We start from the raw sequence: 123,590 nt of genomic DNA, 5'->3' as shown, positions 1-123,590 counted from the left end.
GAAAGCATTTGAACACTGCCACATATTCTGTACCCCTGACCAGTGCTTAACTCCTGTGACCTCAGCTTTCCCACTTTTAAAGTGGAGATGTTGGGAATTCCATGGTGGTCCAGTGGTTAGGATTCTGAGCTTTCACTGTCAGGAGCCCAGGTTCGATCCCTGGTTGGGGAACCTAAGATCCCACAAGCCACGTGGTATGGCCAAAAAAAAAAAAAGTGGAGATGATAATTCCCACCTCCCTAGGAGAGTGTCCCCCAGTCAGAAAATGTTGGTTATTAGGACTGTCACCTCCCTTCCCACTCTAGCGAGACAGCTGTGAGGGCCGTGCTGGGGTGGGAAGGGTCCAGGACAAGCAGCACCTGAGGCTCCTGCTCTGGGACCTGGAGATTGAGAACCTTAAATGTAGTGGCAGCCCTGGTCTCTAGCTGGCCTAGAGCAGAACCTCCTGGGGCCCTGCCTGGCCTGGAACAAGGTCCTTCACCCCCTGAGGACAGGTGGACATTGGCCAGGACTTGCTCCAGCTCCAGCCAGCATGTCCCTGGACCCAGCCAGTCCTGGACCCTAGTAGCATGCTTTTGAGGTCACTCTTGCTCCAAGAGCTTTTGTCAAGCCCCACACCTGGCTGCCTAGAGCTGCCTGTCAGGTGGCTGTGTGCTCTTAACCTCTCAGAGGCCTGTCTCTGGGCTCCCCAGACTAGCGGGGTGGGCGTCTCTGTGGGGAGATGTGTATGCGGTGTGTGCGTGGGCACGAGGGGCAATGTGAGCTCTGATGGAGGTTCTCTCTCAGGGCTTGGAGAGGATGGGGGAGCAAGAAAGAGGGGAAGGAGGAGGGAACTGGAAGAGATGAGAAGGGACAATAAAAACATGACAGAAAAGGCAAGATTCGAGGTAGTTTCCCTTGTATCCCCTCACCCATCCCCACAAAATGGTGGAAAGAGGAAGCTGAGGCTCAGAGGGGGGCTGACAGAGCCGACCCTCCCGGCAACCCCTCCTCCTGTCCATCCATCTAGACAGCCAACCCTCTGTCTGTTCTCTGCATGACCCCTAGTCCTCCTCCATCTTTCCATCACGTCACCATGTCCACCTTCCTACCTGGTGAAACTGGCAGCCCCTGGGCAGAGGAGGAGGGGAAGGGGAGGAAGCCTCCTACAGGAGAATCAAAGCTCTTTTGGGTTCTGTCTTCAGGTGGAGCAGAGGGTCAGAGGGATGACTGAGCATGTGTGTGCTTGGATATGACACACACGTATACCTCGCTGAGAACACGTGGAGCCAGGCAGCTGGGTCTGGTCCCGAGCGGCCCTGTGACAGGGAATGCGGGACGGGCGATGTGGCTCTGCACACACGCGGAGTGAGCGGTCTATGCCGAAAGACGGAGCCCGCTGGGTACAACCGAAGATCCTTGTGGAGCGGCGCTAGCGTGTGCGGGCTCGTGCGTGCGCAGGTCTTTGTGAGCCCCGGACTCGAGCCGCGCGGGGAGGATCCGACACCAGGGAGCGCAGCGCCCTCTGCTGGCCAAACTGCCCGGCCCGCGGCACCTAGTCAGCCCCATGCCCTAGGTGGACCCTCGCCCTCGGACTGGCCAGTACCTCCCTCGGACTGGGTGCCCCGCCCATCCCTGAGGGCCTGTCCCTCATAGGCCCATCGTTCACCCCGTCATGCTCCCCGTGGGGCCCGTCGGAGAAAGGAACCAAGTTGCTGGGCTGGATGGAGAGGCCTGCCTCCCAGTCACGGCTGTGCCTCACTTGAGTCTTGTATGGAAGTCTTGCGAGGAGGTCTGATATTCTCGTCCACAACCGCCGGAGGAGGAAGCTGAGGCTCAGATTGGGGTTGAGAGCCGACCCTCCCAGCAACCGCTCCTCCTGCCCACCCATCTAGACAGCCAACCCTCTGTCTATCCTTGGCCTTGACCCCTAGTCCTCCTCCATCTCTCCATCCTGTTACCTTGTCCACTCTCCTACCAGGTGAAACTGGCAGCCCCTGCGCGGGCGGAGGAATCCCCTCTCTTCTGTACCCACTCCCAGACAGTGGGGTGGGGGTGGGGGCCGGGGATAGCTGCTTCCTGGTGGCCTAGGGGACCCAGGCCTGAAAGACTCCCCAGGGCCCCCTCTCCTCCACGCCGCATCTGGCCCAGACCCGGGACTTGGGGAAGAGGAAGCGCGGCAGCGGAGGATTCGGTGGACGAGGTCCCCCCCTGCTGGTCGGAGCTGGCACTTGCGCCGGTCTCTTGGGTAGGGGCAGGGGTGGAGGCAGCGGGTGGGGGACTGCTCCTTTACCGGGGCTTCACACACACTGCCATTTGGTGTTAACTGCAAGCCGCCAGGCAGGCAGGGCAGGGTGCCGGCTGCCGCTACCATTTACATATACTAGACTCAAGTTTGGAGGAGGGCTGGGGAGTCTGCCCCTCCTCACCCCCAGCCCCTGGGACTGACCCTGGCCAGCCACTGTCTATAGCTTCTCCCATGGCTTCTCAGTCCATCTCCTGGCCCTGCTGGGCCCTCCTCTTCTGAGGCAAAACTGAAAACCACGGGGGAGAGGTTCCCACACCAGAGAGAAGCGCGAGCTCAGGTTTAAACACTCTCGGGAGAGCAGAGGCCCAGAACTGCGGTGTGGCTGGGGTCCCAGCTGTGGACGTGCTGGTTTTTCTTCACACTAGCAAATCGAGCCCTCGATCTGAGGTGCCTGTCCCTGTTTGCACAAGTGTTTCCCTTTTATCCATTGTTTCATTTTATCCTCATAACAATCCATGAAATGGGTACAAGTATCCCCATTTTACAGATGAGGTAATTAAAACTCAGAGAGCTTGTGTTATCCAAAGTTGCATAACCAGGTTTGAACTCAAAGCCAGAGCAACTCTGATGAGGAGTTGTGTCCTGAGCTGTTGTGTGCCCCTTTCGCTACAGAGAGCAGCCCAGTCCCAGGAATCTCACTCCCTCCCTTCATCTGACCCCACAACGACCCTGTGAGGAAAGCATTTTTTATCCTCACTTTATAGCTTAAGAGATGGGAGGCTTAGTGAGATTAAGGGGGTTTCCTAAGGAGTGTCAGTGGCAAGGGGACAAGAGCAGGTAATGGCAGATCTACAGGCCCAGAGGGGAAGACAGCGGGAACCATGGCTGGTAGAGGCTGGGCTCGGTGAGGACCCCTCCTTCTCTGCTCCCACTGCCCCCTCCTGACCTCTAGCTCTGTTGTTACATTTGGTCTCTTTCTCTCTCTCCTCCCAACCCCATCTCTGACTCTCTAAGCCTCCCCTGGCCTCAGCTTCCCTGTCTTTCCACAGAGGATTGTGGAGACGGTGGAAGAGGGTGTGGGATGATGAGGAGGAGAGGTGATGAGCCAGAGTATCCTGAGGTGAGGCTTCTGGAGAGAGACGAGGCCGAACATGAATGTCAGTGGTTTATTGGGAAGCCTCCGCCCCTAACACCAGCAGCCCTACCCCATGCATCCTTGAGCAGAAATAAATAAGGTGGCATGTAATGAACCAGTTTGCCTCCCTCCTAAAGAGCTCTGGGGAGGGTCAGCCTCTGCTGTCCCGGGGGCTGGGATCCCCCTGGCTCTTGAGGAGGGGCTGGGGCGAGGGAGGGGACACAGACTGCCAGCCACCCTTTCCTGGCGTGGCCTGGGGCAGCCTGCAAGCCTAGCACTGCGTTCACGATCCCTGAGGTCTGACCTCGCTGCAGCAGTCTGCCCTGTGCCAGAGAGACCCCTTCCCCACCAGACCCCAGCCCCTGGCCCCCACCCCAAGAGTCCCACCCTGTGTTCCTGCTCCAACTCTAACTGTTCAGCCTGGGGAGTCAGCACCTCCTCCCCAGCTGCGGGGGAAGGAAGCTTTGCCGTCATGTATTTCTCTTCTTTCCCCCTGCGGTTCAGGGGCTGAGAGGCTGGGCCCTGCGTGATGCTGGTCACTGGGCAGTCAGCTCCATGGTCTTCCTCCGCTCCTCTCGCTGCTCCTCTCCATCCTCCTCGGGCTCAGACGCGCCCTTGATGATGGCCACACGCTCACTCAGGCTCAGGGAGTTGGGGGAGAACAGGTAGAAGTAGAGGATAGCAGCCAAGGCAGCCCCCATGATGGGCCCCACCCAGAACACCTGGTGGAGACAGAGCAGTGTCAGTGGGCTGAGCCCCAGGCCTCAGAGACCAAGACCTCCCCCTCCAGAGGACAGACCCATGGGCCTCTCAGAGGAGACAGACAGAGAGACTTCCAGACCTCCCGAAGGAAAGACTTCTCCCCACTTCAGGGGCAGATATACTGACACCCCACTCCCCAATGACAGTGACATGGACCACAGACACCCAGATCCTCAGAGGAGACAGGCATCTCCAGAGGGGCAGGGCCCCGCCAACCCCACCCTAAAGAGAGACAAATGAACCTTCAGAGGGAACAGACATGGAGATCCTCGGAGAGATGAACAGAACGCCTCTCCCTTCCACACAGGGAGACAGACAGACTCTGGAGAGCTCTCAAAGGAGATGACAGACAGATTGTCCAGAGGGACAGACCCACAGGAAGGAAGGCTCTCCCCATTCCCCCAACAGGGACAGATAAATAAAACATCAAAGAGGACAGACACACGGACCCCCTGCCCCCCACCACTCAGAAAGGTGGAAGCAAAATCCTCAGAGAGCAACACTGGAGTACAGATCCTTTTCCCTTCCCTAGAGGGACAGACACACATAGACAGTCCCTCCCCTCAAACCAGGGCCCCCTGCCTAAAAAATCTACCCCCACCCCTGTCCTCGTTCTGGCTGCATCCCCTTCTCTCTCCAGCCACCCCCAAGCTCTAGGCCCCCATCATCCGGAAAGTCCTGTTAGCCGTCAGCTGCTAAGGCCGGGTTTCTAGGCCCTCATTGCCAGGGAGCCAGGGGAGGCCCAGACTCACCCAGTGCGAGGGGCTGAACTGCTTCATGATCACTGCGGGGCCGAGAGAGCGGGCCGGGTTCATGGAGCAGCCGGTGAAGTAGATCTGGACAGAGGGAGGGAGGTGGTGAGGAGGGCAGCGTGCTTGTCTACTCCCACCCGGCCCGGAGTCTCCCCGGGTCCCCCAGCAGTTCAGGGGCTCAGCCAGGTCTCCAACTGTCTCCCAGCTCCTAGGCTGGTGACCTCTCCCTCCACAGGTTCCTACGGACCCCTCCTCTCCTCTCTGTCCTGCGCTTGGGCTTGGCTTCCTGCCCCCATCCCAGCTCCCACTCACTTCCATCTTTCCTCAGACTAGAGAAGGTTTGAGGGGATCAAGTCTGGGCCCGAGCAGAGCAGCTCCACTCCAGGCCTTAACTGCCAGGCTCATCGGTCCAGAAGGTACTCCCCATTATTTGCCCCAAGGGGCAGCACTGCTCACCCCCACCAGGTGGCCCAGTGTGACGGACAAGCCAATAGACAGGGCTGGGGAGCCCACAGGGCTGGTGCGGCGGGAGTCGGTGGAGGAGAAGATACAGAGCGCCAGCTGGAAGGTCAGAATCATTTCCACCACAACGGCCTGGCCCGGAGTTGTGTTGTTGTTGAGCTGCAAGGGAAGGGTGTGTTAGACCCTGCCTTCTTCTGGCTCTATGGCCAGGGACTTGGGGGGATGGGCTTTTGGTCTCCAGGGACATCTAGAGCCTGAGCACCTGGAAGCCAAGCCCTGTCACATCAGGGAGGTCGTCTGCTGAAGAGACGACATACTTCGCAGTGAGCACAAAGCTTGGAGCGCAAAGCTGTGGCTAAAGGGCAAGTGTGAGGGGAGCTCTTCCTGGATACGGGCCTGTCACTCGTTCTGCCCAGTCCCCAATCCCCACAAGCTGGCATTTACCCTCCCTCCTATGGGCAGCTGCCCAGTTTGCTTACAGCACCCCCCCAAGCCAGCCTCCGGCCTGTGCCTGACCCGCTGCCAGTTCCAACCTCAAACCCGTCTCTCTGGTGGGGCTGACTCACCACTTGACAATGGCCGAGAAAATCCTCCTCTGTGTTTGATTAATGAACCCAGTTTGCATGGGACATGGGGGCTGAATCTGGGGCTGCGTGAGGGGGAGGCAGCCGGGGGCCAGGAGCAGGAACCAATACTCATCAGAGACTGTATGCACTGGCACCGCATCAGGGAGTTCACAAGCACGGTTTCTAAACGTAAGTCCCTGACTCCTGCTGTTATGGAGGAGTCCCACGTAATCGTCCCTGCTGTTGTGGCCATTCCCACGTAGTGTGAGTGAGAAAAACGAGAATGGGAGAGGCCAGGGTCACCGAAGACAGTATCACAACCCACCTCTCTCTGATGGTTCCATGAGACCACTCCGCTGAGGAGCACCCAGGAGCAATGAGGCGCCCAAGAGGACAGAAGAGCTCAGAGGTAAGACAGGAGAAGAGAGCGAAGTTTGGGGTAAGAAAAGAGGGGCAGTAGGCAGGCACCAGGAGAGAGGCCAGGATGGGGCAGCAGGAGGGGGTCGGGCAGAGGAGGCGAATACGAACCACAGCAGTGGGCTGAGGGGCACACACGGAGATTCATCTTCCCGGCCTTAGGAGGCTGTGACCTTCCTGGCAGAGATGTGCACTGGACCACTCTGTGGCACCCATTCTGGAGATGGGGTTTGGGGGCCAGGTCCAGAGCCCACCACAGGGTCCCTGCCCCACAACCAGCCCCGTGGGCACTCACCGCGTTGACGGCCAGATTGCCTCGGGCATCACGCGGTGCCACCCCATAGAGGATGCCAGCCCCGGCAATGGCGCCCACCAGCTGCGCCACCATGTAGAAGGCTGCCCGGAGCAGGGAGATCTGGTTGCCCAGTAGGAGGGCCAGCGTGATGGCGGGGTTCATGTGGCCACCGCTCACGGGCCCCAGGGCCTGGGCCATGGTGCCTATGGCCAGGCCGAAGGCCATCGAGATCTGCAGGATGGTAGGCAGCGCGGACGGCCACTTGAGGGCCGAGCCGAGGCCGAAGAAGACGAGGATGAGGGTGGCCAGGAACTCTGCGAACACTGCCTTGAGGAAGGCCGCGGAGCACACCTCCTTCTTCATGGTCTCCAGGCAGCAGCCCCCGCAGGGGTCGCACGTCGGGGCGGCGGCGCAGCGGGCCGGGGGGACTGGCTCCCGGGCGCCGAGCGCTCTCAGGCGCCCGCGGCGTGGCTCACCTCCTGGCGCGGGCCCTGCGGGTCTCGCTATATACAAGGCCGGCGCCCCGCGGCGGGGCGGGCGGGCGCGCGGGCGCGCGGGCGGGGGCAGTGGGCGGCTCCCGCACCCGGCGGCCAGCACTGCGCGCTGGGAGGGAACTTCAAGGCCGCCGCGGTCTCGCCGCTGACCCCGGCCCCGCGCTCCCCTCCCCCGCGCCCGGGCAGCAGCCCGCCCGCTCGGGCCACGTGACCCGGCTGGCGGTGTAGACCCGTCGGGCTGCCTGGGACCCGCGCATGGTGCGCTTCGGGCGGCTCCCGTGCTCTACTCCGCGCTGCCTGTCCCGGGCCTCCCGGGAGACTTTGTCGGGTCCGGGCTCTCCCGGCCTACCGACCTCCGGCCGTCTGCCTCCGCTGGACCTTTATCTCCGGCCATGGTCTTCCCTTCTTCTTCTCTTCGGGCGCTGGGTCCAGCTCCTCCTTTTCCTCCTGCGACCTGGGCATCCTGACGTGGCTTCGCGCCCGGCAAGGTTGGAAAGATGGGCTTCCTTGAGGACAGCGCCGCCGCCGTCCAGCTCCCTACCGGCCGGTGGCAGGGGCGGGCGGCGGGCAGGGCCGTGCGGGGCGGTCCGGCCATCATGGGCCTCTCCCCCACTCGGCCCGGCAGGCCTCCAGGGTTGGAGAGGCGGCGTTTTGAGATAAGTGGGCACCGTGCCAGCCTGCGCCGGACTCAGCCATCCTATCTACTCTCTCTATTTCACCTTTCCTCATCTCTTTTACTCTCTATGACTTTGTCTCTACATCCTTTTCCATGTCTGTGTCTCTTACATGTGGTCTTTTTTAGTTCCCTCAAAGTCAAGTCCTCCTACCCCTGGGCTCGGTGACACTTCCTTCCAGTCCCGTTCCTCGCCGCTCCCCCCGCTTCTTGCCCCTTCCCTCTGAGCTCCCAGCTGCTTTCCACCCACCCCTCCCACCCTTCCTTCTTCCCACCCACAGGTTAGGCATGTGGGGAATGAGGCTGGAGGGCCCTCGAGGGCTTGGAAGAGGGGCAAGGACGCACGCCGGGATTCCAGGAGTGGAGATGCACTAAAGACCCCACCACCACTACCATGACATGTCGTTGGGAAGCACTCAGCACAGTGCTTGGCACAGAGTAAGGCTCAGTAAAGTTTCCTCAAGTTGTGACTGTGATGTTAAACCCCCCCCCCCGCGAGGGCTCTGTGTGGAGCAAAGTGAGAGAGTGCAGCAGAGGGAGAGGACAGGTGCTCCTCTGTCAGGGGGCTGAAGGGAGGGGCGTGGAGGGAAGCCAAGGACCTGGAGGAGCGGGATGTGGGCTCTGTGGCAGCTAAGATGCCAAAGAAAACAGGGAAGGAAGAAACCTCGCTATTGTTCCTGCTCTGCCCCGGTTTCCTGCTGGAGCAGCTCCTCCCCCAGGTCTCTCCTCTTAAGGCAGGAGGCCCATCTGTCCCTTCTGCCATGGGTCCTGGGGCCCTGCCCCTGGCAGAGCATGGCAGCTGTATTCAGGATCTTCATCTGGGCTTAGGGCTCCGGGCTCTGCAGGCCTGGTTCAGACTGGTACAGACTGGAACAATGACCCTCATGACCCCAGAGGCCTTTGGGGACTAAGCCTTTTCACTGCTGAACTTGCCTCCAGTCTGCCCCCTTCCACCTTCTTTTTCATCCTCTCTCTTCAGGCACTGTTGTGAATCCACACGTGGAGTGGGAAGGACTCGGCAGTGTCACCAGGGGAAGGAAGCTCCTACTTGAGGATGTGAGACCAATCCTTTACAGCTAACAAATGGCTTTGGCCTCCACTGTGTGATTAAATTCCGAGCTACCTGTGAGGAAGATCAGACTGAGAGGTTCTGCCTTGCCCAGGGTCACACATGACCTGAGATGGGACCCACGGCGTCGTCAGAAGTGGCCTGGTGTGGCTGAAGAAGGAGACCCTATCTGTCCAGATTGCTCAAATGGGGGCAGCTGGTTACATCTCCTAGGCCTGTGCTAAAGGCCCTTCCGCCTCTCTCTAACCATCAGGGTCACTCTGTCCCCAGGTTGTCACAAGAGCGCCTATATGCTGCAATTATCTTTGCCCTGAGCACTTGGACCCTTCCCTGCCACAGACCCAGAGTATTGCTTCCCTGGGACCACTCTGGGCTGGGAGATGGATCTTCCCATGTGTGGCACAGAAAGTTAGAATCTCTCGGGGGGAACCCCTTCTTCCTCTCCTGATATTGGGCCCCCTTGGTTCTTTGGGAGCAGTTTCTGGCTGAGGGTAGAAATGGTAGGGTAATTGGCAGCAGGTGATGCTGCCAGGACTCCACATATCCCCAGGTTTGGGGAACGGTCATTCATTCATTCCACAAAGACTTATTGAGCACTTACTATGTACCAGGCACTGTTCTAGGCACTGGGGATATAGCCATGAGCCAGCAGACAGTGTCTAGCCATGAGCCAGCAGACAATGTCTCTGCGTTGTGGAGCTAATATTCTAGTGAAAGGAGACAGACAATAAACAATGGACATATTGAAATTATATAGTACAATAGAGTGTGGTTAAGTGCTACGGAAAAATAGAATATGGGAAACTGGTTCTTTGCATTTTAAATGGTTGTCATGTGGGTCTTATTGAGAAGGTGACATCTGAACAAAGACTTGAAGAGTGAAGCCGAATCTGGCCTCTGTACCCCAACGTCAAATTAAATCTCAGAGACAGAGTTTTGGGTGAAGTAGAAAAGAATAGCTCTATTGTTTTGCCAGGTGAAGGGGGGCACAGTAGGCTAATGCCCTCAAAACTGTATGTTCCACCCTGGGGGGGGCCTGTGAGAAGTCTTACAGTCCAGGGGCAGGGTTGCTGATAAGGATCAGGGTGCATGCAGGGACCGCATTCCTTCAATCCAGAGATCATCTGGTGTCAGGTTATGATGGGCGAACTGTGACCTTCTCTGGAATGAAGAGTGCTTCATCACATCTTCCATTTGGTGAGAGTTTTAGTTCTTCAGAAGAGCTCAAAGATAACATTATGTATATATCCCTTGAGGGGGAACCAGGACCCTGCCCCCAAAGCTGTACTACTGTTTCTTGACTGCTCCTTCCTTGTCTCCATATCCCCTCCCTTCCCTGATTAGCAACTGTTTGAACCTGCCCTTTGGAACTCAGAGACGGGGACACAGAAAGGCTTTTGTGCCCAGGAGCCCCACAGGGTCCTGCTTGGTTTCAAGAGGAGAGGGAAAGAACCGTGCACGTATCTGGGGAAGAACCTTCCAGGCAGAGGGAGCAGCCTGTGTTGCTGAAGCAGGAGAAAGGGAGGGCAGAGAGTGGTAGCAGTGGGCAGACCTTGTGTGTCACCTGGAGGACCGCAGGCTTCACTCAAAAGAGTGAGGGAGTCATTGCGCGGGGACTAGCATGGGCTGACAGTTTTAACACAACGCCTCTGTTGCTGTGTAGAGAAGAGATGGGAGGGGCAGGAATGGAAGCGGGGACGCAGTGGCCTGGCCCTGAGTGTGGGTGCTGAAGGTGAGAGCGATGGGATCTGGATCCCTTGGAGGTAGAACTGACAGGGTTCCCTGGTGGAGTCAGGGACGGGTGTGAGAAGGAGTCAAAGATGACTCAAGCCTTTTGGCCTGAGCAGTTGGAAAGATGGAGTTGCCATCAGTTGGGATGGGGAGGACTGTGGCAGAAGCAGGTTTGGGGAGACGAGCAGAGGCCAGTTTTGGACATGCTGAGTGTTAGGCACTGTCCTAGACCCTAGGGTCCCTGCCCTGACTTCCCAACATGGTGCTACAGCCAGCATGAGGGCACCGAAAGGGGCTGTCCTACACTCTCTCTGGAGGACACACAGCTGGCCCATGTCCTGGTGGCCTCCCTGTGGTGCCACCTGGGTGACAGAGCCCAGCATGCCCATTTTGGCCAGGCTGACAGTGGGAATTGGCCACCAGAGTTCTCCTAGCTGAGCTTATTCAGCACTGAAATCCCCTCTGCACCATCCCTAGCAGCAGCTCTGGGAAGCTCATGACATGCCACAGACCCCAGTCTGTCTTCTGGCACCTTGGACTGCACGGACCGTTTCTAAGTTGTGAAAGAAACAGCATTTATTGACAAATGAGCATTTATTGAGTGCTTACTGTGTGCGGAGGGAAGATAGAGAGGAGGGTGCCATCCAAGAACCGGAAGGAGCCCTGCCCCCAACGGGCTCACAGTCTAGCTGGGAGGCACTGCCTAGATACAGAATCACAGCTTAAAAGATACAAAATAATATGGAAGCAACATGTGCAGGTGCAAAGTCATCTGGCACAAAGTGGGAGCGCGGAGGTGGAGGCAGCTGGGACCCAGTGGTCAGCCACTCCTGCCCCCAGCTCAGAATCTTCTCAGTCTCCAGCTTGGGGACCTGAAGGTCTGTTCATCTGCCTCCATGCTTCCCTGCCTCTGTCTGGTTTGGCGTGTGTTTGACATGCACCCTCCTCCAGACTGGGTGCTCTTCAAGGGCAGAAACCCGCTCGTGTCTTTGTCATTTTCTCCCTCCCTGGCCACGGCCCTCCCCAAGGCCCCATGTCTACCACAAGGCAGCAGGCTGGGCTGGACAGGCTGGGTTGTGTGCGCTGGTTTCTGCCAGGGGCTCCCAGGAGGGGCCTAGGATTGGCCTCAGCACAGGCCTCGTCTCGTCTGACTTCTGAGTGGAAACATCATGAGATTTTGCGTAAGAAGTCCTGAGTTCAAGTCTTAGCTCTATATACAGCTGTGTAACTTTAGACCAGTCTTTTAGCCTCAGCGTAAAATGGGAAGGACAGTATTTGCTTGCCCTATCTCAAGGGGTTGGGAGATAATTACAGGAGATGATAAGGGAGTGCTTTGGAAAAGGTAAAACCCAGCATGACTGCTGGCTGCTGTCCTTCCCTAACCTGCCTGAAGTTTTAGGAGGATTAGATGAGCTAACGCAGGTAAAGCACCCAGCACAGAAATTGGGACACAATAGATGCTTAATAGGTGTCAGTTCCCCTCCACTCCCATCACTTGAATCCTGCTTTGACCTCTGACCTCAGTGACCCCAAACTGGGCAATCGGGGCTGGAAGTGGTGGGGATCTCACATTTAGTTTGGGGGGGAGATGCAATCTTGGAAGAAGAACAGACTAGAGAGAAATTCTTGGCAACTTCCAGAGGGATCTGTTGGGTAGAGGTGAGGTGAGGATGAAATACCTGAGACACATCCAGGCTTGGCTCACAGCTCAGTGCCTTGCTGCCCTTGAACTTCCAGAGCAAGGACACTCAGCTGCCAGGAGTACAGCCCCAGAAGTCACTTTGGTCTCTGACTCAACCCCTCTCCCGGTAGTGAGTCTAAGCGACTGTCATCAGCTGTCGGGGATTGGGAGAATCATCTCCATAGCACCTATGACCTTCTAACCCGAAGGGAGGTTTGGTCAAGGAAGACAGACAAGAGCATAGAGGAGGTCGTGGGCATAATTACAGAGATGTGTTCCTCATACACAGTCAGTCTCTGAAGGGAGTGGAGGGCCCAAAGGGGCTGGAAACTGGTGCACAGTGGCGCTTGATGCAGTGTGGGACAGACACAGATAAAAGCCTTGAAAGCATGGAGGCAACAGAGCATGGAGAAGGGGGCTCAAGGTGTGATTCTTAGGTTAGCTGTGCAGCAGGCTGGAGAGGGAGGGTAGAATGGACGGTCTGGGTGGTGGGGAGAAGGGAGGGGAGAACAGCCAGTGTGTGCTCAGGGTTGGGAGAGGTTAAGGGGCCGGACCAGATGGGGCCAGCCCCAAACCCATCTCCTGCCCACACCTTGGGGCCCCAAGGCTCTCCTTTGCTTTGACCACCAACTAAAGGAGATAAAGGAGGCCAAAGGTCAGGCCCCTTCTGCATTCTCCCCCCAGGAATCAGAACTAATGAAATGATCCGAATAATGCATGATAATGGTATGAGGAATACAGTTCACACAGCACTTTACGTGCATCATCTCAATCCTAGTTAATCTCATTTGAGAACCACTGCATTGGCCTGGAAATTTAGAAGCCCAGCTCTAGACCTAGTCCTGCCTCTGCCTGGACAAGTCATCTCCCTTCTTTGGTCCTGAGAGCATTAGGGTGCTCTCTGCACAGTCATGTCCTGTTGTGGGAGCCAGAAGGGAGGGAGCACCAGGGCTGGGGGGGTGGAAGGGAGAGAGAGGAAGAAGAGCGCTGCCTGGGGAGGGTGGCTGGCGGTGAGATGGGTGATGGAGGCGTGTTGCCTGGTGCCTGTGGTTGCGTGCCCGAGTGCCTTGCCCAGCCAGCCACAGGTGTGTGCTGGGCGAGAGGACTCACTTGTGAAGCTGAGTGTCTCCTTTCAAGAAGTGTCTAGTTGCAAGTCTCCCCCTCTCCCAAGACAAAGGCCAGGGGCCTACAAAGGCCTTTTGTTTTCTCTGCCACAGTGGGAGGCTCATCTCTGAGTCTGGAGCCCCCCCCTGGAGATGAGGTCGCACGCATGTACACTAGTGCGGCAGGCACACACACACACATGCCTGCTTCCTCCCTGGGCGAGGTCCCCTCTTAGGGCAGGAAGGAGGTCCTTGGCCACTCCCCCTCCCACCCCCCACCACGGCCGGAGGCCACTTCGCGAGCTGTGCTCTGGCTGATACCTCACTACGTCTAGCAAAGGGTCCTGGCAAGTCTTAGGACCCAGTGCTGCTGCTTGGGGAAATCTTCCAGAAGGGGCAGGGGAGGGGTTGGATATCAGTGCCTCCCTTCAGCTCTCTCAAATGGCCTCCATACCCTCCTCTTCCCTTCTCCTGGGAAGCACACTTAGAGCTCCTGCGGATGCATGGCCGGAAGGACTCATCCACTGCAGAGGAAGTGGATTTATTGCAGGTGGGGGAGGGAGGGGTCAAGAGGGGAGTAAGAGGTGGCCAGCCATTGCACACTTACATCACCACAGGCACACCTGCTTACACTCAGGAGCATGCACACCCCTGCACCTGGGGACAGAGAGGCACTGGGGGATGAACGCGCAAAACCCGATGCCCGGTTCCCAGACCCCGTCCCCCGCAGGCCACCCAGTACACCGCGCAGGCTCTCCAGAGCCTTCCTCTGCCCTTCCCCCCCAGCTCGGTGCCCAAGTCCCCAGCTCCCTGCAAGGCGCCACGGGGTCGACTACTCGGCTACTCGCTGCCCCGCAGCCTCAAGGCGAGGGATCTGCCACGCTCACCGCTGTCCCCGCCCTGGCCTCGGCACGTCCTGGAAGCAGCTACTCTGCACCGGGGGCCGGCTTCGCACCTGGGGAGAGGGGCTCCGGCGGGGGTGGCGGGCGCTCCCCCGAGCTCCCCCGAGCCCGGCCCGGGCGCTCAGGCCTTGCTGCCCCGAGGCAGGCTCTGCGGCGAGTGCAGCTCCACCGACTGCCTCCGCCGCACCTCGCGTTCCTCCCAGTCGGTGTCGGGCTCCAGCCCCTTCAGCACGGCCAGGCGCTCCGACGGGCTCTTGGCGGGCGGGAACAGGATGTAGTTGTAGAGGAGGGAGGCCAGGATGGCGCCGACCAGGGGTCCGACCCAGAAGACCTGGGGGCGAGCGAGAGGGCGGCTCGCGGGAGTGCTCCTCTCCCCCGTCCCTTTGAAAGGGGGCCTCACGCGGTGAATGTAATCAAATGCGTGTCGGCGTAGTTATCAATGACTAGTGAGCAACTGGGAAGACTTGTTAATTGGGGCTAATGGTGCGAATTGGAGCCGACTGCCCGGGTGAACTTGGACAAGTTACTTACCCTCTCTGCCTGTTTCCTCACTATAATAAGACGTAATTTCTGGAGTTCTTGTGAAAAACTAAATGAGTCAATATTTGCAAAGCACTTAGAAGAAGTCCTGGCACATACTAAGTACTAGGTAAGTGCTAAATAATAGAAATGTATTATGTAGGATAAATATTACCATTTATCGAGTTCTAAGGCACTGCGTCATCTGTTTTACACCAGTTACCTCGCTTAATCTTTACAAAAAGCCAAAGCAACAACTGCTCTTATCCTCATTTACAGATGCGGAAACAGAGTCTTTGGCGTCAGACCTGAATGGTGGACCCAAGACTCCACGGGGCCCCAAGAGGAGGACTGTGGAGGGTTTGCTGATCCCACCCCAAGCTCTTCCAGCCAGATGGGTTTCTGGGGGAGGGGAAGGCAGGGAGGTTTCAGCCATTACCCAGTGATTGTCAAACTTGCCGGTGACCACAGCTGGAGCCAGAGAGCGGGCAGGATTCATGGAGCAGCGAGTGTAATGGATCTGCAATGGGAGGCAGGGGTCAGGGAGGGGAGGGAGGGGAGGAAGGGGCCGGGGGGAGTCTCTGTGCCTCTCTCCAGTGCTTGACCTAAGCCTAAAGGGAGTCCATGCGATGGACAATGGAGTTCATGTTATATTTACAGGGTTCGCTATTCATTTGAAGCTGGAGTGATATCTGTCCCTTTGTGGTATATGGGAGTCAAACCCTCTGGGGTGTGTCCATGTGTCTTTCCCTCTTGGGAGTTCTGTGTATCTGTGTCTTTCCCTCTTGGGAGTTCTGTGTATCTGTCCCTCTCGGGTCTTTGTGGCTCTCACTTTGGGGCGTTCTGTGTATCCGTCTCTAGAGTGTCTGTGTGTCTCTTTCCTTGCGGTAGGTCTGTGTGTCTCTCCCTCCAGGGAGACTGGAACCAGTGGCCATGACCTACCCCGAGGAGGTGGCCCAGGACCACAGAGAAACCAATGGAGAGGGCGGGGGTACCCAGGTTGTCTCCACGGCGCTCATCCGTGGAGGCGAAGATGCACAGCACCAGCTGCAAGGTCAGGAAAAGCTCCACAGTAACGGCCTGGCCAGCTGTCGAGTTGTTGCTGAGCTGGGGACAGAGGGGGGGTGGGGGGGACACACTGAGCATGCTCCCCACACTGGTGCCATCTTCCTGCCCACCTGCAGTCAAAGCTCCAGATAGGCTTCCGGGCAGCAATCCAGAACATCAGGGCTCACCAGCCACCTTAGTCCAAACTACTGATGGCTCCTTCCTGGGCCATGGCACAAAGGCAGGGGGATGGACCCTACAACTGCTTGTGGTCCCCAGGCCAGATGTAGGGAAACTGACTCCATAGCCCATTAGATTTGGGAGCTGGGGTTGTGCGCCTGCAATGTGAAAGGAAAAGGATGCTGAGATCCATAATTTCTGCTTCCTGAAGAACAAGGAAGGAAGAGGTTTTGATTGCAGCAGGAAGCTTTAGGCCAGGTAATAGGAAGACCTTCCTCTCTGTTTAAGCCATAAGATACTGGTGTAACGAGAGGCCTGCGGTCTTTCCTCCTGTGGTCAAGGGGCTCTCAGGAACAGGATCTAGGGTCTTGGCTCTGGGGATGGCGCTAGTGTGCCCCTTCCTTCTGTCACTGCATTGTACAGCTCTTTCCTCTAACCTTTGCCTGTTCCCTTTGACCTTGCCTGTTCCATACTGCATTTCAGGCCTCAATTTTGCCCTGTGGATTGGCTCCCCGCACATCCTCCAGAGGTTGAGGTTGGGGTGCTGGAGCCCTGTACTTTGGTGCCTCGTCACCCCATGTGGGGTGCCCATGGTCCCAGCAGACCTTGCCTTGGGTAACAAGAGAACTTGGGGTTGAGCAAAAAGGCGATTTCATAACTGGGCTGCACCCAGTGCTGGATTTCTTTCTGGGTTTTGTCATCTTATGCCCTACATCCTGCCCTCTCTGGGCACTGCCCTGGGTGGAGCTGTGATAGTTCTGAGCTCCCACAATCCTTCTCCAGGCCCTGAACCCCAACCCCGGGTCCTAGCCCTCAAGCTGGCACCCTTGGGTCTCTCTAGGGTCGAACTTCAACCACCCCCCATGCCCCCCTCCCCCCCAGGTCTTCCAATGTCAGAGCCTATCGTGGGCGGCAGTGAAGAGCTTTGAAGGCACACACTTTGGCGCTTTTGACTTGCTGTGGGGCCCTACTTATTTCAGCCTCAGTTTGTCTTTCTGCAAAATTGGGATAACAGAATGGATCCTGGAGGACTGTCTGAGAAACAGAAACGACAAGGGCAGAACCCCAGCTCCGTTCCCACTGGTAAACAGTGGATCTAAGGGAGACACTGTGGATGTGGGTTTGGTGTCAGACAGCTCTGGATCCACTTCCAGGTGCTGACACTGGTTCTGTGATTTGAGCCAATTAAATGATGAACCTCAGTTTACCACTCAGGGTGGAGAATCACAGAATTCACCTTACAGTGTTGTACCTAGAACGAGATGAAATCTGGCCTAGCACGAAGCAGATGTGCATCAATGGTAACTTCTTGGTGGACAGACTGGCTTTTCCAGTGACCTCAGAGGACACTGGGGACACCCATGGGGGTCAACTAGCTCTCACTAGCCTCAGGACAAGTCAGTCCCGCTGCTGCCCCATTCCAGCCAGGAAGGTTCTCCCCAGTCCCTCAAGATGGTAAATGCTGAGCAGTAACTTGGGGGGGCCTCCTCAGACCCTTCCCTTCTGAGGGCCCTAGTCAACTGTGAGATGATGGGAGAGCAGGAGGCCGTGTCCTCATGGTCCCTTAGCCCTCCCATTGCCCTGCTATTAGAGGAGGTTCCCCAACCACACATTCTTGAGACTTTCTTGGCCATGCTCTCAGGAAGTTCCTCTCTCAGTCTAACCACACCTCATCTTGCTGCAGACTGAACTAATTTCCTTCTCAATGGAAATGGTCAGATTTCTCAGTCTGTCCACCACCATGGCCACTCTCGCCTTTTCTCCACCTTGAGCCCCCAGCCTAATGATATTTTCCATTTTGAAGAAGAGAGAAGTTCTCCAGTTGGGATACCCCTGCCCCTTGCATGAGGAAGGCCACCTGTGCAGAGGAGGGGATGGCCACAGAGACTGTGCAGGACTCTTCAGAGACATCAGAGCTCTTATCCAGTGGCCCAGGGATAGAGAAGGCCAAGAAATGCAGGAGATTGAGGCACAAAAGAGGCACTTGCCTTCTTGGCTTGGGATGGGGGATGGAGCAAGAGCTGTGTTGAGGGAGCACAGGCTGTCCCTTCCCACCCATGCCCTGAGATGCCCAGGCCTTTCACAGACCCGGGAGAGGGGGAGGCTGGGGAGGGGGAAGGGGCTGCAGCGTCACCCTCAGCTCCCAAAGTCCCCAAGGCTCCCAATTAGCCACTGTTCATGGAATCAGCAGTTAGCTCGTGGGCTCTGGGGACCTTCTCCGAGGTCTGGAGAGACCTTGCCCCTTTAGCTTTGTCCTGGGTTCTGGTGCTTACTCTGGTATTGACAAACTGTAGGACTTTTAGCCTGTCGCTTCCCTTCTCTGAGCCTCAGTTTCCTTGTTTGCAAAACAAGGCTTAGGTGGTGGCTCAGGGAGGGGACGTTTTTGGGGTGGAAAGATCCTGGGTTTTGGAGTCAAGCCTGGGTTTGAAGGCTGGGTCTGGTACTTCCCCTTTCTGAGCCTCAGCTTCCGCGACCTTAAGAAATGGATCTTCTCATCCCTCCCTCGAAGGCTGTTGTGAGGTATCAACGTGTGGCTCTTGAGGACCCCCTGCTGTGAGGCCTGCACACAGTAGATGCCGAAGAAATGTTGGGTCTTCTTCCCTCGAGAAGATGCTGGGGACTAGCCCTCTGAGGTTCCTCCCAGCTCGTAAAGCATGTCTGCTCTGGGACCCTGTCCTCTGCCGCGTCCTAGCGCAGCCCTCTCTGTAATGCAGGTACCAAGTCAACAGAAACCTTGATGCTGCTCTTCCTCCAAGAGGCTCAGGACAGAAGGTACAGTAGACCCGTGTGTATCCAGCCTCTGCTCTGACATTACTGTTCCTTCTGCCCTGACTCTCCTACGGCAGCTGTGTTCCTGGCTCTCGAATTTCTGCCCCTGCCCCATACGCCCACCCTCCCTCTCTTTCAGTCTCTCTCTCTCTCTCTCCCCACCCAGACCCTCACCCAGATCTGGTCCCTCCCCTCTCATCCTTTATAAGAGACTCCCCAGGATCTGCCCCTGTGGAAAGGACAAAGTTCTGGCTACTCACAACATTGACTGCCAGGTCCCCTCGGATGTCTGGTGGTGTGATCTCAGAGAGCAGAGCGGCCCCGGCCACGGCCCCCAGCAGCTGGGCAGCCACATAGAAGGCAGCTCGGAGAAAGGAGATGTGGCAGCCCACCAGGCAGGCCACAGTCACGGCAGGGTTGATGTGGGCCCCGCTGATGTGACCCAGAGCCTGCACCAGGGTGCCAATAGCCAGGCCAAAGGCCATGGCAATCTGCAGTACAGAGGGCAAGGCCTGTGGCCAGTTGAGGGCTGAGCCGAGGCCAAAGAAGACAAAGATGAGTGTGGCCAGGAACTCTGCAAACACCGCCCTGGAGAAGGCTATGGATCGGAGTTCCCACATGCTGTGGAGACTTCAGTGGGCTAGCCCAGTGGTCTCAGGGACGGGAAGCTTGCGGCTCTCTCTCTCTCCCCGTCTTTCTCTCTCTTTCTCTCTCAGGGTCTCTGGGGAGGCTGGTCATGGGCATTTATAGGGTTTTTCCAGCCTGGTTTTGGACACGTGAGATGGAGGTGGACTTTGGGCCAATACCTCTTCTCCCCTATGGCCGCCTCCTGCCCCCACTCTCCACCCCTGCCTGCAGCATGCCTATCACCCCATCTTGGACTTCACAGCTGAATAATGTTCCCCATTAATGAGCTCCAGATAAGGACTGACGTCCCCTAGTTTTCCGTGTTTGTTCCCTTGGTTACCCCATGGCTGTTGCCCCAGGGCCTCCCCTGCCCCCACCGCCCCCGTCCTAGGGGGATTCTCTAGGGGATTGCACGGCCAAACCCCTCTCTCTGATTCAAACTGTTGGCCAAGGCAGGGGCAACACCTTACAAAACTGACCATGAGACAGGGTGTCAACGCTACCCCTTCTGGTGATTGGGAAGTTCTTCCTGCTGTCTCACCTCCAATTATTCTTTCTTGCAGGGAATGGAAAATAACTGGTTGATGTGACGTGAACCTTCCAAGGCATAAATGTTTTGTGTCTCTTCTGTGCTCGCTTTCTTGCAGTCAATCACCCATAAGTCGTTAAGCTTCACTCGCTCCCTGAAACCCCAGCCAAATAGTAGTTCCCATAGCCTGGAGGCAGGGGGTGATTTCAGAGGCATTGGGACCCTGGCCTTGGGTGATGGAGTCAACCTGGGGTCGACTGAGGAAGCTGCGGGCTTCCGTTCCGTGGTCCATCTCTGTGATTTAAAAGGGATAATAAACGTACATGGGCTTGGGGTTTGGAGTAAGTGAATTCATGCATAGAAAGTGCTCAGAGCTGCGCCTGGCCCACAGCAAGCTATCAATTGGTATCACCTGGTATTAATAACATTGTTAATACTCTGAGGTGGAGACCACGACTCCCCAAACTCACATGTCAGGGTCCCAGAAGCTGTGACAGGCTCTAGGCACACCCTGGAGCTCAGGGCCACCCAGGTCACAGGGGGAGGACATTTTTTTGTGGGGCAGTGAGCTGTGCAGGCTCAGGGAGGCTGCAATAAGCAACCCTCTGGCCTCAGAGCCCACTCAGCCCAGCATCTGGGCAATGCCACCTCCTGCCATCAATGCCACTCTGTCCCGAGGTCTAGAGACATTTAGGTCTGGGAATCCCCCCGGCCCCATTCCATCGCACTTCTCTAATCCTGCCAACCCTGCTCCCTCTCCTGGGACCCAAAGGCGGGGTCAAGCTCAGAGTGTGACTAAGGGGACCGGCTCTGGGCCCTGCTCTATCTCCTGTCCAGCAGGTCCCTGGGCAAGTCACAGTCCCAGGAATGGAAATCTGAGAGTGACTGGAGACTGAAGAGTGGAGCCCCTTGTGTTGCTGTGTGCCCTTGGATGAGCCACACAGCCTTTCTGGTCTTTCCTCTTTGGTCAAAGTGTTCATGATCTTGAGAGAGAAAGTGGCCCACTGACCCTTGATTCTGGGCAGGATCTCCCCTAACCTGGTCAAGTGTAAAATCTCTTACCTCCCGATACACCCAAAAGTGGTGTCATGACTTCTCTCTGTAGCCCATTAACCCCCAGCCCAAATTTGTGTATGTGTATGTTGGTCATTCAGTCACATGATCATACATTTAGAACCCAGCGGGATCTTAGAGGTCATCTAGCCTATGGATCCCATTTTACAGATTACAGCATGAAGTCCAGAGAGATTGTGACTTGCCCACATTCTGGTCTGGACCCAAGTGTGGAAGGAGGGGAGGGCACCAACCATGACTGGGCCCCTACTTGGGCTGTGCTTTCCCTTATTTATTTAGTTATTTATGGCTGCGTCGGGTCTTCATTGCTGTGTGCACGCTTTGTCTAGTTGCGGCGAACGGGGGCTACTCTTCATTGCGGTGCGCAGGCTTCTCATTGCGGTGGCTTCTCTTGTTGCAGAGCATGGGCTCTAGGCGCGCGGGTTTCAGTAGTTGTGGCGCACGGGGTCTAGAGCACAGGCTCAGTAGTTGTGTCCCACGGGCTTAGTTGCTCCACGGCATGTGAGATCTTCCCAGACCAGGGATTGAACCCGTGCCCCTGCATTTGCAGGTGGATTCTTAACCACTACACCATCAGGGAAGTCCCTGAGCTAAAATTATCATCTCATTTTTTATGAGATGAGGAAAATGAGACAGCAAGGTTAAATAACTTTCCTGAGACCACACAGCTAGTAAGTGGGAAGGCGGAATTAGAATCTCAGGAGTCTGACGGGGTTTTTTTGCTTTTATTTTTGTTTTTGTTTTGACTGCGCCACATGGCTTGCGGATCTTAGTTCCCTGACCAGGGATCGAACCCGTGACCCCTGCAGTGGAAGCACGGAGTCCTAACCACTGGACCGCCAGGGAACTCTCAGGAGTCTGACTTTAAGAGGACTTTTTTAGTTGTGAAAGTGAATCCCTACCTCATACCCACCCTGTGAAATAATCAAGATAGGAAAGAAATGAGAAAGAAGGCTAAAGGACTCTGAATACTAAAGAAGTGGGGATTTGTGTGTTGTTTGCTGGTGGCTTGAAGGAGGGGGCCGAGACTCTGGAAAAGCAGAGGTAGGAGGAGGGTGTCTGTGGGGAGCTGGGCCAGTGAGCGTGCCCCATGTGGGAGCACAGTGACAGAATTCAGGACTGGTGCTGACTGACAGATGACGTGAGGTGTTTTTCCTGCTCTGAGCCGAACTGCAAGTGCCTTCCATTCTCCCCACGAGGTCGGTAAAAGTGGGTCACACACCCCAGCCCATGAGGCTGGAACTCTGGGGAAGGAGGGAGAAGGGACAGGGCAGATCTGCAGTCGGGCGAAGTGGAACAGAGTGAAAAGAGCAACCGGAGGCAGCAGCTGACGGGAGGGGTTGGGAGACTGCGGCTCTGGCCCCTTCGGGAAGCCTGGAAAGTACTGTAGGGTGTCAGATCCACGCAGTTCTGGGATGGAATGCGAGCCTTTGGATTTCTATGTAGGGTTGCCAGATAAAACGCAGGATGCCCAGGTACATTTGAATTTCAGAGAAATAACAAATTGTTTAGCATAAGTATATTCAAAGCAATATTTGGAGCATACTCATATTGAAAAATTACTCATTATCTGAAATTGAAATTTAACTGGGTATCCTGTATTTTTATTTGCTAAATCTGACAACCCTATTCTATGCGAAAGCAAAGAGAGAACCCAGAGGACTGAAGGCCTGGGGACACCTGGGTTTCAAACTAAATTCTCACAAGGACTTTTGGGGATGAGTCTTATTAGCCTCATTTAACACTGGAGGAAACTGAGGCACAGAGAGGTTATGAAAGTTGCCTGAGATCGCAAGGCTGGTAAAGAGCTGAGACAAGCTATAAATACATACCTGTCTGATTCAGAAATGCAGGCTTTTGCCCCCATGGTTGGCTGACTTCGTCCTCAAAGGCCAGGCAGTCCTGACAGCCGAGGCCCAGGTAGAGGCAGGAAGGTCACAGGATCAAGCTCCTGAGGAGACACAGAGACAGCTTCCTGCCACTTCCCTCGCGCCCGTGGGGTGGGACCCAGAGATGAAGAAGATGGGACCTTACCTGGCCACCCTACGGCTCCCACTGCCCATAAGACAAAGCCAGACCACCTCCTTCATTTTGGGGCCCTGATACGCATTGTTCCCTCTGCCTGGGACAGGTGTCACCACCATTTTCTCGTGGCTAACTCTTCCTCCAGGCAAGTGACTTTCAAACCTTTGTAACTGAGACCTGCAGGAAGAAATACATTTGATATCCTAACCCATAAACATTATCTCAGTAGATAGAAAGAGACAGATAACTAAAACTAACATTTCACAAAGCAATATTTCCTAAATGTGATGTTTTAAATTCCTCTACTCTATTTCACTAAAAAACCTCATTTAGGTAACAACTACTAAACTGACTTCATGACCCACTAACGGGTTGCCACTCACAGTTTGCAAAACACTTTTTTTTTTTTTTTTTTTTTTTTGCACTACGCAGGCCTCTCCCATTGCGGAGCACAGGCTCCGGACGCGCAGGCTCAGCGGCCATGGCTCACGGGCCCAGCTGCTCCGCGGCATGTGGGATCTTCCCGGACCGGGGCACGAACCCGTGTCCCCTGCATCGGCAGGCAGACCCTCAACCACTGCGCCACCAGGGAAGCCCAAAACACTGTTTTTGATCCTGGCTGGAAATCGCTTTCTCAATGGGGAAGAGAGCATTGGTGGGGTGAGGAGGGGTCAGGAACAAGCTTATTCTCATTTAAGAGGATTGGGTGTGAGTAAGAGGCGCAGGGGCAGGGAGGCCTTTCTAATAATAGCCCTGCCTGGTGAGGTAGTGAGTTCCCGAGCTCTTGGAGGAGTCCGATGAAGGCTGAGCAAACACCGGGGAAGCTGTGGCAGGAGCTGGTGCACCAGGCTGAGGGCTGGACAAGCTGACGAATGGGGTCGCATACAGCTCTGCAGCATGGAGAAGCCCGGCAGCCATGTTAATAAAGCTGCTGCATAGCCGGGCATCTGGGAGCCACTGTGGGCGCTAGCAGGAGGGGAGACCAGCCAGGAGGAGGACCTACTGCTCTTCCCTTGACTGAACTCCTCTCACTCCCCGGCTGCCTCCCCCGTCACATCTGGGGAAGGCTGGCCAGGCTGGAGGCCCCAAAGAGCCAAGGGTACCTCGATAGCACCCTCCCTGGGGTGGGGGGAGCGGGTCCTCCCTGCAGGGCTGGAGGGCAGAGGGGGAAGGGTTTGCCAGCAGACCCGGGAGAGCTGGTGTCTCTGTCCTACAGGGAGAGAGGGGAGTGGAGAATGCGAGGGTCAGGCCGTGCTGGGCTCATTGCCAGATTAGGGAGTAGTAACGAGCTGAAAGGGCTGTGGGCAGTGCCTTGCTTGCAAAGGTCACCCAAGCCTGTTTGACTTCCCATTCAGAATAGCTGCAGCTAAGCCACCCTGGCCCCATGGTGCCTGCCTCCAGCATCCATGGCTCCAGCGACTGGGGGACCTGCAGGGCCCTGTTTGGGCTCTGGGCAGGGCCTCTCTCCCCACCAGCACGCCATCATGCCTTGCCTTCCTCCTACCCTGGCGTCACACCCCCTTGTGTCCCTCCCAGACCTCTGCCTCTGTCAGCCTCATATCTCTCCTCGAGGACTGACCCGCCCATCCAGTGTGCGAGGCACCGAGCTAGGCTCACACAGCTTCTCTCAACCAGTCATCTCAGCTATGTGAGCACGTGGGCACCAACCCCGTTGTACAGATTAGGGTAAGGGAGGCTCAAGAACATTACGCTGGCTGCCGCTTCCTCTGCCCCCGCCCCACAGTATTCTGCTTCACCTCTGTGACGTCACGGATCATGCTGTCCAGGATGACTTGGTCAAGTCCAAGAACAGGAACTGTATCGTATTCATCTTGTAGGCCCAATGCTTAATATGTGATTGGCCTGGTGTAGACACTCATAAAAATGTTTGTAGAATGAACTGTCTGCCCAAGGTCAAACAGCTAGGAAGTAACTAAGCCATAATTCAAATTCAGATCTTCCTGGATCCCAACCCAGTCCCACACCCTTCATCCTCCTCCAGGAAGCCTTCCCAGACTTACTCGGTCAAGGCAGCTTCTCCACCCCACTCCCCAGAATCCTGGGTATTTGTGAGTGTTCCCATCCCCCTTCTCCCTGCTTTCCCTGAAGGCAGGGACCTGGGATAGCATCTCAGCCTGGCTCTGATCCCCCAGCTCTGCCCCCAGAACTCAAGAAGAACTCTGTGAATGCAGGATGCCCAGCCTGGGGGTGGAGGACCCAAGAGAGGAAGACCTCAGCCAAACGAATGGTACCTTCCGGCCTGTGGGCCCAGCCACCTGCCTCATGAGCCCTGCTCATCCAACCACGATTCCGCCTGGTACTGGGCCTGCCAGCTTCTCATGAGAGCCGGTCCAGGTCTTAGTATTCTCCCGGGGTGGGTCCAGGTGGGGCACCTAATCCTCTGCTCATTTTGCTGCAATTCAATATCAGTCTCCAATTCACACGCTCTGCTGCCATCCTTCCCTCCTCCCTCCAGCCTCAGCTGGGGGAAGGGAGAACTGAGTACTCTCCATGGCGGGCTTGAGACACCCTTGGGAGTCCCCCCAGCTGACCACAGCCCCGGGCCTGCTCAGGGATGAACATTGGCCTTGGGACAGAGGGACCACTGTGCGCACCAAGGGAGCAAGACCTGATGTCCAGCAGCCTGGGGTGGATTCTGGGTCCACCTCGTAGGTGGCCTGTCTGTGGAGTCCAAAGCCACTCAGGCTTTCCAAGCTTCCCAGTGAACAAATGTAAAAGTACCTGCACATAGCAAGTGTTCAAAAATACCAGTTGAGGTTTCCCCAGGGGCTGAGGGCTGTGGCTCTGGAGAATCCCTTCTTCACCCAACCACCCGCCTTGGGCTGCAATGTGGGCTCATCCTCCTTGGTTCTAGCTGATGAATGTCTGTTTTCTCAGGGTTTTAGGGCAGTTAAAGCAGTTCACTGTATTTAATTATTCATGCAACAAATAGTTATTGAGTACCAGTCATGTGCCAAGCAGTGTTTTAGGCTCTGAGATACGTCAGGGAAAAAACAGACCGAGATCCTTGACCTGGCAGGGCTGACCATACGGGCAGTTAATTAGACGGCGCCTCTCTGCCTGTTCTCCTCCACTTTAAGCAACCTGAAAAGAGATGGAAAGAAATTGTCAATATTGGAAAATAACAGTGCTTACTCTCCCATGTTACTTTCACCCCGTCTTACCACCACAGCTTGAATTTAAGTCATGTCAGACGAATGTAATAAAAAGTGTGTGCTCTTCCTCAAAAAGTTAAACACAGAGTTACCATATGACCCCAAAGTTCCACTCCTGGGTTTAGACCCAAAAGAGTTGAAGTCAGGTGTTCAAACAGAAACTTGGACACACATGTTCATAGCAACGTGATCCACAATAGCCAAAAGGTGGAAACGACCCAAATGGCCATTAACAGATGAATGGATAAACAAAATGCAGTATATCCATACAATGGAATATGACTTAGCCATAGCAAGGAATGAAGTACTGATACCTGCTGCAACATGGATGAAACGTATACATGTTACGCTGAGTAAAAGAAGCCAGGCACAAAAGATCACAAAGTATGTGATTCCATTTATATGAAATGTCCAGAATAGGCAAATCTGTAGAGACAGAAAGTAGATGAGTGGTTGCCACGGGCTACGGGGTGGAGAGAGAAGAATGAGGAGTGGTTGCTTAATGGGTACAGGGTTTACTTTTGGGGCGGTGAAATGTTCTGGAACAAGAGACCGGTGGTTGCACAACATTGTGAATTTACTAAGTGCCACTCAGTTGTACACTTTGAGAGAGTCGAATGGTGAATTTTTTTTTTATTAATTAATTTATTTTTGGCTGCGTTGGGTCTTCGCTGCTGCTGCTGCTGCTACGTGCAGGCTTTCTCTAGTTGCAGCGAGCGGGGGTGACTCTCCGTTGCGGTGCGTGGGCTTCTCACTGTGGTGGCTTCTCTTGTTGCAGAGCATGGGCTCTAGGTGCGCGGGCTTCAGTAGTTGTGGCACGCGGGCTCAGTAGTTGTGGCTCGTGGGCTCTAGAGCACAGGCTCAGTAGTTGTGGCACACGGGCTTAGTTGCTCTGTGGCATGTGGGATCTTCCCGGACCAGGGCTCGAACCCGTGTCCCCTGCATTGGTAGGCGGATTCTTAACCACTGCGCCACCAGGGAAGTCCGAATGGTGAATTTTTTGTTATGTTATTTTACGATTAAAAAACAAAAGTGTGTTCTGTGCGGACTTCCTGTCCCATGCATTGTCTCTGCTTCCTCCCAGGGCCTTTGCACATGCTGGTCCTTCTACCTGGGCTGCTCATCCCTTTTCTCTTCTCCTAGTTAACACATCTTCATCCTTCAGATCTCAGCTGCACCGTCACTTCCTCAGAGAGGACCAAGCCCCCCTATAACATACTTGAGCACCATGTGCCACCCCGGTGAGGCACTTGTCTTCATCATAATTGTGACATTTATATGATGAATATCTCCCTCACTAAACTGTAAGCTCCTGGAGAGAGGGGGGAACCTATGTGTTTTTGCTCCTTGATGTATCTCTAGAGCCTAGCTCAGTACCTGGCACATTGTAGATGCTCAATAAATATTTATTGAGTGCATAAATCAGTAAATGTCCCTAAGGGAATTCTAATAGGGTCACTATCCCCACCAGCCCCATCTCAGATGGTTTCCCCATCACTGCCACTGCCACCACCAAGCCTTCCTAACCACCACGATGCCTCAGGGTGCCACTTGACAGGGTGGCAGGATGAGGCCAACAGAAACAGGGTGGCAGCATGAGGAGGAGCAGCCAAACTCTCAGGCAGCTCAGGAGGTGAGACAGAGTTGGTCAAAAAGGGTGAAGTTCAGGTCAATTACTAGTATTGGGATGAGAGGGGTCAGGTACAAAATGGGACCACTGTCTGAGTTGGAACTTGAGTCAAGTCAATGCTGCACAGGATGAGCTTTCCAAGAAATGTGTATTGAGCAAATACCCGAATGAATAATGGGCCAAGCACTTGCATGGGAGGAGCCTGACACATCGCAGAAGCATAATGATGGATTCTGAGGATATTAAAGAGGAGCCTGGAGGAGACTCAGTGGGTGCTGGAATGTGGGCTCAAGGGAGGGAGGGGTACAGAATGACTCTGGGTGTGGAGTTGGTTGGGTCTTGCTGCCCTTTACCAAGATGGGGAGCACTGGAGGAGAGGCAGGTTGGGGAGAAATGATGTTGAGGTGCTTCTGGGGTGGGTAAGAGAGCCAGTGGGGGGACCGAAGGAGAGGTGAGACAGGAGGGGAGGACAGAGGGGGTTTCCATGATCATGGGAGGAGCTGGGGGGAAATGGGCAGCTGGAGAGAGGCACGAGGGAGGGGATGACAGAGACCTCCATGCCCAAGGATGAGGGCGGAGCTGGGCCCCAGACCCCAGGCTGGTCCTATGCACGAGCGGGGAGGTCCATGCTTCAGGAGGAAGAAAGCTGGGGCGTGCAAGGTGTTGCAGTGTGCAGCTGGGGTAGCAGGAACCCGAGGCAGTTCCCATCTTAGGGCCTCTGCTTTCTTTGTGAATGAAGAGGAAGGTCAGCTGTGAATGAGGAGACTGGGAGAGGTAGAGGCGAGAGGGAACCAGAGCAGGTTTGAAAGAGCTGCAGTGCAGAGCAGACAGAGGGCTGGTGCGGGCAGTGGACAGGGCCTGTCTGAGGTAAGAGGCCATGGTCTCCATGGTGGTTTAGCAGCCCAGGGTGGCAGCCAAGAAGGCAGCCAGCTCTACTGGCCCAGGGGGTGCTGGGTGGGTGCGACGGGCAGCTGGTGGGGACACAGGCAGGGCAGGGTGTGGAGGCCAGAGGGTCTTGGGTGTGTGGGGAAGGTAGAGGCAGGGCGGGGGGCTGGAGGTCTAGGTGGGTGGGAGCCTGGGACAGGTAGTCGGGAAGAAGGGAGTCAGAGGGCCGTGACCAGCAAGTGGAGGGTTGAAGCTTTGAACAGTTCAGGTGTTTCAGGAAAGACAGCCTCCAGGCTGTGGCTGTGGGAATGACTGAGGGAAATGGGGACGTGAAGGCCTTTGGAACTGGGCGGCTTCACGAACAGCACAGATGCAGATGTCCTTACACGGGAGGAGAGCTGGGCTTCCAGGAGGTGGAAGTGTTAAGGACAACGCTGAGGAAATAGGAAGGCTCGTCAGAGGATTCTGGAAAGACTGGAGAGGGAGAGAGGGAAGAGGAAGCGGCGCAGGGGAAGGCTGGACGGCCACATGGACTTACAGCTCAGATGATGAGGCCAGACACAAGGTTTCCAGAACAATCCCCTCCGCAGCCCCCTGCTGCATGGGGGTGGTGTGGAGGGGATAGCGTGCCTCTCAGAAGGGGTCAGCCACGGCGGGGGTGGCATTTCTGCAGACTCCAGCCCCTGGTCTCTGGCCCCATGGACACTCTTCATTCGGGCCTTCAGCATCTCTTGCTGAGATCCCCAGAGCAGACAACAGATCCACCCATGACCCCAGGGACCTCTCTCTCCAGGCCCATCAATTCACCAGGGTAACCTCGGCCCCCAGACAGTTCCCTCAGAACACTGCGTGCCTCCCCATTGCCTGCAGGATCAATTCCAACCCCCTGGTGGCTCCGGCCTCCTCTCTCACTCCACAGACCATGCTGGGATTACTTGTACTTCCTTGAACACCTCTGCTCTCTCTTGCCTCTAGGCCGTGCACAGGTGGCTTCTTCTCCACCCTCCTGGCTGGCTCCTGGCCCTGGCCTACTACCAGGAAGCCTTCCCTGATGAACCAAGACTGCCCCTCCTGGGTGTTCCTAGAGTACTTGGGACTTTCCTTATCACAGAGCTCTCACAACACTGTGATGTCTCTGCTCTGGCTTGTCTTCCCCACCATGGCTGGTACAAGAGCTGGGTCTTGGGTCTCCAACACCTGGCCCAGGGCCTGGCCCTGTGCAGAAGTGCAATAAACATATGTTGAATGAATGGGCTAGTTGGTTGAATTAGGAACAGTGTCATGTTCTTTTTTCAATGACCTTTCTGGGTAGCTTTTTGGGGGGAGAAGGACAAAATGTCAGGGATGGATCAGAATTACCTGGAAAGCTTTTCACAATGCAATTGCCAACTTCCCAGAGGTCATATCGTCTGAATTATGTAGTGGTGAGAGTGGGAGCACCACATATACTTTGAGAAACTCCCTGGGTGACGCTGACCCTCCACACCTCCCAGCCCCCCAGAGACCACTGTTGAAGGCTGAGTTCCAGGCCATCTTTGAGGTGATAACCATCCGTGGGGTTCAAACAAAGGTGTGCTAGACTCTGAAAGTGCTGTTCTTGATCTCCACACCGTGCTGCGCTAACCATGACCCCCACCTTCATGATCCGAAATACCACCAAGTACCTTCTCAGGTGTTCGCCACCATCACCCCACAGCCACGTGGGCCATACCCTCAACACAGCTCTGTCTCAGGGAACCAGCTCCTGCTGAAGCCCAGTTCCCTCTCCCACCAGTGGTCTGGCCATGTTACCAGAATCACGCCTTGGCATCCACTACCGAGGGCAGGCTGTGCCCTGGCTGGGGTCCTTCTCCTTGGGATTCATCTCTGTCCCAGAGATCAAAGTCCTTGATCACTGCCATGCTCTGGCTGGCCTCAGGGCTTTTTCTGGGGATTCCCACTCCAAGATCCATGAAGCATGTATGTATGTTTCTGAGAAAAGGTCCATAACTTTCATTAGATTCTCACAGGATGTTTTGAGTCTCTGAGTATGTGCATGCTTCACCCCTTGGAGAACTGTTCATCTGTCAAAATGCAATTCAGACACAGCTGAAACTAGGCACTCTCCCACCCCCATCAGAGCCTTTCTCAAGCTCCATATCTTTACTGGGTTGAGTTTTCCATGATCTGCCTTCTCCACAACAATGTCAGCTCCCGGAGGGCAGGGGTCACAGCTATTCACCCCTATTTCCTAGAGCTGCACCAGCCCACAACACATGCTCAAATGGTTTCCTGTAACAAGACAATCTGTCATGCTCTTCCAGAAATTACTTCTCTTTCAAGAAGCCTACCCAGGGATTTCCCTAGTGGTCCAGTGGCTAAGACTCCACACTCCCAATGCAGGGGGCCTGGGTTTGATCCCTAGTCAGGGAACTAGATCCCACATGCATGCCACAACTAAGAGTTCACGTGCCGCAACTAAAGATCCCACATGCTGCAACTAAAGATCCCTCACACAGCAACGAAGATCCTGCATGCCACAACTAAGACCCGGCACAGCCAAATAAATAAATACATAAATATTTTAAAAAAAGACAAAAACACGAAGAAGCCTACCCAGATGGACTAGCAGGCAAGCACTTCTTTATCCCAAGGTGATACCTCAGGCCTTACCCCTCAATTCCCTCTACACCTCATGGTACAAAGGCTCAGCACCTTGTCTCAAAGACAGTGAAATGGAACATATGCTGGATTGATGGGTTGTTCTACATGGGCCATCTAGTTATCTGTCCCAGGCAAGGCTTCTAGATGTCTTCATATCAGGTTCCAAGCTCTCAGCACACCACTCCCCACCCCCTACCTAGTTGCATCCCTCTCCCCCCACCCAACTCATCACCCTAGAGAATTTCCAGTTACTTCATCCCTCTAGAGGTGACCCCTTGGGGGTCTCGCACACCCTCATACTGCTCAGAATCTGAGCATGCGTGGAGACTGTCTCACTGCATGGAGACTGTCCAGTCTGCAGTGTGCCACCCCCCAGCACACCTCATTCTGTATAGCTTTGCCCCCTCCTCCCCCACATCCATGCATGAGTCCCCTTTACCAAGAAGCTCTCTTTGACCAAATTCTTCCCCACCCCAAGCTCATTCCCTCCCTGCCCTCAGCTCTAAATGGATTCTGACTTATTCTGTGTGTGGTTCTTCTCCCCAACAGCAAGCACAATTCCTTTCCTCAAGCAGACTTCATCCCATCCTTGGTCATGGACAGAAATGGGGACAGGGCTGAAAAGTAGAAAGCTCTTGGGTGTGCATGGAGGGGAGTGAGACCCCAGAGCCCGAGCTCTGAACAGCCAAGACTGGAGGAGGAGGCAGATCCTGAAGGAGGCCGCAAGCCATGTCCCTGAAGAGAATAGTGGAGTTACGTCCCCACACTGGTGGTGGCTGCCTGGAGTGGCAGAGGGCAATTATCACAGTGCTCCAGGAATTCAAGTTTCATCAGCAGTTCCCAAATAGTCTCCCCAGAGCAACGTGAGCCAACCCTGGGCCTGGGAGGACTTGTCCAGCAGGGGGCTGGGCAGGGGGCCTGCTGGAGTAAAGGGCACACGGTGGGGTTGGGGGCTGAGGTCAGGTTGAGAAGGAGGCCCTACTCAGGGGAGGGGTCCACACTCCACAACTCTGTGGTCATTCTAGGCGGGAGCTGGCCAACCCCCAGACCCTTGGCTTATCAGAGGTGGAAGGGAAGTTAGTGACTGCGTGCCTTGTCGGTGGTTCCTGGGCCCAGGGTTGCATAAAGGCGGAGATGGGGCTTCTCAAGTAATTTGCTATAATTCAATGGGTGCATCAGGCTCTGAACATTTCCCCGACATGAGGTTGCCATCAAGTAATTCAGCCATAAAGAGCCTCTGCTTATTTCTGGAATTCTACCAACCCTGGTTGGCACGCTTGCTATCTGCTGTAGATCTGAGTCTGCTCCATAGGTCTTCTGTTGACAAGAAATGGGGAAACAAATTAATCATTACTTACATGTGGTCTGCTCAGTCAGCAACATTTTTCAAAGCATGTCCTCCATGGCAGTGATGGGAGTGGGGATAGATAACAGAAGGTGTCTTTGGTGGGGAAGAGGCAGGAAACTATTCTCCCCTCCAACCTTGCAGAGGATGCACCTGAGGTCCAGAGAGGGAAAGATTTTTCCAAGGTTGCACAGCAAGCTGTGGACGGATATCAAATCTGAACGCAAGTCCCTGAGTCCTAGATCAGAGCACTTTCCACCAGGCCACCTGCCCTCTCTACCCTCGGACGGACTGCAGAGATCCCCATACATGAGATTTACTCCCTATTCCTCAGGAGGACCAGTCTTTCAAACATCCTTTTGCTTTCTCTCTTCAGATCTTTGACCAATCTGTTTGTTCAAGAGAAAGTGCCAAGAGAGTCCATACTCTATGATTCCATCTATATAAAGTACAAAATCAGACAAAACTGATCTCTGCTGTCACAAGCCAGGACACTGGTTATCCTCGGGGGAGGTGGTGACTGGCAGGGGAACGGGAGGGGTTCTGGGTTGCCGGTCACGTTCTGTCTCTTGATCCAGGTCTGGTTACACAGGTGTGTTCCGTTGGTGAAAATGCATCAGGCTATATACTAATGACATGTATATCTTAATATATGTTAGTAATACGTCAATTATGAAATTTAAAAGGTATGTGATCAATAAATACTTGTCATTGATTGATGGAAGAAAGTACATTGGGACTGTTCCTAAGCACTTTTAATTATTGGACAAACCTATACCCCCATCACCAGTCCACAGTTCTGTGGAGGCTCTCTCTGCCCCCATGGCTCCACCAGGCAGCCAAAGGCCCCAACAGGGCGGGTGGAAAAGTCTGCATCTTGTGACACCCAAGCTTCATCAGGACCAAGAACCTCTGGCCCAGTTCATGCTGGGCCTTCAGGGATTAGTGCCAGAGTTTGCAGTGAGTAAGGACCCCGAGGGGAATGCCCAGCCTGGTGCCAGAGAGAGGACCTGCACTGATGGGAAAGAAGGCTGGGCATGGCAGACGTTCAGTGCCCTCTGGTGGAAAGGACAGCTGGAACCCAGAGCCTGGTGGGACTTTGGGCTGTGGGCTGACTCAGGTGGACACAATGACATCTTTCAGACAGTTTCTGACTGGGCCTGTTCCTGGGAGAAGGATGCTTCTGAGTGTACATGTGTGTATAGGTACAATGTACGCCTGTGAACACACCTTTGCTCTAGCTGTTCCATCTGCCTGGAGCACCTTTTCCACCTTGCCCAAAATCCTTTAGTCCTTGTATCTACCTGACAGAATCCTGGGCAGGATTCCAGGCTCAGTTCAAAAGTCTGAGGTGGCCTGATGCCTCCCTGACTCCCAAGCAGAATTAGTCCCGCCCAGCTGCTCTGGGCCTGCTGTGTGACCCGGCACTTGGCCCCCTGACTCAGAAGAGTCACATGTGTGCTGTCTCCACACCTCAACTGAAGGCAGGGGCTCAAACTGAGATTTCCACTGGACTGTTTAAGGGGCCAATGTGTGTATGTAGCTCTGGGAGCATATATTAGAATCGATTAGGGCTAATCCCGCTAAAGAAAGAAAATCATTAGCAGATTAATTAAGAGAGTTGTTTGGAGTACTAATTCAAAGGCTAATAATCTTTTAGTTTAAGCAAAGTCTGAAGCTTTGATAAGACCTGTCATTGTGTTACAGTATTGATTGAGGTTGGGCCTGACTGTGAAATGCCTAAGTGTGCAATTCACACGTAATTCCTCCACTAATTCAGGCACATTTTCCTCTTGTTAATAAGCATTATAATGACTATAATAAGCTAAGGAAACCTCAGGTGAAAACACACATGACTATACTTGTCAATAGAGGTGTAACTATGAATTTAAAGAATGCATTTCCTAAGCCCTTCTTTGTTAAGGATGTTTGCCCAGGTTCTGATCAGAATATGAACTATATGAGTGACTCAATACCATTCATTTATTTATGCACTTATTCATTCATTCATTCAGCATGTACTCAGCCCTACCATAGTCTTAGGCTCCATGCCAGGAGGCGTGAGGTATATTTTCAAGTAAATAAGACACAACCCCTGCCTTCAACGAGCTCTTCTTCCAGTGAGATTGGTGATCCCAGCAACCTCACAAGAGTACAAGATGCTATAAGACAAGTACAAAGGAAACGTCCAGAGGAAGGCAGATCCTGAATAGAAAGTCTGGGAAAAGTTCCCTGGAGAAGGTGGCTTTTGGGTAGGAATGAACTGAATATGTAGGATTTTGTTAATGGTAATATATATATATATATATATATATTTTTTTTTTTCCTTCTGTGAAAAAGAAGAACAAAGAAGTTGGAGGAGTCATACTTCCTGATTTAAACTCACTGCAAAGCTGCAGTGGCACTCTGTATCAAGTATCAAGGCTGTGTAGGGCTGGCATAAGGGAGATATTATAGATCAATGAAATAGACTTGACAGTCCAGAAATAACCCCATATATTTATGAACAACTGATTTTCAGCAAAGGTGCCAGGACAATTCAATGAGGAAATAATAATCTTTTCAACCAGTGATGCTGGGACAGCAGGATATCTACATGCAAAAGAATGAATTTGGAGCCCTATACTAAAATTAAGTCAAAATGATCAAAGACCTAAATGTAGGAGTTAAACTATAAAACCATCAGAAGAAAACATAGGGATAAGTCTCTTTGACGTTGGATTAGGTGATGGTTTCTTAGATGTGACATACAAAGCACAAGCAATGAAAAAATAATAATAAATTGGATGTCATCAAAATTAAAAACTTTGTGCTTCAAAGGATGCTATCAGGAAACTGAAAACACAACTGATATAATGGAAGACAATATTTGCAAATCATGTATCTGATAAGAGTCTGGTATCCAAAATATGTAAAGAATACTTGGGACTCAACAATAAAAAGACAAATAACCCAATTTAAAATGGGAAGAGGACTTGAATAGATAGTTCTCTAAAAATATGGAGAGGGCTTCCCTGGTGGCGCAGTGGTTGAGAGTCCGCCTGCCGATGCAGGGGACACGGGTTCGTGCCCCGGTCTGGGAAGATCCCACATGCCGCGGAGCGGCTGGGCCCGTGAGCCATGGCCACTGAGCCTGTGCTCCGGAGCCTGTGCTCCGCAAGGGGAGAGGCCACAACAGTGAGAGGCCCGCCTACCGCAAAAAATAAAAAATAAAAAAAAAATAAAAATATGGAGAGAGAGAAAGAGAGAGACAATAGGTACTTCTCTACAAATATATAGAAAATGGCCAAAAGCAGTTGAAAAGGTGTTCGACATCATTAGTTATTAGGAAAATGCAAATTAAAACCACAGTAAGATGCTACTTCACACCCACTGGGATGACTATAATAAAAAACACAGACAATAACAAGTGTTGAGAGTGATGTAAAGAAATTGAAACCCTCATACATAGCTGGTGGGACTACAGATTGTTGTAGCTGCTGTAGAAAACAGTGTGGTGTTTCTTCAAAAAGTTAAACATAGAATTACTATACAATCCAGCAATTCCACTCCATACCTAAAAGAATTGAAATCAAGGACTCAAACAGGTGATTGTACACCAACATTCATAGCAGCATTATTCATAATAGCCAAAAGGTGGAAACAACCAACGTGTCCATCAACAGATGAACTGATAAACACAGTGTGGTATATCCACACAGTGAAATTTCATGCAGCCTTAAAAAGGAAGGAAATTCTGACACATGCTACAATATGGATGAACCTTGAAGTCATTATGCTAAGTGAAATAAGGCAATCACCAAAGGCCACCTATTTTATGAATCCACATATATGAAATATCCTGAATAGGCAAACCCACAGAGATAATAAGTATATAGATTAGTGGTTGCCAGGGCCCAGGGAGAGGGAGAATGGGAAGTGACTGCTAATGTGTATGGGACTTCTTTTGGGGGTGATGAAAGTGTTCTAGAATTAGATGGTGGTGATGGTGGTACAGCCTTGTGAATATACTAAAAACCACTGAATTGTACACTTTTTTTAAAGGGTGAATTTTATGTTATATGAATTATATGTCAATTTAAAAGGTAGTTCATGCTTGTCATAGTTAAGTGTGGAAACAAATATTTTTAAAAAGAAGAAAAAATGTCCCCCAAACTCTCACCTGGAGGCTGTCACAGGCTGGGGGAGCAGTCAGCAAAGAAGGTGGGAAAGTGTGGGGTTAGTGTAGCCAGTGTCCAGGGTGACTGGCACAGACCTTCAGAGGGCCTGAATGCCAGGTTAGACCACATGTAGGACAAGGAGGAATCATGAAGAGTTCTGGGGAGACCAGGCTGGCCCCAGTTAGGAGGTCATGTAAGAATCTGGGCAAGAAGTAGCCTCCATTAATGGTCACCATCTCACCAAATACTGAAAATGTGTTCATTTCATTTACTGTAAACCTGCAAGTGTGCACAGTGTGTGTGCACAGTAAGTAACGAATGAGGATGGCAGTATTATTTACAGTGGAGAGAAAGTGGAAACCACACAAGTATCCAGCACTCGCGTCCGTGCAGCTGTGGGAGAGAATGTCACATGGAAAGATGTTCAAAGTACCTTAAGCAGAAAAAAAAAAAGCATTCACCATAAGAACTTGATTTTGTTAAAAAAAAAAAAAGTTACTCATAACCCCCCTCTTTATATATGAGTGGAGATGGATAGGCTAAAATGTTCCTGGTAGTTCTCTGCTTGGTGGAAGCTTGACTTTCTTAGTCTTGTGTTTTCTGTTTAAAAATTATTTTTCTATGAAGAACATGTATTACTTAAAAGAATAACAAGATAAACATTAATTTACATTAAATGGTAGAGAGAAAATCCTATTTTGTCAGTTTTCTGATTATTCCTGGGAGAATTCAGTGTACCCAGGGGCAGTGGGAGGTATTATCCATGGGTCAACTAATGATTCAAAAGTGATTTGCTTTTTACTTTCAGCAACAGGGCAGAGCCAGGAGCTCGGAGGATGGTGGACAAAGGCAAGGACGTGATTCTCAATGTTCAGAAGTTGAAGGAGCTAGGTGGTTCCACACTGCCAGTGGGCAGAAGGTATAACCCTTTAGCCATAAGAAAGAACTTCTGTTCATGTGTTCATCCCTTCGTTCATTCATTCGCCTGTTGGGTGAGCACCTGCTGTGTATCAGGCACGGAGCACGGTTCTAGAATTCACCTGTACGTGAGACCCGGTCCTTGCCCTCGCCAAGCTAGGAGTTGATTTATAATAAATCTCTCTGCCCCATATTGAAATTGCCTGCCTGGTAGCATGAATAGTTAACATTTATCAAGCGTTTTCTATGTGTCAGGTGCTAAGTGCTCTACATAGATTATCCCATTGATACCTCTCCCCCGTGAGGTAGGTAGTGGTGTTGTTACTCCCTTTTATAGATGATGAAACTGAGCCCTTGAGAAGTTAGCAACCTTGCCAGCCTTCTTGGTTTGGAAATGGTGGACTTTCCACCTCAGGAGAAAAGCCTTCCGAGCTCACACAAGTAGCCTGCCTGACTCCAAAGTGCATGTAACAGTAGCCTTGGTCAGCACAGTCACGAGGCCAGTGGTCACACTGACGATGTTGAGTGAGCATCTGCTCTGGGCCAGGCACTGCACTGGGGACACCGTGGGGACTCGGGCAGGACCCTCCCTCAAGCAATGTACAGAATTGATGTGGAAGCATAGATGGGTATCATCCTCATGCCACAGAAGAAGAAACTGAAGCTCTGAGAGGGCGAGAGGCATTTCTGGGCTTTACACACGACAAAGCACGTAGAAGCAGCTCTGCTTTTGTGCTTCTCTTCATGTTCCAATTTGTGGTTCTGCATGGACTCGTGAATTAGTGTAATATTCACAAAAGTTGCACACCACAGTCAAGGAATGTTTTGTAGGACTAATTCTTAAAACTCTTATTTGTATATTCATAGGTCTAGGCACAATGTATAGGGAGCATGATACCAATTCTTTACATTGTTCCCCAGAAGCAGTTCTCAAAATGTGGCCTGAGGACAGGAAATTCCTGGCAGTCCAGTGGTTACGACTCCAAGCTTTCACTGCTGAGGGCCTGGGTTCAATCCCTGGTCAGGGAACTGAGGTCCCACAAAACTTAGACATCATTTGCCCTTTTCACACTACTTCTCTCACGAGTGGACAGTGTTTTCCAGAGGCTGCTTGCCGTGGATGTCATCATCACTCTGACGGCTAATGGAATTTGTGCTCATGTGTTGTGTTTTAAAAGTTAGCAGTTTAATTTCTAATATGAGGACTGTTGATAGTTACAATTTATATAAACAAGAGCTCTTTGGACTCCTCAGTAATTTTTAAGAGTGTAAAGGAGTTCTGACATAAAGATGTTTGAGAACTGCTATTTTATGGATTAAGATAGTGCTTTAAGAAATGTTCATGGACTTCCTTGGTGGCGCAGTGGTTAAGAATCTGCCTGCCAATGCAAGGGACACGGGTTCGAGCCCTGGTCTGGGAGGATCCCACATGCCGCAGAGCAACTAAGCTTGTGCACCACAACTACTGAGCCTGCGCTCTAAGAGAGCCTATGAGCCACAACTACTGAATCCCGCACGCCTAGAGCCCGTGCTCCGCAACAAGAGAAGCCGCCACAGTGAGAAGACTGCGCACCACAACGAAGAGTAGCCCCCGCTCGCCGCAACTAGAGAAAGCCCACACGCAGCAACAAAGACCCAACGCAGTCAAAAATAAATAAATAAATTTATTTTTTAAAAAAAGAAATACTCATGATAAAAGGAATAGCACTTTATATGATGAAATAAAAACATTTTGTAATTTTTTTGTGACAGTGGTAAGGTATCGTATGCCAACTCATTATTTTGTTTGCACATGATATGTAAAATTTGTGGTTTTGTTCTGAATCCAAGTATTGCTTAGAGAATTATATTGATAAATTCCAGCCTCATGAAGTTTCTCCAGACTGAAGTTAATAAAAAACTAACAACTATAATGACTGAAGGAAGGTTGTCTAATTTGGCATGAGTGTCAACGGAACACAAATTATGTGAAAATCTCTTTTGTATTGTATTTATTTTTTATTTTTTAAATTTATGTTTTATTTATTTATTTTTGGCTGCATTGGGTCTTCGTTGCTGCGTGTGGGCTTTCTCTAGTTGTGGCGAGCAGGGGTTACTCTTCGTTGTTGTGCGCAGGCTTTTCATTGCCATGGCTTCTCTTGTTGCAGAGCATAGGCTCGAGGCCCGCCGGCTTCAGTAGTTGTAGCACGCGGACTCAATATTTGTGGCTCGTGGGCTTCAGTAGTTGTAGCTCGCAGGCTCTAGAGTGCAGGCTCAGTAGTTGTGGCGCATGGGCTTAGCTGCTCCGCGGCATGTGGGATCTTCCTGGACCAGGGCTCAAACCTGTGTTCCCTGCACTGGCAGGCGGATTCTTAACCACTGCGCCACCAGGGAAGTCCGTGTATTTATTTTTTAAATTGAAGTATAGTTGATTTAAAATATTATGTAAGTTTCAGGTGTACAACATAGTGATACCCAATTTTTAAAGATTATTCTCCATTTATAGTTATTATATGAAAGTCTTTTTTTAAGATTTATTTTTAAATTTTATTTATTTTACTTATTTTTGGCTGTGTCAGGTCTTAGTCGCGGCACACGGGATCTTCGTCAAGGCATGTGGGATCTTTCATTATGGTGCGCAGGCTCCAGAGAGCATGGGTTCTGTAGTTTGCAGCACACTGGCTTCTCTAGTTGAGGTGCACGAGCTCAGTAGCTGTGGCGCACGGGCTTAGTTGCCCCGCAGCATGTGGGATCTTAGTTCCCTGACCAGGGATCAAACCTGCGTCCCCTGCATTGTAAGGCAGATTCTTTAGCACTGGACCACCAGGGAAGTCCCACGAAAGTCTTTATTATAATCATATAATTGGTGACTTTCCTGTGACAAATGCAAGAAAAACAACTTTTACTGAATGAACATGTAATCATTTATGAATTATGTATAATTATGTATACATTTATTACTCAACCAAGCATTGCCAGCCCTCAACAGTACACCCAGACAAGGGCAATAATAAATCATCTTTTGATGTTTTGTCAACTTTTAGCCAATTAATAACCATAGCTTTACACATTTACAAAATGTTGTAATTGTGGAAGTATATCATCAAGATAGGTAATAGAACATATTTTATTTGACACTTAGCTTGACTGATAACTTTTCAATATTTAGACACACGGTATGAGAACTCTGCCTGGGTCCTGTACAAGTTAAGGGCGGGCCTGGTGCTGTGGACTGGGTCATCATTTCTCACAGAAGTGGGCAAGAATTTCCAGAATGTTCAGATCCTACATCAGCCACTTTTCACTCAAGCTGGTAGTTCTGCTACCAAAGGAGAGTGGAAGACGTGGAATCTACACCTTAGCTTGAATCATGGTGCTCACTGCCTTTGCCATGGCCCTGAAATTGCCTGAGCCATGTGAAAAGTCTGCATCCTCCACAGGGAGCCTCTTGGCAGAGACCAGGACAGGGAGACCACAGGGACCCCTCCTCCTGTCCCCTAGCACCCTCACGTGGGCTGCAATGATGAACCTGAAGTCCTGGGTGAGAATGAAGGGCAGAGCATCTCCTTGGGCAAGATGGGCCTTGAAGGAGGCTGGGTCTCGAAACTCCAGGCCTGAGGTTCCCTGTGGCCTGGCAGGTGTGGCTACCTAAGCTCAGCTCACCTGGACACAGTTTCTCAAGACAGGTTGTCCATCAGTCCAGGAAATCTGGGTCAGAAGGCCTTGCCCAGACCTCAGCTCTCTTTCTACACATCTCCACAGAGGCTGCTCAGGAAAAGAGCTAGTTGGGGCGCTGGGGGTGAGGGTCGGGGGTGGCAACCAATGGGAAGCCAGCTCAGTGTCTGCGGCTTGGAAGAGGAAGCCCCATCCCTTTCACCTCATCTGCGGGCTCCGCCTTGACCTCCCTGTCTACGTCTCACTCTTTTGCCTCCTGGAATGGAAAGAAGGATGGCAAAGTGGAGAAAGAGAGATCCTGTCAACCTCTGATGTCCCCTCTGTCCAACCAGGGGTATGAGGACACAATCAGTTGAGGGTTACAAGGACAGAGAGAGCCATGACCTTGGGTCCTCCTCTTCCTCCTCCTCCTCATCACCAGTTACCAGGGATAAGCAGCTCACATTAGGTGCTTCCCAGGGCTCAAAAGGTGATGCCATTTCCTACCCCCAGGCATCTCAAGGCCAGGAGACTTGGAGGACAGGTATGTCAGTCTCTACCCAGGGCTAAATTCAAAAAGATCTGGGAGCTGATTGGACCAGACAAAGGGGCTGGAGTGGAAGGGTGGAGATAAAGGCAGAGTGGAGGTGTGAGGCAGATTGGTTGCTCTGGGCTCCAGCCCTTAGATTCCTGAGTGATAGAGACCAAGGATGTGGCACTGTGAGGCCAGAGGCTAAGGCCACACCCTGTTGCTAATTCTGTTCTCATGAGCACCTACTACCTGCCAGACCTCATTCCATGCAAAAGTGGTTCTTTTCCTCACGACACCTACAATGTTTTCAACCAATATGCATTTATTGAGTACCTAACATATGCCTGACTCAGAGCTGGCCACCAGGGTCTCAAAGATAAATACAATTCTAAGGAGCTTACAATAGAGCATCAGAGTCACCTGTGCAGAGATAAGTGCGAATTAACAGTGATTGTGGTAAGTCATGTAATCTCTAGAGGACTTCAGTTTTCTTATTTATAAAATGAGGGGGCTTGACTGTCTGTTTATTACTTACATCCAACCTGCTTCCAAAAGATTTTGAGATAGCTTCCAATTTAAATGCACTTTACAGTAATTTTGTTAAATCAGAATTGGAAAATTAAAAAGCAAGTGGAAGGAGAGAAACTGATTGAAGGGGAGAGGGAAAAAGAGCAAAAATGAAGTGAGATTGAGTTAAGAAGTCAGATGTCAATCACCCTAGTTATGCTGTTGCTGTAATGGACCATTAAATATGGCTCTGAGCTTCCTGGTAGCCAAAGGAAAAAGAAAAAGAGAGGGGCTTCCTTGGTGGCGCAGCGGTTGAGAATCTGCCTGCTAATGCAGGGGACACGGGTTTGAGCCCTGGTCTGGGAGGATCCCACATGCCGCAGAGCAACTAGGCCCGTGAGCCACAACTACTGAGCCTGAGCGTCTGGAGCCTGTGCTCCGCAACAAAGGAGGCCGCGATAGTGAGAGGCCCGCTCACCACGATGAAGAGTGGCCCCCCGCTTGCCACAACTACAGAAAGCCCTCGCACAGAAACGAAGACCCAACACAGTAAAAATAAATAAATAAATTTAAAAAAAAAAGAAAAAGAGAAATGGTCATATAATTACCATTATTTGGTAAAATAAAACATATCAGGTCTTTAGGTGAGATTTTTTTCCTGGTAGTAAATACGAAGGATAATTTACTATGTGGGTCCTTCCTTCTGGTAACATAGACTACTAGAGTAGACAATGCCTTTAGTGGTAGCTTTTCCCGGACAAAAATAATGCAGTGTTTTTCATGCGGTCATTTCTTCTGCCAAACATTAACAGATGCCAAGAGTGTAACATTAAAATGGAACTGGGCTGAAGGCATTTCTGCATGGGCAGCTAAGCTAATGTGGTTCAAATGTATAGTTTTCTGGTGGCATGAACTGACACCAAGATAGAACTCAGAATATGTAGAGGAATAGTTATACAGAGTAGGTTGTTTCCCCACATGATCACAGCTTGGGTATTGGCAAATGTTTTCATTTTTGCTAAACAGAGGAGTGAAAAAGTGGTCTAAATTCTATTTTTATTTTGTGTTTCTTCAATTATAGGTGACATCAAGCATCTTTCTACATGTTTATTGGCTTTATATTAAGTAAATATATCTATACGTTTATTGATATTTCTTTTTCTGTAAACTACCTGTCTATATTCTTTGACTTTTTAAAAAAATATTTATTTATTTATCTTTGGCTGCGTTGGGTCTTCGTTGCTGCACGTGGGCTTTCTCTAGTTGCAGTGAGCGGGGTCTCCTCTTCGTTGCAGTTTGCGGGCTTCTCATTGTGGTGGCTTCTCTTGTTGCAGAGAAGTGGCTTCTCTTCTTGCGGGCTCTAGGCGCATGGGCTTCAGTAGCTGTGGCTTGCAGGTTCTAGAGTGCAGGCTCAGTAGTTGTGGCGCATAGGCTTAGGTGCTCCGTGGCATGTGGGATCTTCCCAGACCAAGACTTGAACCTGTGTCTCCTGCACTGGCAGGTGGATTCTTAACCACTGTGCCACCAGGGAAGTCCTTTTTGACTATTTTTAAAAACTGTTTCCATGTCCTCATTTATAAAGCGAAGATAATTATAGTACCTATATAATAGGGTTACTTACTGTGAGATTTAAATAAAATAATCTATGTGCTAAAATAGTGTCTAGTACATTATAAATGATCATTAAGTATTAGCTTTTATGATGATTAGACTTAAAATTAATTTATGTGAGTTTCCTTGTAAATTAAGGAATAATCCCTTTATCATATGTTTTTTCGTTATTATAAAAATATTTTTATGGTAGTTTTCCATATAGAATTATTTTAAAAAATTGTTATGTGGTCAAATGTATCAATTTTTCCTTTATGACTCCTGGGTTTTTCATCCTAATTAGAAAAGCCTTCCCACTCCTGAATTATAAATCAGTTCACCTGTACTTCCTTATAGAACTTCTACAGTTTTATTTATTACACTTAAATCTGTGATATAAATAGAATTCGTTTTGGCCCCATCTTTATTATCTCCCCCAAACAACAATCCAGGCATCCCAACACCATTTATTGAATATTCTCATTTCCCTGTCGATTAGAGTGAAAATTCTTGAAACTTTCACTAGTGTCCCCAGCCCTTTTCCTAATCTAAGGTTCCTTTTGGTCCTAACATGTCAGGATAGATGCCAACCCGCTGGAGGAGTTAAGGCATAGATATAGAGTAGTGGAGGGCACTGGGCTGGGAGGTAGGCGACCTGGGTTCTGAACCCTGTACCTGATGAGTGATCTTTTTTTTTCTCAATTAAAAAAAAAAACTTATTGGAGTACTACCATATGATCCAGTAATCCCACGACATGGAAGCAACCTAAATGTCCACTGACAGACGAATGGATAAAGAAGATGTGGTACATATATACAATGGAATATTACTCAGCCATTAAAAAAGAATGAAATAATGCCATTTTCAGCAACATGGATAGATGTAGAGATTGTTATACTGAGTGATGCAAGTCAGACAGAGAAAGACAAATACCATATGATGTTGCTTTGATGAGTGATCTTAACAAGTCATTTCTGCTTTCTGGGCCTCCGTTCCTCTCTCCATAAGATGAGGAGGTAAGACTCGATGATTTCTAAGGTCCCGTCCAGCTCTAATACTGTTCAAGTCTAGAGATTACAGAGAGAGAGTGTGCCCGAGTGAGTGAGCCAAAACCGGAGATGGAGGCATCTGTGGCCTCTGTCAGTCCCTCAGTGCCAGCCCTGGCCCCTCACCATCCATACCCCCTCTTCTCCACCCAAGCCCCAAGGGCTTGGGTACCAACTGCCTGCCATCCTGAGAGACACTGGCTCTGGCACAGGAAGCAAGACGCAAGAGAAGCTACTGATTGAAGGTTGGTGGACAGATGGCACAGCCCCCTGAGAAAGCCAGCGCTGGGCGAGCACCACTGGGCTGCCCCCTCCAAGGCCCTAGGCCTTCCCAAGAGAGGAAGGTCAGGAGGCCTGCTCTGAAGGTTGGAAGTGACTATGGGCATCCACGATGCGCACACACGCGTACGCGTGCACACACACTCATGCCCACAATGCATATGCACAAAGGAGGGCAAAATTACTTACGCTCTGAGATGAGACAGACATGGGTTCAAATCCCTGCTCCACCACTTAATCTGTGTGACCTTGGGCAAGATAACTTAGCTTCCAGAGTCTCCTAGAGAATAAACTTATAAGATTTTTGTAACAACTCAGTGAGTTCTAATGCAGTGCCTGGGACATGGTGGGAGGCCACTTCAGGATATGCTATGTCCACTCCTGTTCCTTCCCTCACCACCCTGGATGCCTGAGTCTTTGAACAGGCCGTAGCATGGTGCAACAGAAAGGGAAACGGGCTTTGGGCTCAGACCAGCCACGCAGCTTTGTGAGCTCACACCTCTAGAGCGTGTATCACGGCTCTGGGACCCCAGTGGGCACACAGTAAGTGGTATTAATATTATGACTCAGTACAGCTCCCGGGCTCACTGAGGGCACCATCCAGGCAGGTCCTGGGAGGACAAAGTGCCCAGACCTACAGGGAAGAGAAACTGAGTGGGAGCCCCAAGAAGGCTGAGTCTGAGGGATTCACTAACAAATAAAGCTTAAGACGATGACGCAGCAACAATCCCATGGCCCCGGTGGGTGTCTTGACACTCACCCTCACATTCAGTTCAGTTCAGTTCTGGAAAGCCTTTGCAGAGCCATTTCCCGGTCCCACATCACTGTCATCCCAGCCAGTCATAAACTGTCATCAGTAAGGTTTCCAGATAAAATTCAGGATGCACAGATACATTTGAATTTCAGATAAACAATGAATATTTTTGTGTAACAAATATGCCCTGAAGGGTGGCAGAATACACCACCTCCAAATAGATCCCTCTGACATAAGGATTATTTTGAGCTAAAGGCAAAGGGCATTCGGAAAGGGCATTCAGAAAGGGCATTCTAATCTCCTCTTTTCTTCCTGAAAACAGGAGATTAAAAACTCCCATGTGAAAGATTCCCTCCCTGTACCAAGAAAAAAAGATACATTCTCCTAAGGTTTGTCAAAGTCAAGAGCCTTCTGTACAAACAGACCTTGTTAAAGTAACTCTTATTTTCCTTTAGCCTCACCATATAGTTTGGTTACTTTTCCACAATTGTCTCTCTTTGTTCAATCCAGTAAAAAGGCAGTAGTTTTCACCATTTCTTTGGGTCTTATAGAAATAAAACTTAGAGAAATGTGTATGCTTTCCTCCTGTTAATCTGTTTTATGGCAGTTTAGTTCACAGGCCCAGCCAAAAAACTCTAAGAGGATAGAGGTAAAATTTTCCCTCCCCTACAGTCTCAAATATTGTGTGGGACATACTTATAATACATTTGTTTTGGTTGTTTATCCAAAATTCAAATTTAACTGGGTGTCCTGGATTTTTATTTGCTAAAGTTGGCAGCTCTCACCACTGATCAGCCAGTAGAACACTTTAATGACCATTACATCAGCTGTGTGCTGGCCTTGGCAGTCAAGGTCACACCCACAAGCTGGTATGACCTTCCTCTCAACAGATATGGCCTGGTGGCACACTTGACACGTCAGTGGAGTGAGGTACAAATGCTGCTGAGGGGACGGTCAGAGGCAAGACCAGAGAGTGAGCTTGGAAGTGGGTGGAGGTTGGTTCTGGGGCGACCTCAGTCAACAATATTATTATTACTCCCATTTAACACCCAAGGAAACTGAAGCCCATTTATTTAAAAATATGTATTGAGCCCGATATTTCTCAAGGCCTGAGAGGAGAGGTTAACTGATTTACACAGGGTCGCCCAACTGGTAGATAATGACCTGTTGAACTCTGGTGGTCACTTACCTCTCTTGTTTGAGAATCTGAAACAACACATTGTATATACATTAGAATTTTCTGCATCTGTGTTTATCTCCTTTCCTACCCAGCTCCACTTCTCCCAGACCACCACCCCAGGCTGGGACCCCCAGGCAGGCACAGTCTTATTTACCTTGGGATTCCCAGCCAGAAGCTCAGAGTGAGTAATTCCAGGGACAGTTATTCATGCGGGTCCTCTCTTTCCTGGATGCTGTACCCTAAGCCGCTGCTTCCCTGGGACAATGAGAATGACACTGGCCACATGCTCTCCGCCTGCCCTGTTCCCCTGCCTCCAGGCCACGCACACCTGGGGCCCCTGGAAGCTGTTGGGAAGGGAAGGACAGATACTTGGGTGGGACAGAAGACTAGGCGAGGCTGAAGACACTTAGGATTAAGGAGGGAAAATACAAAATGCGTACCTCTACAAGTAACACTGTTTTGGTGTTAGCAGTTCTGGCATTTACTGTGATGGGTGGTCCCTAAAATGAAAGTTCAGTGGGGGAGAGGTCAGGGCAGGGACAGCTTCAGGGTCAATATCAGAGTCAAGATACTCAGGACACTGCTGAATATGTCTTAACACGCTAGAGCAGCATTGCATGACCGTCTCCTTCCCCGCACCCCACCCCTAACTCTCGCCCTCTCGGCTCTGGTCACAGTGACCACCTTGCAAGCACACTTCTGTACCAGGGTCTGACTGCTCAGGGCATCCTTTCCCCAGATATGCACTCAGCCACTCCCTCGCCTCCTTCAAGTCACCTTTGCTCACCCTACCGAATGCTGCAACTCCTCCCCGAACCAGCACTCCTCATTGCACTTTGCCGCTGCTGCTCTAACTACTAGAAAATTTTACCTATTTATCTTGTATTTGGCTCACTGATTTATCCCAAAGCTGCAGGATAGCGCTTGGCATAGGGGGTACTCAATAAACATGTGTTGTACTGAATTTAATGAACTGGATTTGGAAGGGACCTTGATAATCTAGTTGTTTCTAATCAGGTGTGCTTTCAGAGCTTCCCATGGAGTTTGTTAAAATACCCCTACCTGAGTGCCTTCCCTGGATCTCCTGAGTCAGCTTGAGATGCTCCTCGAGGCTTCTGACATTAAAAACCCCTTCTCTGGTGCAGTCCCCTCACTTAGCAACGGGTTTAAGGAGGGCCTGTCTTGCTCAAGGTCACAGCGAAGTCAGGGTCTGAGCCGGCAATCCCCAAACTCTCCCGCACTGGGGCCCTTTTTAGTTCTTCAGGCAGATCTGGGGGCACCTCCTAGTGCAGCGTGGGGAACTCTCAGTTCAGAATATTAGTTACCAGAGTGAGTGGCTTCTGCTTTTGTTCTCTGTCTAGTTTTCTCCACAGCACCTCTAACAACTAGACATTTTACTTATCTTGTGTTTTGTTCACTGATGTATCCCAAACCTAGCACATAGTTGGAGCACAATGAATATCTGTTCTTATTACTTGCTGTCATATTCTTGGTAAGAAGTTGTTAATGGCTTTGTGGCCTGAGCACGTCTCGTAACTATTCTGAGTCTGTTTGCTAATCTGCAAAATGGGTAGCTCTCAGGATTGACATGAGGCTTCCACCTGATAATGTACCTTAAGAAGCTCCTCATAAACCACAGATCACCATGCAACCCCAAGTTATCACCGTCATCAGTCCTCTTGCTTGATGCCCCCCATGGTCCCACACCTCCCCCTGCCCAAGGACAAAATCCCAGCTCCTTGTCCTGGAACCTGAGGTTTCTACCTTGGCCCCAGCAGCCCCCTCACTCCATTTGCTGCCCCTCCTCCCTACACACCCTTCACTCTGGCCACCGAGTTAATCACCATCCTGAACAGGCCATACCTTTTCACACCTCCACACCGTCTCATAAACCGTTCCTCCCGCCCGGAATGCTCTCCTCCCTTCGCTACCCAGAGAACTTCAGCATCGCCTGCCTCCACAATATCCTGCTTCCTTGTCTGTCTGTACCCAATATGGAGTTGGGCAGCCTGGATTAGATTCCTGGATCCCCCACCTGCCTCAGGCAAAGTTGCTTAACCTCTCTTAGCCTCAGTTTGCTCATCTGCAAAATGGACATATTAAGAAGACCCACCTGGGACTTCCCCGGCAGTCCAGTGGTTAAGACTCTGTGCTTCCAGTGCAGGGGGCACGGGTTCAATTCCTGGTCAGGGAACTAAGATCCTAGATGCCAAGTGGTGTAGCCAAAAAAAAAAAAAAAAAAAAAAGGCACACCTTTTCTGGACACTATGAGGATAACTTCGGGTCTGGCCTCCACCTGGCACACAGTAAGTGCTCAGGAAATGCTGCTCTTGGTGTTTTTATTGATACCTCCCCCCTCCCAGCTGCACCCAGGATCTCTGCCCTCCCTACCAGCCAAGTAGGACCTGGACTGTCTTCTAAGACTACTTGAGGGCCACCCAGGCCTCTCTGAGGAAGCAGAGGGAACTTTCCTGCCCTTACTGATTAATGAAGGAATTAGGATAAGAACCATAACGGCAGTGGACATAGAACCCACCAAGAACAGCTGCATTCTTAGGCAAGAGGCCTGCATCTCAGCAGTTGACGGGGAGCCTGGGGAGGGAGAGAGCAGAGCTGCAACAGAAGTTTTGCCCCCTTCCCCATGTGCCAGACCTGACTGTGCTCCATTTCTGAGGGGAAGTGCCAAGGGGCAACAATAGGCCTGCTCACCCTGATTTTCCCAGGGCCTGCCCTTTTCCTGGTTAGTTCCTTGCTCCATCCCTCACTCCCACGGTGGTTACTTCTACAACCACCAACAGTTCTCACTAATTATGCACCAACCACAGGCCAACACCATGAAAATAGGGTACCAGCTAAGAGTGTGAGCTTTGGAGTCAGGCCAAGTGCCTGGCATGCAGTAGGCATACGATGAATGATCATCACCAGCTCAGATCTTCGCAATAACCATTAGATGACGGTGTGCTTTGGAGCCAGACTGCCCTGGTTTCAAGTCCCTGTTCCACTTCTTTCTAGGTGTGCAACCTTGACAAATTGCTCAACCAATTCATATTTTAGTTTCCTCCTCATCTCTAAAATGGGGATGATAATAGCTCCTACCTCATGGAGCTGATATGAGGATTATGTGCCATTATGTCTTTAAAGAACTTAGCACTATGCTTGGAAGATGGTAAACACTCAATAAATATTAGTTATTATTAACTGTTTTCCTCTTTGGGGCATGAGGAAATAGACAGAAAGAGAAATTAAGTAACTTGACCAAGGTCACCAAGCTTGTAAATAGTAGAGCCAGGATTCCACCTCTGGGTTGTTTACCTCCAGAGTTGGAGTTCTCTCGGCTTTCCCACAGTTACCTTTATTTATTTTTTATTTTTTATTTTTTTTTGCGGTATGTGGGCCTCTCACTGTTGTGGCCTCTCCTGCTGTGGAGCACAGGCTCCAGACGCGCAGGCTCGTCAGCCATGGCTCACGGGCCCAGCCGCCCCACGGCACGTGGGACCCTCCCAGACCGGGGCACGAAGCCGTGTCCCCTGCATCGGCAGGCGGACTGTCAACCACTGCGCCACCAGGGAAGCCCAGTTACCTTTATTTTTATTACCCTCAGTCAATAAATTTCAGCCAACAAGTTTTAAAGTATATCCTAACTATAGTGGCAATGATTTGAAACCCTTCAAATATATTTAAATTCACGAGTTCATGATTTTTTTAAAAAAATCGATCACTTTTGGGGATGCTAAGGAAGTAACTCATTAGTTTGGAAACTGTAAATAAAGGGAAAAGAATCAAGCACTGATCTGCTTTTCCTGTATAGTTTATAAAAGTTAACTCAGGGGCTTCTCTGGTGGCACAGCGGTAGAGAGTCCGCCTGTCAATGCCGGGGACACGGGTTCGTGCCCCGGTCCGGGAGGATCCCACATGCCGCGGAGCGGCTGGGCCCGTGAGCCATGGCCGCTGAGCCTGCGCGTCCGGAGCCTGGGAGAGGCCACAACAGTGAGAGGCCCGTGTACCGCAAAAAACAACAACAACAAACAAAAGGCAAAGGTAGGGGGGAAAGGGGGGAGGGATAAATTGGGAGATGGGGATTGACACATACACACGACTATACATAACACAGATAACTAACAAGGACCTACCGTATAGCACAGGGAACTCTTCTCAATCCTCTGCAATGACCTATATGGGAAAAGAATCTAAAAAATAGTAGATATATGTATATGTATAACTGAGTCACTGTGCTGTACAGCAGAAAATAACACAACATTGTAAATCAACTATACTTCAATAAAAAATGTTTAAAAATAGGCAAAGGAATTGAATAGACATTTCTCCAAAGAAGACATACAAATGGCCAAAAAGCATATGAAAATATACTCAATATCACTAATCATCAGGGAAATGCAAATCAAAAATACAATGAGATACCACATCACACCTGTTAGGAGGGCTATTATTTAAAAAAAAAACCCGATAACAAATGTTGGTTAGGATGTTGAGGACCTGGAACCCTTGTATACTGTTGGGAGGAATGTAAAATGGTGCAGCCGCTATGGAAACTGTATGGCAATTCCTCAAAAAATTAAAACTAGAACTACCATATGATCCAGCAATCCCACTTCTGGGTGTTTATCCAAAAGAATTGAAATTAGGATCTCAAAGAGATATTTAGATTCCCACATTCATTACAGCATTATTCACAATAGCCAAGATGTGGAAACAACCTAAATGTCCATCCATGCATAAATGGATAGAGAAAATGTGATATATATATATATAGTAAAGTATTACTCGACCTTAAAAAGAAGGAAATTCTGCTATATGTGACAACATGGTTGAAACTTGAGGACATTATGTTAAATGAAATAAGCCAATTGAAGAAGGAGAAATGCCACATGATTCCCTTTTGTGAGGTATCTAAAAGTCAAACTCATAGAAGCAGAGAGTTGAATGGCGGCTGCCAGGAGCTGGGGGAAGGGGGCAGTGGAGAGTTGCTATTTAATGAGTACCAAGTTTCAGTTATGCAAGATGAATAAGTTCTAGACATCCCCTATATAATATTGTGCCTACAGCTAACAACACTGGACTGTGCCCTTAAAAATTGGTTAAGAATGTAGATCTCACGTTAAGTGTTCTTACCACAACAAAGTTTTTTTGGTTTTTTTTTAAAAAAAGAAGTCAAAGTGCTCCAGAGGCACTGACCCAGGTCAACTTGCCCTCAATTCTAGTTTCCACCCCTGCTGTAAGGGCACCACCTGTGCCCCTTGTTTTCTTTTCTGGGCTCACTGCAGCCCTTCCCCCAAGTGTGACAGAGCCCTCGGCACAGTGTCCGGGTTGGAAGGAGGGGCCCACGGATGGCTGTCGGGCTTGGCAGCCGGACAGCCTGGGAAAGGGGACCCTGCTTGGGAAATGGGACCCTGAGGAAAAGGTCTTTTTTTTTTTTTTTTTTTTTTTTTTGTGGTACGCGGGCCTCTCACTGTTGTGGCCTCTCCCGTTGCGGAGCACAGGCTCCGGATGCACAGGCTCAGCAGCCATGGCTCACGGGCCCAGCCGCTCCGCGGTATATGGGATCCTCCCAGACCGGGGCACGAACCCGTATCCCCTGCATCGGCAGGCGGACTCTCAACCACTGCGCCACCAGGGAGGCCCCTTTTTTTTTTTTTTTTTTTTAACTGAGGCTGATCAAATACTTGCAGCAGGCCTGGGACGTCTCCCAGACCCCACTATCACAAGCGCTGCAGAGAACAGGCTGCACAGCCTCGACCACACAGACACCACTGAAATATTTACGAGGCTCCTGGCTCATGAAACAGAGCTTTCCACTCAGGAGAAAGGGAAGGGACACGGCACATGTGAAGACCTACAGCATGTCACACCACTCAGGGAGTTTTACGTCTGGCTCAGCGGAGGAGCTGCCACTAACCCCATCTAACTGGTTAGAAAACCAGTATCTGAGGCAGGACCCCATGTGGCGGAGAGCTGGTCTCTGGGGTCTGGCCGCTGACTGCCAGCTGTGGGAGACCTTGGGCAAGTCACTTCACCTCTCCAAGTCTCAGTTTCCTCATCTGTAAAATGGAGATAAGAGGACCTACTTCTGTTGTCAAGGACTAAATGAAACAATCCATGTAGCACACTTAGCTCAGTGCCTAGCATTTAAATGCTCAATAAGAGTTAGCTATTATTATTATTATTATTCCCGCAGTCACATCACCCTGTTCTCCACTGTTCCTAGGTCTCTTTTCCCCACCATTCCTCTCATGGCCCAGAACCATCTTTCCATGTTATTCCTGTGGGGATGATTTGCCCCCTGCTAGCAACCTCCTGGAGGCTGAATGCTTACCAAAAGAAATGAAGTTCTAATGGTGGAATCTTAAGCCTGGTGTCCTCTTGGCCAAGGGCAGGCTGGGACGGGGGTCCGTCAAACCCCACCTCTTGGGCAGTTGTCCCTGTGCCTGTGAATGAATACAGCTGCCTTCCCTAGATCAGCCTCCAACCTCACCCTAGGCTAGGCCATCTTGGGATTAGCACAAAATTGGTGCCTCACATTTTCCTTTCTCCATGCCTTTGTGTGCCATTCTCCTCTGCTGAAGGGCCTCCCTTCCTATTTCTGCCACCATGGTCTCTGTCTATTAAATTTTACTTTTTTGTTCCAGATGCAGTTGAAAAGCCACCTCTCCCAATCCCTTCTGATCTCCCAACCAAATATAACCACACCTCTTTCTGAACCACCCCAAACCATAGTGTTGATATCAATCATGCATGGCTTTGTCTGAAGGATATTGGGGGACAAACAGCAGTCTCTGCTATACCTGACATTCTAGAACCTTATGGTTCTTTGTGGTATGCAATATAAGCTGGTGTTGGTTACAGGTTTCTGAACAATGATGGAGATGTTGCCCACTGTTACATAGTAGGTGTGTTAGACTGTGAGTTCCTCGAGGGCACGGATGGGTGTTCTGCACCTATGTCTCCCTGACACCCAGCATGGAGCTGGCTCACAGTAAGTTCTCGGTAAATCGTCCTGAATGCATGTTCACGACAACAGCTCCTGTGTGTCATGCCTACTGTGTCAGGCACTGTGCTAAGCCTTTTCCATATGGCGGCTCATCGAGTCCTCACAATCGCCCTATGAGATAAGCACCAATATTCCCCACTAAGAAGTAAACCCCGCAGGGCTGAGAATTGCATCTTTTGTGTTCGCTGCTATATATACATGAGTGCTTGAGATGTAGTAGGCCCTCAGTAAATATTGGTTGGATGAGTGAATTAATTAATGGATGTCCATTACTAAGCTCCGAGAGGTTTAGTGACTTGCTTAAGGTCACTCATGTGATAAGTGGCAAGGTCAGAATTTGCGCCCAGATGGACCTGGATCCAAAACCTGTATTCTTCACCACTGAACTCTAGCAGGTGGAAGAGACAGGGTGGGTGCTGAAAGGATCAAGATGACACAGTCCTACCTTTAAGGAGCTTTCCATCTGGTGGAGAAGCAGAAATGCACACGCGCAGCACGCGGAACACAACAAGTGATTGTACAACCTGTGACCATCCCAGGAATCAGCGAGGGCAGGTGCCCACACCAAGACCCAGGGGAAGGAATGACTTCTCATGGCACTCAACACTGCCAAGAGCAGCAAGAATGCGGTTTCACTCCATAAGCCACCCTTGCAGCTGGGAAGAAGGGTGATTCAGGGTGTTGGTGCTTGCCAAAGATTTCATGTCCCTGAGCTTCGGAGACGGTATCTGGGGAGGCAGTGTGTCCTGGGGTGAGGGGAGGGGAAGGCAGGAATGGACACCCCAGCACAGAGGGGTTGTGCAACCAGGTTACGACTGGCCAGGACAGGATGTCGGGCTCTTTGCTGTAGGGCTGGGGGGGCGGGTATGCGAAGCGGGGAGGGGAGGTAGAAAGGGCCTGTAAGGATAGCAATGAGAGGGGTAGGGGGCCAGGGACCTGCAGGGCAGTGACAGGCTTCGAAATCTGTGGGAGGCAACCACGGCTGAGGCCCAGGTATACACAGGGGTTGCACTGATACGCCAGAGCTGGCCCGGACCGCCATCCCTTGCAGCCCAGCCTGAAATCTGCCTACTGCAAGCCACCTGGGCTCTAGACCCTGCCTCTGCGGTTCTCTCTTCACCCTCGGGCGCAGGCACTGCTGCAAGCTGGGTGTGCAGGCTTGAGTGTATGGGGGATACGGGGGAGGGTCTGGGGAGAGGTGACTGGCTAGCTCTGATTCTGCCCACCTAGGAAGCCTGGGAACGCCCAACTCCTCCCCTTCACCCAGTCTAAGTGCTACCACTGAATCACTCTTGGGCTCATGGTCCCCTGCTGGGGTACATTCATTCCTCTTGCCTTGGCTTGGCCCCCAACATGTCATGTAACTTTGGGTTAGTCACTCACCCTCTTTAGCCTTTCACTTCTACGGCTGTAAAATGAGAAGTGACGCCTCTGTCCACACCATCGGCCTCCTCCCCTGGCACCTGCCCCAAACGGAGCTAGCTGGCAACCACAGCAGAACAAGATCGGGATGGGCCGCCACAGTGTGAGCCTGAAGGGAAGGAAAGGAAACAGCTGGAGCCCACATGCTCCCCTGCCTGAGGGGCAGCCCTGAAGACACTCAGGCATGGTCTTCGAATCTCTCCACTCCCACCTCAGCTTGGTGGTTGAAGACGGTGATGGGGACTCTGGAGGCAGGCAAGAACTTCCTTCCATCTCCCCCATCCCCCAGGTGCTGCTCCAGGCCTGCTCGACCCCCCTTCCCTCCTTGGCCTCGCTCTCCAGGGATGTCCTCACATACTCTGTGATTCAGCCACTGCCCACATTCTAATAATGGCCAGTGGCCGCTCAGTCCCCGGCACCCACATTGCTCGACTCCGTGAGGCCCCAGGGCTGGGCTCCTGGGCCGAAGGGGAAGTGGTGTTCCCCTAGAATCCAGTGCATGCTGCCCCCTGAGCCCCGCCTGGACCTCTTGCTGACCGCTTATGGGATTTCTCCACCTGGATGTCACACGGGCACCACAAACTCAACCTGACCCCAGCTGAGCACATCAGCACCTTCCTCCCCTCTCATAACGGCGCCATTCGCCCAGAGACTCAGCCCCCAAGCCCCCATCTCTTCTGATGTCCCTTCACCCCTTATCTATGTCCAACCTCTTCTCAAGTCCTGTCAATCCTGCCCCAGGCCGATTGCCTCTCTCCATCTTTTCTGCCCCTGGATTGTTTGTCTCACTTTAAAATTACCAAACACATATGGAGCACTTGTTATATGCCTAGTCCTGTTCTGAGTGCTTTACCAGTACTAACTCATAACCTTCATTTCACAGAAGAGGAAACTGAGGCACAGAGAAGTGAAGCATTTTACCCAGCGGCTGGACTTGAGCCCTGGCAGCCTGCTCTCAAGTCTGGGCTCTGAGCGCCCCTCACGGGACCTCTCCCAAAGTCTCCTTGCTTGTCTCTGCACCTCCAGTCTCTTCCTCATTCAGTCCCTCCCACGTGTTGCTCACAGATGCATCCTTCTGCCCTTCTCGATTAAGAAAATGCTTTAATGACAAAAATGGCTCCAGCAGTGTGGTCTTTCTGGAGCATGCCCTGCTCAAAAAACCTTGAAACCTGCCCCTTCTCCCCCAGCCCCATTTCCCTACTTCATGCTAACAAAATAAAGCCCATTCCCTGGGCTAGGGATTCAAGGATGTGACACCAACAAGCTCCCAACTCCCCTGGGGAGCCCCTCACTGTTCCTGGCTCCCCTCAGGCACCCTGTCTTCTAACCTCCCTGACGGCACCGGTTCCGGCCCCGGCACTGCACGGGGGTGAGTTCTGAATATGTGATGGATCGTTCTTCCTTGAGGAAAGACTGCAGGTCTGATTCCTCTTTGAACCACCCAGAGCATCTACTACAGTGTGTCGCACAGAGGTAGGCACGACACACGTGATGAATGAATAACAGTGGAGCCCAGCTGCTTTATGAGGGTGGAAATTAAATTAAATTTCATTAAACAACATTTGTGGAATCCCTAAGGCTAATAGCTCACTTACGCTGAGAGCTTATTATGTGCTGGTCACTGTGTGAAGCCCTTCACATATATTATCATTTAAACCTCTCTGCAACCTTGTGAAGTCAGTACTATCACTATCCCCCATTTTATACATGAGGAAACTGAGGCTCTGAGAGGGGAACTAACTTGTCTGGAGTCATACAGCCTTCAAGTGGAGAAGCTGGAATCAGAACCTGATTCTGAAGTCCACGCTCTTGATCACCAGACCTCACTGCCTCCAGAGGCCAGCAAAGTGATAGACAAACATTCCAACATCTGGGTGATGTCTGAAGACCACATAACGGGACATATAAGTGATGTCAAGGTCATAGAGTCCAACATCTGAGAAACATCACAGCACTGACAATGTCCAAATGTCTGAGGAATATAAGGATTGTATATAATGTTTCCCTTTGCTCAGCCAAACATTTACCAAACACCCACTACATCCATGCCAGGCACTATTTTAACCCAAGGGTGTAGTGCAAAAATGCATCCTCTCATATAGTTCGTGGGGGGAGAGAGAGAGAGAGAGACCAAAAAACTAAACGAAAATTATATGTCAGATATATACACTACCAAATGTAAAATAGATAGCTAGTGGGAAGCAGCCGCATAGCACAGGGAGATCAGCTCTATGCTTTGTGACCACCTAGAGGGGTGGGATAGGGAGGGTGGGAGGGAGACGCAAGAGGGAGGAGATATGGGGATATATGTATATGTATAGCTGATTCAGTCTGTTATAAAGCAGAAACTAACACACCATTGTAAAGCAATTATACTCCAATAAAGCTGTTAAAAAATAATTATATGTCAGAGGTGACAATTGCCATGGAAAAAAATAAAGCTGAGTCAGGAAAAAGGGACTGTCCAGTGAGCTGGGTGGGGTTACACTGGTGGCACTGTTACTTGTATAGGATCAGGAAGGCCCCTCCTGCCCCCAATAAGGTGAAGTCTGAGCAGAGCAGTGAAGTAAGTGGGGGAGTGAGCCATGCAGCGACGTGTAGATATCTCAGGCAGAGGACCAGCAAGTGCAAAGGCCTTGAGCTATGTTTGGCCCAGTCAAGGAACAGCCAAGAAGCCTGCGTGGCTGGAGCAGAGGGAATGGGGAGAGAAGGAGTAAGCAAGAGTCACAAACACAGGAAAATGCCAAGGCCTACATAAATTCAGGCTCTGTGCAACACTGCACGTCTGGGAAACAGCAATAGGATTCATTCATTCCACATGCCTGGCACTGTCCTCAGTCCTGCCAACACAAAAACTGCTACAGACAGGATCTCTTAGAGTCTAACGGGGAGACAGACAAACTCCACAGTGCCACGTGACAGGTGCTATGTCAGGGTGCTATGAAAGTACAGAAAAGCGCATCTAATCCACACTAGGGACCAAGGAGGCTTCCTGGAGGAGACGGCACTTGAGCTGCCAAGCAGGAGAAGGAAAATGCTCCAGAACACAGATGCGGAGAGGGAGGGGAAGGCCAGAACCTGGAATGCTAGGCAGAGCTTCAGCAGCAGTGCCAGGGCCAGGGAGCAGCTTGTGGGAGGAAGGGGTCAAGGAGAAGGGCTTGGGGAGGAAAGTGATGGGATGGGAAAGGGAGTGGGGAAGGGCTTGGGTGTGTGGGGACTGACAGAGCATCTGCACAGGGAGGCCCAGGTTTAAGCAAGTGTGTTGGAAGTTGGTGCTTATGGAGTGGGAGATACCAGGTGAGTAGAGGTGATAAAAAGACTTCAGCAATTTACCTGCTGGCCCAGGACCCTGCTGTCTCACCGGCCATTAGTTGGGTCCACCTGGGAGATGACAGGGAAGCAGAAGGTAGGGGGCCACCCCCACCTGCACCAGATCTTGGTTTCTCATCCCATCCTACAAGGTTCAGATCCTTCTTTTAGGCAGATCTCTGTGCCCTCACCCTGGGGCAGTTCCAGGAGATTCCTCAAATAATAATAACTCAAATACTCACAACCCTTTGTGGTCTTCAGTGTGCTTCCACCATCATAACCCCTGTGTCTCACAGTAAATCTAGGATGGACAGAGCTCCGCTGTTATCCTCCTTTCCATAGGAGATGCTGCAGCTCAGAGAGGTTAAGGCTTTGTCAAAGTCACACGGCCAGTGGGTGACTAAATTGGGACTCGAGCCCAGCTCTTGAGATTGCAAATCCCACGGTAACACTGCAGCAACTGCAGAAAACAAGGCCCGGTGATGGCCGAGTCCCAAGGATAAGACTGGGAAAGGGGGTGGGACAGGCTCTGGACTGGGGAGGAGACAGATACAGGGGTGGTGGAGGCTGAGAATGGAGGCAAAAAGGGAGCAGTGTAGGGGGCTGGAGAGGTTTTGAGACAGACCTAGAGGCCTCTCCAGAAATGTGCCAGCAGGGTTGAAAAAAATACAAGCTGCATTCTCCCAGCCCCATGTCTCTGTGACAAGGTAGGGAGGGGCCTCTTGCTCCCATTTCACAGGTGAGAAAAGAGAGGCAAGGAGAGGTGCCCACATGGCTTGCCCAAAGGCCCACAGGAACTTAGGGCCCAGGGGGCCTTTTAGAAGACGGTAGGGTAGACAAGATATCGGAGACTTTTGCCACTCCAGCGTGAATGATGAAATAGAGATGATGAGAGGGGAGGTGGTGATGGAGAAACCAGGGCCGCATCCAAAGAGGGAGGGGAAACAGGCAGAGGTACAACGGAGCCTGTCAGCGGCAAAGATGGTGGAGAGATAAGGCCCTGACACCCAGCTCCAGTTACAGGCAGGCAGCATCAGCTGGTCGGGTGTCATGGACTCCCGGTGCCTCCTCCCGCCCGCTTGGACCCATCCACTTGGGCAGTTCCGCAGCGCAGAGCTGCCTGGTCCCTGAGGGGTGAGGATAACAGGAAGGAGGGGGTGGAAGGAAAGAGCTCTGCGCCGCCTCCTCCTCTTCCGCTTGCAAATCCGCAGAGGCCTCCGCCGCCGCCTCCAGGCCCGCCCTGGCCCCCTCCTCCCCTCATCTCCCGCCCCCCTCCCCGCGGCTGGATGGTACGCTCCGGTCCTCCTGGCCCGGCTGCAGTGGATGTTGCTAGAACCCACGCGGAGGAAGGAAGAGACGCAGGCAGGCTGCGGTGACCCAAGCGGCCGCCCCTGCCTCAGGGACCCCTTCCCGGAGAGACGGCACCATGACACAGGGAAAGGTACCGGCATCTCCCCCACCTGCATCATCCTCCATCTGGTTCCCCCATCTCCCTGTCATCCTAAGCAAACTCTCAGGACCACTGTAAGCATCCTCCGTTGGCTCTTATGCGAAGGTCCTGCGTGGTCCTTGTTGAAGTCAGAGGCCCAAAAGGGCTGTTTCAAGGAATGGGTTGTGGCCTCTTCCTGCCCACCAGGCTCACCTCTCCTCCCATCTACATTCCACCAATTGCTTTGGCATCACAGGAGCCTTCACAGACGCCCATGTCCCCTTAAGGAGTCAGCTTAGGTGTCTGATGTGTGTGTGTGTGTGTGTGTGTGTGCGCGCGTGCACGCATCCCCAGGGTGAGCCCTGAGGGGCAGGCCCTATAGGGCACCCCCACTCTGTCCAATCCCAACCCCAACCATATTATACTCATCTTTTACACCCTCCACAGAACCCCCCGCCCCAGCAAACTCCCTGTCATTATTCCATATCTGGATACAGCCCCTGTGGTTGGGGGGTTCCTATGGCAACCCTGCTTCAGGATGTTCTAATTTTTGTTTTGGCTTTGGCCAGACATAGGACTGAATGGGATCGGATAAAACATCTCTTTTTGTTCCTGTTTTAGGCCTGGGAGGGGCTGGGGCAGAGACTTGGCTGGCCTAGGAGGGTTATGTAACATCAATAGCCTGTGGAATTATACAACCACCAGGGCCTGGGGCAAAGAAGGAGGGTCCTCTGGCCTTCTGCTTGGGGGTGCTAAGGATTGGGCAGAGAACAGAAGAAGGGCCTCCCCTCCACTCCCCTTTCTTTTCTCAGAGATGAGCCTCAGAGCCAATGGCATCTTTCCTGGGCTCTCAGACCCTCCTTTCACTGTTTTTTAAGCTCATCAGGCCTCAAAATGATGTCATTGGGTGATACCACCTCGTGCCATTTGGACAGACTTCACTTGGTAATGCTGGATGTTGGGGGTCCAGGGCCTAGGGTCAGCAGGGTGGTTGTTGGTGCGGAGGACCAATCTGGACCGGGCTGAAGTCAGAGGTGATAATCCTTTTCCCAGGCACAAGCCCTGGGTCTGGGCTCAGAGAACCTTGGTTCTGGTGGGCTGAAATGGATTCTCCCGGGCATGACCCTTCTGATCTGGGTGATGAAGGGGGCTGGGGAGTGGGAGGGATGAGCCTGGGCCCTGCTCCCACAGGCCTGGGTTCTGAGGCCCTTCCCTAAGGACGCAGGGGTGGGGTTCACCATGGGGAAAATGAAGAGCTCCCCGCTCTGCAGATTCTCTCCCTCCATTTCCCACCTCCACCTCCACCAGTCACTTTGCTGACGCTGCTTCCTGTCCTGAGGTGAATGTATTGCCCCTGCCTCCTCTGCCCCTCACCCCCAGCTTGCTCCCAGGCTTTCTGATGATGGAAAAGACCCCTCCAGTTCAGTCATCCTCAGGGCTGGATGGAAGCAGAAACCTTCCAGTGCTTGTCCATCTCTGGGCTGCCTCAGCTAGACGCTTCCCGCAAAGAAGGAACTTTGCAGCCTTCCTCAGTGGCCCTGCAGGTTTAACTCATTCTTTTTGGAACCAGACCTAAATCCCGTTTGTTTTCTGAGGTTCAGTCCTTTTGGTGACGTTTCAGTTTTCATACCATCCCCGCCTCCCCAATCTTCCCTTCCCTGGCGGCATCATTCGGGCCCTCCCAGCCCCTATCTTCTCACCAAAGCTAAATTTGCACATTTTAGCTTTGCACATTTTAGCTTTGCACATTTTAACCGGGGCCATATCTGAGTGTAAATAGACTTGAATTTTCAACCTGCCATGGGATATTTCCCACTGGGCCTCGGTTTCCTCATCTGTAAGATGAAGGAAGGGGCTGAATGACGAGGTGCTTTCCCTTCCATCAGTGACGGTCAGATTCTGTTCTGGTTTGAGGGAGAGGCTGAGGTTCCAATAGCATGAGGTCAAAATGGACTCTTAGCCAGGGGCCTTGACCCTCTGCTCCCCTGCAGCCCCCATTCCTCTTCCTCTTTTTTTTTTTTTTCCTTTGCGCTGCCCACAGCGTGCGGGATCTTAGTTCCCTGACCAGGGATTGAACCCATGCCCCCTGCAGTAGAAGCATGGAGTCTTCACCACTGGACTGCCAGGGAAGTCCCCCTCTTCCTCTTTTTTCCCTCTCCTCTCCCCTTTCTGTTTCCCTGCTCTCCCATCCCCACCCTCCTTGGTCATCTCCAGCCCAGCAGAAGGAGGCCAGCCCCAGTGGACAGTGCCTGGGCTCTGCAGCCCGGTGGGCCATGTGTGGCTCTGAGTCATTCTTCCTCTCTGATCCTCAGTCCCTTCATTTAAAAACAGGGATCAAGGGCTTCCCTGGTGGCGCAGTGGTTGAGAGTCCGCCTGCCGATGCAGGGGACACGGGTTCGTGCCCCGGTCCGGGAAGATCCCACATGCCGCGGAGCGGTTGGGCCCGTGAGCCATGGCCGCTGGGCCTGCGCGTCCGGAGCCTGTGCTCCGCAACGGGAGAGGCCACAACAGTGAGAGGCCCGCGTACCGCAAAAAATAAAAAATAAAAATAAATAAAAAATAAAAACAGGGATCAAAATACAACGAGCAAAGTAGCAGGGAGATTCGATGAGAGGACCTTTCATTCAGTAATACTTTTAAGGGCCTACTACTCTGTGCCAGGCCCTTCCCTGGACCCCAGGGAAACGGTGGAACCATATAGCGCCAGTCCCTGCCCCGGGGACAGTGACCACCAATGGTGGGCTCTCCTAAGAATTTTCTCCTTCCTCAGTTCTTATCCCAGCTCCAGTGTGTGCCCCTGGCCAGCCCTGACACCCCTGGAGCTCAGTTCTCCCATCTGTAAAATACGGAGATTCTTTTTTTTCCAGATTTATTGGGGTGTAATTGACAAATAGAAATTGCATGTATCTAAGGTGTGCGATATTTTGATATACATATAACTTGCGGAATGATTACCACAATCAAGCTAGTTAACACATCCATCACTTCACATAGTTACCTTCTGTGTGTGTGTGTGTGTGTGTGTGTGTGTCAAGAACACTTATGATCTACCCTCTCAGCAAATTTCAAGTACACAATACAGTATTGTTAACTATAGTCACCAGGCTGTAATTAGATCTCCAGAACTTTTTCATCGTGCATAACTGAAACTTTGTGCCCTTTGACCAGTATCTCCCCATTCCCCCCACCCCCCAGACCCTGCCAACCACCATTCTACTCTGTGCTTCTATGAGTTCGACAATTTTAGATTCCACATATAAGTGAGATCCTGCAGTTTTTGTCTTTCTGTGTCTGGCTTATTTCACTTAGCGTGATGTCCTCCAGATTCATCCATGTTGTTGCAAATGACAGGAATTCCTTCTTTTTTAAGGCTGAATAATATTCCATTGTATATATACCCCACATAAAATAGGGAGGTTCTTGTCTGCACCACTGCCGTTCCTAGTGCAGGTGAGAAAGTACCCATGGAAGTTCCAGAAATCGAGGGGCTGGGGAAGAGGACTTAGAAGGAGCCCTCTCCCTGGTGACTGTCTCTCTCTGCCTCTACTCCACAGCTCTCTGTGGCTAACAAGGCCCCCGGGACAGAGGGGCAGCAGCAGGCGAATGGTGAGAAGAAGGAGGCTCCAGCGGTGCCTTCGGCCCCACCCTCCTATGAGGAGGCCACCTCTGGGGAGGGGCTGAAGGCAGGAGTTTTCCCGCCAGCCCCCTCGGCTGTGCCTCTCCACCCCAGCTGGGCCTATGTGGACCCTAGTAAGTCTCTCAGCTCCCGGAGGCTGGAGCATCAGAGGGAATGGTGGGCCCAGATGGAAAACCTGCGTAGGAAGAAGTTGCCCAGAAATAGATGCACTGTGTGGTTGTTGTATGAGGCTCTGATGGCAAAGGTTTGGGATTTGGAGGGCTGTTCTGAGGGTAGGTCAAGGAGAACTCCATGAAGAAGGAGGGACACAGTTTCTGCAGTCATAGTTCTCTTGGATGGGGAAGAGGGGCATTTTCAAGTCACCAAGCTAGGGCGAAAAGAGGGGACAGATGGGGGAGAAAAACCAGGGGCTGTTCTAGAAGAAAGGGATGCAGAGAGGGAGTGAGAGAGGTCAGCGTGGACACAGGAAGGAGCAGTACGAGGCTGCAGCTAACTGTGGCCTCAGCTGGGGCTGGCTTGCTGTGAGCGTGAGTGCAGTTTGCTGACATGCTGGCTGATCTGCAACCTGTCCCCATGGAGGCCCCAGGGTTGTTTAGTGGGGGGGCTGAGGATCCACTTCACCCATCACTCTCCTTGTCTCTCTAGCCTCCCCCAGGCCTTAACTGGGGGCGGGAGAGCACGATGTGGGGAAGGTGTGTGGATGCCAGCCTTAGCGTCCCTCACGGCCAGGCACAATTCCTAGGCCGACCCACCCGGGCTGATGCCAGCTCCTTGCAGACTAAGAATCGGGCTGGTAGGGGGCCCTCTGTTCAGTGTGGAAGCCTGTGGGAGCTTTGCCTCAGGGCTGGGAACGTGTACAGCTCCCGCAAGCTGCAAGGAAGTCTTCCTCAGCCCCGCCGACCCCCTCCCCCACCTTGTCACCCCACCCCCACCCACAGCAGAATTCTAGAAGAGATCCTGGGGACAATGCCTCAGTCTTTACTCACGAGGAGTGGCCACCATGGTCCACACCTCCCACTACAAAGCCCCTCTGCCCGGACCCAAGCGGACCCACCCCATCGTGATCTACTGGAGGACCCCTGAAGGTCTGGTGTTCATGGGAGCCCTTCCTCCTGCCCCTGACACCCACAGGACTGCTTTTTCTCTCCTTTTCTCCCCTTCTGTGGCCTGGCCATTTGGGCTTTGGTGGGGGACGTGGACAGAACATGAAGGAGTGAAGGATACGAGGTTTAGGGTCTCCAAGCCCCAGGTTGGCAGTGGGTCCACCTCCCTCCCCCTTCCTCATTTCTCATATCCTGGTTGCCAGGACTGGCTGCCTTAAGGAATGTTTTCCAATGAACTGTCAGGGCAGAGGAAGGCAGCTCATTTCAGTCAGCATGTGACAAACATTTACTAAGTGTGCACTAGGCACCGTGTCTGGCACTGAGCTAATTTCTGGGGATGCATTGATTTGCAAGCCCTTCCCTCACAGAGCTGACAGTGTAGACAAGTAAATGGATGATTACCACATGGTGAAAGGCAGTGATGGAGGCCTTGGCAGTTCAACTAACCCGCCTGACAGTCAGGGAAGACTTCCTGAAGGAAGGGGTATCCACGAGGGGAGTCCTGAGGATGGCATGTATTAGCTTGGTGAAGAGGTGGGAAAATGAGTGTCCAAGGCTGAAAGAAAGAATGTGCAGGGGCCCAGAGGCAAGAGAGCACATTGCTGAAAAAAATATAGTCAGGCTGGAGATAAGTAGAAGGGAGTAGTGTGCAGTGGGGCTGGAGGACTCATGGGACGCTGAGGAGGCTTTGTTAAGGAACTTGAACTTGAGTAAAAGGCAGTGAGGAGCCATCAAAGAGTTTGAAGCAGGACAGTTGCCGAGGTCAGATTTGAAAGGCCAGGACAGGCTCTTGCTGTGGAGGGGAAGGTCATGGAGAACTGGCAGGGATGGTGGAGAGCAGAGTGGACACACCTGAGGCCTTAGGAATGACCCAGGCGAGGGATGAAAGAGAGAGGGTGGTGTCGTCAGCATCAGGCACAGAGCTTTCACTTTTATCTCGTTTCATCCCCATGAGGTGGGTATCACCAACCCATATCACAGAAGACACAAAGAAGGCTGGTGACTTGCTTAAGGTCTCACAGCTAGTCAGTCTTGGGGAGGGATCCGCGTGTTTGCTTACAGAGCCCATGCTCTTCCGAAAGCCTGAGTTCTGGGACCAGGCCCCCAAACTTCACCCACACCCACACGCCACTTCTTGCCCTTGTCCTGGCTCTGTTTCCCCTCCAGCCTCCCCCCAGCTCTGGTTCTCAGCTGGAGCACCAGCAGGTCCACCCCACCTACGAGTCCCCAGTTCCCACCCCCGGGGCCTCAGAGCAAGCCAGGGTAGGACCTTTGACTCTGGGATGTGTGAGGTGGCCCCGGGGGAGTGGCTGTCCTTCTCTGATTCTCAGCCACAAGGGAGGCAGAATGTCCAGGAAGGGGGTTGGGGGGCACAAGAGGGAAGGGCCACATTTGTATGGCAGAGCTTGGGCCCCAGGGAGCCCCTGCTTGGGGTGGGAAGGGGAGATGACAGGTCCTTCTCAGACTCAGAACAGGAAAGGTGAGGGGCAACCTGGGAGAGATCTGGGATCTCTGTGGGATGGGATGGGGTGGGGCAGGAGGAGGTCGGAGAATGGGGCTGGAGAGAAGGGCGTTGCCTGGTCCAGAAAGCCAGTCTGACAAAAGGTAGCTCTGAGCCGTTGGGGGTGGTGTTTATGTGTGTGGGAGCGCTCATGGCCCTCCCCCTGCCCACCCAGGCAGCAGCTCTAGCTATGAGAGTGGTTTCCCCACCGGAGACCATGAGCTCTTCACCACCTTCAGTTGGGACGACCAGAACGTCCGCAGAGTCTTCATCAGAAAGGTAACTGCCTCCCCCAACTCTCCCAGACTGGGAAGCTGGGTGGGGGGAGCCTCTCGAGAAGCCGCTGGCCCAGTCTCCTGCCCAGAGGCCATCCCTCTCCCCATCCTTGTGATGCCAGCTGACGGCACCTACTGGGAAGTTGGGGTGCCCACTGCCCCCTGCTATGGCTGAACACGTGGTCTCTTCTCTCCAGATCCCATGGGTGTGGGCTCTGGAGCGTCTTTGCTGTCCTTTCGCCTTGTCCTGGATTCATTCCGATGCCCCCTAAGAAGGAGGGTGGAAGGCCCAGGATGCGGGTCTGCAGGGTAGATCGAGTCGCCAGGAAGTTGGGGTCTCCCTGAGCCTTGCTGGGGGCCTGAGCCTCTCTGGCCCCCAACAGGGCCCTCCAAGCTGAGTGGAACCCCCTCCCACCCCCAGGTCTATACCATTCTGCTGATCCAGCTGCTGGTGACCTTGGGTGTTGTGGCTCTCTTTACCTTCTGGTGAGTTGGCTGTGTGGACCAGCACGTTCCACGGGTGGTGGCGCCAGGTCTCGGCCTGGGGAGGAGGGTCCAGAGTCAGACTGTTCTTAGAACCGTCCGCCTGAAGATGTTGGTGCAGGGCAGCGGCCCACCTCATGCTGGGAAGAACCTTAGACCGTGCACAGGGAGGGGTCCTCCGTCCAGCAGGGGGTGGTCCCATGCTTTCTGGGCCTGCAGGTGTCTGTGAAGCAGTCGTTCCTCTCAGATGCAGCAGCCCTACACCTGGGCGCATCCAAGTCTCAGCCTGAGACTGGGAGACTGTGGCTGGAGCTCCCTCCCCCACCAGGGGTGTGGTCTCTCCTTTCTTCCTCTCGAGTTGAGTCCTGTGAACTGGCAGGGGTGGGGCGGGGGGTGGGCAGGTGCAGCTGTTGAACCAGAAATGGAGACAGAGGGTAAATTCTGATTCTCTCTCCCTCCCTTCTCTGCAGTGACCCCGTTAAGGACTATGTCCAGGCCAACCCAGGCTGGTACTGGGCATCCTAGTAAGTATACCTAGACCCCTTCCCAGAACACCCTCCGCAGCCAAGGTGGGAAATCGCCGCTGACAGAATCCCAGCCCATGACCTCTCCCCATCCCGTAGGAACTGCCTCACAAGAGCATGGCCAGAAGGGGCCTTCTGGGGTGTTTAGAGCTGAGGGGGAGAGGAGGAGATGGGTGTTGGTTCTGGTGCCTGCCCAAGGAGGGAAGGGTGGAACTGGGGTCATGGCTAGGGAGACCCAGACCTTGGCCTGGAGGAGAAGGGGGGCTGGGCCACCTTGGCCCACACTAATGATAATGTTGCTACTCAATATTAACATATAGTTATTAATGCTTGTGAATTATTAATCATAAGAGCTACCACTTACAAAGTGCCTAGTAAGGGCTGGGCATCGTTCTACGTGCATGATGTGCAGCGTTGCATTCACTCCTCAGAAAACTAAGTCTCAGAGAGGTTGAGTAATTTGCCCAAGGTCACCCAGGTAGGCAGTGGTAGACCTGGGATTCAAACCCAAGATTCAGGTTGAGGCTTGTACTCTTAATCCCTCTGTTTGGCAGACTCCCTTCCCCTCGAGCAGCTGGTTCCTGCTTGTATACTCTACTCTTTAAGGAGCACGGCAGGTAACTTGAGAGGTTATTCTGACCCTCCTATGTGGGCAATTAAGGAGTCATTCTGGATACTTCCAGGCCAGACCACCCTGTTCAAAGCAGAACTACTGTCAGCAAAGTCTCCTTCAGCACCCTCTGTGAGCCCAGGCCAGAACTGGAGCTGGCGGGGAGGAGGCCTCTGCAGGGGAAGGTGGTGGGCATACAAGGCAGCCTATGAAAGAGCAGCGTTCAGAGGAGGGGGAGCCCTCAGTCCATGTCAGTGGGTGCGCCTCAAAGGATGAGCCAAGAGGCCTGGGGACTGGGGTGACTTAAGCAAAAGCATGGGAGTGGGAGCGCACGTGGTACATTGGGTAAATTAGGGACCAGGCTGGCGGAGCACTGCAAGGCTCCGTGAGGGGAATCGGGACATCCCAGAGAGCAGTGAGGCCTTCTGGGGTGGAGGCTCTGAATGTCCACCCAAGGAGCTTGCACACTACAGCTGTCCCAGGCCTGTTCCTGGATGGGGATCTGGTGGGAACGTAGGCTCAGCCCAGAGCCTCCTGGACCACCCGAGCCTAGAACAGTCCCAGAGTGGGCCTCCAGTTAACAGAAGCCAGCCAAAGGCCGACAGAAAGGAGACATCCTGGCCTCTGGGGCTCCCCAGAGGAGCGGAGGAGTGGAGGAGAAGCTCAGCCAAGTTGGGGGTCCCAGGGGAGGAGACATTCATACCCAGAGCCTTTCTTAGGGCACAGGACAGAGGGCCTGTCTGCAGACCAGGCAGGGAGGCGGGCGTCTTGGGGGACGGGGGGCACTGTAGGCTAAAGCTGATGAGACCCCAGGGACCGCCACCCCGGCCAGCCCCCGTGGCGGGTTGGCATGGCTCCCGGCACGTCAGCACCGCCTGGCAGCCTCTGCGCCCTGCCACCTCGGGAATGCGGTCCCCAGGCCCCTCGTCAGGCCTCCTGCGGGAGGGTCTTTGGGACTCTGTGCCCTAAGCAGATGGTGGCAGAGGGACAGTCCAAGAATAAGCAGGCTCTAGAATTGAGGGCAGAGTCCACCCCACTGAGGATGGTGTGAGAATTTGACCTCTGAATGGTGAGAGGTCCTTCCTCCTCAACAGCTCCAGGCAGAAAACAGATGCTGTCCCAGACTCAGGGGTGGGTGGGTGTGGAGAGAAGTCAGAAGTGGGCGTGGACCGTGTGCTTTCCATGGAGCGTCGCAAAGCCTTAAAGGTGCTTGGGAATTCACCACCAAGACGCTGCCCTGTTCTCTAGAAAGGCAGCCTGTTGCTCTGCCCCCTCCCCACGTCGCTATCCAGTCCTGAGTCTGCCTCTGGGTCTGAGACCTAGCAGGTCTGACACCTAGTGGGTCTCACGTCCTCCAAATACCAAGCCCTTAATAGCAGTAAGAATAAAACAGGTCTTTTTCTATGTATGAAGCACTGTGCCATGTGATTTGCAGATATTCTTCATTTGATCCTTAACAACAGCCCTACGAGGCAGATACTGTTATTATCCCCATTTTATATATGAGAAAGTTGAGGCTCAGAGGGAAGATGTTGCTTCCTAAGCAGCAGAGCCAGGATTGAACCCTGTCTTTCTGATTGAGAAGCTCGTGCACTTCCCCTCCATGCTCTGCTGCCTCCTGGAGCATCATAAGTTGGGGGAGGACACTGGGTTTGGACCCTGGCCTCCACCTGAGCCTCGTGCCTCGGTCTTGACATTCTGTAAACAGACCACGGCTCTAGCTCAGGCCCTGGGGCCCAGGCTCTGACAAGCAAGTCTGTCTTTCACTTCTTCTGTGACTTATTCTTCGCTCCCTGGGATGGCAGCCTTCCAGCACCACCCCCCTCCCCCAGCCCACGCTTTCTCCAGGCCCCAATCATCTCCCTCAGTGGGCTCTTGCCTTATGAGCCTTGGCAGCGGGAACTGCGGGCCTCCCTACCGTGCGGGGGAGGAGTAAGGGCTGTGGGGTGGAGGTGGGGGGACCGGACAGAGAAGGAAAAGTGTGAGACCAGACTTGGGGGAGGTGGGTCCGAGCCTCTCCAGGAAGCTGTCAGTTAGCCAGGTTCTAGTTATAATAATAACAGCTCCCATCTTCAGGTCCCTACCCAGTGCCAGGCTCTGTGCTCAAGGCTGGACTGCACGCTCTCGTTCAGTCCTCGCTACAGCCCAGTGAGTTGGTACCAGTATTCCCGTTTTACAAAGCAGGAAGCTGGAGCTCTGCAGTTAAGTAGCTGTTCAAGGTCACACAATAGTGGTGGCAGAGCTGGGATGTGAAATGTGAGGGTCAGGCTCCCAAACTGCCCCACACGCTCCAGGTCATCCGTCCCTCTGCCCTTCCTCCCAACCGCTCGTCTTGAGGGTTGAGGAGCTCTGGACCAGAGAGACAAGGAGGCTGGGCCCTGCCCTCAGGAAGCTTCCAGTCTGGCCAGGGAGACAGGCCCCACACCCAGGATACACATAGACAAGGGTATTATTATTATCGTTATTGTTGTCGAAGTGACTGGTGACTCAAGGGAGACCGAAAGAGAGCAGATGCTGGGGTATTTCTTAACAACTGGGGCAGGACGACTGCACTGTTCCTCATGGAGCAGGATGGCCTGCAGCCCTGGCCCTGGCACTGAGAACCCCTCCATCACTGTGACAGCAGTGATGCATCATTGAGAACCACTGAAGAATAGTAGAGGGTGAAGATGGAGGGCTCCTATTTACCAAATCCAATAGGCTTGTCTCAACCCCTACATTCCCTGTGCTTTCACATTTCATCCAGAAATATTTAAAGATCGCCTAACCCGTGCCAGGCCCTGGGTTGGACGATAGGTTGTTCCAGATGCTACATCTGGGTGGGGATCAGATGAGCAGACCCATGGGGTGTGGGGTGCAGGCTTTGGTTGAGTTATGCCCGTGGTGCACAGAGGAAGCCCCTCCAACCTCAGCCCCAGGCATCCTCGCCAGTCGGTCCTTTCCAGCAGGGGCAGAGAGTGGTGGGCACACTGTGAGGGGTGCAGAGGGCAATGAGAGGGTAGATGGAGGGGCGGAGTGCGGTGCGGGATGGGCTGGAGAGGTAGGCGGGGGCGGATCACGCAGGGCATCACCAGCTCTTTGGAATTTTAAACAGGAGAGTCACATGATGGGATCTGCCTGTAGCTTGGAGAGTGGAAGGCAGGGCTGGAGGCAGAAGGACCAGATAGACAGAGATAACCCGACCTAAAAGGGTGGTCGTGGGGATGGAGAGAAGGGGACAGATTGGAGAACTGCCTGGGTAGAGGATCAGCAGGTCCAAGTGATTAGCTGGGCATGGCAGGGTGAGAGTCAAGGCTGACTGAGGTCGCTGGTTGGGTGACTCGAAGGCTGCATGACATCCTCTGCAATAGGGGATGCAGGAGAAGGAGCAAGGAAGAGGGCAGGTTCGGCTCTAACCTGCTGCATTTGGCATGTTTCTGAACAGCTGTGTTTGCCCAGTAGGCAGCTGGTTATTCAGGTCTGAGGTTGAGAAGGAAATTCTAGATCAGAAATATGGTGTGTGAGTCATGAGCATCTGCCCGATAAAGGGAGTCCTAGGAATGAGGGAACCCACCCAAGAGGATCATGAAGGGAGACAGTCTGATGGGAGAGACGCTGTGCTGAAGGAGATGGAGAAGGAGTGACCAGGGAGGTAGGAGGGGACCCAAGGCTGTGTCATTGTGGAACCAGGGAAACAACGAGAGAGATCAGATGTCAGCATGTCCAGGTCAGATAAGGATGGACAAGTGTCAGTTGGACTCAACAAGGTCATAGTGACGTGGCAAAGCCAGCTCTCGTTAAGTGGGACAGGGGCTGGTTTGTTAAGATGAGGAGTAATTGTGAGATGGAGAAGCTGCTGTGAGTGGAGACAACTTTTTCAAGAAGCTTGGCTGTGAGGGTGGATAAAGTGGCAGTAGCTGGAGCCGGGAAACATGTTGGTTAAAGATGGAGAACAGCTGAGGAGGTTTGTGAGGGACAAGATGTAGCAGTCGATGGCAGGGCAGTTAAGGGTGTAGGACCCAGAGGCTTGGGGGGATTCACCTGGGACGGGAGGAAGGACAGGAGGAAGGACACATAGATGCATGACGCGATGTTTGCAGGCGGCAGGCAGGGAGCCAGTGGAGCCCCCCGCCCTCATCTCGAATCTTTCTGGGACACATCAGGCCAGACCAAGCAGGAGAGTGAGGCAGCCTGGGAGGTGTGCAGATGAAGGAGGATGGTTGGCATTGTTGCTGTAGGGGATGGGTGAGAGAACCGAGGAGGGAGATGGGGAAGGATGACAGGTGCCATGTGTTGAGGGCACTCTGAGAGCTGGAGACCGTGCGTTGGTGTTAGCACCAATCTAGGTAGACATGAGCATGCCCCACCCTTGGGTCTTCAGCCCTCATGTCCCACCACCTGGACTGGCCTCCACCTCCACTGCTCTCCAGAAAATCCTTAATCCTCAACCCCTGTCTCTGGGTTCCACCTGAGCTTCCTGCCAGTCTCCCAATGGATATGGCCACCTGATCCAGAAATTCATGCCACAGGTACTTCTCACTGTGCCAGGTGCTGGCAGGACAGACAAGATCATTGTAGGTAGTGACAGGGCCAGGGAAAGGCCTAAAGGAGGCAGTGCGGGGTAGTGGTTAAAGCTAGGACTCTGGAGGAGAATGCCTGTGTTCTAACCCTGCCTCTGCCATGTGGTAGCTGTATGACCTTGGACAACTCACCTGGCCTCACTGTGCCTCAGTTATAAAGTGAAGAACGTGCTTCATAGAGAAGATATGAGGATTATATTAGCTAATACTCATAAAGCATGTAGCTCTCTGCCTGGCATATAGAGAACACGGTATATGAGCTTTTCAAAATATATATAAGTAATAAGATATTGTCTGGGGGGGAACCACTTTGCATTGGGTGGTTAGCTATCACATGGCACCCAAGATTCAGTATTTCTAGAAGCAGGCTCATCTTATTCCCCTTCCTTTCTTTCGGAATTATACCATCACCCTGCCCATCGCAAGGTTCTAAGATGATCGTGCGCTTAACCAACCCCTGCCCCTGGCCCATGGCACCCTGCTTGGTGCCCTGTGGGCAGGGGTGGCAGAGAGTGGAACGAGCAGGGGACTGGGTGGAGGGCCTTCAGGGACGGCCAGCTCTCCCATCCATCTGTCTCTCACAGCGCTGTCTTCTTTGCGACCTACCTGACCCTGGCCTGCTGTTCTGGACCCAGGTATGATGATGGCTTGAGGAGCAACATGGCTTGTGGGAACATGAGCAGGACCTTGGAAGTTCTGGCCCCAGTCCTGCTTGCTGCCAGTGCACCCCTAAGAGGGCCCCATCCTTCTCTGGGCTCCATCAAGCAGGCCTGCCCCTCCCTCCTTTACTTGGCACCTCAGAGGTGGGGGGAGGGTGAAGGCACAGATGGGGGCACATGGGGATGTGGCTGAAGGAAGAAGCTCCGAGGAGTGGGGCTGAGTTTGTCAGAGAGCCCTCGAACAGCATGACCCAGCCTGTGCTGCAGGCACCGCCCCCCCTCCTCTGAACTCAGTGGCTTGCCTTACAGGAGGCATTTCCCCTGGAACCTGATCCTCCTGACCATCTTTGTAAGTGATGTGGGAGTGTCTGGGGACAGATGCTGAGTGGGGATGGAGGGAAGAGGGTTGAAGGGTGAGCTTCGAGGGCTAGGAGTTGGAGATAGCCGATGGGAGGTCACTGGGGGAGGCAGGGGCATTTTCGCCCCACTTCTGCAAAGACACCCCACCCTCTCTTTCCAAATGGCCTTTCTCTCCCCACTCCATCCACTCTCTCTTTCCATTGTGATTTTGTTTTTAAGAGGTTTGTATGGGGACTCCTAGAGCTATGGATAACAAGAGCCGGGGGGGAGGGTGTGAATCTTAGAAAGGGGGACGGGCAGGGCTGCAGAAAAAAGAAAGGGACAGCTGGGACCTCCTTCACCGGGAGAAATCCTGGAGGTAAATGTGTGTGTGGGCAAAGCAGACTCAGAGTTGAGGGGTACGCACAAGGGGTGGAGACCCAGGCTGGCCCTTGAAGGTGTCTGGGCCCCCAGCATTCCCTCATCCTGCTTCTCCTTTCAGACCCTGTCCATGGCCTACCTCACTGGGATGTTGTCCAGGTAAAGGGCCCAGGTAGACGGGGGCTGGCCACACCCCGAGGGGAGCTGCCCCAAGCACAGTCCTTCCGGGGAGCGTTTGGACGGGGGGTGGGCATCCAGGCAGGCAGGAGACGTTGGCTTAGAGCGCGCTCCTCCCGCACTCGGCCTCCAGGACCTGGCCAGGCTGGTGGGTGGGGGTGGGAGACGGAGGAGAGCAAGGTGACACCTCTCAAGCTGCAGCTGAAAAGACCCCAGATTCATGATCACACAGTTCCCTGTAAGCCACCTCCAGACACCAGCACAAACCCCTCCCCACCCCCATTTCCACCTCTTCAAGATCCTTCTAACAGGATTTTGAGTGTGAGCATGTTGGGGAGGGTGGGTCCCAGTAGAAAGGATGAGGAGGCAGAGAGAAGGGGGATCCTGGGAAAGGGGAGAGGCTGGGGGCCAGAAGTCGTGGGATCAGGTCCTGGCAGAAGGGGAGGACCTGGGAGGAGGGCAAGGGGAGACCAGAAGCCCTGCCCTGAAGCTGACCTCCTGGCCTGCGCATCCTGCAGCTACTACAACACCACATCTGTGCTGCTGTGCCTGGGCATCACGGCCCTCGTCTGCCTCTCGGTCACCGTCTTTAGCTTCCAGACCAAGGTCAGCCCTGGGGCCTTCGGGCTGAGGAAGGTTGGCGGGGGGCGGTGGGGGGTGCTCCAAGCTTGGATTCCCCAGCTTGGGGAGGTAAAAGGCATGAGTAGTGCCTGGGGAGGCCACCTGGGATGGGAGCGGGAGGAACACGGGGTTCTGGGGTGAGCACAGGAAGGTGGCCTGCTGCCGAGGCCTCGGCCTTCTGGCCAGCACACTGCGCAGCCAGGGCCCCCAGGAATGCCAAGCCGCTCCGTGCAGGCCTGAGGGGCCCGGCAGCTGACGCCCATCCCATCCCTGCAGTTTGACTTCACGTCCTGCCAGGGCGTGCTCTTCGTGCTCCTCATGACTCTCTTCTTCAGTGGACTCATCCTGGCCATCCTCCTGCCCTTCCAATATGTGAGTCTCCAGTTGTCCCAGCCAGCCCCGTGGGGATGGAGGGGGTGGGACTGCTGGCCCGAGGGCGCTGTTTCCTCCTGCACCCTCCAGGGAAGGCCGGGAGCCAAGGGCTCACAGCCTGCCATCCTGTCCTGCCCCTCCTGGCACCTGCCCTTGGCTGGTTGGCAGTGTAAGCAAACAACAAAGCCAGGCTTTTCTTGACAGGTCTGGGCACCTGCCCACTCCACAAGCCACATCCGCTTCACCTTTCCCATCTTCTCCACTAGGGGGGAGGTGAGGCTGAGGGGGAGGGCTCAGATCATTTAAACCCTAGGCCAGGGAGGGGGCTCCGGAGCTCCATGGGGCCACCAGGCCCAGAGGGGACTCTTGGGGGATAAGTCAAGTCCAGAGAGGCAGGATCTGGCTGTCCAGGCAGGCGGGAAATGGGACAGTGGGGCTCCGAGCATACCCCTGCCCCATGAGGGTGTCCATGGGGAGAGCTGAATCTCAGCTCTTTAAGAAGTGTCCGGCCTGCCTGGGAAATCCCACTAAGACTGCTCAGGGCTCCGTGACCCATTCCAGGCACTCAGGCTGCTGCAGGTGCAGAAGGGGCAGACCGAGGGCATCACAGGAGGGGGTTTGAACCCTGGGAACCCAAGAGAGCAGCTGTTGGACCCGTGCTGAGGGCTCAGGGCTTGTACCTGCCGCGGGCTCCTCTTAGCTACCTCTAGTATGGGGGTCCCCCACTGCCCCTTTTCTGCCAGGCTGAGAGAGGATTCCTCACTCCCCGTCCCTACCCCATCCTGCCCAGCCCCAGGTTATTGCCTCCCAGTCCAGAACGTCAGGATTGGTTCTGGCATTTCCTTGGCTCTTCCCAGGATCCTGTTGACGAAGGGAGGAGCCGGAGCTGGCCTGGGGGCCCTCTGTATATCTAGGATGGGGGGGGCGGGGTACAGGAGGGGCCCCAGAGCTTCAAAGAACCCTTTATTGACCCGGGTCAGGCTGATGGAATGCCTATGTTTCCAGGAATCTTCTGGGGGAAGGCTCTTCAGAGGGCACGGCTGGTTTGGCACCTCTTGCAAGGTTTCCGCACTCAGCTGGGTGCCCCTGAGGCCTGGGGGGAGCAGAGGTTGGGAAGGGGTGCTGTTCCAGCCTCTGCAGGCAATCCCATCAAGCACAGCTGGCAGGGATGCCAGATGCCCCCCCAACCCCTGGGCCTAAGCCTTTGTCCCCTTCTACCTGAGCCCCTTTACCCACACAGGCAGAGCCAGGAAGCTCCCGACATGGGGACAGACAGCCCAGGGATGAGTCCACACTGAGAGAAGGGCGCAGCCTCAGGCCAGACCCAGGCTGGGAGGATGGCAGGGACCCCATAGGATGAGTCACTCTGGGCCAGCCTGAGCCTGGGGCTGTGTGTGGAGGAAAGAAGTGCTGGCCCATCTGGACCTCCCCTGCCAGCCCTCCAGGATCACTGTTATCCTGGGGCTCCCCCACCCACCGTGAGCACCCAGGGGATTAAGGACCTCTCAGTCTGGGGCTGGGTTTGGGGGGGTGAGAGAGGGCCCCCACTGGGGAGGTCTGTGCCACACCCTCCATTCTCAGACTGATCCCTTCTCCCTGCCCCTCTGCCACACTGCCCATCTCGCCATCCTTGAGCCCATTTTTTTGTCTGCCCTGCAGGTGCCCTGGCTCCATGCAGTGTATGCCGTGCTGGGGGCAGGCGTGTTTACGTTGGTGAGTGTGGCCTCCTGGGGGCCCTGCCTTCTCAGCCTCCCACCATCTCCTCAGGCCCCTCCACCATCCCTATCTTCCTCATAGTCCTCTTCTCTGAACCCTTGTGAAGTACCAGTGGGCGCAGAGGGGCTCAGTGCTGCTCAGCTCTCTAAGACAGACCAGCTGACCTGGGCAGAGGGTCAAGGAAGGTTGTAACAACAGGATTGACACTTTAGACAGAGCTGGGAAGAGGTACCCCTGGCTCCTGGGGAGGTTCAGTGCTGCTTGTGGGGGTGGGAGAGTGAGGGTGTCCCAGCCGCATGGACTAAGTTAGTCCTTGCTCTGCTGGGAGTAATCTGGGAAGGCTTCTTGGAGCAAGGGAGATTCCAGGTACCCTGTGACAGATGCACTTAGATGGAGCTTGTCCTTGGCTGTCCTCACCAAACTGAGAGAGTTAATGATGATGATTATGGTTATGATAACAATGATAGCTGGTATTTATTGAGCACTTGCTTCTCCCACAGCAAGCTCTGCACATATACTGAATCCTCACCATAACTCTATAAACTAGGCTCTATTGTTCTCAGATTAGAATGAGGAGCCTGAAGCTCAGAGACTTTAAATGACTTGCAGACAGCAGACAGCATCCTAGGAAGTGGAGGGTTAGACTGGGAATCTGCACAGATGGCCCCAGAGCCCCACTCAGGGTCTGAGGCTAGGTGGGGAAGGGAGTGAGGTGGCTGGAGGCAGATGCCCAGGAGATGGAAGGTGACCGGGGCAGATGTCTGCCTAGAGCAGCCCAACACAGACCCTTTGCTCAGTGGGCTCCCAGCACCTGAATGTGATGGTGCGCCAGGGCAAGCGTGTGTTGGTGACATCTTCTTGCGCGGTGGGGTGGCATCCAAGGTAAACATCCACTGCCCGCGGGAGCAGTGACCAGACTCTCCTCTCCCTCACTGGTGTTTTCAGCTCAACTCAGTCTGGTAAGAGTTCTGGGCTTAATCACAGGTTCCAGAGGCTTATGGCTGACAGAGTGGGGGAGCAGAGATGGGGGGAAAATAGGGGTCAGAACTATGAGCAGAGACTTTGGGAGTGTGGATAGGGATCGAGCCAGGAATGGGGGTGTGGTAGATTCATTCATTCATTTCCACAGGTCTTTATTGAGCACCTACAATGTGTGAGGTGTGTGCTGTGTGCCCAGGATGCCACAGTCAGCAGGAAGAGCACAGTGCATGGCACATAGTGGCACTCAGTAAATATCTATGGAGTAAATGGCCTCCAGGCTCAGAAGCTGAGGGCTGGACAGGACTGCAAAAGGGGTCTAGTGAAACTTCAAGCCTCTCATTTTAGAGATGAGAAAACCCCAAAGAAGTTAAGTGATTTTTCTAAGGTTTCCCTGCAAGATAATGGTAAATCAACTAAGTGTGATTGGCCTTGGTCAAGACTAGGGTGACCAACTTATCCCTGTTTACCCAGAACTTTCCCAGTTTTAGCACTGAAAGTCTCACTTCTTGGGGGAACCCCCTAGGAACTCCAAGGTTGGGCAAACCAGGATGGTTGATTTTCCTATGACACACTTCTCTAGCTCCTGACCAGCACTCTTTCCTGCACACAGTACCCGCTAAAGACAAATTTTGATGAAAAGGTTGGGGTGGGGGCGTGTCGGCTAGGAGGAAAGGAAGGAGGGTCAGACTGAGGGGAGGGAGACTGGGGAGGCCTCAGAGGACAGCGTTTGCCAGGGACAAATGGAAGAAGAGGGGTCCGTGCTGGGCAGAGTGGGAGGAGGGCGAGCGCTGATGGAGGGTCAGGGAGTTTACTTGGCTTCGCGCTGATCAGGACACAGCATGTGTGTCAGCTCTGCAGGGAGGCTGTGTGTACAAGTCGGGTTGGGTAACCAGTAATCCTTTAAATTTGTTTAATAATCCCTTGCATTATTAGAATAATAAAAATAATCCCAACCATCTGTTCCACCCTTTACATTTTACAAAGCACTTTCACACCTATTACCTCACTGGATCTCCATCACAACCCAGGGAGGGAGGTAGTGCTGCTGTTAGACCTGCTTTCTACATGTGAAGACCCGCTTTCCACATCCGAAGTCCCGGGTGTTAAGGGGCTGGCACAGGGTTCCACCTCCAGTAAGGGGCAGATTTAGGACAGGACCCAGGTGTCCTGTGCCCAGCCTGGTGCTATTGCCAGAACCCCCATCGTCCCCCTCAAAGAGGACAACTTCTATTGGCTTGAAGTGGGGAGAGGCTGGGGTGATCTCTCCAGCAACGTTCCCCCTCTCTCTCTCGCACCATCAGTATTGCCCTCGCTACTGGATTATTTCTATCTGCATAGAAACAGGCTGTAATTTCTCCCAACTGAAAAAACAGCAACACACAAAACACTCTTAACCCACATCTCCCTCTAGCCCCCCCAATTAGAGCAAAGCTCCTTAAAATGGAATCTACACTCTCTCCAATTCCTCTCCTCCCTTCCTCCCTTCTCTCTACTCAGTTCTTCTCCCATTCTCTCTTATCCTCTTAAAAATGCTCTCTCCGAGGTCCACAATGGCCTCCCTGTGACTGAATCGAGAGGTCATATCTCAGTCCTTATCTTGCTCGACTCAGCAGCATTTGATACAATTGCTCATTCCCTCCCCCCAGGAGCATCTTCTTCACTTGGTATCCAGGCACCAGCTCTCCTGGTTTTCCTCCTGCTTCCCGGGTCACACTGGAGGGCTCTGGGGCCATGGACCATCCACACTCACTCCCTAGGGGATCTCAGACTGTCTCAAAATTTTGAATACCATCTCTTATGATAATGACCCTAAATTTTACATCACTAGCCTGGAATCCCACACTAGACTTTCCAATTGCCTACTCCGGGTCCACACTTGGAAATCTAATGGGCACCTCAAACTTCATGTGCACAGAGTTGAGCTCCTGCTCTTCCCCTGAACCCCTGCTCCTCCCACAGCCTTCCTTGTTGCTGTAAGTGGCAGCTCCATCCTTTCAGTCACTCAGGCCAAATGCCTTGATGACACCTCGACTCCTCCCTCTCCCCACGCCCCACAACTGGCCCAGAAGCATATCCGGTTGGCCTCACCTTCTATCCAGAATCTGATTGCTTCTCTCCACCTTCACGGCTACTTCCTGGTCCATGTCGCCATCACCTTCCACCTGGATTCTTGAAATGGCGTCCCACGGGTGCTGCCCCGACAGTCTGTGTCCCACACCACAGCAGCTAGAGTGATCCTGTTACACATTAATGAGGTCAGGTCATTCCTCCGCTTGGCCTCCAGCAATCGTTCTCCACTGCCTGCAGGCCCTCCCTGAGCTCACGAGGGCCTCCCGGCGCCCACTCTGCTGCAGCCACGCTGGCATCCTTGCTGCTCCTGAGGATGGCAGGCTCACTCCCAGCCTGGGGCCCCTGCACCCGAGGTTGCCTCTGTCTGTTCCTTCCCATCTGCTCACAGCTCCCTCTCTCCCCTCCTTCAAGTGTTTGCTTTATTTACAATCTCTTGTGCTGAATGTGTACACACGCACATGCAGGCACGCACACGTTGCTCCCTACACCCCTGTTTCTCCATAGCACGTCTCATCCTCTGACATCCTACATATTTTTCTGGTTTATTTATTGTTTGTCTCCGTCCAGCAGAATTTAAGTTCCTTGAAGGCAGGGATTTGGGTCTGGCTTGCTCATCGCTGCATCCATGGCGCCTAGAGCAGTGCGTGGTGCACAGCAGGCACCCCTAGATGTTTGCAGAATAAACAGATGCCTGAGAGGCGCTGTCAGAGTGAGGCAAAGAAAGCATGGGTGCGTAGCTGACTTAAGCATCAGTCTTCTGTGAGTCACAGGGGGGAGGAACCACTGCGCCTAATTACCTGTTAATGTCTCATTAGGAGAGCAACACTCCGACAGTTTTGGGCTCATCCTGCAGGTTATGTAAACAATGGCTCGGAGCACGTGGTGTCAGTGCCCCAGTCCCATCTCCTGCCCTCTGCCACCTGGCTCAAAGAAGGGACGACCTGAAGCCCATCCCCTGGGTCCCATGGCGTGGGGAGAGTTGAGGAGGGACTGCTAGACTCATTCCCCTCCCTCCTCTCAGTGTCAGGTGGATGGAGACCCACAGAGGCCCAGCCCCATAAGAACTAAGGTCCCCATTCCTCCCCATTAAGCTCAAGTCAGAAGGTCCTTGACCTCAATCTGATCCTGTTTCCAGCATCACTTCTGTCCTTTGGAATCTGTGGTCCTGTAGCTTCAACCCATCCCCAGAACCAGTGCCCAGCACCCCTGGTCTCTCCATCTGCCCATCCTGGCATCTCCTACCCTAGCCGATGGAGAAGTATCAGCACCATGTGGGGCCGTTCCAGCACCACAGCTAGGCAAGAATTTCACTCAGCGATCCCTATCCTCCTCGCTGCCTCGAGGAGGATGTGTGAGAAACGGGGGAAGACAAGTGTCAGAGCAGAGCCCAGATCCCAGCAGCCTGGGCCTTGGAAGGGCTGTGAGCAGCAAAAGATTTTCTCGTAGAGACCTCAGCCCCTCCCCTGAAGGACCCTGCCATCTTTGAGAGCAGGACCACCTAGATGGACTAGTCTGAGACTGGGGAGGTAGGGAGCCAAGGCCTCTTAGGGCCGTGGTCCTGCCTGCAGGAACAGGCCCCTCCTGGGCCTCACCCCAACTAGCCTTGGCACGTTCTCAAGAGGCTTGGGTTTTCTCCCTCACCCTACCACATAACCCCCCTCTAGGCACTAGACTCAAATGCCAATGGAAGTGGGTGAGTCAGCCGAAAGGTACTGGTCTCAGGCTGGCCCCATCCTCCTCTCCCCTCTAGGGCCCTCTCCTGGAGTGCTTTTCTGTAGGAGCTCATGGAAAGTGAGGCAGAGGAACATGAGGGCTGCGCTGGGGTGTTGAGGCAAGGTGGAGGGGTTTGGACAGAGCAGGAGGGTTGAGGCAGGGAGAGGGGGAGAGAGAGAGCGAGAGCGAGGGAGCACAGGTGGCGCCCAGGGCCTGGCCAGCTGGTTTCCTGCAGTGACTGAGCCTCTTTGCCTACATGACTCTGGGCACGTTGCTCTGCCTCAGAGTTGGTCCTTCTTTGGGGAAGCTAAGCCTCCCAGCCACTTAAATCAGGAAGCCAAGCCTGGATACCTAGGGAAGAAACCAGGAATAGGGCTTTAGAAATTAGGTGATGGGCCCACTGGGAACAGAACTCTCTCCTGCCTGCCCCTTCTGGCCAGTTTGAGGACCTCAGGAAACATCAGTCTCTATGCTTTAAGGAAGATTAGTGAGAAGCCAGATTAATGAACAGGAGAGAGGCTGAGAGATGATTAGTTAGGAGGCCACTGCGGTGTCCCAGAGTCAGGGATGGGGTGGCACGGAGAGCCTGTGTGGTCAGTACTGGATGCGTCAGGGCCTGATGGTGTTTGGATGAGTGAAGCTTGGATAGGAAGATGCTTTGTTTGTAGAGGTGCTGGGCCTCCAGTGCTGGGTATTGACTTCTGACCATCGAGGGGACACACACAACCGTCTGCTCTCAGTTTCTAGAAGAAAAGGAACACTGAGACTGTGAGCCCTCAGAGTGACAGGGACCTCCCTGCACTGAGGCCCAGAGAGAGCACACCCAGACACACACACCACACACATGTACACACCACACACACATACATACTACACACACACCACACACACACATACATACCATACACGTCACGCATACACACCACATACACACACCACACACACATATACACGTGCACACCATATACACATCACATATACACTACATACACACACCACACACACACACCACACATACACACCACACACACATACATACTACACACACAACACACATGCATACCATACACACATCACACATACACACCACACACACATACCATACACACGTCACACACACACCACACACACACACACCACACACAGACACCATACACACATACACACCACACGCACATACATACCATACACATGTCACGCATACACACCACATACACACACCACACACACATATACACGTGCACACCATATACACGTCACATATACACTACATATACACACCACACACATACACACCACACATACACACCACATACGCATACATACCACACAATCACACACATCGCACACACCACACACACATACATACTACACACACACCACACACATGCATACCATACACACATCACACATACACACCACACACACACACCACACACACATACCATACACACGTCACACATACACACCACACACATACACACCACACACAGACACCATACACACATACACACCACACACACACACCACACACACACACACCATACACACATCACACATACACACCACACACACATACACACACCACACACACATATACACATGCACACCATATACACATCACATGTACACTACATACACACACACCACACATACACACCACACACACATACATACTACACACACACACCACACACATATACACATGCACACCATATACACATCACACTACGTACACACACCACACACACATGCATGCACTGTTGGCCACCAAGCTGGATGAAAGCCCCATTTTCCTGACTCTCAGCCCAGCATTCTTTCTACTCTGTCTCCCTGTCCATTTTACAGATGGGAAGATAGAGGCCTAGAGACGTCCCCCCACAGCAGGAGGGCCCAGAGAGGCCTTCTCAGCCTCTGTCACCCTGAGGCTAGGCTTTGGGCAGTTACTTCCATCCAGCCCCAACAGGGAATCTGTGTGTCCTGTGAATCTTCCCACAGCATGTGAGGGATTTGGGGAAGAGACTCCAGTCTGCCCCCACCCCACCCCTTACCCTGCTTTTCTAGTGGGGGTTATGATAGATGTCCTGCCTTCTTCAAAGTTAGAGAAACACTTCGAAAAGTAAAAATGGCTACACAAACCCAAGGCAGGGGTATCACTTTATTTTAGACTCATCTTTATTTCATTCAGAGTTTAGAGACTTTTTTGCCTCAGTGGTTTACATGAGCCTGAAAGATCCAGTGAGAACCTTCTCTGTCCTGCCGCCCACCCTCTGCCACCACAACAGCCCCGATGCCCACCCGAGGCCTCATCTGAACCCACTCGAGATTGAGTGGATTCCTATGAGGGTGGCAGGAGGGAGGGTGAGTTGACCAGTAATTGCTCCTTCGGGGGGAAAGTGCACCCCTTCCTGGACCTCACCTCAGTCTCAGTTCCTGAGACACTAATCCTCCAAAACCAATGCCCTGCTCAAACCAAGCCTTTCAGACCAACACCCTGACCTGGAGAAGGTGAAAGAAGACCCCCAGCCCCAGTGCTGGTAGACTGAGGGAGGGGTGGTTCGGAGTCCCTGTAGGAAGCAGGGCAGGGGAGCATCTACACAGGCATACGGGGGCAGAGCCAGGAAAGGTGCTATCAGGAGGGCCAGGGGGGCTTTTCAGGTGGCCACGTGCACCCCACCCAAACCACAGTCAAGGCCTAGCTCATCCTCTTACCACTGTGACCTTTGGGCAAGTTACTTGATCTCTCTGTGCCACATCTTAAAATGAGGCTAATATTAACTATCTCACAAGGCTGTGGTAATGCTTAATAAGATAATATATGAACAGAAAAAAGAAAACAGCCTAGCACCTGGAACATGGTAGTCTCTCAACTACCATGGTAGCTTTCACCCTTATTGTAAATGTTAACCTTATAATTCAGAACACCAGATTTTGGAGCACAGTAGCTGGGTTCAAATCCATTCTCTGCCACATTCGAGCTGTGTGGACTGATCAAGTCATGTCACCTCTCTGTGCTTCTGTTTCCTTATCTGTAAAATGCAGATAATAATAGTACCCATCTCGTAGGTTGTGACTTTTCAGTGAATTAATATGTGCAAAGCAGTCAGAAAGTGCCTGGCGTGTCATCAGTGATCAATAATATTACCTGTTAGTAGTAGTCAGACGCCTAAGGTCATAGGCAAGCTTTGAACCCAGGTCTATGCGACTTCCCAGTCCGTGCCCTTAAGCGCTGTATTACACGCGTGTCCTTCCTCTTTCACATACCTTTTCACACTGCTCCCCTTTTATCTTGGGCCAGACTTTCTGGCTCACATGGCTGCCAGACCCTGTCCCTTTGGTGGTGGTGACCCACCTGGGAGTGCTCCCCAGGACCCAGGGCTGCATGCAGAGGTCGTCTGTGCCATTTAAACTTTTGACACCCAGATGGCTGAAGACAAGAGAAGTGTCTTCTATGGGCCCCAGGCGGGTCTCCACTCAGCTCCCCTCTCCTTGTCCTGCATCCCAACCGAGGGCACAAGGGCTTAAAGCTGGTAGTCTCTTTTCTCTGGAATCCTCAAAGCCCATGCTTACCTTCTAGCCCAGAAAGTGGGGGCGGGGCCAGGTGGGCCCAGCGCTCCCTGCATCCCCCCAGATAGCCTGCTAGGCTCTTGGCCATGAGCTTTGTTTACACTTCTCACCTCTTCCATCCTTCTTCACAGACACACACACACACCCCACGCCCCAAAGCAGTGTCAGTCACATGGTGGAAACAGATTGGGATTGTCTGTCCTCTCAGCTGTGTGAAGTGGGCGAGTCATTTATACTCTCTGGGCCTCAGTCTCAGCTCCATGATGGAGATGATCATGCAATACCTGTCCCAGGGGATTATGGGGACAGTTAAATGAAAGAGTTCACAGACACTTCTTTTGTGTTACTTTAACCCTTCTCTTAGTTTTTTCTAATATAATGTATGAATACACTTACTCATATATTTCATTTTTTAAAATCTTAAATAATATAGATAAAGCAAATGTCATTTGGCTGTGTAACAGCTGTGGTCAGTTGTCTCTCCTTCCAGACCTTTCTATATGCATTTTATAGATATATGCTATGTAGGCCCCTATAACATATAGTTTTGTGAGGGTTTTTTTGTTACATAAAGGGGCTCATGTGATTTGGATTTTTCTGCAAGTTGTGCTTTTCTCATAAGAGTGTATATCAGAGATGTTTCTGCTTCAGCACTGCTGCCCACAGTTTACTTAACAATACCCTGGTTGATGGAGGTTGGATTTGTTTCCAGGGTTTCACTGTTAGAACCAAGGTTGCCGTGAACAGCCTTGGGTGTGCTGCTTTGAGCCCTTATGCTGGCATTTCTGTAGGATGGACATGGTCCACGTATATTTTTTATGCTGATTCAACACATTGCAACCCCAGCTTTTTGTATTCAGTGCCTGTTTGTTGGTGGCTCTGAGCTACCCTTTCCGTGGCATGGCTCCCCCAGAGCCTCTCAGCCTCATATCTGGGAGGACAGCAGACATAAGCCTGGACGAGGCAGGGTCAGGCCAAGTGTATGGCCGTGGGACCCTGACCAGGTGCAGCCCTGGCCAATAGGGTGAACTAGGAAAGTTTGCCTTTGTCTTCTCTGCCCTCTGTGCGTGCTTCCTCCCTCCCTTCAAGCCCACCCTCCCCCCTTCTCTGTTGGAATGTAGGAGACAGGTAATCTGGTTCCAGCTAGATAAATGACCATCAGTAAGTCATTCACCTGCTCTGAGACTCCTTTCCTCATACTTAAAATAATAAGGGTGAATATCCACCTCCTAGAGTGAATTGGGCAAGTGAGATAAAGGACTAGCGTGTGAAAAGACGGTTCAGATGTAAGTTAGTAGCATCCTCGTCCAGCTCCTGCCTCTTGCCCCTGACCCACATGCCCCTCCTGGGTCTTGTATCCAGTTGCCTCGCAACTCAAGCACTTGCTGTCCTCTTTTTTTTTTTTTTTTATGACTTTGGCAGGATTGGAGAATTTTTAAAATAAATTTATTTATTTTACTTATTTATTTTTGGCTACATTGGGTCTTCGTTGCTGCGTGCGGGCTTTCTGTAGTTGCGGCGACCGGGGGTTACTCTTGGTTGCGGTGCGCGGGCCTCTCATCATGGTGGCTTCTCTTGTTGCGGAGCACAGGCTCTAGGCGTGCGGGCTCAGTAGTTGTGGCGCACGAACTTAGTTGCTTCTTGGCATGTGGGATCTTCCCAGACCAGGGCTCGAACCCGTGTCCCCTGCATTAGCAGGTGGATTCTTAACCACTGCGCCACCAGGGAAGTCCCCTGCTGTCCTTTTAGGTGTCAGTGGTCAATCTGGTTGTTAGCTCTCAACTGAGATCTTAGCTGCCAACTACGATGTTAACTATGACCAAGATATCTGCTCTCAGCCAACATGTCAGGGAACAGCGCTCATCACCCAGGGAGATTATCAAGTTACTTTCCCGTATGTGAGTGCGTGCTCGTAATGTAATCTCTGATCATGTCTTTTGCTTTCATGTTCCCTGCAACATAGTAGATGCTCAACAAATGCTGCTGGGAATAAATGAATGGAAAACCTTCAGCTGGCTTACAGGCATGAGGTTGCAGTGATGGGTGTTGCTGGGCAGTGGGGTTGAAATTTGTGGCAGGCTCTCGCAGATAGCCCATGTAGATAAGCATCCATGGCCATTGGCCAAGGATAGGGGCAGAAACCATTTCATTCCTCTTTTCTCCAAGAGAAAAACCAGCTGGCTGTTCTAGGAGGCTCCTTGGAGAGGCCACCCCCAGACCGGGTCAGGTCCAAGCCTTCTAGTTGAGAGATTCAATTTCATTAGCTCACCCAGGGGTGACTGGGCTCTGGGAAATCAACCAAGCAAGCGACTGATTGGTAAGCCAGATCAGCAGTTTATTAACTTAGGCTGGCAGCCGTGACTGCTAAGCAGCCTGTAGCATTGAGTCAGCCCCTCTCCTTGCCTGTTCTTGCTGCAGAAGGAAACTTTACCTGGCAATCCACATCAAGTTGAGAAGGAGCAGAGTAGAGTGGAGTAAAACGATACTAAAGAATAACAATAGTTGATGACACATATGCTGTCATACATTTACCCTCAGAACCACACCATGGTGTGCTTGTCATTACTGTCCCATTTGCAGGTGAGGACACTGAGGTCAAGTGGGTGATGGCTCCAAGGTATAGAAGCCCAAACCCAGGCGTTCCGACTCCGGTCCTGTGTTCTCATGCCCTGAGCAGGGCCCCCTCAGCCCTGGCTATGGTTCTCCATTTGCCTGCTGTTAAGGCTACACAGCTTCCCTAGTGACATTTCTGCCTCCTTGCTGAGTGGCGGGAGACCTGAGTCTCAGCAGCAGCGCACACAGGTTCTCAAGAGGGCACCTCTCCTTCTGCAGATATAACAATAAAACTGCACTAATAGCCACCATTCATTAAGTGCTTACCATGTGTCAGGCACCTTGCCAGGCACCTTGCACACATTATCTCACTCTCACAACATCCTCAGGAGGCAAGCACACTCATCTCCCTTCTGCCGAGGTGGACTCACGGGCTCAGAACGACTAAATAACCTGGCCCAGGATCCCAGAGCTAGTGAGTAGTAGAGCTGAGACTGGAATCCAAGTCGGTCTGACTTTCAAGCCCATACTTGTAATCACGCCCACCTCCCCGCCCTCAAGGGTGACATGCCTTGATGTCCCACATGCTGGAGCTGCTCCCTGTTGGAGCCTCTGGCCCCTGGGCTCCAGCCTCTGTCCATCCATCCCTTTGCCCCACTGCTCCTGCCACAGTGAATTCCTCATTCTGCACACCACCGCCCTCACCTCCAGGGCTTCCCCAGGCCTGCTTAGTCTAGCAAACTCCTACTCATACTTCAAGCCCCAAGGAAAGTGTCACCTCTCCCGGGCCACCTTCCTCCTGCCCAATCAGCCCTAATTATGGCATTTACCAGGTTTTATTGTAATCATCTGTAAGTGTCCCCCACTAAGTGGTGAGCCCCTGAAAGCAGGCATGGCATGGTGTTCCTCGTTGTCTCTGCAGCTCTGAGCAAGTCACTGGGGCTCTCGGGGGAGCCTGTTTCCTGGTAGGAAACACATTAACCCTGGGTGCTGCCCATAAGCTGCAAAGCAGAATGGTTAAATGAGGGGGCTCTGGAGCCAGCCTGCTTGGGTGCAGATCCTGGCTTTGCCACTTCCCAGCTGTGTAACCTTGGTTAAGTACTGAACATCTCTGGGCCTTGGTTTCTTCTAAGAAAGGTAGAATCCCTACTCAATAGGGACGTTATTAGGACAAAGTAGGCTAATGTCTATAAAGCACCTAACAAGTGCCTGCTCCCTGCTCACTGTTACGTGGAGCATTCGTTCATCCTCTAAGAGTAGGGTCCTGAGGGAATGGCAAGAAGACTATGCCTCCGCTTGAAGGTCCCCTCCTCCAGGAAGCCTTCCCTGACCCCTGACACACTCACGTTGGTCAGGTTCCTGTTATCAGCCCCCTGTGGCACTTTGTGTTTCTCTTTGTTACTCACCATACTAACAATTACTTTCCTGCTAGACTCTAAGCTCTACGAAGTCGGGGATCTTGTCTGTCTTGTTCTTTGCGGCATTGGTGGCTGGCACATAGTAGGTGCTCAGTAAATAAGTGTTGAATTAGGGATGGAAGGTGTTGGGAAAGTGCCATATTCTGCGCTGTCACAGGAGGGTCACTGAGCAGCCAGGCAGCCCGTGATAACAAAATTGGGGGTGGGCCTGGGCTGGGACACTGGGCTCCCTTGGTCAGTGTCACAGTGACCAGACCTTCTGACCTCTCTCTCTCTCTCTTCCCCCTTCCCTCAGTTCCTGGCATTTGACACCCAGTTGCTGATGGGTAGCCGACGCCACTCGCTGAGCCCTGAGGAGTATATTTTTGGAGCCCTCAACATTTACCTAGACATCATCTATATCTTCACCTTCTTCCTGCAGCTTTTTGGCACCAACCGGGAATGAGGAGCCCTTCCCACCCCTCCTTCCTTCAGAGAATGCCCCCTTGCTGGTCCTCTCACCGCCCCCCCACCATGCTCCTGCCAGCCCAGATATAAAGCTAGCTTCCAGCCCAGCCTTTGGCCAGCCTGCTCACTTCCCTCAGCCAGCCCTCATCCTCACCCTCTGCAGCTTGTACCCATGCCATCAGGGGCCCTGCGGTACCCAGGTCACACCATCCCCTGTGCCGCCCCTTCCCCCCAGTTATATCTCCCAAACTGAGATAGTCGAGGCTGGAGGTTCCTCTGGGTTTGAGGACCCAAGGGATGAGTGGGAGAAGCCCAGCAGGATTTCAGAGGTGGGAAAAAGATCCCAGGAAGCCTGGCCGAGGCCTGCAGCCCCACCATGATTCCTCCTGAGGCTGCCACAGCTGTGGGACTATGGGGCACACTGTCCTGTGCCCACCCCCTGCCTCCTCTCCCTCCTTCCAGGTTAGGCTTTGACATTCGGTAAGAAAGGGGTGGGGAGGGCAACTGGGAGACAAGATGTGTGTGCTCTGCAGTGGGTGGACGGGGATAGTGGGTGAACAGGATGGCCGTTCCAGGCTGCCTATCTTCTCTCAGCTCTGGGACCAGCGGCTTGTTCTAGGCACCTGAGCCCTGCAGCAGAGAGAGGGGCAGGAAGCCAGTGCCGTCTGTGCTTGCCTTGGTTTACCCTCCTGGGTCATGACACAGAGCTGTTGGGGCAGGAGGTGGGGGCAGGGGCCCTGCTACTGAGTGGGGACCTGTCCTGAGACTCCAAGGGAGGTGGGAGCAGGCAGCCAACCAACTGGGAGGCCTGGGCTCTGCAGCACCGCCGACTCACCCAGACCTGCATCCTCCCGGGAGGCGTGGCAGGACTGAAACCAACATCCACTCACCTCTTAAACTCCCAGGCTGCTCCCACAGGCCTGAGGCTGAGTGAAGGCTTGGGCCCTGGAGGACTGGGTGTTCTAGGGAAGGGAGGCTTATCTAGCAACTGAGCCAGCCTCATCAGGAGGGAATCTGGCCCTGCCTCCAGCCCTTCCCCATGGTCTTTCTGCCCATCTCACTTCCTAAAACCTCCCCCATCCTCTGCCAGTTGCTGGCTTATCCCCAGTCAGGCCTCCTGAGGCCTCCATTGGCAGTGCCCATGTCCCTTCTCCTAGCTTCTCTGGCCACTCAGGCCAGAGGTCTAGGCCGTTTCACTCCTTATCTCCTCATCTCTCCAATTTGGAAGCCGTCCAGCTGATGTTAACAACCAGGGCAAGTCCCTCCACCTGGTCCGCATGTGATGGGGTCGGGTCTCCTTATCAGCCTCTGGGCGGCTGAGATCTCAGGCAGGGTGTGCGTCAGCCACCCAGCCCCCTGCAAGTCTGCTGGGGAGTGGACCAGGGGGCCACACCTGGGGGAAGCGTGCAGCCTGCCCTTGCTAGCGGCTAACTGGGCCAGTGGAAAGTTACTGTGTGGAGTCAGGGAGGTGCAGAGTGGATAACTGGACCCTTCCTTGGCCTCTCCCTCCAGGGTTGCCTCTCTCCCCATTTGCCGGTGGCTCTGTTTGCCCCTGGGGGTGGGGGGATGACTAGGTATGTTATCTATGTGTTCCTGACCCCTCCCTCTCCGCCCTTCCTATTTCCAACTTGTAAGAAATATTGCAGAAGCATGTGAAGTTTTGTTCCATCTTGGGTATGAGGAGAGAGGGAACCAAGAATGGATGGCGGTGTTGGTGTGTGAGACAAAGGCAACTGGGAGCACAGGTGGGATGCGCCCTGCGTGCTGGTCTAAATTAATCCATTACGGCAGCCCTATGAAGGTAGTACTCAGCGCATCCCCATTGCAGAGAGGAAAGCCGAGTGATGGAGAGGCTTGGTCCAAGGTCATACAGCTAATAGACTGGATGGGGGCTGGAATGAGACTGGATGGTCAGGCCCTGACAGCTCGGGGGATTCGTTGTCCTCGTTACCACCCCTGGCCTTCCATCCCCACCCCACCCCAGTTACCACCACCAGATTTTGTACTCTGTAGTTTCCACCTTCTAAACACAAGCTGGGAAGCAGGATTCTGGGTCTGATTTCCAGCCTCATTGCCAACGGGCTCATGGTATTCAGCAAGTGTTTCTTACTGACAGTGATTCAGTTTTCCTATCAGCAAGATGGAAGACCGTGGCCAGAGTGCCGCAGGGACAGGCACCAGAACATTTATTTGCACTGACTTCCTTATCCAGTTGCCACCTCTCCTCCGAGGTCCCCTCGATTCCTCTCCCAATCTCCAGTTCCAGTGCTAGAGGGGTTACTTCCCCCACCCCTTGCCCTATAATTCTCAGCCTGGGCCTTGGTCATGCTTCCCAGAATCCACTTGTCAAAGCCCTCCTCTTCCTAGGACAGTTTATGCAGAAGTTGGGGATTGAGAAGCTTTTCCAAGGCTGAGCTCCAAAAGCGTGAAGGGGAAGGCAAGCACTCAGCAACAGACAATGTGACAGGGCAACTCAGGGCCATCGCACAGCAGAGTATGCTGCGGAGTCTCCTATTCTGGGTCCTGAGAGGGGTCCAGGACATGCTGAGCTGGCAGCAGAGCCAGGGCTGAGGCTCCTGTGTTCCACCTGCACTGAAGCCATGAGGCACCCCAGGGACACCTGGATGGGTCTTGGAAGGAGGAAGGGTGGGGAACAGGAATGCAAGCTTACAAGAAACAGAGAAACCGAAGCTGGGCAGGTGCCACAAGCTGCAGAGGAGGAGGGGGGCCTGCTTCCCTGCCCAGGAAGGGGTGGGTTGGATTTTATAAAACTGCAGGCAGCCAAGAATCTGACCATCTGTGATGCAGGTCAGAGGTCTCTTTTACTGAGGGGAAAACAGAGCAAAAGATCCTCTCCTGGGGATTGTAGATGGGAGGCCAGACAGGTACACACAAGTCCCTGGCCTCTAGCACCGATTCCCAGGCTCAGGTGTGGCTCCTGTATCGCCTGGGGAAGCCCCTGGAATCTTGGTTCTCCCATCCTCATCTTTGGCTCCTGGGGGAATCAGGATCAGACAGACACCCTTGTTCCAAAACGCTCCGCCTCTCCCTCCCTGGCCCACCTGGGATTTCACTCAAGCACTTTGCTGCCCCTCGGTGGCTGCCTGAGGAAAAGCAGGGCCTGGTTCTGCAGGCGAGAAGCAGAAGGATGTGTGGCCTGAGGTTTGCGGGCAGGATCTGGCCACTGGCCTTCATTCCCTGCTCTTCTCGGATCACCCCAGACCACTCTCTGCCTCAGCCTCCTGCTGTTCCCTTTAGTCCAGCCACTGTCGTATCTCAGACACTGTTTACCTGTCTGTTGGAAACACCCTTGTGCCACCCAGGCCCAGAGCTTTCTCTCGAGTGTCCGAGGGCAGAGACACCCCCCCAGAAACAAGCCCTTCAGGCCTCAGCTCCTCCAAGTTTCCTGGGATCTGCGCTGCTCCTTTCCCTGGCCTCACCTTCCTGGTCCATTACGGACAGGAGATAAGAATAAAAGTAATAATGACACCCGAACCTTCTCCTTTGCCTGCCTTTTGCTCGGATGGCTCAGGGAGTGTGTGTGTGTGTGTGGGGGAGGCAGTGTGAGAGGTTCACGCCAGAGCTGCTGCTTCTAGTGTAGCTAAGTGAGAATTAAATCTCCGCGTTCCACACTGGCCCTCCTGTCGATATATATAGACCCTTGGTGGAGGCCCTTTGGATCCTTGCACCTGTGACAGCCCTGACAGAGGCTTCTCCCAACAGGAAGCCTTCCATGGAAGCCTGTTCTTTTGTGTGCGGTTCTGATAGAAGATTCTTCCTTATTTTGACCCAAAATCTGGTTCCCTAGAAGGCAAGCCTAGGTTGTACCTGGAAGGATCCCCAAGCACAGCAGCTTTTAGAGTTGCCTCTCCTATGAAGCCTTTCTCAATCCCTCCCCCAGGTGCCCTGGCCACTCCCTCCTCGGAGCCCTCCTGCTCTGTGCCACTCTAGCTGCGTTTTAACCTCTCCTGTCTCCTCGTATAAGACCTGAGCTGCTTGAAGGCATGAACTGTGTCTTGTTCACGCTTGAATTCATAGGTCTTATGGCAAATGGCGTCAATAAACAGCCTTTGAATGAATGGAGGAATGAATGAACGAACCCCCTCCAACCCTTTTATTTTACCTAAGAGGAAACTCCGGAGCAGAGGGTGCAGTGACTTGTCCAAGTTTATACACGAGTGAGTGACTGGGGGTGGGGTTACATTACCAAGTTCCTCTGAGGAGCTCAGGGCTGAGCGTGGCGTGTGGGAGGGGACACATCACACTGGGGCAGTGGGAGACCTTATCTTGCCTCTGACAAGGTTTTGGTATCAGTTCAACTGGAGCAGGGAAAGGACCAGGGCAATAGTTCGAGGACTCTGAAGAAAGAATAAGTAACACTTATTAAGCACCTCCTGAGTACAAAGCACTTCCGTAGCCGGCAGGAGATAAGAGAGGGAGAAATCACCAATGGTCATTTCAGGAGAGAAAACATACCCGACAGCTCCAGACCACTTAGCTGAGAGTCCCAAGTATTAACAAATGTGCTCTAAAGTAGCCCCAGCAGGAAAGCAAGTGCTGAGGAGATGCGGAGCTGTGGAAAGGGGAGGCCTCTGTGTCGGGGCTGGAAGTGAATGAAGGCTGAGGGGCCTGGACTGGTACAAAAGGAGGGATGGCAGCCCAAGCTGGCAACACTGGGCTCCTTAGCCACCACCTGCTTTCAACCAGCCCTTCGGTCTCTCTGTATCTGTTTACCCATTCTGTCTTCACTAGTTCCTAGGGCTGCTGTAACAAATTACCACAAACTGGGTGGCTTAAAACAACGGAACTAAGTTATTCTCCCACAGCTGTGGAGGCTCGAAGCCTGAAATCAAGGTGTCGGTAGGGCTGGTTCCTTGTGGAGGCTCTGAGGGAGGGTTCATTCCGTGTCTCTCTCCTAGCGTCTGGTGGCTGCAGGCAATCCTTGGTGTTCCTTGGCTTGCGGTTGCCCTCCAATCTTTACCTCTGTCTTCACCTGGCCTTTTCCTCTGTGTCTCTGTGTCTTGAATCCGTCTCTCCTTTCTCTTATAAGGATACTTATCATCGGATTTAGGCCCACCCTAAATCTAGGAGGATGATCTCTTCTTGAGATCCTTAATTACATCTACAGAGACCCTACTGCCAAAAAAGGTCATATTCACAGGTACCAGACGTTAGGACTTGGACTTCTCTTTGGAGGGGGTGGGTCACTATTCAACCCACTAAACCACCCTTCTGGCAGCTGCTGCCTCAAGTGGTGACCTTCGTGTACATCCTCCCCACCCCAGGAATGGTCTTCACACTGAGGTTCTTCATTCCCATTCCCAGACCCCCTAGCTAGACTGGAGAAATTCCAGAGCTGAACTGACCTGATCTGGCTTACACCTGCCATCTGTCTTCACTCAAGTCTGGCTACTCTCAGCAAACCTGTGTTTGCCCGCTCACTGATTGTCCCCTACCCCCATCCCCACACACAGACGGCTAAGATCCTTTCTTCCCAGCCCACCCTCCTCAACCCCTCCTGGGGTCTCTGCTCTTTTTTCTGGGAAAACCCTGCCAAAAGGAGCAAACCTCACCCTGTCTCAAAATGAAGAGGACTTTGGACTCCTGAACTTCTGTGGACAGGAAGCAAGCTGAGAAAACAATTCAAAGGCCCCACCCCAACTCAGAGGCCTCCCCTTTCCACAGCTCCCCATCTCCTCAGTGCTTGCTCTCCTGCTGGGGCCACTTTAAAGCACATTTACTTGGGACTCTCAGCTAAATGGTCTGGAGCTGTTGGGTATGGTTTCTCTTCTGCAACACTCCTGGTGATTTCTCCCTCTCCTGTCTTCTGCCGGCTATGGAAGTGCTTTGTACACGGTAGGTGCTCTGTGCCCCTTCGTTAGCTCCTTTTTCCACCATTCTAGGGAGGCATGTGTGGGTGCTCTAGCCAAGAGACCAGGCTGAGTCCGGTCTTCCAGCCATGCTCACCAAGTGGCAGCCATGTGAGGGAGGAAGCCATTTTGGAAGTAGATTCTCTCACTCCAGCCCCTAGACATTTGAGTCTTCCCAGTTGAGGCCCAAGACATCATGGAGCAGAGACAAACCATCCCCTATGTCCCCTGTTCAAATTCCTAATCTACAGAATCTGTGAGTACAACAAAATTGTTGTGTTATGACACTAAGTTTGAAGTAATTTGCTATGCAGCAACGGATAACTGGAACAGAATCTGTTCCCTGGAAGTGAGGCACTGCCATAACAAAACTTCAAACACACAGCATTGATTTTGGGACCAGGTGGTAGGAGATGCCTGACAAGTCTCAATGAGACTGTTAAGGAAATCTTGAAGGGCTTCCAGGAGACTGCATATGAAGGTTCAGAGGAAATTGAGGAAAATAGAATTGAAACCCAGAGGGACACAGACCCTTGTTATGTCATGGTAGAAAGTTTAGCAAAACTTTTATCTACACTCATGTGAAAAATAGAAAAAAAAACCTAATGAACTGATGGATCTGGCTAAGATGATTTCCAGGTAGAACGCTGAAAGGGTCAGTTGGCTTGTTTTGGCTTTTTATCACAAGAAACAGATAGTGAGAGAAAACCTAAAGAAGGAACTATTCTGTTAAACAAAATTTGGAGGAGATATAAATAGCCTAGGGACAGTCTTTCCAGCCAGCAAAGAATTCTCAAAGTAATAATGGCCTCAGGACAAAGATCAAATCCAAGGCATTGTCAGGAAAACATGATCTGCTAGCAAAGATGAAGCCAAAGGTGTGACTGTACAACCCTTTGTTAAGACCTTAGAAAGATCCAAGATGGTGCCCCAGAATCTTTCCAATAGACAGAAGCACTCCTAGGATCTTAAACACATTTGTTGCAAACCGGCTCTGATAAACAGTAGGGCTACTAAGGATCTTAAAGATATTAGCCTTCAGTAGCCTCACTGGGGGCCCAAGATAGAGAAGGCCTTGTCTTCAAAAGATTTATGAGTGTGACTGTTGTCACTTATTGGACTGATCCTCAATAAGATTCATAGAAAAACCACAGAGTTTCTAAGACAGTTGTATTTGTAGTAGCACCACCAGTTCAAATGGAAAGGGACAGAAACAATACAAAATGAAGAGGCCTCTGGACTCCTGAACTTCTATGGACAGGAATTAGACTGAGAAAACTATTCAGAGGCAACGTGGGCTACTTCCTATGGAAAAGAAGGTGACTCAGAAGGCAAAACCAAGAAGGCCAGAGACTGCAGTTAAGAGCCACAGAGAATCATTGCCAGAGAGCAACTTTGGGCCCTAGTCAAGGAATGGGCAACATGTGCCCAGAGTTCAAAATTGCTACAACCAGTGTCTGCTGTATCCCTCTCATTTCCTCCCTTTTGAACCAGAGCAACTATTGTGGTTTTTCCCATCCCTGTCCCCCTACTGTATGCTGTGGTGGGGGGTGGGATATGGGGATAAATAACTCTCTTCTGAAGTTTTCAGATTGAGACCAGCTTTATCCAGGAACCAAACCTGAAGAGCCTCAAATGCACATAGACTTGGTTTAGATGTGATTCTGGACCTCAAGCTTGAGCCTGATGTTGCAGTGGGATGAGACTTTGGGGGTCTTAGGAAAGGTTGGGTATATTTTGCATGAGGCCTGAGGATACAGTGGAGGAGTTTAAAACAATGACCCCAAGTTCTTTGACCGGTGGAATGTGATAAAAGTGCTTCTGTGTGAGTTCCAAGAGTTCTCTGGCCCAGCAATTCCAGCAGAAGTCCTGGCTGACCCTAATTGGTCCTCCTTGGTTCAGAAGTTCTCTGCTGGACCAATCACTATGGCACTAGGGTGGAATGCACTGACTGACTGGATCTAGGTCATCTCTTTATCCCGGGAGCCACACTCATTGATAGGAGTTGGGGAAGTGAGGGATATTTCCCCAAAGGAAAATCAGAGTATGGTTCCCAGGAGACAGTTGAATGCCAAGCAGGCAAAAACAGCACATGTCCATCACCAGAGGACAGACACCCTGTCCTCAAGGAACTCAGCATAGTGGTATGGAGATGTCAGTGAAGTAACCAATATAGTAAGTGCCATTCTATTATAGTTAGATAGGGAATTAGAAAAGGCTTCTCAGTGGGAAATCCCTGGCGGTCCAGTGGTTAGGACTCTGCGCTCCCACTGCCGGGGGCCCAGGTTCAGTCCCTGCTTGGGGAACTATGATCCCACAGCTGTGGTGTGGCCAAAAAAAAAAAAAAAAAAAAGAAGTCTTCTCAGAGACCTTTGAGCTTAGAAGATGAGCACATTTTAGTCAAGCAGACAAGAGAGAAGAGGGCCTTTCAGACAAAGGGATTAGCTGAAACAAAGGCCTGGTGGCATGGAATGTTATAATGTGTTAGGGGATGGCAAGTTGTCTGGTGTTAGCTGGAGCACAGGGGGTTTGAAGGGAACGGAAAGAGAAGACACTAAAACATGGAGAGGAGTCGGGATATGAGGAACCAAGCAACACTCTGCCAGGGAGATGGAACTAGATTCTGTAGGCAGTGAGAACACTGTAGATGGTTAAGTAGAGGAATGACAAGATCAGATCTGTGTTTGGGAAACAACTCTGGAGGATAATTTGGCCATATTTATCAAGTGACTTTTAGAAGTATATACCCTGTGTCCCAGAAATCATATTTCTAGATATTTATCCTAAATAAACAACTGGACGAATGCCAAAAGGATACAGACTGTCCACTGGGATATTGTTTATAAGAGTGAAAATTTGGAAGCATAAATATTAAACAATACGGGACTGTTTAACAAATTGTGGTACACTTATTGTATGAACTACTAAGCAGTCATTAAGAATGATAATATGGGTAAATATTTACACAGAATCACAGTATTGTATAATATTAGATTAAAAAGCATATTGCAAAGTATTATATAGAGTGTAATCCCATTTTTTATTTTTTAAAATATATTTTATGGCTCTTCCTTATAGTAAACTGCCAATGAATAAATATAGATGGAATGAGAGAATTAGAAAATTACCATTTTGTAATAATTGATTTAGGCAAGAATCATCAAATGAATGCTAAACTTTTAGGTGAAAGTTTCATAGGGACAGAATATTAAGATAGTTTCAGCTTATCTCCACATAGATCACTTTCCTCTTTTTCTTTTTTTTAAGTTTTTTTAAGGTAACATTAGTTTATAACACTATGTAAGTTTCATGTGTACAATACTACATTTCTGCTTCTGTATCCCGTAGAGCATGCTCACTACCAAAACTTTGGTTTCCATCCATCACCATATGGTTGATCTTCTTTACTCCATTTGTCCCCACCACTGCCCCTTCCCAGCTAGTAACTACTACTGTTTTCTCTACAAGTTTGTTTTTATTTGGTTTGTTCATTTATTTTGTTTGGTTTGGTTTTTTGTTTGCCTCTTTTGTTTTTGTTTTTGTTTTATAAATTTATTTATTTTGGGCTGCGTTGGGTCTTTGTTGCTGCGCGTGGGCTTTCTCTAGTTGCAGAGAGTGGGGGCTACTCTTTGTTGTGGTGCATGGGCTTCTCATTGCAGCGGCTTCTCTTGTTGCGGAGCATGGGCTCTAAGCGCACAGGCTTCAGTAGTTGTGGCGCACAGGCTCAGTAGTTGTGGCTCACAGGCTCTAGAGTGCAGGCTCAGTAGTGGCGCACGGGCTTAGTTGCTCCGCAGCATGTGGGATCTTCCTGGACCAGGGCTCGAACCCATGTCCCCTGCATTGGCAGGCTGATTCTTTTTCTTTTTTTAACATCTTTATTGGAGTATAATTGCTTTACAATGGTGTGTTAGTTTCTGCTGTATAACAAAGTGAATCAGCTATACGTATACATATATCCCCATAACCCCTCCCTCTTGCATCTCCCTCCCACCCTCCCTATCCCACCCCTCTAGGTGGTCACAAAGCACCGAGCCGATCTCCCTGTGCTATGTGGCTGCTTCCCACTAGCTATCTATTTTACATTTGGTAGTGTATATACGTCCATGCCACTCTCTCACTTCGTCCCAGCTTACCCTTCCCCTCCCCGTGTCCTCAAGTCCATTCTCTACGTCTGCATCTTTATTCCTGTCCTACCCATAGGTTCTTCAGAACCTTTTTTTTTTTTTTAGATTCCATGTATATGTGTTAGTATACAGTATTTGTTTTTCTCTTTCTGACTTAACTTCACTCTGTATGACAGACTCTAGGTCCATCCACCTCACTACAAATAACTCAGTTTCATTTCTTTTTATGGCTGAGTAATATTCCGTTGTATATATGTGCCATATCTTCTTTATCCATTCATCTGTCAATGGACACTTAGGTTGCTTCCATGTCCTGGCTGTTGTAAATAGTGCTGCAATGAACATTGTGGTACATGACTCTTTTCGAATTATGGTTTTCTCAGGGTATATGCCCAGGATTGATGGGTCATATGATAATTTATTTTTAGTTTTTTAAGGAACCTCCATACTGTTCTCCATAGTGGCTGTATCAATTTACATTCCCACCAACAGTTTGCTTGTTTTTTATATTCCACATATGAGTGAAATCATGTGGTAGTTCTCTTTTTCCATCTGATTTATTTCACTTAGCATAGCACACTCAAAGTCCATCCATGTTGTCACAAATGGCAAGATTTCATCCTTTTATAGCTGAGTAGTATTCAACTCTGGGAATCTTTATCCATTCATCCACTGGTGGGCACTTAGGCTATTTCCATATCTTGGCTATTGTAAATAATGCTGTGATGAACATAGGGGTGCTTATATCTTTTCAAGTTAGCATTTTCTTATTCTTTGGATAAACACCCAGAAGTGGGATTGCTGGATCATTTCTAGTTTTAATATTTTGAGGAATTGTCATACTGTTTTCCATGGTGGCTGCACCAATTTACATTCCCACCAACAGTGCCCAAGAGCTTCCTTTTCTCCTCCTTGCCAACACTTATTTCTTGCCTTGTTATTTATTCTAACAGGCATGAAGTGATATCCATTGTGGTTTTGATTTGCGTTTCCCAAATAGTTAGTGATAATGAGTTAGTGATAATCTTTTCATGTACCTGTTGGCCATCTGTATGTCTTCTCTGAAAAAAATGTCTGTTTAGCTCCTCTGCCCGTTTTTTAACCAGGTTGTTTGTTTTTTTGTTGCTGAGTTGTATGAGTTCTTTATATATTTTGGATATCAACCCCTTAATGGATATATCATTTGCAAATATCTTCTCCCATTTGATAGGTTGTCTTTTTGTTTTGTTGAGGGTGCAGAAGTTTTTAGTTTTATGTAGTCCCATTTGTTTATTTTTGCTTTTGTTTCCTTTGCCTGAGGAGACATATCTAGGAAGATATTATTAAAACTGATGTCAAAGAACATACTGCCTTCTTACACAATTTATGTAACTTTTGGTATAGAAAAATTAGTAAATCTAGATAAAACAAATAATAAACAAATACAGGGACAAATACAGAAAACATACATGTTTTCTTCTAAGAGTTTTATGGTTTCAGGTTTTACATTCAAGTCTTTAAATCTACTTTGAGTTGATTTTTTTTGTATGGTGTGAGGTAGTAGTCTAATTTCATGTTTAAGCTGCCCAGTTTTCCCAACCCCATTTGTTGAAGAGGTTATCCTTTCTCCATTGTATGGTCTTTGCTCCTTTGTCATAAATTAATTGTCCATAAACCCATGCATGGATTTATTTCTGGGCTCTCAATTCTCTTATATTGATCTATGTATCTGTTTTTCTGCCAATACCATGCTGTTTTGATTACTGTGGCTTTGTAATATAGTTTGAAATCAGGGTGTGTTATACCTCCAGCTTTGTTCTTTTTTCTCAAGATGGCTTTTGCTATTCAGGGCCTTTTGTGGTTCCATATAAATTTTAGAATTTTTTTGTTCTATTTCTGTGGAAAATGTCCTTGGGATTTTGATAGGGATTGCATTGAATAGGTAGATTGCTTTAGGTAATATGGACATTTTAACAATGCTAATTCTTCCAGTCCATAAGGATGAATTCCCTTCCATTTGTTTGTGTCTTCTTCAACTTCTTTCAACGTCTTACAGTTTTCAGTGTACAGGTCTTTCACCTCCTAGGTTAAGTTTATTCCTAGCTATTTTATTCTTTTTGTTGCAATTGTAAATGAAATTGTTTTCTCAATTTCTCTTTCTACTAGCTCACTGTCAGTGTATAGAGACACAACAGATCTCTGTACCCTGCCACTTTACTGTATTTTTTTAAAATATTCATTTATTTATTGGGCTGTGTCGGGTCTTAGTTGCAGCATGGGGGATCTTTGTTGTGGCATGCAGGATCTTTTGTTGCGGCACACGGGCTTCTCTATAGTTGTGGCGCGTGGGCTCTAGAGTGCGCAGGCTTAGTTGCCCCACAGCATGTGGGATCTTAGTTCCCCAACCAGGGATTGAACCTGCGTCCCCTGCATTAGAAGGAGGATTCTTAACCACTGGACCACCAGGGAAGTCCCTGTATTTGTTTTATCTGGATTTACTAATTTTTCTATACCAAAAATTACATAATTGTGTAATAAAATATACCGCAAAGGGAAGTTAAAAAAAATAAAGGAAGAAAAAAGGAAGGAAGGAGGGAAGGATGATAAGAGGAAAGAAGGAGAAAGGGAGGGAGGATGGAAAGGAAACTATTTTTATCCATTATACAACCGATAGGCCTTTCAGTTCTGGGAAATTTTCTTGAATTATTTCTTTGCTAGTTCTTTGATTTATTTGCTAATTCTTTGACAGATAGTTTGATAGTTCCCTCAGCTTTCTCTTTCTGGAACTCCTATTATTTGGATATCAGACCACCTAAGGCAGACTATATCTTTTGTCTTCTATTTTCCATCTTTGCCTTTTTTGCTCCACTTTGTAGAAGACTGCCTCAATTTTATCTTCCAACTACTCTATGGAGTATTTCATTTCTGCTATCATATTTTTAATTCCCAAGGCTTCTTTTTGTTCTTTAAATGTTCTTTTTCCCCAATATTTTGCTGTGAGAAGTTTCCAAACATATAGAAAAGTTGAAAGAATTTTATGGTAAACATAACCATCACTTGGATTCAATGTTCTTTTTCTAGCTTGTTTCATGGATGTAATATCTCTCTTAATTCGTAGAGAATGTTAGTATTTTAGGATTTGGGGGATATTTTTCTTCTCCCTGCATGGTCTTTGCTGCTCTGACTGACTTGTTTCTAGGCTATTTGAACTCTATTTTTCATGTTAGAGACTTTCCTCAAATGTCTGATGATCTAGGGTCATCTGCTCTACTTTAAGAGTGGGCCCCCCGATGAGATACAATAGGAAGTACATCCCCACCTAGTAGTTTTCCTGCCAAAAATCAAATCTCAATCTGAACAAGATTCTAGAGCTAACCGAGAGTTTATATAGAATACAAAAGTTGAGAAAATTATTACATGACTTCTACAATCCAGAATACGGGAAATGCTACAGGACGAAATATCTAATTTCTTCAACAAATAAGCTGTAAGGTTTTTATTTTTGTTTTGTTTTGGTTTGGTTTTTAAAGAGGGTGGGCACCAACAGAGTGAAAGTATAGAGGTATGGAAGAAATAAGATTGGCTGTATGTTTGATAATTGTTGGAGCTGAGTAGCAGGTACATGGAAATCATACCATTCTCTCTACTTTCACATACACTTGGAATCTATTTAAAAAAGAATGGGGACTTCCCTGGTGGTCCAGTGGTAAAGAATCTGCCTTCCAATGCAGGGAATGGGGGTTTGATCCCTGGTCAGAGAACCAGGATCCCACATGCCACGGGGCAACTAAGCCCACGCGCTACAACTACTGAGTCCATACACCACAACTACTGAGCTCACGCGCCTCAACAAGAGAGCCTGTGAGCTGCAAACTACAGAGTCCATGCGCTCTGGAGCCCATGCGCCACAATTAGAGAGAGAAAAACCCACACACCACAACTAGAGGAAAGCCCACGCACCGCGGTGAAAGGTCCCGCATGCTTAAATGAAGATCCCATGTGCCACAAGTAAGACCCAACACAGCCAAATAAACAGATAATTTAAAAAATAAATATATATATATATAAAAGAATGACTGGGGCACTAAAAAGCTCTGAGCTGGTGGTGGGGTTGTCTCTGTGAGCTTCACTAGTCCTGGCTGGGCCGTTTCCCTAGAGAAACCCCAGATGTCAGTAAGTTTCCCCAAGCAGGGCTTCCCTGGTGGCACAGTGGTTAAGAATCTGCCTGTCAATGCAGGGGACAAGGGTTCAAGCCCTGGTCCAGGAAGATCCCACATGCTGCAGAGCAACTAAGCCCTTGTGCCACAACTACTGAGCCTGTACTCTAGAGCCCACGAGCCACAACTACTGAGCCGGTGCGCCACAACTACTGAAGCCCGTGTGCCTAGAGCCCATGCTCCGCAACAGGAGAAGCCACCACAATGAGAAGCCCACGCACCACAATGAAGAGGAGCCCCTGCTCCCTACAACTAGAGAAAGCCTCACGCAGCAACAAAGACCCAATGCAGCCAAAAAATAAATAAATTAAAAAAAGAAAAAAGTAAAAAGTTTCCCCAAGTAGGCCCTCCAGACCTCCCACTTGAAGGGTGTAACCCTGGCTGCCAGTTATCTGGAAAGTGGTAGGGCGAGAAATCTGGGGTTTTCAACATTCACTGTGTAAACTTTCACTTAAGCCTGCAGCAGGTTATCCTTGCCTCCAGTGGGCTGGTGTCCTACAGACCAGAGATTCTCTATTTTACCCTGTCCACTTTGCTGCCAGGGTTAGAGGCAGGCGGGGGCATAGATGGCTACATTGGGTGGTGGAGAGGGTGAGGGTGTAACTGCTTCCTATATTGATTCTCTAATAATTCCTCTTATTTTTTTAACTGTTTATTTCGAAACAATTATAGATGTACAGGAAGTCACAAAAATGTATGCTGAGGTCCCCTGTACACTTCACTGTTTCCCTCAATGATTACATCTTATATAATTATACCACACTACCTAAACTTGGAAATTAACATTGGTACAATGTGTGTAAATAGTTCTGTGACATTTTATCAATAGATTCATGTAGCCACCGCTATAATCAAGATACAGAACCATTCCACCACCACAAACATCTCTATTAAGCCACGATGTTATGGTCACATCCACCCCTCTAACCCTAGCAAACCACTGATCTGTTTTCCATTTTTCTATGATTTTTTCATTTTGAAAATGTTATATAAATGGAACCATATAGTTTGTATTTTTTGAGTTTTTTTCCACTCAGCATAATGCTTTAACATCCATCCAAATTGTTGCAGGTATCAGTAGTTCATTCCTTATTATCACTGAGTAATAGTCCATGCTATAGATGTACCACAGTTTGTTTAACCATTCACTTACTGAAGGACATATTGGTTCTTTCCAATTTTTAGCTACTACAAATAAAGCCACTATGAACAGTCACATAAAAGTTTTGTGTGGATATAAGTTTTCATTTCTCTAGGATAAATGCCCCGGAGTGTGATTGCTGGGTCATATGGTAAGTGTATGTTCATTTTTTAAAGAACAGATTTATTGAGATATAATTCACATACCATATAATTCACCTATTCAAAGTGTACAAGTTAGGGACTTCCCTGGTGGTCCAGTGGCTAAGAGTCTATCTTGCAACGCAGGGGAGACCGGTCAATCCCTGGTCGGGAAACTAAGATCTCGCATGCCGCAACTACTGAGCCCATATGCTCTGGAGCCGGTGCACCACAACTAAGACCCGATGCAGCCAATAAATAAATAAATAAATAAATATTTAAACATAAATAAATAAAGGGTACAATTTAATATTTTTTTCATATATTTAGAAGGTATGAATAAACCATCACCACAATCTAATTTTAGAACATTTTGTCCCCCCAAAAGAAACTCCATGTCCGTTAACAGTTAATCCTCATTCCTCCCAATTCCAGTTGTTGTTTGTTTGTTTTTAAGAATCTGCCAAACTATTTTCCAGAATGCCTGTGCCATTTGACATTCTTACCAACAATACATGACAGATCTAATTTCTCTGCATCCAAGAACTCAAGCATTTGGTGTTGTCAATATGTTTTTATTTTCACTGTTCTAATAGATGTATAGGGATAGCTCATGGTGGCTTTAGTTTGCATTTCCTTAATGGCTAGTGATGTTTAACATCTCTTCATGTGTTTATTTGCCTCCAGTGAAATGTTTCCAGATGTTTTTTAATGTTTCCAGATGTTTTTTTAAAGCTTCTAGATGGGTCCATGAAGTCTCTGAGAAGCAGAGGCCCCCTCCACCCTACGCTTGACTCACATTGAATTGAGACATGAGGGAGAAATAAACCTTTATTGTGGTAAGCCACTGAGATTTGGGGGTTGTTTGTTACAGCACTTAACCTACCCTCACTAATTCGGTTCCAGCTTTGGAGAAATTGCCTTTACCTCCTGCGTCTCAGTTTCCTCATCTGAAAATGAGAGGTTTACATATCCATACATATATAAATTGTATGGATATTATTTCCAAGTGGTTTAAAAATCTACAAGGATTGGGCTTCCCTGGTGGCACAGTGGTTGAGAGTCCACCTGCCAATGCAGGGGACACAGGTCCGTGCCCCGGTCTGGGAAGATCCCACGTGCCACGGAGCGGCTGGGCCCGTGAGCCATGGCCACTGAGCCTGCGCGTCCGGAGTCTATACTCCGCAACGGGAGAGGCCACAGCAGTGAGAGGCCCGCGTACCGCAAAAAAAAAAAAAAAAAATCTACAAGGATTAATTGCAGAATTTCTCAACCATAATAAAAAGTAAATTCTCCATTTATAGATGGTTTGTGTTCCAAAAGTCCAGGTATGAGTCCCTTATTGGAACATTGTTTCTGGGAGAAAAGAGATTTAATATTTTAAAATATGCTTAAATTCCTGCTTAACCATCAGTTCTGAGGCCCCCCAAACCCCAGCTGGAGGTAGTGAGTGAGGTGGGAGAGCAGGAACTGAGCAGAAGCTCTGGGGTGTGATTAGAGAGGGACAGGATGGGAGGGTAGGATGGACTGGACCATGGGCCAGGATGTCAGCTGCGCAAGGTTCCTTGGGAGGCCATAGACGCCATTATGCATGTGAATAGCTCCTAACTTGGTTATTTCAAATTCTACATATACTTCTTCATTTTAACTGTACTTGGATACATGTTCTGTGCAGGACAGAGATGGATTTACCATGAAGCTAATGTAACTCAACCTTCAGGGTCCTCACTCATACCCAGGACCCTTCCAAGGCCTTACAAATTTTTCTAAGTGTTTACAAGGTCATTTGATTTTACACAATTTGACAAAGTTAAGGTATTTTAATTGCAGTTGATTACGACTGCTGTTTCCACTTTGACTTCCCTCCTTCACATTTCCCCTTGTGTTAGATGGCACTGGAATGGCCACAGGCATTCTTGGAATCCAGCTAAGGGGAAGTTTAGTTGGGGATATGCTCTGTTTGGGATCTATTCACATGGTTTACAGTCACTTCCATGCATAGTTGACCTATTACAACTATTTCCTGATGCCCAGATGAAGGAATAGCTCCAGGAATCTCTTATCTGCCCACCGGGCTGACTCACCTGAAGTTGCAACCTGAAGGTGCTAGGCCAGAGTTCAAATCAAGGTCTAAATGTGTCCTACTGCACCTGGCACCAGAAGTGTGTGGGAGTAGAAGAAAATCAAGTTTTGAAAATATATGAAGCCGAAGTCAGACAGAGAAAGGCAAATATCATATATCACTTCTACGTGGAATCTAAAAAAATGGTACAAATGAACCTAAACAAAACAGAAATAGAGTCACAGATGTAGGAAACAAACAAACTTATGGTTACCAAGAGGGAAGGCAGGGGGAGGGATAAATAGGGAGATTGGGATTAACATATACACACTACTATATATATAATAGATAACTAATAAGAACCTACTGTATAGCACAGGGAACTCTACTCAGTACTCTGTAATGACCTATATGGGAATAGACTCTAAAAAAGAGTGGATATATGTATTTGTATAACTGATTCACTTTGCTGTACACCTGAAACTAACATTGTAAATCAACTATACTCCAATAAAAATTAATTTTAACAAAAGAATATATATTGAGAAAATAAACACATTTTCTTTAAAAAAAAAAAGAAATGTATGAGGCCAGAAGCTAGTCTGAAGAAAACTCTTCCGCTTGTCAGCTGTACAAAAATATAAGCAGAGGATCCTGTGCTTATTGACATCCAGTCAAAACAAGTTTTGTTGTGTCAGCAATATACTCAATAACACAGCAAATATCATTATATATGCATTCTTTTCTCTTTTGATAAGAACTGTTCAAAATACAAATTATCAAAACTACTATCTTAACACCTTTTGATGACTTGACACAAATTATTGATATCAATGCAAATAATAAAAAACTCATAATTCACTATTTATAATGAGGTTTTCAAAGACAAATTGGCTAGTAAACGTAGTCAATTTGAAGAACATAGTCCCTGCACAAGAAAATTTGAAATGCTCTGAGATTGTATAGCTCCTAGATGAAAGAAACTTGATCAAGGTTTTTCCCCAATTTGATAACAAACCTAAACATTTACATGACATTGCCAATAGCAAATTGTGAACCTGAAAGAAACTTTTCTAAATGATCAAATAATAAAAAGACAAATTTGATAAGACTGAATCATCTTTCTAGTCCTCTTAGTAAAATGGTATTTTCAAATCATTACCATGTGAAGAAGCAATCAAAGAGTATGCAGCCAAAAAATGTAAGAAAATAGTAATATTCAAGTTTGATTTGATTCATCAAACTATTGATGGGATTTGATTCATCAAACTATTATGGGATTTTTTGTGATGTTTGTGGTATTTGTCAGCTTTTTAAAAATTGTAATTTGTTGTGATTTATTTTCTCATTGTAAATATTCACTTTCATACCTATCTTTGTTTGTAATTTTTTTCTTTAAAGCATTGCCCACCCGCACAATTGTATAAGCATCAGGCTCCACAAAATCTAGCCAACTGCAGTGCAGAGCATGCTCTTAGGTGCTATTACAGCTATTTGAGGTATTAGGGCTGGTTACTCAGGCCCCAGGCTCCAGCTAAGCATTGTCAGGTCACTTGGGCTGATCAGGCTCTGAAAAATGGGCACAGGTTCAAAAAGTCCCCGGAGTGAGTCAAACTCTAATGCCTCTTTATGGGCTCACCTCTAAGGCATTTCAGGTCCCCAATAACATTACCAGGCCCACTCCTATCTTTACTTCTTGAGGCTCCCAGGGTCATGAGGAGCCTGCCATTCACCACCTAGGACTGTTGCCTATTTCTTTTCAGGTGAACAGTGTTTTGAGAACTCAAAAACCATGCCCGTGTCCTTGATGAAATTAAACTCTTTACTGGCAAATATATATATACTGTGTTTAAACAGGCAAAGAAAAAACTGCCTACAAAAGCAAGGTGATCCCTGCTCTTTGGAAATTAAGGGTTGCCGAGTGTTTGTGCTAGCGTCATCTAGTGACAAAAAGGGGTAAGTTCAGCTCACCAAAATCTGTCAGACACGGGAGAGAAATGGTGGTGCTGCTGTTCCCCCACCCTCCCCTGCCCCCCTTTTTCTAGAAGTTGTGCAGAATATTGTGGTAAATTCAATCCCACTGTGACTTTTGGTCATTAACTTATGTCCTCTCTGTCTGATAGGTCAGACAGAGATGAAAGTATGAAGTAAAAATTGAGAGGAAAAGGGACAGGGCCTATTTTAACTTCTGATGGTACTGTCTGCAGAAGTCATGCTTCAGTCCTTGGAAGAAGTTCGGCAAATCGCTGGCCTCATGAAGCTGGAGGCCCCCTGAAGATGGCTGGTCAGGTGGGGAGAGGTCAGCACAACTCTGCAGACCCCTGGCTGAACCTGCTGGATATTCTGGCCCATCCTGGCTGCTGACTTGAACCTGCTACCTAGGCCAATGCCATGCCCCATCCTGCCCCTTCAGCACAGTTTCTTACCAGCTCAGTTTTTTTTCTTATCTCTGGCTCAGCCCACATTTTGCCTAGTTCCATTCCACCAGGTCTCTTTCAGTTCAGTTCTCTTCTTTCTTCCTTTTCAGTTTTCCCAAATCAGACCTGGCTTTAGTTGCCTACTTGCATCCTGTATGGAGTTTGGGTTTTTTTTTTTAACTTTATTTCATTGCAACAAGAATACTTAACATGAGCTCTACCCTCTTAACCAGTTTTTAAGTGTACAGTGCAGTACTGTTATCTATAGACACAAGGTTGTACAGCAGATCTCTAGAATGTATTCATCTTGCATAACTGAAACTTTATACCAGTTGACTAGTAAGTCCCCCTTCCCCTCACCCCAGCCACTGGTAACTACCATTCTAGTCTTTGCTTCTGTGAGTTTGACTATTTTAGATACCTTATATAAGTGGAATCATGCAGTAATTGTCCTTCTGTAACTGGCTTATTTCACTTAGCATAATGTCCTCAAGGTTCATCCATTTTGTCACATATGGTAGGGTTTCCTTCTTTTTTAAGATGAATAATATTCTACTGTATGTATATACCACATTTCTTTTATCTATTCATCTGCAGATGGACATTTAAGTCATTTCCACGTGTTGACTATTGTGAACAGTGTCACAATGAACATGTGAGCACTAATATCTCTCCGAGATCCTGATTTCAATTCTTTTGGATAAATACCCAGAAATGGGATTGCTGGATCATGTAGTAGTTCTATTTTTAATTTTTTGAGGAACATCCATACTGTTTGTCATAGAGGCTGCACCATTTTACATTTCCACCAACAACGCACAAGCGTTCCACTTTCTCCACATCCTTGCCAATACCTCTTGTCTGTTGTTTTTGTTTTCATAATAGCCACCCTAACAGGTGTGAGATGATATCTCATTGTGGTTTTGATTTGCATTTCCCTGATGATTAGTGACACTGAACATCTTTTCATATACCTGTTGGTCATTTGTACGTCTTCCTTTGGAAAACTGTCTATTCAAGTCCTTTGCCCATTAAAAAAAAAATCAAGTTATTGGTTTTTGTGCTTTTGATTTGTAGGAGTTCCTTATATATTTTGGAAATTAATCCCTTATCAGATAAATGGCTTGCAAATATTTTCTCCCATTCCATAGGTTGCCTTTTTACTGTCAGTGGTTTCTGTTGCTGTGTAGAAGCTTTTTAGTTTGATGTAGTCCCACTTGTCTATTTTTGCTTTTGTTGTCTGTGCTTTTGGCATCACATCCATGAAATCATTGCCAAGATCAGTCTTGAAGCCTTTCCCCTATGGTTTTTTTTCTAGGAGATATACAGTTTCAGGTCTTACATTTAATCCATTTTGAGTTGATTTTTGTGTAAGGGTCTACTTTCATTCTTTTGCATATGAATATCCAGTTTTCTCAATACCATTTGTAGATATTGAGTTTTCATTCAGCATATACTTAATTAAGCATCCTTGGGTCAGGCATTATGGCAGGTATAAGGGATTCAGGCTGAGAATAACATAATGGTTGCAAGTACATCCTCTGGAGCCAAAGTGCCTGGGTCAAATCCTGGTACTATCCTTTCTAACTGCAACACCTTGGGCAAGTTACTAGCTTCGCTGTGCCCCAATGTCCTCATCTATATAAAAGGGATATTAGTTACCGTTCTTTCCTCACAGGGTTGGTGTGAGAATTAAATAAATACGTGTAAAGGGCTTAGAAAGGTGTCTAGCGCCTGGTAAGCACTCTTTAAGTACCGGCTCGTAAGGCATAGTCCTTGTCTCTCAAGAGCTCACAGTCTACAGTTGCCCCTGTCCACCTGACCCATGTGGCAGGCAGGGCCATCTGGGTCTTCTGGCACCTCGAGTGACCCATAGTTCCTGGCATCGCAGGATGAACCGAGTGAAGTTCCAGCGTCACAGATTCGCGTGTGACCCTGGACAAGTAATTCCTACTCTCTGGATCTCACATGCATTTGTAAAGGAAGGAAGGTGGACCAAAAGTGACTTCCAAGTACCAACAAATTCCTTGTTCTGGGTAGCCCAAGTTGAAACTATGTCAGCTTGAGCAAGTCACTCAACCTCTCTGAGCTTGTTTCACCAGAAAAACGGGATAATATTACTAACCACCTCCCAGGTTATGGCGATGGCTCCACACGCCAGCGCAAACCCCAAGCTTCTGCGCTGGCTCAGGGTAGGCCACCTTTATAGTCACTCGCCTTTGCCATGCAGCGCAGGCGCGCTGGAGCCCGGACCGCGGCTCGCCGAGCCCGCAGGTTCCCGACTTCCGGTTCCGAGGGGACCCCGAGGCCAGACTGAGACTAATGGCGGCGTCCATGAAGCAAGCCACCGGGGGCGTTGAAAAGACCGCGGCGGAAGAAGAACCGCGAGTTCTGGAACCCGGGGCCGCCCCATTCGGAAATTTCCCTCATTATTCCCGCTTCCACCCTCCAGAGCAACGGCTCCGCCTCCTGCCTCCAGAGCTGCTTCGCCGGCTCTTCCCTCAGAGGCCCGAGACAAGGCCGATCCTGGGGCTCGACGTGGGGTGTAACTCCGGGGTGAGTGACGGGGGAGGGATCGGACGTCGGTCGAGCCGAGAGGTTGGCAGCCTTCACATCCACTGGGGTTCCGGCCTGGGCGTGGCACCAGACCCCTCACAACTTTCCCAAAATGAGTTTAAAGGCGTAGTGTTCGACCCCGTGCTGCTGCTGCTACCTCATCTCTAGGGTCCCAGCACTATCTCTTTTAGGAATCTTGGGGAGGAATCGTTTTCAATTACGTTCCGAATTCGTGCGTCCCCGCCTCCGCGCTTGCGGCCCCCTGGCAGAACGCCGGGTGGGAAGGGCCACTGTGCCTGGGCTTCCAGCGCTTGCCTCCTGTCCAGCGTGGCTGGCGACCTGGCTGGGGGAGAGGGGACTTCCCGAGACCCAAGTTTGGGAGCGTGGGGTTGGGATTGGTTTACTGGGAGCCAAGGGTGACAGAATCATGCCTGGAATTAAGATTAGTGTGAAACGGTGCAGAATGGACCCTGGAGCCAAGTGGATATTTATTTTAAAAGCAATCAGTTGGCCGAGTACAGTGAAGAAGATCGAGAAAGAAAAATAAAACATCCTGCGGGAGGAAGGCATTGCCACATTTTCTTACCGCAAAGTATTTTTAGGCGTAAGAATGATTATAGTCAAACCGCAAGCAAAATAGCGAAATGTCTCTCTGACACCTATTTGTAGCCACTAGGATATCCTAGAGGAGCAGGCATTCTGACCCTATGATTACAAATGCTTAAAAAAGTTAGTACCCTCACTCCATTCCAGACCAGGAGTGGGAGGGGATGAGGAGAATTTTATCGTGTTTCTGGCCTTAGGCAGAAGAGAATTTGGTAGAGGGTTGAGGGCTGTAGGCACACGGCTGGTAAATGGGAGGGAGACATTTGGACACAGGCTAAAAAGCTGGAATGAGCAGATGGGTGGGTGTCTGGCTGTCCCTTGCAAGCATTTCTCTACTGTGATGATATAGCAGATCAAAGGGGAAAAGAGACTGGGTTTAAGACTTGGGATTTCATGAAAAGCATTAGGAAACTACAGGAGATTTTAAAGTTGAAAGTAGTATACGTGTACCTTAGGGGCCAGGACATAGTTGCAGTTAACTAGGGCAGTGGTTCCCAAACCTGGCTGTACATTTAGGGAGTTTTTTATTTTGCACTTAAGAAAAGATGCTTGCACTTGATAAGACCCCCCCCAAAAAAATTCAAAATACAAAGGGGCATATAGTAAAAAGCAAGTCTCTACTCCTGACCATAAATCCTCTTCTCGTACACAATGGCAACTGCTGCTTATAATTTCTTGAGTATACACCTTACAAATAATAGCACACTCTTTTGCACCTTGCTTTTCATTTAATAATTTGGAGATCACCCATGTCACTACAGTCTTTTTTAGCAGCTTCATAATATAGATGTGCGATAACTTGGGGGGGTGCTTTGTTTTTAGAATTTTAGATTTTAGAAACTCCTAGGCCCTACTCTAGACCTACTGAATCAGGATCTTGGGGATTGCGCCCTTGAGTCTGTGTTTTCTTTTTTAAGCTTCCAGGGGTCTCTAGGATTGGCGAATTGAGGATGGAGAGGATTAAGAGATGTGGTAGAGGAGGGACTGATGTGATGAAATGACTGGTCAAACATGGGGCACACCCAAGATCAGATAGGAGGGGGAAGACGGCAGAGAAATAAATGGAAAGATGGGGAGAAATTTTTAAGCAGCATAATCTTCCTACTCAAAATGTGGTCCTTGAACTACAGCATCAGCATGACTTGGAAGTTTATTAGAAATACAGAATCTCCGCCCCCAACCCAGATCTACTAAATCAACATCTTTATTTTAATAAGATCCCTAGGTGATGTGTAAGCCTATTGAAGTATGAGAAGCCTGGTATGGAGGAAAGAACTTAATGTTGCCTAAATCCTGCCATGTAGTAACCATGTGACATTGGACAAGTCACTAGCCTCTGAACCATAATTTTTAAAATACAGGGTTTTTGTGAACTATGCCACACATAGAGAAAACTGCACAAAACATAAATTCATACTTTATGAATTATTATAAAGCAGACATCTTTATGACTACTGTCTATATCAAGAATAAAACATTGTCAGCGCCCCGAGAAGTCTCCCATATGCCTTTCCCTGCTCATAAACGCCCATCTCCACCCAGAGAGCCCAACTTTTACTATTATTGTTTCCTTGCTTTTCTTTATAGCTTGCTATTTTTGTATCCATAAACAGTGTAGTTTAATTTTGTCCATTTTCTAACTTCATATAAATGGAAGCTTGCCATGTATTTTCTTTTGTCTTGCTTTTTTACTCAGCATTATGTATTTGTGTGAGTCATCCATGTTGCTGCACTGAGCTGAATTCCTTCATTTTTAATTGCTATCTGGTATTCCATCTTAATCCATGCTACTATTATTGGACATCTGGATTGTTTCCAGCCACACTTTCTTCACCTGCACAAAGGGCATAAATATTTTCTTCACAGGATTGTTGCACAGAGCAAATGAGGTAGTGAATATAAAAATGCCTTAAAAGAACAGATTAGAACATGAATTTGAGTTAGTTATAATGGTTGTAGAAGTCAAAGTTAGAGAAAGGAAATAATGACTTGTTTAAGAGTCAAAAAGGTGCTAAGATGGTGAAAATCACAAATCATTGGATTTGGCTAGAAGGAGGTCAGCAGGTAATGGATGCAAAAGCAGAATAAGTCTCAGAAGGGGGCAGTGAAACATAACACATGTAGCAAAACTGAAGCTGTAGAGTGAAGGCTGAATGAAGACTTTGGAATGCAGACTTTCCCAACCACAGGTCTGAGAAGCAGATTTTTATAAGATGGTCCTTGCTCTGTTCCTCACCTTCCTGTCAAGGAGCACTGGTTATGCTCCTGAAATCTTTTCCTCCTCCCTGGGGTCTGAGATACTCAAAAAAAAGAAAAAGATAGTGAGCTTACCAGCATATTACTTAAGCTGGAAAATACTGCTCTGGACTCCTTTGCTGCATCCATTGGGCTGTAACTTTCAACCACACAACCAACCCATCAGTGTCAGGAAAGTATGGAGATGATGCATTACAGTCTGAGACTCCTGGAGGGCGCTGAGAGCCTGCTTTGTGGAAAACTTTTGGGGGGCAGCCTGCTTAGGCTATAGTTTAACAACCTTACATCCTATAATGCCAGGAGTAAGTGGCAGTCTCAATGGGAGGATAAGAGATATAAGTTTCTCTTCCATTCACTGGTTGAGAGCTGCAATGACAAAGCTCTTTTGGATTCCTCTAGGATCTGAGTGTGGCTCTATACAAACATTTCCTTTCCCTACATGATGGGGAGACCTGCTCAGATGCCTCAAGAGAACTCCATCTCCTCTGCTGCGACATAGATCCAGTCCTGGTGGAACGAGCTGAAAAAGAATGCCCTTTTCCTGATGGCTTGACCTTTATCACCCTGGACTTCATGAATCACAGGACCCGGAAAGTTCTCTTGAGCTCTTTTTTAAGCCAGTTTGGACGCTCAGTTTTTGATATTGGCTTCTGCATGTCAATAACCATGTGGATTCATCTGAACCATGGGGACCAAGGCCTTTGGGAGTTCCTGGCCCACCTTTCTTCCCTGTGCTGCTACCTCCTTGTGGAACCACAGCCCTGGAAGTGTTATCGGGCAGCTGCAAGGCGTCTCCGGAAGCTGGGCCTCCATGATTTTGACCACTTCCGCTCCCTAGCTATCCGAGGTGATATGGCTAATCAGATTGTGCAGATCTTGACCCAGGACCATGGCATGGAATTAGTATGCTGCTTCGGCAACACCAGTTGGGACCGAAGCCTTCTGCTCTTCAGGGCAAAACAAGCCACAGAGACTCATCCGATCCCTGAATCACTGATAGAAGAAGGGAAAGAAAGGAACAGAATAAGATTCTGGAGGCAATGAGATGGGAGGGAGGATAGAGATATTGAAAGGGGTTTTTATACAAAGAATTAAGTTCATTCTCCTTAACTCCTGATAGTTAGGCAGCTTTAAAACTTGGCAGATGGGCTTCCCTGGTGGCGCAGTGGTTGAGAGTCCGCCTGCCAATGCAGGGGACACGGGTTCGTGCCCCGGTCCGGGAGGATCCCACATGCCGCGGAGCGGTTGGTCCCGTGAGCCGTGGCCACTGAGCCTGCGCGTCCGCAATGGGAGAGGCCACAACAGTGAGAGGCCCGCATACCGCAAAAAAAAAAAACTTGGCAGAAGCTTTTTAAATGTCCAGGACACGCAATTAAAAGAATCAGCATCTTCCTCATTTGGGGGGATGATCCCTGAGGAGAATATACCTGTGGGGCAATGATCTGTCCTATCTGGAATGACCTAGAGGAAGTGATCCTGGTTCTGGGATATGCAAAGGGCTGCTTTTGGTGGTTATTTAGGAAGACTTAGACCAGGTTAGCCTTAGAATGTCCCTCCCTGGGCTCCTTAAATCTGATCTGCCTTCTTCAGGCTTCTTCTAGACTAACTCATCCTGTCTATGAGACAAAACCTCACAGTACAATCTGGAATGAAAAGTCATTGGCCTGGCTAAAGGAGAAGCTTTGGTAGGAAGAACATCTTTCCAGAGCAGGTCAAGTTTCCAACATGCCCAGGCTGAGCACAGCAGTTAAGATACAGTACTAAGCAAGATGCATCGACTAGCATTTAAAAGATGTTTAAAAGATGAAATTATGAACTCAAAATCCAATCGGTACAAATGAAATGAATGAAGTGGGATTGTATAGAATATATACAATTATATTTTATATATAATAAAAGTGACTTGAGTATGGTTGAGAATGCCCTGTGAATCTGGAGTAGAAAAGAAATTTCTGCCTTTAACCACTCTACCCATGGAGGTTTCAACTCAAGAAAAAGAACCTCACCCAAGCTCAAAACAGAAAACATGCCAGCGAGTAAGTTAATTCAGGACTTTTTTTGTCAGTGTCCTCTGTCAAAGCACACCAGTATGGAGGTGGGGGGCATACACCAGTATCGGGGTGGGAATACGTGCAGAGAAGCCTACACAAAATGCAGCCTACAATTGGATGGCTACAGCATCAGTGCTGTGGGATAGGTGTCACTGATGTCTGGCAGGTGTTGATTTTTAAAACACCCATGAGTCCACTTCAAGGGAAAGTGGAAGATAGAGAAGATTTGGTGGAGAGAAGATGGAAAAACAAAACATACCTAACTAAGAAGGGAGATTGGATTGATGAGCTTCACAATCTCTAAGATCCTATTATTTTCTGAGTTGATGTTATAGAAGGAGGAACAGGGAACAAGAAAGTCTGAACCACCAATTAGAGGTTGGACTTCTTGAAGTTAGTAAAAGTTCCTACTAAGGAATTTGAACTTTATGCAGAGAGAGCAGAAGCCAGAGCAGTTCCTAAATAATAGGAGGATGGAACCAAAACCTTCATTTAGGAAAACCAATTTTTCTATTTTGTGCAGGATAATTGTATGGTTGGTGCCATTTCCAGTCTCAATTAGACTCTAATACTACTTCTCAGTCTTTTTATATTGCTGCTCCTGATCACTTTTATCCTAGTGACTCTTCCAGACTTTTACCCTTCTGCAGGCAGGCTCTTGACTCTATTCCTGCTCCATTAATCTAAGCAGGTGACCTAACCACCAACTAGTGCCATTTTTGTTTACTGTGTCAGGAAGTCTTTTCTTTTTTAAATTAATTTATTTTATTTTATTTATTTTTTTGGCTGCGTTGGGTCTTCATTGCGGTGCACGGACTTCTCATTGCAGTGGCTTCTCGCTGCGGAGCACGGGCTCTAAGCTCACGGACTCAGTAGTTGTGGCGCACGGGCCCAGTCGCTCCGCAGCATGTGGGATCTTCCAGGACCAGGGCTCGAACCCGTGTCCCCTGCATTGGCAGGGGGATTCTCAACCACTGAGCCACCAGGGAAGCCCCAGGAAGTCTTTTCTTGCCCTCAGCCTTGAACCCCTTCATCTTCCCTTGTTTTCACTTCTAAACTTACCCAGTGAGCTTTTACCCAAATAACCTTGGCCTAAGTTCCAGATCCCAACCTCTACTACCTCTCCCAAATTGTATTTTATTAAGGATCCCCTTGGTGTCTCCTTGGCCTCATTGAACCTTCCTGTCCACCTACCAACATGCTGAGTTCTCTCTCACCTTCAAAACCACCAACTTTTCCTGTGTCCTGTCTCCCTCTCGGCCTTATGCAATCTCCATCTCTTCACCATACATGAGCAAAGCCCTTGAAAGAATACATGCCACCGCCTCTGCTCCCTCATCTCCCATTCATCAATGGCCACCTGAATGCCATATTTTGAGGCCTCTTTTCAGTCTTCCTCCTGGGCCATGAAACCATTCAACACTATTGACTCCTTCCTTATTGAATCACCCTCCCTTTGGTTCTCTGCCATGATTCTCTTCCAGTCTCTTAGTTTCTCTCTACACCTTAAGCAATTGGTTCACATTTTAATTTGCATAAGCATTACCTGGGGAGTCCTGGATTCATCTCTAGAAACTGATTCAGGTCAGAAATGGGGCTTAGGATTCTGGTTTGGTTTGATTTGGGGTTTTTTGCAATTTTTATTGTGGAAAAATATATGTAACATAAAATGTACAGTTTTAACTGTTTTTAAGTGTATATTCTGTGGCATTAAATACATTCACAATGAGGAATCTTTTTAACAGGCATGCCATATGATTATGATGCAAGTCGAAACAGACCACACTTTGATGCTTAGGGTTCCTTGGGGTCCATCCAGTCCTCTTCTACATTTTTTTCCTGGGATGAGTTCCTCCACTCCCATACCTTTAACAACTACCTATATGCTAATAACCCCCAATAGTTATAAGCCCCACCTTCACAATTCCAGATTAATATTTTTCCTGTTTTGTAGTCATATTCCCCTAGATAGTTCTTTGGCACCTCAAATTCAACATATCCCAAAAGCAAACTCATTACCCTCATTCCAAACCTAATCCTATCTCAATTGTTGGCATCCACCCATTGCTCAAGCTACAAACTTCAGTTAATTCTCCTCATTTATACTTCCCACATTGAAATAGTCACAAAGTCCAGTGAATTCTATCAACAACATGTAAGTTCCACTTATTTCATCCACGTGGCTGATGCCTACCAAAGGTTTCTATGTTAAGTCCTCTACCCTCCAATCCATCCTGTCTTGCTGCTAGTGTTCCCTTTCTCAGATATCTAGCTATGCTAGTATTATGCTTAAAAACCTTCAGTGGTTTCCTAGTGCCTGGAGTCCTGTCCTTTATCCAGTGCCTAAACCAATATTGTTCAATAAGGTAGCCGCTTGCTATTTAAATTTAAATTAAGGAAAATGAAATAAAATTTAAAATTCAGCTCCTCAGTCCTACTAGCCACATTTCAGGTGTTCAGTAGCCCTATGTGACTAGTGACTACCTTATTGGACAGCACAGGTATAGAAAATGTCCATTGTTGCAGAAAGTTGTATAGGACAGTGCTAGTCTTCATGCCTTTCCTCTACACATCAGCCACAGTGAACTTCTTAGCACAAACTCCGGCTTCCCTTCTCTCTCCCCCAACTCTCCCACTTTGCAATGTGGTTCAACTGTTTGTCCTAAAAATGGCTCAGATGTTACATTTTCTCAAAAATCTTCCCCAACTCCTATAGCAGTTTGCATCTGTTACTATATTCTAGTGAGGACTTTGCATAGAGGCCTCTATCACAGTATTTACCTCATCATATTATAATTGTTTCTGTGCCTCTTCCCTACCACCAGGAGACTGAGCTCCTCAAGCCCAACTTATTTTTGTATACCTAAGCCTAGCTCAATGTCTGACACATGGCTGGCAGCTGAGAATTACTTGTTGAATGAATATATGAGTGAACAAAAAAGAAATGCACCCAAATTCAAGTACTGAGAAGAAAAGGGAGATATATGATTGGGTAAAAGACTGCCCAGGATACTGGGCACAGTGGTTAAGAATCTGCTTGTCAATGCAAGGGACAAGGGTTCAAGCCCTGGTCCAGTAAGATCCCACATGTTGTGGAGCAACTAAGCCCTTGTGCCACAACTACTGAGCCTGCACTCTAGAGCCCGTGAGCCACAACTACTGAGCCCCCGTGCCACAACTACTGAAGCCCATGTGCCTAGAGCCCGTGCTCCACAAGAGAAGCCACTGCACTGAGAAGCCTGCGCACCACAACAAAGAGTAGCCCCCGCTCGCCACAACTAGAGAAAGCCTGTGTGCAACAACGAAGACCCAATGCAGCCAAAAATAAATAAATAAATAAATTTATTAAAAAGAAAAAAAAAAAGAGGTCTGGTTAGAAACTGGAAAAAAAAGAAAACAGAAAAAGATAATAATATAGCACCGTGTGCCAGATAACATAACTTTTAGAATCCTTAACCCTATGGGGTAGATACTATTATCATCCTCATTTTGCAGATGTTGGAACTGAAGCACACACAGGTTAGGTGACTCTCCCAAGGTCACATACCTTGTAAGTGGCAGAGCTGGGCTTACCTAGGCAGTGTGGCTGCAGAGACTGGGCCTTGGCTACTATGCCTTGAAATTTCATGGAAATCAAGACTGAGAAGAGACTCCAGAGAGCCAGTGTAAAAGAGCATGGGCTTTGGAGTTACTGTGCTTCCTCAAATTATGTGTTCAGACTGGGAATAAGAGACCCAGCCAGGCCACTCTTAGCTATCCCTGATGTTCTTGGAATTCCCCTCGCAGAAATCAGGCCTAATTCTAGGTTGAGTACCTAGTAGCACCTCTGCTGCTGCCTACCAGTTAAATAGGCACATACAGCAAACGTAGACACTCTTACGTCTCCATAAGTCCTAACTACCCTCTTACTGTACCCTTGACTTGCCAGCAACCCTGACTTCCCCTGAATTCCCAATCTGCCCCTAGCTTTTTTTTTTTTTTGCTGTACGCGGGCCTCTCACTGTTGTGGCCTCTCCCGTTGCGGAGCACAGGCTCCGGACGCGCAGGCTCAGCGGCCATGGCTCATGGGCCCAGCCGCTCCGCGGCATGTGGGATCCTCCCAGACCAGGGCACGAACCCGTGTCCCCTGCATCGGCAGGCGGACTCTCAACCACTGTGCCACCAGGGAAGCCCTGCCCCTAGCTTTGACTTCTGGGTAGGACCTCAAAAAAGTGGGTTTCATGCTCAGGAGGTAGGAATTTCAAGGCCAACTCTAGGATGTGTTAAGATCCCAAGGTCAGTTAGATCCTCCTCAGCCTTCTGGGATTGAGTTTGGCCTGGGAACAGAGCAGTGAAAAGAACATCAGGTTTGGAATCAGGATCTGCCAGTAACTCATTGTATGACCACCCTATTCAATTCATTTAACCTTTCTGAGCCTCAGTTTACTCATCTGTACAACTGAAATAACAAGACCTTCCTTTTCTTATGCCCAAATGTGCTAAAGGATATGATGGTAATTTGCAGAATATGGATTGTTAAATTGCTGTTACATTCTAAGCATGCTACAGACCACAACCATGCCTGTTAGATCAAAGACATGAGAAAAACATCTCATCTCTGTAGAAAACATGCATCTCACTATTTCAAATAATTTGTTTTTTAAGATGAGGGAGTAATAAGTAGTTCAACTTCAGCCTACAGAGCGTTTTAAAGGAAGCAGTGCTGGGAGGGAGAGAGTGGTTGTTGCTAATGGAAATGAAGTTTATGATGGTCGCAGAGTGATAACAGTGATTATAGACGTGAATTTCCCTACTTCTCTGTAGATCTTAATTTAAGGACACTTTGAAACCTTGTGACCCTGCTGGTGCTCTCTCCCTTCACCAAGGCAGTGCCAAGAAATATATATGGTTCTGTGGCAGGCTGAATACTGGTCCTGCAAAATGTCCACATCCTAATCCCTGGAACCTGTGAACGCTACCTTAGATAGCAAAATGGACTTTGGAGATGTGTACAGTTGTGTAGATTAAGGATCTTGATTAAGGGTTAAGGATTTTGAGATCAAGAGATTAATCTGGATTATCAGGGTTGGCCCTAAATGTAATCACAAGTGTCCTTATAAGAGGAAGGCAAAGGGAGATTTGACCACAGTAGATGTCATGACAGAAGCAAGAGGTTGGAGAAATGTAAGGAAGGGCTATAAGCCAAGAAATGCAGTTAGAAAAGGCAAGGAGGGGCTTCCCTGGTGGCGCAGTGGTTGGGAGTCCGCCTGCCGACGCAGGGGACGGGGGTTCGTGCCCCGGTCCGGGAGGATCCCATGTGCCGCGGAGCAGCCGGGCCCATGAGCCATGGCCGCTGGGCCTGCGCGTCCAGAGCCTGTGCTCTGCAACGGGAGAGGCCACAGCAGTGAGATGCCCGCGTACCGCAAAAAAAAAAAAAAAAAAAAAAAAAAAGAAAAGGCAAGGAAATGGATTCTCTCCAGAAGCCTCCAGAAGGAATGCAGCCCTGCCAATACCTTGATTTTAGACTTCTGATCTGTAAGAGAATAAATTTGTGCTGTTTTATACCACTAAGTTTGTGATGATTTGTTACAGCAGGAACAGGAAACTAACACAGGGACTCTGACTACAATGAGACTAGGCTACAAGCCAAGCAGCAGCAGTCCCAAATAACTCCTGATGGCAGAAAACAGCCACAGTGACCAAAGGAATAGGCTGGGCTCCATCTACATGGGTAACTGAGGAATCTTTGATCAGTAAAAGCTTCGGGAGATCCTTCAGCATCTGAACCTGACCTCTTCCCTCCAACATTTCTATTGGCTGAGCAGTTACCTGACGTGTTGGGAGGAACTGTTGTATTTGAAGTCTGTAGCTGTTAGTTTCAAAAAAGATGTGTAAATAGTGCTTATAACGATGAGGTCTCGGTACCAAGAAGGTAATGATTGTGTAATGGCCTGGGAGAGCCCTTGGAGATAGTAAGACTATCTTTGGCTTCAAGAAAAGAT

At 50.3% G+C, this 123,590-nt stretch overlaps 4 protein-coding genes across 4 annotated transcripts; 2 read left to right on the top strand and 2 right to left on the bottom strand.

Annotated features, from left to right (window-relative positions):
* Positions 1-3,898: 3,898 nt before the first annotated feature.
* AQP5 (aquaporin 5) lies at positions 3,899-6,979 on the bottom strand (the record flags this gene model as incomplete). Its single annotated transcript, XM_079716023.1, has 4 exons — positions 3,899-4,084; positions 4,877-4,960; positions 5,333-5,497; positions 6,617-6,979. The coding sequence occupies 4 exons, from the start codon at positions 6,977-6,979 to the stop codon at positions 3,899-3,901; spliced, it is 798 nt and encodes a 265-aa protein (XP_079572149.1).
* A 7,411-nt stretch (positions 6,980-14,390) lies between these two features.
* On the bottom strand, positions 14,391-19,404 carry AQP2 (aquaporin 2; the record flags this gene model as incomplete). The annotated part of the gene is made up of 4 exons (XM_079715668.1): positions 14,391-14,600; positions 15,228-15,308; positions 15,731-15,895; positions 19,045-19,404. 4 exons carry the CDS (start codon positions 19,402-19,404, stop codon positions 14,391-14,393), a joined length of 816 nt encoding a protein of 271 aa, XP_079571794.1.
* Positions 19,405-37,714: 18,310 nt separating this feature from the next.
* Positions 37,715-90,297, top strand: FAIM2 (Fas apoptotic inhibitory molecule 2; the record flags this gene model as incomplete). The annotated part of the gene is made up of 13 exons (XM_079714928.1): positions 37,715-37,786; positions 60,267-60,344; positions 64,039-64,234; positions 66,901-67,004; positions 67,422-67,486; positions 67,954-68,007; positions 73,761-73,811; positions 74,145-74,184; positions 74,677-74,714; positions 75,251-75,338; positions 75,630-75,725; positions 77,385-77,438; positions 90,039-90,297. The coding sequence occupies 13 exons, from the start codon at positions 37,715-37,717 to the stop codon at positions 90,186-90,188; spliced, it is 1,086 nt and encodes a 361-aa protein (XP_079571054.1). The 3' UTR covers positions 90,189-90,297.
* Positions 90,298-112,278: 21,981 nt separating this feature from the next.
* Positions 112,279-116,602, top strand: BCDIN3D (BCDIN3 domain containing RNA methyltransferase; the record flags this gene model as incomplete). Its single annotated transcript, XM_079715320.1, is given in 3 exon segments — positions 112,279-112,398; positions 112,400-112,696; positions 115,958-116,602. Coding segments are annotated over 3 exon segments (1,062 nt in total).
* Between the last annotated feature and the right edge of the window lie 6,988 nt (positions 116,603-123,590).

The sequence above is a fragment of the Hyperoodon ampullatus genome (genome assembly GCF_949752795.1).
Source record: "Hyperoodon ampullatus genome assembly, chromosome: 11".
Lineage (NCBI taxonomy): Eukaryota > Metazoa > Chordata > Mammalia > Artiodactyla > Ziphiidae > Hyperoodon > Hyperoodon ampullatus.
The sequence above is the reverse complement of the archived record's forward strand: the minus strand, read 5'-3'. Positions and strand labels throughout refer to the sequence as shown.